The sequence below is a fragment of the Ranitomeya variabilis genome, chromosome 3 (assembly GCF_051348905.1).
Source record: "Ranitomeya variabilis isolate aRanVar5 chromosome 3, aRanVar5.hap1, whole genome shotgun sequence".
Lineage (NCBI taxonomy): Eukaryota > Metazoa > Chordata > Amphibia > Anura > Dendrobatidae > Ranitomeya > Ranitomeya variabilis.
The window spans coordinates 202157315-202301493 of record NC_135234.1 but is presented as its reverse complement, the minus strand read 5'-3'; the positions used below and the strand labels follow the sequence as shown (position 1 = coordinate 202301493).

Below are 144179 nucleotides of genomic sequence, written 5' to 3'. Positions count from 1 at the left end.
TTCTGATGTTGTTAAACCATTGACTGATTTGACTAAGAGGGGTGCTGATGTTGCTGATTGGTCCCCTGCTGCTGTGGAGGCCTTTCGGGAGCTTAAGCGCCGCTTTTCTTCCGCCCCTGTGTTGCGTCAGCCTGATGTTGCTCTTCCTTTTCAGGTTGAGGTTGACGCTTCTGAAATCGGAGCTGGGGCGGTTTTGTCGCAGAGAAGTTCCGATTGCTCCGTGATGAGACCTTGTGCTTTTTTCTCGCGTAAATTTTCGCCCGCCGAGCGGAATTATGATGTTGGGAATCGGGAGCTTTTGGCCATGAAGTGGGCTTTTGAGGAGTGGCGTCATTGGCTTGAGGGGGCTAGACATCAGGTGGTGGTATTGACTGACCACAAAAATCTAATTTATCTTGAGTCCGCCAGACGCCTGAATCCTAGACAGGCGCGCTGGTCGTTGTTTTTCTCTCGGTTTAATTTTGTGGTGTCCTACCTGCCGGGTTCTAAGAATGTTAAGGCGGATGCCCTTTCTAGGAGTTTTGAGCCTGACTCCCCTGGTAATTCTGAACCTACAGGTATCCTTAAGGATGGAGTGATATTGTCTGCCGTTTCTCCAGACCTGCGGCGGGCCTTGCAGGAGTTTCAGGCGGATAGACCTGATCGTTGCCCACCTGGTAGACTGTTTGTTCCTGATGATTGGACCAGTAAAGTCATTTCTGAGGTTCATTCTTCTGCGTTGGCAGGTCATCCTGGAATCTTTGGTACCAGGGATTTGGTGGCAAGGTCCTTCTGGTGGCCTTCCCTGTCTCGAGATGTGCGAGGCTTCGTGCAGTCTTGTGACGTTTGTGCTCGGGCCAAGCCTTGTTGTTCTCGGGCTAGTGGATTGTTGTTGCCCTTGCCTATCCCGAAGAGGCCCTGGACGCACATCTCGATGGATTTTATTTCGGATCTTCCTGTTTCTCAGAAGATGTCTGTCATCTGGGTGGTGTGTGATCGTTTCTCTAAGATGGTCCATTTGGTTCCCCTGCCTAAGTTGCCTTCTTCTTCCGAGTTGGTTCCTCTGTTTTTTCAAAATGTGGTCCGTTTGCATGGTATTCCGGAGAATATCGTTTCTGACAGAGGTACCCAATTCGTGTCTAGATTTTGGCGAGCATTCTGTGCTAGGATGGGCATAGATTTGTCTTTCTCGTCTGCTTTCCATCCTCAGACTAATGGCCAGACCGAGCGGACGAATCAGACCTTGGAGACATATTTGAGGTGTTTTGTGTCTGCAGATCAGGATGATTGGGTTGCTTTTTTGCCTTTAGCGGAGTTTGCCCTCAATAATCGGGCCAGTTCTGCCACCTTGGTGTCTCCCTTTTTCTGTAATTCGGGGTTTCATCCTCGATTTTCTTCTGGTCAGGTGGAATCTTCGGATTGTCCTGGAGTGGATGCTGTGGTGGAGAGGTTGCATCAGATTTGGGGGCAGGTAGTGGACAATTTGAAGTTGTCCCAGGAGAAGACTCAGCTTTTTGCCAACCGCCGGCGTCGGGTTGGTCCTCGGCTTTGTGTTGGGGACTTGGTGTGGTTGTCTTCTCGTTTTGTCCCTATGAGGGTTTCTTCTCCCAAGTTTAAGCCTCGGTTCATCGGCCCGTACAAGATATTGGAGATTCTTAACCCTGTGTCCTTCCGTTTGGACCTCCCTGCATCTTTTTCTATTCATAATGTTTTTCATCGGTCATTATTGTGCAGGTATGAGGTACCGGTTGTGCCTTCCGTTGAGCCTCCCGCTCCGGTGTTGGTTGAGGGCGAGTTGGAGTACGTTGTGGAAAAAATCTTGGACTCCCGTGTTTCCAGACGGAAACTCCAGTATCTGGTCAAATGGAAGGGATACGGTCAGGAGGATAATTCTTGGGTGACTGCCTCTGATGTTCATGCCTCCGATTTGGTCCGTGCCTTTCATAGGGCTCATCCTGATCGCCCTGGTGGTTCTGGTGAGGGTTCGGTGCCCCCTCCTTGAGGGGGGGTACTGTTGTGAAATTGGATTTTGGGCTCCCCCGGTGGCCACTGGTGGAATTGAACTGGTGTGCATCATCCTCTCTGTTCACCTGTTTCCATCAGGATGTGGGAGTCGCTATTTAGCCTTGCTCCTCTGTCACTTCCATGCCGGTCAACATTGTAATCAGAAGCCTTTCTGTGCATGTTCCTGCTGCTAGACAACTCCCAGCTAAGTTGGACTTAGTCCTTGTTTGTTTTTGCATTTTGTTCCAGTTCACAGCTGTAGTTTCGTTTCTGTGTCTGGAAAGCTCTTGTGATCTGAAATTGCCACTCTGATGTTATGAGTTAATACTAGAGTCTTAAAGTAATTTCAGGATGGTATTTTGATAGGGTTTTCAGCTGACCATGAAAGTGCCCTTTCTGTCTTCCTGCTATCTAGTAAGCGGACCTCAATTTTGCTAAACCTATTTTCATACTACGTTTGTCATTTCATCTAAAATCACCGCCAATATTTGTGGGGGCCTCTGTCTGCCTTTCGGGGAAATTTCTCTAGAGGTGGGCCAGGACTATATTTTCCTCTGCCAGGATTAGTTAGTCCTCCGGCCGGCGCTGGGCGTCTAGGGATAAAACGCAGGCTACGCTACCCGGCTACTGTTAGTTGTGCGGCAGGTTTAGTTCATGGTCAGTTTAGTTTCCATCCTTCCAAGAGCTAGTTCGTATGTTTGCTGGGCTATGTTCTCTTGCCATTGAGAACCATAACAGAGACTTATCTGAGATGTTTTGTTTCTGCTGATCAGGATGATTGGGTGACTTTTTTGCCATTGGCTGAGTTCGCCCTCAATAATCGGGCTAGTTCTGCTACTTTGGTTTCGCCTTTTTTTTGCAATTCTGGTTTTCATCCTCGTTTTTCCTCAGGTCAGGTTGAGCCTTCTGACTGTCCTGGGTTGGATTCTGTGGTGGATAGATTGCAGCGGATTTGGAACCACGTGGTGGACAATTTGACGTTGTCACAAGAGAAGGTTCAGCGCTTTGCTAACCGCCGTCGCTGTGTGGGTCCCCGACTTCGTGTGGGGGATTTGGTATGGTTGTCTTCTCGTTATGTTCCGATGAAGGTTATCTCTCCTAAGTTCAAGCCTCGTTTCATCGGTCCTTATAAGATTTTGGAAATCCTCAACCCTGTGTCATTTCGTTTGGACTTCCCAGCATCATTTGCCATTCACAATGTGTTCCATAGGTCATTGTTGCGGAGATATGTGGTGCCTGTGGTTCCTTCTGTTGATTCTCCTGCTCCGGTCTTGGTCGAGGGAGAATTGGAGTATGTGGTAGAGAAGATCTTGGATTCTCGTGTTTCGAGACGAAAGCTTCAGTACTTGGTTAAGTGGAAGGGCTATGGTCAGGAGGATAATTCCTGGGTTGTCGCCTCTGATGTCCATGCGGCCGATTTGGTTCGTGCCTTTCATTCGGCTCGTCCTGATCGGCCTGGGGGCTCTGGTGAGGGTTTGGTGACCTCTCCTCAAGGGGGGGTACTGTTGTGAATTCCGTCTGGGCTCCCTCTGGTGGCCTTTAGCGATACTGCGGGTCTGGAGCTGGGCTCAGCTGCCTCATTTCCTGCTATGCTGGTTCCTATTTAACTCCACCTGGACCTTTACTTGTTGCCTGCTGTCGTTGTATTCAGTACTGGTTCTGACCTCTCCTGGATCTCCCTGGTGACCTGTCTCTTTCTGAGAAGCTAAGTCTTGTTAGTTCTTTTTGCTCATTGTTTCCTTGAATATGTTTCTCAGTATATGATGTGTTCAGTCCAGCTTGCTTATATGTGATTTTTCGCTTGCTGGTAAGCTCTGGGGTGCAGAGTGCGCCCCTCACATCGTGAGTCGGTGTGGGGGTTCTTGTACTTTCTGCGTGGATAGTTTTTTATAGTTTTTGTACCGACTGCACAGTTCCCTTGCTTTCTTCTGTCTATTTAGTGTTAGCGGGCCTCATTTGCTTAAACCTGTTTTTCATTCCTACGTTTGTATTTTCCCCTTAACTCACCGTTATTATTTGTGGGGGGCTGTCTAAACTTTGGGGTTATTTCTCTGAGGCAAGTGAGGCTTTGCTTTCTCTCTAGGGGTAGCCAGTTTCTTAGGCTGTGAAGAGGCGTCTAGGTTTTTAGGTAACGCTCCACGGCTGCCTTTAGTGTGTGTGGATAGGTTCAGGATTGCGGTCGGTATAGTTCCCACATTCCCGGAGCTAGTCCTACTATTCAGGTTTACCTATCAGGTCAGTTTGGTGATCCTACCACCGGATCATAACAGAATTGTAGTCCCATCGGATGAAGCCTGCACACAGAGACACCCCACCACCACCACCGCACCGCAGCAGACCCCTGCACGGCCAACAGACTCACCGCAGACCCCAGCACCACCCGCACATCCCGGCACCAGCACGCAGACCCCCAGCGCCAGCACACAGCCCTCTGCACATACCGGCGCCGGCCCGCACATACCGGCGCCGGCCCGCAGACCCCCGGCACCTGCACAATCATCTCTGCCTAGCCCCACCCGCACATCCCTGCCTAGCCCCGCCTGCCCGCAGCACAGCCCCGCCTGCCCCCAGCACAGCCCTGCAGCCCCCAGCCCCGCCCACAGCCCAGTCACTCTTGATGAGTGACTGCTGACTGTGAGGCTGGTCACGCCTGCTCATGACATCACGTCAATTTCCAGAGTCTGGAAATTGACGTGACGTCGGCTGAAATAAGCGGTGGCTGCAGCCTGGGGGTCACGTGACCTGGACTCAGCCACCGAAATAGCGCCGCTCACAGGCAAAAATGGCAATGGAAGGTATTTGCACAATTCATCAGGGGCCCTGGGGGGATACATTGGGGGGTTAATTGAAAGTAGTGGACAACCCCTTTAACCTCCATGGTTTGGGGTGTCCCCTTCCCTTATACTCATATATCCTAAAAAGTGTATACAAAAGGATGAATATATATAAAAACAAATTGTAGTAATATAGCAAATTACCTAAGAATGCTCTGCTTTTGTTTTTAATATTGAACAGTCAATGATATCAGATCAATGTATGGACACACCATTCAAGCAACCTATGCAGCAATACAGGGGCCCAAGTGGTAAAAGGGGTCAACTTCCATCTCTAAAGCAGCAAGAAGCTTCAGGCACATAAAGACGTCCAAAGGACACATACAGTATATTGTTCTTTTATCCTCTTCGATTGATATTCACCACTCAGTCCAATAAAATATTTTGTTTAAAATGCAAGTGTTGAAGTCAAGGTACGTAGCTAGTGAGGATTATGTCCTTTTCCAGACAAAAAAGTAGATCATCTTTATACTCATCTATTATCTATATGGAGTTTCTGTTCTCAAAACAACTTTGTCTGCTTATAATAAATTATGAAATAAAATGCTGTTTCTGCAAAATTTAGAAAGGCTAATTCAGCATGTTCCTCTTCCCTGACCAATCTCATTCAGAATGAAAGCTCTGTTCCAGGATGGTGACCTTGTAAAGGAGTTGACTTCCCACGTCACAATGTATAATATGTCTGTAGATCATTTTACCAAGTGATGATATTACTGTCTCATTCCAATGGAACAAATGAACTGTTTTCCTAGAAAATAATATACAATTATAAATTTTTAATTTTCATATTCATTTGAAACAATAACTCAATGAATTTAATTTAGAGATGAAAAAACTTTAGAAAATTGATTTGGTCAGCGACAGGTGAATAGGGACATCAGTTTTGACTAAAACTGGTAAAACGACTTGCTAGGCATATGTTCCATCTCTTTCTTTCTTTTAGTTGCCTCGGGCAACCTTTTTTCAGGATGTTATGGATGGAATTAAAAAATAAAAACACCGGTGACCAGGCCATCCAAAACGGTGTCAGAAAAGATGCTTAATACAAAACTCTGCCAGTTTTCTTGAATTGTCTTATGCTTCAAAAACTATAAGACTTATAGGTGTGTATAATATTACAGAGATTGTAAAAAGTATAAGCAAAGAAAGATTTGCTAGTCTATCTCATAAAATGCTGGGAACAATGGGGGTTTGTCATTTGCTGCTGGAGTCCGGCTTTTAGGTGGTCCACCAGTACTGGTTGCTTGATGATGTGCTTAAATTGCATTTCAACTTTGGTGAAACTTAGATTGTTTACTGGATGGAATGTTTTGTAGGTTTTATGGTATTTCTAGATTTATGTGAAAGTGTAAATTTCAGTAATGAGCATACTACATATTTGAAATATAATTAATGTAACCACTTAACAACGGCCAATAAGCATTAAAACGGCTGTTGTTAAGGCACCTTATCCCCTCATTGCTGCTTTAAAACAGCAGTTGGGAATAATTAATTAATGAGGCCCCACGGCCAAAATTCCCACAAGTGACAGCTGTACATGACAACTGACACCATGCGCTATTGGCCCCGGCTGTTTTTGGAACCAATTGGCGCCAATTAACTCCTTAAATGTCGTTCGCAATTGTGGCAGTGGTATCTAAGCAGTTAAAAGAGGGTTAAAAGACCCCCTTTGACAGGATTAACGGTAATGTCGATCATTGTCATGGTACCTTGAGGTCACCTGATGACCCCAGGGAACTCAGTCCTGTAAGCAGAGTTTCACTTGCTTTGTCAGCAGGTTCAGCATCAGAAACTGGTGAACTCAGGCAAGCGCCACAGCCCTGAACAGACGGGGGCCACCTTGCCATTCGGGACACCAGCGTGCTATGGGGGCCCAGTGCCAGCACCCATGAATGGCCCCCCTCCCGCTTGCTCAGGGACCCAGGACTTACCTCTCCATGTTCCTCCACAGCTGCGGCTTCTGCCTCTCCTGACTCTGTGATGTTTCAGGTCAGAGGGCACGATGACGTCACTACAGCACACTCTCTGCTCTGAACAAAGTGTCACAGTGCAGAAAGCAGGAAGAAGGCAACATTGAGGAGTCTGGAGCAGAGCCACAGCCAGCGAGGGGAGGGGAATATTTTCATTTTTTATGCTTGGAGCAATATATGGGGTCCATTCTGTATGGAGCATTATATGGGGCCCATCATATACTGGAGCATTATATGGGGCCCATTATATATATATAGAGCAATATATGGGTCCCATCATATAGTGTATGGGGCCATATATTGGTCCTATTACGTATGGAGCATTGTATGGGGCTATCATATACTGGAGCATCATATGGGACCAATTATCTATGGAGCAATATATGGGGTCCATCATATACTGGATCATCATATGGTGCTCATTATATTGGATGGAGCAATATATGGGGTTCATTATTCTGTATGGAGCAATATATGGGGTCCATTATACAGTATGGAGCAATATATGGGGCCCATTATACTGGATGGAGCAATATATGTTGTTCATTGTACTGTATGGAGCAATATATGGGGCCCACCATACTGTATGGAGCATTATATGGGGCTCATTATATTGGATGGAGCAATATATGGGCTTCATTATTCTGTATGGAGCAATATATGGGGTCCATTATACAGTATGGAGCAATATGAGGCTCATTATACTGTATGGAACATTATATGGGGCCCATTATATTTTATGGAGCAATATACGGTGCTCATTGTACTGGATGGAGCAATATATGGGGTTCATTATACTGTATAGAGCAATATATGGGGCCCATTATATTGTATGGAGCAATATATGGTGCTCATTGTACTGGATTGAGCAATATATGGGGTTCATTATTCTGTATGGAGCAATATATGGGGTCCATTATACAGTATGGAGCAATATATGGGGTCCATTTCACTGTATGGAGAAATATATGGTGCTCATCTCGTATACTGTATGGAGCAATACGGTATATGGTATTCATTATTCTGTATGGCACACTGTGGTGCCCATACTACTGTAGAAAATTACATTGAATATGTATTATATATAGTATCATTGTTTTTAGCTATTGCCTATTGATCAAGTGTGATCAATAATATATGGTAAAACAAAGAAATTGCAAAAGGATTTTTGCCCAGCAAATATTGTTTTTTAAGTTTGTGGTCTGAATAAAAATGATTGTCTTGATGTCTGGTCATATAGAAGCTGAAAAGACTTTCATTACAATGTACAAATATATTTCTACAGATATCCACCTTTTTATTTAATGTTATTTATCATGGTCTTTTCAAAGAGGGTAGTCTCACAGGTATTTTGGGGGGCATGTCTTTAGACTGTCTGCATTATTTTCCTTTGAGCATAACGAAGGTCTGGTCTGGTCGGAGTTTCTCGCCGCAGGTCCTACACACAGCACAGCAGCTCTCTGGTATGTACCTCCATCTATATATGTGCACTCTTATACACTGTTGGTAATATTTATGGCCTCCACCACAGGCCATTCACTGTTCAGATGGGGCTTTTCCTGTTGTTCACAGTCTTAAAGATTTTGTACCCCCACCAACACTAGTATGAGTCTGCCACCCTGAACTTAGACTTCTAATACTATTTGGTTGTCATACCTCCTAAAAACACCTTTGCATTATCTTCTCACCCCCTTGATATTTGTGTCTGTATAATACTGCCCTAATTTTACAGATTTCCATTCTGTCATATGTGAATTATACATTTTGTATCACCATTTATACCCCTGGAACTTTGTTTATTGTATATTTATGGTCACATACAGTACATCCTCCTTGCTGCTGGTACGTTGCACTTTACTGACATTTATGGGTATAATACATTCCTATATTGCTGCTGTGCTTCCATCTATACTGGCTTATTCTTTTTACATTTTTATTTATCAACCATTTAACTTTGTGAGCGCCTCCTGTGCCACCACTTGCCATTGTACTAGTTAATATAGGCAATTTTACTCATAACATCTTCCTTGTCATGTTACTTTGATGCTCAACTATTTAACCTATGTGTCGGGTTTGTTCTCTTTTGGTTTCTCTTAAAAAAGTTGGGCCACGAGGCCCAACTAGTTACTCCAAATCAATTATGATAAAACTGTGTTTCAGTGACAAAGCAGAAGACCAGATCTCCGTTTAAAAATCGTTAGGTATAACATTGTTGTTCAGGCACACAGTAATTGTTCATTTAGTGACAGGTGACTGACAGCTGTGGGCCTAAGGTTGTGAAACAGCTGGTTAAAAGAGGGAAAGGTTACATACAACATGAGGGGGAAAAGCAAGGTGGAAGGGGGAATAAGCTTGGTGTTCGATGTGTACGTGGGTTTGGAGTTAATGTTAATGACAGTTCAACTGAACAAACACCGTCTTGTCCTATCCAAAGACCACTGACAACATCTGTTACTAGATGGGCTACTCAACTCCATTTCTTTGGCAGCCGCACAGGGGCATGCCTTGTATTTGAGGCTTAGAAAGAGCATTTGCTACAGTGGATGGCAAGCGCTGCATCAAGTGGCCTCTCCTCCTCTTCCTGCACCTCTTCTTCACACACAGTGCAATCCTCAGAGGTGACACCCCAATCGCCCTGGTTTCCCCCCTCGTCAAAAATTTCCAAATGCTCAACTGACCAGGGGGGGGGGACTACGGATGGGCCATTCTGCAGCGCTGTTCACACATTCTATTCCATGGGCATCAGATGTCTGCTCCAAAGAATCACAGAATCCAGAGGAGGAAACCATTTGTACTGATGCCCAAAATGTCTTCATGATGAATCTGGAGCCGCACAGAGTAGGGTCCGAACAGAATGCAGACCCTAGTCACCAGACATTAACCACCAAGGGTAGAGGTGATTCTGATGAGACTCAGATACCAGAGCCACACGTGGAATGTACTGTGGTTTCAGGGTAGGATGAGTAGGAGGGTGACTCTCAGTGTGAGGAGTGTGAGAACAGAGAGGATGACGATGAGGTTGTAGATCCCACATGGTGTGAACCCAGAGGTACGCAGCTGAGTAGATCAGCAGAGGAGGTGGAGGAGGAGAATGACTAGGAGATTATGTTGTGGCTTCCCACACATACACAAAGTGATGCAACCATGACAAGCACTGCATCCTCATCCCCAGCACCGGTCATGAGTGTGCAGTTCGCAGAAGAGGCAAGAGTTGCCTAGACTGAGCCTTTTTTGAGACCGCAAAGGATGACCCAAGACACATTATCTGTCAAATTTGCAAAAAATACTTCACTAGAGACAAAAATTGCAATAATTTGAGAACTACATACATGAACCAGCACATGTGTGATCAACATGCCTTGGTTCTGCAATCTCATGGTGCTAAAATGAGGACTAGCGGTCCTCGCCAACCACCAGGCGTCCCATCAACATCACATGTGCTTCTTCCTCCATCACCGTGCCAAGTCTTCTCATACAGGTCTCCGACCGCAGAAACTCCACTTGTTTACCCTCTAAAGTCAGGGTGAGTGATAGCCCATCAGCTGTAATGGAAGTGGACATGACTGCTGCTTTTGTGTCACCTAGCACAACACATCTTTCTCAATCCACCATAACATCTTTACCTGCACCTCACTCACTGTCTAGCAGGTTGTCCTGTCCTCCTTACTCCACCCTCTCTCAGTAGATCACCCAGCCTTTGGTCCCACAGTTGTGGTCGTGTAACAGATTGTTTCCTCCTACACATGCCAAAGCTAAGAGCTTGAACTCCCCATCTCCAATCTGCTGGCCACAGAAATTATGACTTTCTGCCTGGTGGATACAGACTGTTTCAGAAAGTTGATGGCCATCGCAGTACAAGTTTCCCATTTGCCATTACTTTTCTAAGAAAGCTGTGCCTGTGGTACACCAGCATGTTGCAGATAACATCACCTGTTCCCTTAAAAAAAATCTGTGTCTGCCAGGGTGCATTTCACCACTGACACCTGGACGAGCAAACATGGGCAGGGCCATTACATCTTGCTGATTGGGCAACGGGTGATTCTGATGGCTGTGGGAGCAGGAGGTCAAGTCTTTGAATCCCCAAGACTTGCAGGTCAAACCTCTGTATCTAACAATACCTCCACTGCTTCTGTATCCTCCACCTCCTCTAGGGCCTCCACCTGAACCCTCAACTTCTCCCTTTAATCAGGCACACATTCCAACAATGTAGATAGAATCATACCCACCTCCGTACTGCGTAACCGTAGCTTACCGCAATCAGGCCTTGTTCAAATTAATATGCCTAGGGGATGGCAGTCAGACAGCTCAAGAGTTGTGATCAGCTATCCAGGACGAGTTTGAGCAATTACTATCTCCACTGAACCAGAAGCCAGGGAAGGCCCTGTGCGATAACAGTGCAAACCTGGTGGTGGCCCTACATAGGGGCAACCTCACACACGTGCATTGAATGGCTACTAGCCTCAACCTGGTAGCACAGCAACTTCTACGTCACTATCCCAGGTTGGACGTGCTGCTGCAGAAAGCACGGTCACTGTGTGCTCACTTCTGCTGATTGCACCCCGCAGGTCATCGACTTGTATCGCTACAGAGGTCTTTCGGCCTACTGGTTAACCGTTTGATTTGCGATATACCGACTTAGTTTAATTCAACTCTGCACATGTTGCAGTGACTGTGCCATTAGTGACAAGCCCCTGATGCAGTATGTCCTTTTGCATAGCCTAGGCCAACGCAGTCCAGTTCAGAGTGGGCACAGATGCTGCTAAGATGGTGAGCGCTGATGATGCCATTATCATCATCACTATTCTGGTCATCTACATGCTGGGGCACACTTTGAATAGTCTGCGTGAGGAGGTAGTAGTCCCAGGGGAAGAGGAGGAATCAGAGGAGGATGCAGAAGTGATAACAATATCTCAAATTTCTCGACTGTCATTGCACAGGTGGGATCCATGGAAGGATGGCTAACAGAGATTGAGGGGGCTCATAATATCAAACTAACTGTAAGTGAAGGTGCAGTAGCTAAGAAACAAATGGAGGAGAATGAGGTGATGGACATGCAATAGTCAGGAGATGAAGAGGATAATGATCCCCTCTCCATCATCTGTTGTTTGTGAGAGGGGACAGGGGAAGCAACCTTGAGTGTTACCTTGACAGAAACACACCAGAGATGTAGATCTCATGGATGCGCCCAACATATGAGTGCCTTCTTGCTGCACTGTCTTCAACATGATGACCGTATTCTTAAGGTTTTTCCAAAGAGGGGTTTTCTCCAAGACAGCAGTGAGGCACACAGTGTGCATCCCATTTCTAGATTTCCAATCCCTGTAACGTCAAGGTGTCATTGCAAAAACATTAGCAGCAGCAGCAGTGTAAGTGGCATAAGTAATTTCTGAGAGTCATTTCACACATTTTTTAGACCAGCTTGTGCAACAGCAGAACAGAGTACAAGTCTGACTCGCTGTGAACCCTTGGAGAGGATGGTGCATGAATATCTGGAGCTCAATATCAATGCCATCAGTGTGTATTTGGCCCTTTTTGCACTTTGGACTTCAAAAATGGAAGAGTGGCTTGAGCTCTCCTTTCAGACCTTGGAGGTTTTGTCATGTCTGGCAGCCAACGTTCTCTCAGAACATGTCTTCAGCACTGCTGGTGTTGTCCTGATGGATAAGCGCATCCAGCTGTCCCCTGAAATTGTAAACCGCCTAACTTTCCTAAAAATGAACAAGTTATGGATCGCCAATGATTTTTGCACCCAAGTCTTAGACTGGCAGACAAGGCGATGGTGTAGTTTTGAGTGTCATGCATTGATCTTGCGTTATTGTTGTCTGTGCCATCTTTGTGTTGTCTTCTGTGCCTACTGTTTCTACTACTGCTGATGTTACAAACAATTTTTTGAAATGTGGAGACTCCAAGTTGGGTCTCCATCTGGTGGGTTGCCTGTGGTGTAAGGTTTGTCAGAAGCCTATTATAATATTTCTACTCTGTGGAAATTGATGCCAGTTTAGTGGTGTGTGCCAATAATTATTAAAAATGTGGAGACTCCAAATTGAGTCTCTGTCTGGTGGGTTGCCAGTAGATTTGTAAGAGGCCTATTATACTGTTTAATAAATTGGAGGTGTTGCATGGGGTATTAGGGCTCCCAGTTAAGAAGGCATACACCTCTCTCCTAACCAAGAGGTCATTAAAACTTCAATTCAAAGATAAAAATGCTGGGCCAGACCCTGACACCTCATGTATGGACCATGACTGACTGTTGTGCCATTTGCAAATTTCTACTGTGAGTCAATTGATGCCACTTTTCATTGTGTCTGCCCCTAATTTTAGCTGTTTGGGGAGCTTTTTGGCACCCTTAAGGTGTTGGTTTAGCCTCCCATTAAATTTAACCCCTTCATGACCCAGCCTATCTTGACCTAAATGACCTGGCCTTTTTTTGCAATTCTGACCAGTGTCCTTTTATGAGGTAATAACTCAGGAACGCTTCAACGGATCCTAGCGGTTCTGAGATAATTTTTTCGTGACATACTGGGCTTCATGATAGTGGTAACCTTAGGTCGATAATTTTTGCGTTTATTTGTGAAAAAAATGGAAATTTGGCAAAAATTTTGAATATTTCGCAATTTTCAAATTTTTAATTTTTATTCTGTTAAATGAGAGAGTTATGTGACACAAAATAGTTAATAAATAACATTACCCACATGTCTACTTTACATCAGCACAATTTTGGAATAAAACATTTTTTTGCTATGAAGTTATAAGGGTTAAAATTTGACCAGCGATTTGTCATTTTTACAATGAAATTTACAAAACCATTTTATTTAGGCACCACCTCACATTTGAAGTCAGTTTGAGGGGTCTATTTGGCTGAAAATACACAAAAGTGACACCATTCTAAAAACTGCACTCGTCAAGGTGCTCAAAACCACATTCAAAAAGTTTATTAACCCTTCAGGTGCTTCACAGCAGCAGAAGCAACATGGAAGGAAAAAATGAACATTTAACTTTTTAGTCATGAAAATGATATTTTAGCAACAATTTTTTTTCTTTTCCCAAGGGTAAAAAGAGAAACTGGACCCCAAAAGCTATTGTACAATTTATCCTGAATATGCCAATATCCCATATGTGGGGGGGGGAACCACTGTTTGGGTGCACGACAGGGCTCGGAAGGGAAGGAGCGCCATTTGACTTTTTCAGTGAAAAATTGGCTCCAATCTTTTGCAGACACCATGTCGCGTTTGGAGAGCCCCTGTGTGCCTAAACATTGGTGCTCCCCCACAAGTGACCCCATTTTGGAAACTAGACCCCCCATGGAGCTTATCTTGTAGATGCATAGTGAGCACTTTGAACCCCCAGGTGCTTCACAAATTGATTCATAAAAGTGAAAAAGTACTTTTTTTTTATCACAAAAAATTTCTTTTAGCCTCAATTTGTTCATTTCCACATGGGCAGCAGGATAAAATGGATCCTAAAATTTATTGGGCAATTTCTCCTGAGTACACAGATACCTCACATGTGGGGGTAAACCACTCTTTGGGCACACGGCAGGGCTCGGAAGGGAAGGAGCGCCATTTGACTTTTTGAATGAAAAATTAGCTCCAATCGTTAGCGGACACCATGTCGCGTTTGGAGAGCCCCCGTGTGCCTAAACATTAGAGCTCCCCCGCATGTGACCCCATTTTGGAAACTAGAGCTCCCCTGGAATTAATCTAGATGTGCGGTGACCACTTTAAACCCCCAAGTGCTTCACAGAAGTTTATAACGCAGAGCAGTGAAAATAAAAAATAATTTTTCTTTCCTCAAAAATTATTTTTTAGCCCGCAATTTTTTATTTTCACAAGAGTAACAGGAGAAATTGGACCCCAAAAGTTGTTGTCCAATTTGTCTTGAGTATGCTGATACCCCATATGTGGGTGGGAAACCACTGTTTGGGTACACGTCAGGGCTCGGAAGGGAAGTCGTGACGTTTTGGAATGCAGACTTTAATGGAATGGTCTGCGGGCATCATGTTACATTTGCAGAGCCCCTAATGTGCCTAAACAGTAGAAACCCCCCACAAGTGACCGCATTTTGGAAACTAGACCTCTCAAGGAACTTATCTAGATATGTGTTGACCACTTTGAACCCCCAAGTGCTTCACAGAAGTTTACAACGCAGAGTTGTGAAAATAAAAAATCATTTTTCTTTCCTCAAAAATTATGTTTTAGCAAACATTTTTTTATTTTCGCAAGGGTAACAGGAGAAATTGGACTCCGATAGTTGTTGTCCAGTTTGTCCGTAGTATGCTGGTACCCCATATGTGGGGGTAAACCACTGTTTGGGCGCAAGTCAGGGCTCGGAAGGGAGGGAGCATCACTTGACTTTTTGAACGCAAGATTGGCTAGAATCAATGGTGGTGCCATGTTGCGTTTGGAGACCCCTGATGTGCCTAAACAGTGGAAACCCCTCAATTCTAACTCCAACACTAACCCCAACACACCCCTAACTCTAATCCCAACTCTAGCCATAACCCTAATCACAACCCTAACCCCAACACACCCCTAACCACAACCCTAACCCCAACACACCCCTAACCCTAATCCCAAACCTAACCCTAATCCCAACCCTAACCCTAATCCCAACCCTAACCACAACTTTAACTCCAACACACCCCTAACCCTAACCATAACCCTAACCACAAGCCTAATCTTAACCCTATTTCCAACCCTAGCCCTAATTCCAACCCTAACTCTAATTCCAACCCTAACCCTAAGGCTATGTGCCCACGTTGCGGATTCGTGTGAGATTTTTCCGCACCATTTTTGAAAAATCCGTAGGTAAAAGGCACTGCGTTTTACCTGCGGATTTACCGCGGATTTCCAGTGTTTTTTGTGCCGATTTCACCTGCGGATTCCTATTGAGGAACAGATGTAAAACGATGCGGAATCCACAAAAAGAATTGACATGCTGCGGAAAATACAACGCAGCGTTTCCGCGCGGTATTTTCCGCACCATGGGCACTGCGGATTTGGTTTTCCATAGGTTTACATGGTACTGTAAACCTGATGGAAAACTGCTACGAATCCGCAGCGGCCAATCTGCTGTGGATCTGCAGCCAATTCCGCACCATGTGCACATAGCCTTATTCTAACCCTAACCCTAGTTCTAACCCTAATTCTAACCTTAGTCCTAACCCTAGCCCTAACCCTAACCCTATATATATATATATATATATATATATATATATATATATATTTATTTTTTTTTTCTTTATTTTATTGTTGTCCCTACCTATGGGGGGATAAAGGGGGGGTCATTTACTATTTTTTTTATTTTGATCACTGTGATAGGTTTTATCACAGTGATCAAAATGTACCTTGAACGAATCTGCCAGCCGGCAGATTTGGCGGACGCACTGCGCATGCGTCCACCATTTTGGAAGATGGTGGCGCCCATGGAGAAGACGGACGGACACCGGGAGAATGGGTAAGTATGAGGGGGGGAGATCGGAGCACGGGGGATCGGAACACAGGGGGGTGGGATCGGAGCATGGGGGGAGCGGACAGGACGACGGAGGGGAGAGGGGTTTCCAGCCATGGCTGATGATATTGCAGCACCGGCCATGGCTGGATTGGTATATTTCACCAGTTTTCATAAGTGAAATATTACAAATCGCACTGATTGGCTGTTTCACTTTCAACAGCCAATCAGAGCAATCGTAGCCCCGGCTGAAGTACCACTTCCCTTGTCCCTGCAGATCGGGTGAAATTGGAGTTAACCCTTTCACCCGATCTGCAGGGACACGATCCCTCCATGACGCCACATAGGCATCTGTTGTGAATTAGACTTTTTGGCTCCCTCTTGTGGTTACTGGTGATATTACTCTGGGAGTTTCTTCCCTCAGTTTGCACCCACCTGGGCCGTTAGTCCAGGGGTGTTGATATATAAACTTCCTGGATCCTTAGTCCAGTGCCTGGCATCGTTGTAATCAGATCCTTTCTTTTTGCTCCTATCTGCTGGTCCCGGTTCGTGCTAAATTAAGCTAAGTCCTGCTTCTTTGTTTTTTGGGTTATTTGCTTGCTCTCATTTTTGTCCAGCTTGTACTAAATGTGATTCCTGACCTTGCTGGAAGCTCTAGGGGGCTGGTGTTCTCCCCCCGGGCCGTTAGACGGTTCGGGGGTTCTTGAATTTCCAGCGTGGATATTTTTGATAGGGTTTTTGCTGACCATATAAGTTATCTTACTATATTCTGCTATTAGCTAGTGGGCCTCTCTTTGCTAAATACCTAGCTCATTCTTACGTTTGTCTTTTCCTCTTACCTCACTGTTATTATTTGTTGGGGGCTTGTATCCAACTTTTGGGGTCTTTTCTCTGGAGGCAAGAAAGGTCTTTCTTTTCCCTTCTAGGGTTAGTTAGTTCTCCGGCTGGCGCGAGACGTCTAGAATCAACGTAGGAACGTTCCCCGGCTGCTGTTATTTGTGGTGCTAGGATTAGATATATGGTCAGCCCAGTTACCACTGCCCTATGAGCTGGTTTTTGTGTTTGCAGACTTAGTAAATATTTCTGAAACCCTCTGCCATTGGGGTCATAACAGGCATCACAGGTCGGATTGGCACCGACTTTCATGACGCCTACGTGGTGTCACAGGTCGGGAAGGGGTTAATGAGGTTCGAATACATTCATGGAACCATTCAACAAACATGTTCGGCAAGCATCTAAACATGTGGCCCTCACTGACAATTAGCATAGTGCCAGCAGGTGCTGTGAAACTTGAGTTTGGTGAGGGCACTCAGGTGGCCCTGTATCATATATTTTGGAGAGCTCTCACTCCTACTTTCAGGAATTCCCTCCCTCATGACAAATAGTTAGCGACATAGTGGAATACATATTTCCCATCTCTTTACAATGCCATTTCAAACATGCCCATTTGAATTTTGGGCATCACCCACCACCATGTGCACCGCAATGTCATTATGCGGAGCTCGCTGACAATTAGCAGAGAGCTAGTAGGTGCTGTGAAACCTGAGTTTGATAAGGGCGCTCAGGTGTCCCTGTATTATACATTTAGGAGAGCTCTCACTCCTACTTTCAGGAAGTCCCTCCCTCATGGCAAATAGTTAGCCAGATAGTGGAATACATATTCCCCATCCCTTTACAATGCCACTTCAAACATTCCCATTTAAGTTTGGGCATCGCCCGCCACCATCACCATGTCCAAAGCCATGTTATTATCCAGCAATCGCTTTTAGCTTTCAGAGGAACACCAGGTGCTGTGAAACCTGTGTTTTGTAAGGTCAATAGTTCATTTTTGCCAACGAATCCCAATGGAACCATTGTCATAGTGGCTGCAGCCGAGGTAAGATGAATATAATACAGGAGTTGGGTGATCTGTATGATCAATGTCAGTAAATTGGATTATCCCAAACACCAAAAGCATTAGAATTAAATTCAGAATACAGTGTATGCAAGCGAGGGCTTGTATTGTGGTCAGTCTGTCAGGCCTGACACCTATGTCAGGAACATGTACAAGCTTCATTTTACTTGAAAGCAGCCTTCCCAAGGGAAAGAGACAGGAGTGCCATTGCCCAATCTGCATAAAACCAAGCACTTCATCTGGACACTACCCAACCAGGCAGAATCTATCTTTTGCATGGTTGTGAGCAACAATGGAGTAATTGCAGGATATGTCCCAGAGAGTGTGGAGGTCTGTGGAGTGTATTACTCAGGTGACAGGCAGTGCTACAGAGCTCAGGTAAAGGCATTAGCGTGGCAATGACCATGTTCCAATAGGTGTAAGGCTGAGGCCTGAATAGGTCTGTGGAGCATATTAACCCAGTCTCTTAGATGTGCTTAAAATATAGAGAAACTGGCCAATACCCCTCCACCATTTTTTGTAAGGAACCAAATTTAGAAAATGTAAGGGAAGCAACAGTTTAATAAAGTTACAGACTTCTCATTTAGGAGTCTGGAAAAGTCAGCAATGGTCTTTGTCCAACACCGAACAATGTAAACTGCTACTGAATATGTAAGCTCTATGTGCCTAACAATTTGTGAAAAGACATATATGCTGACAAGGGACAACTGAACGCTGCACTGAGAAACGTACTGCACGTGGCAGCAGAGTGGGAATGATGTAACACAAGGGAAGGGCCAGTGGTTTAACCATCAGACACATTTTGTACCTACTAGTGTTGAGCATTCCGATACCGCAAGTATCGGGTATCGGCCGATATTTGCTGTATCGGAATTCCGATACCGAGATCCGATACTTTTGTGATATCGGGAATCGGTATCAGGATCGATATTAATGTGTAAATAAAGAATAAAAATAAAAAATATTGATATACTCACCTCTCCGACGCAGCCTGGACCTTACCGATGTAACCGCCAGCCTCCGTTCATAAGAATGAGCGCTTGAAAGTCCTTAGATGACGTCGCGGCCTGTGATTGGTCGCGGAGCGGTCACGTGACCGCAACGCGACCAATCACAAGCCGTGACATCATCTAAGGTCTTTCAAGCGCTTGAATGACCTTAGATGACCTTGAATGACCTTAGATGACGTCGTGGCTAGAGTTGAGCGACTTTCATTTTTTTAAGATCGAGTCGGGTTTTGTGAAACCCGATTTTGTCCAGAGTCGAGTCGAGTGCAGTCGGCCGATTATCGCTAAAAGTCGGGGATCGACCGAAACACGAAACCCAATGCAAGTCAATGGGGAAGCATAGTCGGCAGTGAGTGGAGGCCAGGAAAACACCTACAGTGCCCATTTTAATGCCAAAAACATCCATTCTTGTTTCTGAAGCTTGTCAATCTTAATTAACTTTATAATAATAGTTGGGCATAGGGAATTGGGGGTCATTTGGCAAAAGTTGTGGGGGGAGTAGGGCTGGCTCAAGTTTTTCGTGGGCCCAGGAAATGCGGACTACGTCACGGCGGTGTTGCAGGGAAAGGTAAGTATTTCAACGTTGCAAGTGCTGTGATCCTGAGCAAGCAGGGGGGGCCCACTCGTTCGCATTGGCACTGGCACAGGGCCCCTCAAAGTACAGCGGTGTGTTTGCATGGCGGGGGCGCCTCCCACCAGCAGCGACACTTTTGCGTACTCTGAGGGGCCCTGTGCCAGTGACGTCGCCAACGAGTATGCCCCCCCACCTGATGAAGGAACCTGCACTTTCATCTGCACCTTCCTCTCTGTCCCTGTGTAAGGTGGTATAACATGCGGGAAGGGGAACCTTACTTTCAGCAGGGTCAGATTCTGGCTGTGTAGAGTATAAGGGGAATGTAGTGGTCTTGGTCAATGTACCAGCAGACTCATCTAGCAGTGGCTGGGCAATGGGCAGGATGAGGAGGAAACAGATATAGGGCCAAAGAATAAAGTAGGCTAAATGCAGTTCAAAATTGGTAACAGGACTAAACAGGCGGCATTGCTTTGTTCAGTGGAGTAGCAAACCCAAAAGCAGCAGACACTGTTTCAAGGGCCTAACCGCACTAGTAGGCCAAATGCAGTTTAATATCTGATAGTATAGGGCGAAAGCCAGAATGTGGAAGCTCAGCTTTGTTCAGTTGAGGACAACACCAGGCAGGGGCAGACAGACACCTTTAGTAGGCCGGAACAGCCAATTTTTTTAAAAAACAGCAGTTAGTAAGAGGCAGAAGGTAGAAGCTCAGCTTTATTCAGTTGAGGACAACACCAGGCAGGGGCAGACCCCTTTAGTAGGCCGGAACAGCCAATTGCATTTTTAAAAATGGTAATTTGGAACTGAAGGTTGAAGCTCAGCTTTATTCAGTTGAGGACAACACCAGGCAGGGGCAGACAGACACCTTTAGTAGGCCGGAACAGCCAATTGCATTTTTAAAAATGGTAATTTGGAACTGAAGGTTGAAGCTCAGCTTTATTCAGTTGAGGACAACACCAGGCAGGGGCAGACAGACACCTTTAGTAGGCCGGAACAGCCAATTGCATTTTTAAAAATGGTAATTTGGAACTGAAGGTTGAAGCACAGCTTTATTCAGTTGCAGCTTCTTGGCAATAATATAAAGAAGACGAGACAGGACAACACTCGTTGGATGCCATATCTGTGTTTTCACTGGAAAAAAAACTGTCATTTAACTACTTGTAGGAGAAAGTTTTTGTAGCTGGAGGCCACTTTTTGTATTGTACCAGTTTTTGGTTGTATGTTTGGAACTGAAGGTTGAAGCTCAGCTTTATTCAGTTGAGGACAACACCAGGCAGGGGCAGACAGACACCTTTAGTAGGCCGGAACAGCCAATTGCATTTTTAAAAATGGTAATTTGGAACTGAAGGTTGAAGCTCAGCTTTATTCAGTTGAGGACAACACCAGGCAGGGGCAGACAGACACCTTTAGTAGGCCGGAACAGCCAATTGCATTTTTAAAAATGGTAATTTGGAACTGAAGGTTGAAGCTCAGCTTTATTCAGTTGAGGACAACACCAGGCAGGGGCAGACAGACACCTTTAGTAGGCCGGAACAGCCAATTGCATTTTTAAAAATGGTAATTTGGAACTGAAGGTTGAAGCTCAGCTTTATTCAGTTGAGGACAACACCAGGCAGGGGCAGACAGACACCTTTAGTAGGCCGGAACAGCCAATTGCATTTTTAAAAATGGCAATTTGGAACTGAAGGTTGAAGCACAGCTTTATTCAGTTGCAGCTTCTTGGCAATAATATAAAGAAGACGAGACAGGACAACACTCGTTGGATGCCATATCTGTGTTTTCACTGGAAAAAAAACTGTCATTTAACTACTTGTAGGAGAAAGTTTTTGTAGCTGGAGGCCACTTTTTGTATTGTACCAGTTTTTGGTTGTATGTTTGGAACTGAAGGTTGAAGCTCAGCTTTATTCAGTTGAGGACAACACCAGGCAGGGGCAGACAGACACCTTTAGTAAGCCGGAACAGCCAATTGCATTTTTAAAAATGGTAATTTGGAACTGAAAGTTGAAGCTCAGCTTTATTCAGTTGAGGACAACACCAGGCAGGGGCAGACAGACACCTTTAGTAGGCCGGAACAGCCAATGGCATTTTTAAAAATGGTAATTTGGAACAGAAGGTAGAAGCTCAGCTTTATTCAGTTGAGGACAACACCAGGCAGGGGCAGACATTCACCTTTAGTAGGCCGGAACAGCCAATTGCATTTTTAAAAATGGTAATTTGGAACTGAAGGTTGAAGCTCAGCTTTATTCAGTTGAGGACAACACCAGGCAGGGGCAGACAGACACCTTTAGTAGGCCGGAACAGCCAATTGCATTTTTAAAAATGGTAATTTGGAACTGAAGGTTGAAGCACAGCTTTATTCAGTTGCAGCTTCTTGGCAATAATATAAAGAAGACGAGACAGGACAACACTCGTTGGATGCCATATCTGTGTTTTCACTGGAAAAAAAACTGTCATTTAACTACTTGTAGGAGAAAGTTTTTGTAGCTGGAGGCCACTTTTTGTATTGTACCAGTTTTTGGTTGTATGTTTGGAACTGAAGGTTGAAGCTCAGCTTTATTCAGTTGAGGACAACACCAGGCAGGGGCAGACAGACACCTTTAGTAAGCCGGAACAGCCAATTGCATTTTTAAAAATGGTAATTTGGAACTGAAGGTTGAAGCTCAGCTTTATTCAGTTGAGGACAACACCAGGCAGGGGCAGACAGACACCTTTAGTAGGCCGGAACAGCCAATTGCATTTTTAAAAATGGTAATTTGGAACTGAAGGTTGAAGCTCAGCTTTATTCAGTTGAGGACAACACCAGGCAGGGGCAGACAGACACCTTTAGTAGGCCGGAACAGCCAATGGCATTTTTAAAAATGGTAATTTGGAACAGAAGGTAGAAGCTCAGCTTTATTCAGTTGAGGACAACACCAGGCAGGGGCAGACATTCACCTTTAGTAGGCCGGAACAGCCAATTGCATTTTTAAAAATGGTAATTTGGAACTGAAGGTTGAAGCTCAGCTTTATTCAGTTGAGGACAACACCAGGCAGGGGCAGACAGACACCTTTAGTAGGCCGGAACAGCCAATTGCATTTTTAAAAATGGTAATTTGGAACTGAAGGTTGAAGCTCAGCTTTATTCAGTTGAGGACAACACCAGGCAGGGGCAGACAGACACCTTTAGTAGGCCGGAACAGCCAATGGCATTTTTAAAAATGGTAATTTGGAACAGAAGGTAGAAGCTCAGCTTTATTCAGTTGAGGACAACACCAGGCAGGGGCAGACAGACACCTTTAGTAGGCCGGAGCAGCCAATTGCATTTTTAAAAATGGTAATTTGGAACTGAAGGTTGAAGCTCAGCTTTATTCAGTTGAGGACAACACCAGGCAGGGGCAGACAGACACCTTTAGTAGGCCGGAACAGCCAATTGCATTTTTAAAAATGGTAATTTGGAACTGAAGGTTGAAGCACAGCTTTATTCAGTTGCAGCTTCTTGGCAATAATATAAAGAAGAGGAGACAGGACAACACTCGTTGGATGCCATATCTGTGTTTTCACTGGAAAAAAAACTGTCATTTAACTACTTGTAGGAGAAAGTTTTTGTAGCTGGAGGCCACTTTTTGTATTGTACTAGTTTTTGGTTGTATGTTTGGAACTGAAGGTTGAAGCTCAGCTTTATTCAGTTGAGGACAACACCAGGCAGGGGCAGACAGACACCTTTAGTAGGCCGGAACAGCCAATTGCATTTTTAAAAATGGTAATTTGGAACTGAAGGTTGAAGCACAGCTTTATTCAGTTGCAGCTTCTTGGCAATAATATAAAGAAGACGAGACAGGACAACACTCGTTGGATGCCATATCTGTGTTTTCACTGGAAAAAAAACTGTCATTTAACTACTTGTAGGAGAAAGTTTTTGTAGCTGGAGGCCACTTTTTGTATTGTACCAGTTTTTGGTTGTATGTTTGGAACTGAAGGTTGAAGCTCAGCTTTATTCAGTTGAGGACAACACCAGGCAGGGGCAGACAGACACCTTTAGTAGGCCGGAACAGCCAATTGCATTTTTAAAAATGGTAATTTGGAACTGAAGGTTGAAGCTCAGCTTTATTCAGTTGAAGACAACACCAGGCAGGGGCAGACCCCTTTAGTAGGCCGGAACAGCCAATTGCATTTTTAAAAATGGTAATTTGGAACAGAAGGTTGAAGCACAGCTTTATTCAGTTGAGGACAACACCAGGCAGGGGCAGACAGACATCTTTAGTAGGCCGGAACAGCCAATGGCATTTTTAAAAATGGTAATTTGGAACAGAAGGTAGAAGCTCAGCTTTATTCAGTTGAGGACAACACCAGGCAGGGGCAGACATTCACCTTTTGTAGGCCGGAACAGCCAATTGCATTTTTAAAAATGGTAATTTGGAACTGAAGGTTGAAGCTCAGCTTTATTCAGTTGAGGACAACACCAGGCAGGGGCAGACAGACACCTTTAGTAGGCCGGAACAGCCAATTGCATTTTTAAAAATGGTAATTTGGAACTGAAGGTTGAAGCACAGCTTTATTCAGTTGCAGCTTCTTGGCAATAATATAAAGAAGACGAGACAGGACAACACTTGTTGGATGCCATATCTGTGTTTTCACTGGAAAAAAAACTGTCAGTTAACTACTTGTAGGAGAAGGTTTTTGTAGCTGGAGGCCACTTTTTGTATTGTACCAGTTTTTTGTTGTATGTTTGGAACTGAAGGTTGAAGCTCAGCTTTATTCAGTTGAGGACAACACCAGGCAGGGGCAGACACCTTTAGAAGGACGGAAAAGCCAATTTTTTTAAAAACAGCAGTTAATCTGAGCCAGAAGGTAGAAGCTCAGCTTTATTCAGTTGAGGCCAACTTGAATTAGGGACTGCAGACAGACTTTGCAGGCTGTCCCCTGTGTGGACCATGCATCCAATACATTAACCCATTGAGCCACAAAGGACACGTAACCTTCCGTGGCCAGGCCTACAGGTCCATGTGTCTGTTGTCAGGTATACCTTTGGACTGACAAATTGACAGAATGCAAGGACAATGCGGTCTTTAACATGCAGGTGGAGGGGTGGGATGGCTTTTCTCGCAAAAGAATTGTCAACTGGGTAGCTCATAGCGTGGTATATCGTAGTTCATCCTGGCTTTATTGATATTAAATTAAATTAAAAAATAGGCTCTATGCACTTTATAATTGGTTCCAGGGGTACACGGGCAGCAGTGGTCTGGTCAGTGGAGGCCTAGTGGAAGGAGGGACCGCAGACAGGCTTCGAAGGCCTAACATAATTAAATTGGGCTGGCTGTAGGCACTTTATTATTAGTTACAGGGGTACACGGGCAGCAGTGGTCTGGTCAGTGGAGGCCTAGTGGAAGGAGGGACCGCAGACAGGCTTCGAAGGCCTAACATAATTAAATTGGGCTGGCTGTAGGCACTTTATTATTAGTTACAGGGGTACACGGGCAGCAGTGGTCTGGTCAGTGGAGGCCTAGTGGAAGGAGGGACCGCAGACAGGCTTCGAAGGCCTAACATAATTAAATTGGGCTGGCTGTAGGCACTTTTTTATTAGTTACAGGGGTACACGGGCAGCAGTGGTCTGGTCAGTGGAGGCCTAGTGGAAGGAGGGACCGCAGACAGGCTTCGAAGGCCTAACATAATTAAATTGGGCTGGCTGTAGGCACTTTATTATTAGTTAAAGGGGTACACGGGCAGCAGTGGTCTGGTCAGTGGAGGCCTAGTGGAAGGAGGGACCGCAGACAGCTTCGAAGGCCTAACATAATTAAATTGGGCTGGCTGTAGGCACTTTATAATTGGTTCCAGGGGTACACGGACAGCAGTGGTCTGGTCAGTGGAGGCCTAGTGGAAGGAGGGACTGCAGACAGGCTTCGAAGGCCTAACATAATTAAATTGGGCTGGCTGTAGGCACTTTATAATTGGTTCCAGGGGTACACGGGCAGCAGTGGTCTGGTCAGTGGAGGCCTAGTGGAAGGAGGGACCACAGACAGGCTTCGAAGGCCTAACATAATTAAATTGGGCTGGCTGTAGGCACTTTATTATTAGTTACAGGGGTACACGGGCAGCAGTGGTCTGGTCAACGGAGGCCGATTGTAATGAGTGTCTGCCAGTTAGTAGTCCAAAACAACAACTAAATGTGAATGTCTCGCATTAAAACAAAACAAAAACACTAAAGGGTGCAATCATTAGGTTCAGGGGTGGGATCCTCTGCGTTGTTTCAGACCTACTAATTTTGCGCAAAGTATTTACTGTGGTAAATAGAGGACACTGCCCCTGACTATGTTAAGTACCATCATACATGTCAACACAATGGTATTGTCAGTGGCAGGTATGGAAGGATGTCAGCGCATAGACTTAACATTGGTGGAAGTGTGAGAGATAACTGTGGAAGTGGTAGAGCAATGTTTGACCTGGGGGTGGGTGAACTCTCTTGTGGCCGGCGTTACAGGCCCAAGGCCCCTCATGTTACAACAGTGTGTCTGACGTTGGGTGCGCACCACCACCGCCAGAGACACTTTATTGTACTATGAGGAACCCAGTAGCAATGCCGTCGACCAAAAGCGAGTACACCCACCTCTTCAGACAAACAGCAGTCTCACGGGTGCTTGCGCCAAGTCGCGATACCACGGCCCCGTGTGGGGAGTTTGGCCATTTAGGGAGGTGTAAACATGTCATATGCTGGACAATCAGCTGCAGCAAATTAGACATTAGAAAAGTAATTCACAGTAGTCCACAGGCAAGAGCTTTTCATAGGAAAGCTAGGTGTCGGCCGGGCAAGGTGGGGCAAAAGATTTCGAAATCCAGTTGTGGTTCATTTTAATGAATGTTAGATCGTCAACATTTTGGGTAGCCAGACGAGTCCTTTTTTCGGTTAATATTGAACCTGCAGCACTGAATACTCTTTCTGATAGGCCACTTGCTGCCGGGCAAGCAAGCTCCTGCAATGCATATTCTGCCAATTCTGGCCAGGTGTCTAATTTTGATGCCCAGTAATCAAATGGGAATGACGGTTGAGGGAGAACATCGATAAGGGATGAAAAATAGTTAGTAACCATACTGGACAAATGTTGTCTCCTGTCACTTTCAATTGATGCAGCAGTACCTGTCCTGTCTGCGGTCATAGCAAAATCACTCCACAACCTGGTCAGAAAACCCCTCTGTCCAACGCCACTTCTGATGTGTGCACCCCTAACACTCCTAGTCTGTTGCCCCCTTGAGCTCGTGTGAGAACGATCACGTGCGCTGTGTGCTGGGAATGCCTGAAGCAAACGGTCAACAAGAGTTGATTGTTTGGTTGCTAATATTAGTTCCAAGTTCTCATGTGGCATAATATGTTGCAATTTGCCTTTATAGCGTGGATCAAGGAGGCAGGCCAACCAGTAATCGTCATCGTTCATCATTTTCGTAATGCGTGTGTCCCTTTTTAGGATACGTAAGGCATAATCCGCCATGTGGGCCAAAGTTCCAGTTGTCAAATCTCCGGTTGTGATTGGGTGAGGGGCAGTTGCAGGCAAATCTACGTCACTTGTGTCCCTCAAAAAACCAGAACCCGGCCTTGACACGCAACCAATTTCCAGTGCCCCCGGGAAAGGTTCCGCATTAAAAATATACTCATCCCCATCATCCTCCTCGTCCTCCACCTCCTCTTCGCCCGCTACCTCGTCCTGTACACTGCCCTGACCAGACAATGGCTGACTGTCATCAAGGCTTTCCTCTTCCTCTGGTGCAGATGCCTGCTCCTTTATGTGCGTCAAACTTTGCATCAGCAGACGCATTAGGGGGATGCTCATGCTTATTACGGCGTTGTCTGCACTAACCAGCCGTGTGCATTCCTCAAAACACTGAAGGACTTGACACATGTCTTGTATCTTCGACCACTGCACACCTGACAACTCCATGTCTGCCATCCTACTGCCTGCCCGTGTATGTGTATCCTCCCACAAAAACATAACAGCCCGCCTCTGTTGGCACAGTCTCTGAAGCATGTGCAGTGTTGAGTTCCACCTTGTTGCAACGTCTATGATTAGGCGATGCTGGGGAAGGTTCAAAGACCGCTGATAGGTCTGCATACGGCTGGCGTGTACAGGCGAACGTCGGATATGTGAGCAAAGTCCACGCACTTTGAGGAGCAGGTCGGAGAACCCAGGATAAGTTTTCAATAAGCACTGCACCACCAGGTGTAAGGTGTGAGCCAGGCAAGGAATGTGTTTCAGTTGGGAAAGGGAGATGGCAGCCATGAAATTCATTCCGTTATCACTAACTACCTTGCCTGCCTCAAGATCTACTGTGCCCAGCCACGACTGCGTTTCTTGTTGCAAGAACTCGGACAGAACTTCCGCGGTGTGTCTGTTGTCGCCCAAACACTTCATAGCCAATACAGCCTGCTGACGCTTGCCAGTAGCTGGCCCATAATGGGACAACTGGTGTGCAACAGTGTCATCTGCCGATGGAGTGGTTGGCCGACTGCGGTCTGTGGAAGAGCTGTAGCTTCTGCAGGAGGACGAGGAGGAGGAGGAGGAGGGGGTGCGAACGCCTACAGCCAACTGTTTCCTAGACCGTGGGCTAGGCACAACTGTCCCGAAATTGATGTCCCCTGTGGACCCTGCATCCACCACATTCACCCAGTGTGCCGTGATGGACACATAACGTCCCTGGCCATGCCTACTGGTCCATGCATCTGTAGTCAGGTGCACCTTTGTACTCACAGATTGCCTGAGTGCATGGACGATGCGCTGTTTAACATGCTGGTGCAGGGCTGGGATGGCTTTTCTGGAAAAAAAGTGTCGACTGGGTAGCTCGTATCGTGGTTCAGCGTACTCCATCAGGGCTTTGAAAGCTTCGCTTTCAACTAACCGGTAGGGCATCATCTCTAACGAGATTAGTCTAGCTATGTGGGCGTTAAAACCCTGTGTACGCGGATGCGAGGATAAGTACTTCCTTTTTCTAACCAGAGTCTCATGTAGTGTGAGCTGAACTGGAGAGATGGAGATCGTGGAACTTGCGGGTGTGCCGGTGGACATGGCAGACTGAGAGACGGTTGGAGATGGTATTGTTTCCGCCGGTGCCCTAGATGCAATATTTCCGCCTACAAAACTGGTGATTCCCTGACCCTGACTGCTTTTGGCTGGCAAAGAAACCTGCACAGATACTGCCGGTGGTGCGGAAAATGGTGGCCTTACAGTGACGGAAGGGATGTTGCGTTGATGACTAGCTTCATTGGCCGAGGGTGCTACAACCTTAAGGGACGTTTGGTAGTTAGTCCAGGCTTGAAAATGCATGGTGGTTAAGTGTCTATGCATGCAACTAGTATTGAGACTTTTCAGATTCTGACCTCTGCTTAAGCTAGTAGAACATTTTTGACAGATGACTTTGCGCTGATCAATTGGATGTTGTTTAAAAAAAATGCCAGACTGCACTCTTCCTAGCATCGGATCCCTTTTCAGGGATTGCAGACTGAGCTTTAACCGGATGGCAACGCTGTGCTCCAACAGGTTTTGGCTTTGACACGCGTTTTGGGCCAGATAGGGGCCCGGCAGATGGAACCTGTTGCGATGTTGATGCCTGCTGCGGCCCCTCCTCCACCTCCGCTTCTGAACTACTGCTGCCTGCACCCTGTTCCCCCAATGGCTGCCAATCGGGGTCAACAACCGGGTCATCTATTACCTCCTCTTCGAGCTCGTGTGCAACTTCGTCTGTGTCACTGTGTCGGTCTGTGGTATAGCGTTCGTGGCGGGGCAACATAGTCTCATCAGGGTCTGATTGTGGATCTGTACCCTGAGAGGGCAATGTGGTGGTCTGAGTCAAAGGAGCAGCATAGTACTCTGGCTGTGGCTGTGCATCAGTGCACTCCATGTCAGAATCTACTTGTAATGGGCATGGCCTGTTAAGTGTTTCACTTTCTAAGCCAGGGACGGTATGTGTAAAGAGCTCCATGGAGTGACCCGTTGTGTCGCCTGCTGCATCCTTCTCTCTTGTTGTAGTTTTTGCTGAGGAGGACAAGGAAGCGACTTGTCCCTGACCGTGAACATCCACAAGCGACGCGCTGCTTTTACATTTACCAGTTTCAGAAGAGGAGGCAAAAGAGCTAGAGGCTGAGTCTGCAATGTAAGCCAAAACTTGCTGTTGCTGCTCTGGCTTTAAAAGCGTTTTTCCTACTCCCAGAAAAGAGAGCGTTCGAGGCCTTGTGTAGCCAGACGACGAAACTGGCTCCACAGCTCCAGACTTAGGTGGAATATTTTTATCCCCACGACCACCTGATGCTCCACTACCACTACCATCATTACCAGCTGACAATGAACGCCCACGGCCACGACCTCTTGCACCAGACTTCCTCATTGTTTTAAAAAATTAACCAAAGTAACTTTATTTGTTGCTGTCAAACAACTTACACGGTGAGCTATAACTTCAGTATGATTTCTATATCCCTTAACAGGTTGGTGAGACCACAAGGAAAATCAGGCACAATGTTACACACTCTGTTTTCTGTGGCACAAAATCACAGAGATGACACACACGCAGGACTGTCACTCAAGCACTAATGTCAATATTATTCTCCCACCTAATTTTTTTTTTTTTCCTCAGGGAGACTTTAGAAACCAAATAAGATAAAATGTTTTTTTCAGGGACATTTTAGAAACCAAATACTAATAAAAAAAAAAAAAAAATAAAATAGCCTTTCTATGGCCCACAATTAGAGAGAGAGAAGTGGCACACCCAGGAGTCAAGACTGGCACACAAGCTGAAAGGGCAATATTACTCTCCCACTGTTTTTTTATGTATTTTTTTTTTTTCAGGGAGACTTTAGAAACCAAATAATATTAAACAAAGCAAAAAAAGAAATAGGCTTTCTATGGCCCACAATTAGAGAGAGAGAGGTGGCACACCCAGGAGTCAAGACTGGCACACAAGCTGAAAGGGCAATATTACTCTCCCACTGTTTTTTTATGTATTTTTTTTTTTTCAGGGAGACTTTAGAAACCAAATAATATTAAAAAAAGCAAAAAAATAAATAGGCTTTCTATGGCCCACAATTAGAGAGAGAGAGGTGGCACACCCAGGAGTCAAGACTGGCACACAAGCTGAAAGGGCAATATTACTCTCCCACTGTTTTTTTATGTATTTTTTTTTTTCAGGGAGACTTTAGAAACCAAATAATATTAAAAAAAGCAAAAAAATAAATAGGCTTTCTATGGCCCACAATTAGAGAGAGAGAGGTGGCACACCCAGGAGTCAAGACTGGCACACAAGCTGAAAGGGCAATATTACTCTCCCACTGTTTTTTTATGTATTTTTTTTTTCAGGGAGACTTTAGAAACCAAATAATATTAAAAAAAGCAAAAAAATAAATAGGCTTTCTATGGCCCACAATTAGAGAGAGAGAGGTGGCACACCCAGGAGTCAAGACTGGCACACAAGCTGAAAGGGCAATATTACTCTCCCACTGTTTTTTTATGTATTTTTTTTTTTCAGGGAGACTTTAGAAACCAAATAATATTAAAAAAAGCAAAAAAATAAATAGGCTTTCTATGGCCCACAATTAGAGAGAGAGAGGTGGCACACCCAGGAGTCAAGACTGGCACACAAGCTGAAAGGGCAATATTACTCTCCCACTGTTTTTTTATGTATTTTTTTTTTCAGGGAGACTTTAGAAACCAAATAATATTAAAAAAAGCAAAAAAATAAATAGGCTTTCTATGGCCCACAATTAGAGAGAGAGAGGTGGCACACCCAGGAGTCAAGACTGGCACACAAGCTGAAAGGGCAATATTACTCTCCCACTGTTTTTTTATGTATTTTTTTTTTTTTCAGGGAGACTTTAGAAACCAAATAATATTAAACAAAGCAAAAAAATAAATAGGCTTTCTATGGCCCACAATTAGAGAGAGAGAGGTGGCACACCCAGGAGTCAAGACTGGCACACAAGCTGAAAGGGCAATATTACTCTCCTACTGTTTTTTTATGTATTTTTTTTTTTTCACGGAGACTTTAGAAACCCAATAATATAAAAAAAAACAAAAAAATAAATAGGCTTTGTATGGCCCACTGAATGAGAGATGGCACACACAGGAGTGGCACACAAGCCCTGACTGAGGCCAATATTTTTCTCCCACTGATTGATGTAGTGTTTTTGTGTTGAGGTAGATTTTAGAACACAAATCAAGGAAAAAAATAAATAGGCTTTCTATGGCCCACTCAGTGAGAGATGGCACACACAGGGATGGCACTGTAGCAGAAATGCCAATCTTAATTTTCCACAAAAAAAAAAAAAAAAAACAGGGACTGTCCTACAATTACTATCTCCCTGCAGTAATGTAAGCCAGGTATGGCAGGCAGCAATAGGAGTGGACTGATGCACAAATTAAATAAAAAGTGTGGACAAACAAAAAAGATAGCTGTGCAGAAAGGAAGGAACAAGAGGATATGTGCTTTGAAAAAAGCAGTTGGTTTGCACAGTGGCGTACACACAGCAATACAGCTATCACGGAGCCTTCTAGGGCAGCCCAATGAGCTACAGCGCTGAGGGAAAAAAAAAATGTAGCTTCCAGTGTCCCTGCACACTGAAGGTGGTGTTGGACAGTGGAAATCGCTACAGCACAAGCGGTTTGGTGGTTAGTGGACCCTGCCTAACGCTATCCCTGCTTCTGACGAAGCGGCAGCAACCTCTCCCTAAGCTCAGATCAGCAGCAGTAAGATGGCGGTCGGCGGGAACGCCCCTTTATAGCCCCTGTGACGCCGCAGACAGCAAGCCAATCACTGCAATGCCCTTCTCTAAGATGGTGGGGACCAGGACCTATGTCATCACGCTGCCCACACTCTGCGTTCACCTTCATTGGCTGAGAAATGGCGCTTTTCGCGTCATTGAAATGCGACTTTGGCGCGAAAGTCGCGTACCGCATGGCCGACAAGCACAGGGGTCGGATCGGGTTTCATGAGATGCCGACTTAGCCAAAAGTCGGCGACTTTTGAAAATGAACGACCCGTTTCGCTCAACCCTAGTCGTGGCCTGTGATTGGTCACGTTGCGGTCACGTGACCACTCCGCGACCAATCACAGGCCGCGACGTCATCTAAGGACTTTCAAGCGCTTGAAAGACCTTAGATGACATCACGGCTTGTGATTGGTCGCGTTGCGGTCACGTGACCGCTCCGCGACCAATCACAGGCCGCGACGTCATCTAAGGACTTTCAAGCGCTCATTCTTATAAACGGAGGCTGGCGGTTACAACCAGGGCGCGTCAGAGGGTGAGTATATCAATATTTTTTATTTTTATTCTTTATTTTACACATTAATATGGATCCCAGGGCCTGAAGGGGAGTTTCCTCTCCTTCAGACCCTGGGAACCATCAGGATACCTTCCGATACTTGGTGTCCCATTGACTTGTATTGGTATCGGGTATCGGTATCGGCGATATCCGATACTTTTCGGGTATCGGCCGATACTATCCGATACCGATACTTTCAAGTATTGGACGGTATCGCTCAACACTAGTACCTACGCATTCTGCCCACCTACTAGGGTTCTGCATATATGAGCAGTATATGGTGTGGGCTAACAGAGGTAATATGTCAAATTTCCCTTTAGAAAGGGATGTGTGGGTAAGATTTTCGAACTAGCAGCATATACAGTGGGTACGGAAAGAATTCAGACCCCTTTAAAGTTTTCACTCTTTGTTTCATTGCAGCCATTTGGTAAATTCCAAAAAGTTCTTTTTTTTCTCATTAATGTACACTCTGCACCCCATCTTGACTGAAAAAAAGAGAAATGTAGTAATTTTTGCAAATTTATTAAAAAAGAAAAACTGAACTATCACATGGTCATAAGTATTCATATCCTTTGCTCAGTATTGAGTAGAAGCACCCTTTTGAGCTAATACAGCCATGAGTCTTCTTGGAAATGATGCAACAAGTTTTTCACACCTGGATTTGGGGATCCTCTGCCATTCTTCTTTGCAGATCCTCTCCACTTCTGTCACTTTGCATGGGGAATGTTGCTGGAAAGCCATTTTCCGGTTTCTCCAGCGATGCTCAATTGGATTTAGGTTAGGGCTCTGACTGGCCCAGTCAAAAATGGTCACAGAGTTGTTCTGAAGCCACTCCTTCATTATTTTAGCTGTGTGCTTAGGGTCATTGTCTTGGTGGAAGGTGAACCTTCGGCCAAGTCTGAGGTCCAGAGTAGGCTTGAGCGAAACGGGTCGGCCATTTTCAGAAGTCGCTGACTTTTGGCAAAGTCGGGTTTCATGAAACCCGACCCGACCCCTGTGTGGGGTCGGCCATGAGGTCGGCGATCTTCTGAATCTGGTATCGGAATTCCGATACCGAGTTCCGATATGTTTGCGATATCGGAACTCGGTATCGGAATCCACATTTAAGTGTAAAATAAAGAATTAAAATAAAAAATATTGATATACTCAACGCACTCTCCGACGCAGCCTGGACATCACCGCTGGTAACCGGCATCTTCCATTCCTAAGAATGGCGCTTGAAAGACCTTTCAAATGCTTCATGGCTTGTGATTGGTCGCGGCGGCCCACGTGACCGCTGAGCGACCAATCACAACAAGCCGTGACGTAATTCTCAGGTCCTAAATTCCTCATTCTAGGAATTTAGGCCATGAGAATTACGTCACGGCTTGTGATTGGTCGCTGAGCGGTCATGTGGGCCGCCGCGACCAATCACAAAGCCGTGATGTCATCTAAGGCCCTTCACGCGCTAATTCTTAAGAAGGAAGGCTGCCGGAAAGAAGCAGGGTGCGTCCGAGGGTGAGTATATACCTAATAGGAATATACTCACCCTCGGCTTCTTTCCAGCAGCCTTCCTTCTTAAGAATTAGCGCGTGAAGGGCCTTAGATGACGTCACGGCTTTGTGATTGGTCGCGGCGGCCCACGTGACCGCTCAGCGACCAATCACAAGACGTGACGTAATTCTCATGGCCTAAATTCCTAGAGTGAGGAATTTAGGACCTGAGAATTACGTCACGGCTTGTTGTGATTGGTTGCTGAGCGGTCACGTGGGCCGCCGCGACCAATCACAAGCCGTGAAGCATTCGAAAGGTCTTTCAAGCGCCATTCTTAGGAACGGTAGATGCCGGTTAGTACCAGGGCGCGTCAGAGGGTGAGTATATCAATATTTTTTATTTTAATTCTTTATTTTACACTTAAATATGGATCCCAGGGCCTGAAGGAGAGTTTTCTCTCCTTCAGACCCTGGGAACCATAGTATCCCATTGCACTGCATTGGGTTTCGCGTTTCGGCCGACCCCGACCCCGACTTTTTTATAGGATCGGCCGATTTCACTCGACCCGACTTTTGAGAAAGTCGGGTTTCGTGAAACCCGACCCGATCCTATAAAAATAAAAGTCGCTCAACCCTAGTCCAGAGCACTCTGGAAGAGGTTTTCATCCAGGATATCTCTGTACTTGGCCACATTCATATTTCCTTCAATGACAACCAGTCATCCGGTCTCTGCAGCTGAAAAACATCCCTATAGCATGATGCTGCCACCAGCATGTTTCACTATTGGGATTGTATTGGGCAGGTGATGAGCAGTGCCTGGTTTTCTCCACACATACTGCTTAGAATTATCACCAAAATGAGTTTCATTACTCATATTATTATTCTGTTTCAGGCTGAAACCAGAAGAATTGTGTGGTGCATATTAATGCATTTATGTTAAATAATGTCCAAGTGCAGACCCAAAAAACAATATCAGGCTACCAGATACACGCTTAAAGAAACCATGAGAAGGACAACACAATAAAAAAAAGTATAATAATCGAATATATAGAGATTGAGAGTAGAAATTTGACCATTGCACAATGTACAAAGGTATCAAAAAATTACCCCAAGGGGTCTGTATCATACACGCTGAAATAGACCATGACGGGGACATCACAATGCACTTAGAAGTTATTACAAGAGGTTGAGATATAGAGTACAAGTTTCAGCATTGCACAATATGCAAAAGTTTCCAAACATTAGCCAAGGGGTCTTTCTCAGACCAGCAGAAAGACACTGTGGTGGGGACATCACAATACCCTTAGCAGTTATTACAAGAGGAAGAGATATAGAGTACAAGTTTCACCAATTCATAATGTGCAAAGGTTTCAAAAAATTAGCCAATGGGTCTCTCTCAAACCAGCTGAAAGATAATGTGATGGGGATATCATAATACACTTAGCATTTATTACAAAAGGTAGAGAGCACAAGTTTCACCATTGCAGAATGTGCAAATATTTAAAAATAATAGCCAAGGGGTCTCTCTCAGACCAGCTGAAAGACCCCGTGATGGGGATATCACAGTACACTTAGCAGTTATTACAAGAGGTAGAGAGTGCAAGTTTCACCGCTGCAGAATGTGCAAAGGTTTCCAAAAAATAGCTAATGGGTCTCTCTCAGACTAGCTGAAAGACACTGTGATGGGGATATCACAATACCCTTAGCAAATATTATTATTAAAAGAGGTAGAGAGTGCAAGTGTCACCTTTACACAATATGCAAAGGTTTCAAAAAGTTCAAAACAATACCCACATGGGGTATACAGAGATGAACACTAAGTACTTGTTGCAGAAGCAGGAGGATGAGGAGGAGATGATTTCCTGAACAAAATGGTTTTGGATGGTAAGGGATGGACGTTAAGACAAATTCCAAAAATAAACATTTGTCCTGCATTTACATAATATTGCTGTCATCTGTAGGGCTTACAAAGTCAGAGGAAATCCAACTCTTGTTCAATTTTAGAAGAGTTAAGGCCCCGTCTCACATAGCGAGATCGCTAGCGAGAGCGCTGCTGAGTCACAAGTTTTGTGACGCAACAGCGACCTCCATAGCGATCTCGCTATGTGTGACACGTACCAGCGATCAGGCCCCTGCTGCGAGATCGCTGGTCGTGTCGGAATGGCCTGGACCTTTTTTTGGTCGTTGAGGCCCCGCTGACATCGCTGAATCGGTGTGTGTGACACCGATCCAGCGATGTCTTCACTGGTAACCAGGGTAAACATCGGGTTACTAAGCGCAGGGCCGCGCTTAGTAACCCGATGTTTACCCTGGTTACCAGCGTAAATGTAAAAAAAAACAAACACTACATACTCGCCTTTCGGTGTCCAGGTCCCTTGCCGTCTGCTTCCTGCTCTCACTGACTGCCGGCCGTACAGCGAGAAGTGAGAGCACAGCAGTGACGTCACCGCTGCGCTCTGCTCTCACTGTACGGCGGCTCAGTCAGAGCAGGAAGCAGACGGCAAGGGACCTGGACACCGAAAGGCGAGTATGTACTGTTTGTTTTTTTTGGTAACCAGGGTAAACATCGGGTTACTAAGCGCGGCCCTGCGCTTAGTAACCCGATGTTTACCCTGGTTACCCGGGTGCTGCAGGGGGACTTCGGCATCGTTGAAGACAGTTTCAACGATGCCGAAGTCGTTCCCCTGATCGTTGGTCGCTGGAGAGAGCGGTCTGTGTGACAGCTCCCCAGCGACCACACAGCGACTTACCAACGATCACGGCCAGGTCGTATCGCTGGTCGTGATCGTTGGTAAATCGCTTAGTGAGACGGGCCCATTAGCCTGTGTGTATTTTCCAGTGACAGGCGTGTGAGTATATCCATTGCCGAAATAAAAACCCCATCAGATAACACACTCGCAGCAAGGCAAGGCTGCACCTTCAAGGCGTAAAAGGAGAGGTCGGGCCAAGTGTGTAGCTTGGACAACCAATAGTTAAAGGGTACTGAAGAATCAGGAAGGACACTGTTATGGTCACTTAATTAGTCCTTCATCATCTTGGTCAACTTCTTCCTCCTCGTCATAGTTACACCCACAGATAGCCCTTGCTGATGGGATGGTCTCATGAAAATGGCCCAGTTGGTGGACATTCCCTCCCCGCCTGAGTTGCACTTGGGGTTTGTTGACCTCCCCTGTAATCCTTCTGGTTGAAAAGAGCCGATACCTCTGCCACCAGTGTTGTCTGAGGGTAATGTTTTGAGCAAGTCTTCCACTACAGGCCTCTGTCATGCATGCACTGAAAATGGCACGTCTGGCTACCACATTAGAGAAGCAAATTTCTAATTGAACCATGGGTCAGGAAAAGTGCACAGCCAGTATTTCATGGTGGACAAAATGTCTTTCACGCGAAGGTCTTGGGAAAGGCATCTGGACATGAACTCTGCCATGTGTGGCAGACTACAAGTAGTCAAACGTTCAGTGTCCTCACCAGGAAGAACAGAAGAACAGCAACCATCCTCTCCTCCTCATGACATATAGCCTCTTCCTCTGTGGTGGGATAGTCTTTCAAGTCCATGTGGTTGCAAAGCACCCTGATTTTCTGGCTATGTGAACTTGCTGGGTCTCATCAGGTCAGCCTGTACCAGGGTCATGAGGCTCCATGTGTCCAGGAGGGCCACAGCCGGGATGCCCTCTCTTTCAACTTGACATGAACATTTATCACCCGGGAGGGCTTCCATGATCCCATCGCACAGACCCTCTTGGCAAACAAGGACTGTCAATACCCTATGTCTAAAAGTCTGTGTCCATGAGCTCAGCAAGGTGGGGACTGTCAGTCCTTTTGGGGCCTGGGTTGCGGCAACGCCAGAAGACTATTGGTCCCATTCCTCGACGAATATGTCCTGAGTGGTGGTCCTTGGTTCTGTTAATGGGGTGGGGATTTTCAGGACTTTCCAGCCACCCTCCCCTGACACCCACCCTGTAGTTTGTCAGTAGCCCTACACCGCTAAACATGGTCCACTGTCTGGAGCACATTACTAGGGGACTCCTATTAGACCCAATGCTGCAGGTGGTGTGGTACAACCCACCAGAACGAATCAGTGGTCCAACATGGCAGTTGGACATAGTACCTCAGGCTGCAACCACTTTTGTATCAGGTGCAGAAAGTCATAATACAGGGAACCTCGCTGGTTTGAAAGAGTTAAACTCCCACTGATGCACCCACTGGACCCATACCAAACCATTTACACCAAGTCCACTGCTTGCTCAGTCAGTAAGTCTCAGTAGGCCTTCTGCAGTCATGATGCCAGAAACACAGCGATTACTTCCGCCTAGTGATCACGGAGTAGACCATCCCTTTCTGCCATTCTCTCAAACATGTCCAGGTAGATCTCCATGTCATTTGAGCATTCCTTCTTTGAGATTGCTGCACGGACCACTTTCTGGACACCGTGAACCACCCACGGAGCTTCTGCTATCTATAGTGCCATCAAGTTCTGGTTGGTCTCCTGCTGTTGTTGGTTAAATATTTGTTGCTGCTGGGCAACTTCCAAAAGCATTTTCACCACTGCCTCCATCTTTGCAGGAATTCCCATCTGGGTTTGTGACAGTCCTTTTACCCAGGACATACCCTGGCAGGCCAGCCAAAAGAGAAAAAAAAACAAACATTCATTTATAGCGCTGGCCTCACTGCGCATGCCTGCTTCAAGCTACCAAATGGGGGTATTTCCTCTGTTAGGCAATGACTGAAATGCAGTAAAGAGGCGTACACAAGTTTTCAGTTCAAGCTCAGTATTTTATTCACACTAGTAGCAGAAAAAAACATCTTACATCAGACAAAGCAAAAGCCCAGCTTGTTTCCACAACATAGGTTAAGGGCCAGACATGCCACCCATTAGCTCCTTCCCACCCACCAACACACCAAAGAGTTCTGACTGTCTATTTAGGCTGTCCTCAGACCTGCAGTTGTGCAATCTGGACGTTGACCCAAAAACCCTGAATAGCAGAGAAGGTCCAGGTCAAGTCTTGACTTACTTCCCTGCTGTCTACCAGTATGAAAGGCACTTGTCTGAAAGAGTATATTTCCCATCCGGCACCATACTCCTCACTGCGTCACTCTATATCCAGGTGTCACGTACTTAACCATATGGGTGGGCAACCTATATTCCTGTGCATTGGTGCCCCCCACTTCATATCCTCGTTGTCCTTAATCGCCATAGAAATCCCCATTAGTCTCACAGTAAACAGACATAACCTGTTAATTCAGACATAATGGCTTCACTGTCCTAAGATGAAAAATCCATTTGGTTTCCCATTGTAGGATACCTTTATCACAATCACATCCTCTAATAGGCTTATCTACTTTATCTAAAATCATGAACTTAAAGGACGAACTCTAACCTCCATGCCTCGTATTTATGTTCCGTGCCAGTGGGGTACCTTATTTAAGTGTGATATCCCTTATGTGTTCACCAATTCTTCTTCTAAACTCCCGTATTCTTTACCGATCTATCAAGAACAAAACAACATGTTGCTTTATAGATGTCCTCAATGTGTGTGGCAATTTATCTAATGTTAAGGGTATGTGCACACGTCAGGATTTCTTGCAGAAATTTCCTGAAGAAAACCGGAAATTTTCTGCAAGAAATCCGCTTTTTTTTTTTGCATTTTTTTCCCGTTTTTTTTAGCATTTTGCAAGTGAAATTAGCTTGCAGAATGCTAAAGTTTTCCAAGCGATCTGTAGCATAGCTTGGAAAACTGACTGACAGGTTGGTCACACTTGTCAAACATACTGTTTGACAAGTATGACCAACTTTTTACTATAGATGCTGCTTATGCAGCGTCAATAGTAAAAAGATATCATGTTAAAAATAATAAAAAAAATGGTTATACTCACCCTCTGCAGACAGCCGATCTCCTCAGCGGCGTCCGTTCCTATAGATGGTGTGTGCAGGACCTTCGATGACGTCGGGGTCATGTGACCGTGACGTCATCGCAGGTCCTTCACACACACCATCTATAGGAACGGAAGCGGCAGCATGCACCGCTGAGAGGCGGGAAGACTCCGGGGGCCATCGAAGGTGAGTATATGACTATTTTTTATTTTAATTCTTTTTTTTTTACCAATTATATGGTGCCCAGTCCGTGGAGGAGAGTCTCCTCTCCTCCACCCTGGGTACCAACCGCACATGATCTGCTTACTTCCCGCATGGTGGGCATAGCCCTGTGCGGGAAGTAAGCAGATCAATGCATTCCTAGGTGTGCGGAATTTAATGAACATGTTGCTTTTTTTTCCGCGATGCGATTTTTTTGCGGAAAAAAATGCAACATTTGCACAAGAAATGCGGAATACACTTAAAATAATGGGAGGCATATGTAAGCTTTTTTTCGCGTTTTTATCACGTTTTTATAGCAAAAAACCGCGAAAAAACACGAAAAATACTGAACATGTGCACATGGACTAAAGGTTTCTTTTGTCACCATGCCTCTAAAGGTTTTCCCTGTTGTTATAAAACAGCTACACATCCACTGCATCTATACTGTACATCAGAAGATAGCCAAGCTGTTTGTTTAAAGGAGGTGTATTGGCTATGCATCTATCTGTCTCTCAGAAATCTTCCCTTTTTATATGCTATCTATGGATATGGGGTAAGGGCATCCTTGATGTTATTCATTTGGAGGATTAGCCAATACTTCTCCAGAGCGGCTCATACCTCTTGAATAGGGATGAGCAAACCCGAACTTTAAAGTTCAGGGTTTGTACCAGACACCTAGTGTCCGGTACCAAACTCCGAAAACTGACTTTTTACTGGAAGTCCAGTTTACTGTTTGAGTTCAGATGCTGAATAAAGTTTTCAGGCTCTGTGCACTTCTGAAGTCAACAGAGCCATGTCAAGTATTGCTATGATTGGCTGGTGCACCACATGACCCTGTTTTGCTTAGCGTAGGGAGAGGACACAGCTGGAGTGAGGGAGAGTATTAGGTTTTCTGTATGAGCACTCTTCCAACAAGCCTCTCTGTGCATACTCTGCATCTGTGTCTGTGGGAGTAGTGTGCCTTAAACCAATTCTTTATACTCTGCAACTGTGTCTGTGGGAGTAGTGTGCCTGACACCAATTTTTTATACTCTGCACCCATGTCTGTGGGAGTAGCCCACGCAAAAACAAATTTTTATACTGTGCACCTCTAACTGTGATAGTACTGTGCTTAAAAACAAATTGTTCTACTCTGTACCCGTGTCTGTGGGATTAGTGTGCGTAAAAACACACTTTTCTAATCTGCACCTGTGTATGTGATAGTACTGTGCATAAAAACAAATTGTTCTGCACTGCACTCGTGTCTGTTGGAGGACAGAGCATAAAAGCACATTTTCTAATCTGCACCCGTGTATGTCATAGTACTGTGTGTAAAAAATACATTTTTCTACTCTGCACCTGTTGTTTGGGAGTAGGGTGTGTAAAAACACATTTTCTACTCTGCACCCATGTCTGTGGGAAGAGAGTGTGTAAAAACACATTTTTCAAATCTGCACCAGTGTCTGTAATAGTACGGTGCATATAAATGATTATTTTAATACACTGCGCCTGTGTCTGTGGGACTAGTGGGCTTTTAAGCCACTTTTTTTTACTGTGCCTCAAAATCACTTTTTTTACTCTGTACCTATGCCTGTGGGAGGAGTTTGCCTTTAAGACACTTTCCTTACTCTGCTGCCATGTCTATGGTAGTACTGAGCCTAAAAACATTTTTTTACTCGGCATTTGATGAAAATGAGTGTTCCTTCCGGTCAAATACAGTGCGTCTCTTTCACAGTCCACAAGATGCTAGCTTCTTTCCATGGATTTATTTTCAAATTCAGACCATTTCTGGTCATCTGTAAAAATAAATTCTCAAAAGAAGGCAAAGTTAACTGATTTAATGACCATTCGTACTTTTACTGTACCATCCATGTGCATGTGGTAGTCATGAGAGGGGGCCTCATTTTCCAATCCAATTCACAATCTTCTAAAAATCATCAAAAAAAAATTGCTGAAGCCAAGTCAAGTTCTTGCTTTGTCCGATCTTGTTGTATTTCTCATCAAATGTCAGTGTCATCTGGAGGAAATATCGGATGCCAAGTGTTCGGTATTGAAATGGTGGTTGGTACTCGGATACCAAATAAAGTTTGTTGAACTGTGGGCACTTTCGGAGCCATCACATCCAAGTATTGGCATGGTTGTGATTGGTCGGTGTACCATGTGACACAGACAGGGATGGTTTTAGACAAAATGGGGCCCTTGGCAAAAGTTTAAAGTGGGTCCCCAAATGCTAAGATATTGCACACAACAAACAAACATTTCAGGCCGTTAAACGAGAGTGATCGACAATATTGAAGTCGTTCGATGCTTGATTCCCAGCCTCTTTACATTGGCAGAGAAAGAATGATGGGAACAGAATGATCACTAGTAGATCAATCTGTCCCAATACAATATCATGTTATCAGCAGCATGAGTTTGAAGCGCCCCCAAGCGCAGGGCAGCGGGGTACTCGGTACCGGGTCTCTCTATCGGTTCTGGGGATGTCACGGTGGCCTGACCCGGTCCGTGGCCCTGCTAAGGGGCGTCCAATTAAAGATGTAGATGACAGTGTAGGTCGCAGTAAATAACGAGGACACAGGGTTGCAGTCTATTTACCTCTTTACTGAAGGCTTCTGCATCCGCAATCCAGAGCACTGCTAACAGGGCTGGCTGAGACCGGCCGGTCCGAAGGCACATCCAGAGTTCCCTTTGCAGGTGGAAATCAGTAGCCTACCTACTAGCGCCTGGGTGTTGTAGTACTTCCTTGCTAAGCACCACGGGATAGTCCTCACAACTGTCGTGTATGTTTCTGTTCGATCTCTCTCCGTCCCCCAGATGATATGGATAGGACGCACCCGTATGATGGGGTAGACCTGGCGGTATTTTATAGGGACCCTAGAGACGCCCCTCTCCCACAATTGCCTCCGTTGTTTTCATTAGGTGTAAAAGGTGAGACAGCCAACCTAAAGTTAACTGCCCTGCCGTTGGTTCAAAGTAATGCGTAGAGTCTATTACTTCCTCGGCATTCCGGCCGCCGGCTACGCGCCTCAGTAGGATGTTGCCGATCTCGGGGCACAACTCCTACTGGTTCTATCGCCTTTGTGCTGTGATCTCGTTTCTCACTTCTCCACAATATCCTTCGCTTCGTGTCCTTTCTTAAGATGCCGCCGCAATGAGGTACAGGCATGGCTCCGTAACGATCTGTCCTTTTGCTAGGCCACTGCCAGGATCCCACCCCTGACAGGGACCCCCCTGAATCTTCCCAAGTAACGCTCTCCTCTCACTAGATGTTACCTGGCAAAACCCAGTCAGCTTCTCCTCTAACTTCCAATCCAACCCCCAGTTTTACCAGAGTGTGAGGAGTGGCCTAATCATAGAACCCTTTGCTCCCCCTGGTGGCCAGAGTGTGAATTGTAATATGTGACTGTGATACCTGGTCAGGTGAACTCTTTTAGTGCAATCAGACGTACCATCACTCTCCTTAGCGGCAGAGCGACGTTACTGCAACGACCAGGTCTCTGGGGCGCTGCATCTGTAGTTTTCACTTGGCGATGGGATGCTGAGAACAATGATTTTTGTTCCGGCATAAAAAATCAAATAACTCAATAAATAGGCAGTAGTTTGCTTGTTTTGTATAATGCACAACCCATAGTCCATATAGTACAATGCACACCCCATAGCCCTCCATATAGCACAATGCACACCCCATAGTCCTCCATATAGTATAATACACATCCATAGTCCTCCATATAGTTCAATGCACACCCCATAGTCTTCCATAGAGAACAATGCATACCCCATAATCCTCCATATAGTACAATGCACACCACATAGTCCTCCATATATTACAATGCGCACCCCATAGTCGTACATATAGTATAATGCACAGCCCATAGTCCTACATATAGTATAATGCACAACCCATAGTCCTACATATAGTGCAATGCACACCCCATAGTCCTCCATATAGTACAATGCACACCCCATAATCCTCCATATAGTACAATGCACACCTCATAGTCCTCCTCATAGTACAATGCATTCCCTATAGTCCTTCATATATTACGATGCACACCCCAATGCACCCCCCTTCCTCCTCCTCCTTCTCCTCATCCTCCAAAACTTTCCCTTAGCTGCACAGTTGTGTGCCTGGTCGCTGTTGTTACAGGAACCCACCTTCCAAGCCATGTGTAGATGACTGGCCTGATATTGGGGTGAATGGTACCTGTTCCTCCTCCTCTTACTCCTGTGCAATCACCTCATCCATCATCACTTGAAACGTTTTTTTAAGAAGGCATAAAAGTGGGATAATAACGCACAGTCGTTCCAGCATATGCAAGTTGAGTTCCACTTTGTTGGTACGTCGCATATGAGTGTGTCAGCGGGAAGGCAGAAGTGATGCTGTTGCGCAGACAGGCGAGCAGCAGCAGGGTGAGAACGCCAAAAGCGCACACAGATGGCTCACCATGCTGCACAATCAAATGCAGCAAATACGTGAGACAAGAGATATGCCTCAAATTGGCTAGGCCCAGAAATGCTATGATATTTTTGCCCATTATTGCACACCACGAGGCCGGGCTTAAGGTTCACTGGCAACAGCCACTCATCTGTCTGCGGATTGATCCCCATGCAAAGCTCCTGCGCAGTGTGGCATTTGCCCCCCAAACAGATGAACTTCAGAACAGCCTGCTACCATTTTCTCCTGGCTGCATTGAAGTTGGTGGTGCAAGTATTTTTCTGACAAGAAGAGGAGGTGGAGAAATCAGAGTGGATGAAGAGGCAACATGGACAGAGAAACATACAACAATCCTCAGTGGTGGTAGAACATGAGTTAGAATGCTTTCTGCCTCAGGCCCAGGCGCCACTACACTTACACAGTTGGTAGTTAGGGAGATATATGTAGCGCCCCCCCCCACTGCCACAGGGCCGAGGGGTACCCGGTACCGGGCCTCTGAGTCTCTGCTCTGGGGTTGTCACGGTGGCTAGACCCGGTCCGTGACCCTGCTGAGGGGCGTACAGTAATAGATGTGAATGGTGGTGGTGGTGCGGTGCAGTTGTGGGGTGCAGGTCGCGGTGAATAACGAGGACACCAGGTTGCAGTCTCTTTACCTCTTTACTGAAGATCTCTGAGTCCTCAGTCCAGAATACGGTTCACCAGGCTGCGCAAGTCCGGCCGGTTCAATGGCACTTCCAGAGTTCTCTTCACAGGAGGAAATCTGTGCCTTCCCCCTAGCGCTATGTGTTGTAGTCCTTCCCTGCTGTGCTTACGGAAAGTACCCCACAACTGTTGTGTCTGTTTCTGATGTTCCCTCACAACTCGATTAGATGATGTTCTGCTAATCTTCCGTCCCTTCCTGATGTTACAGTTAGAACGGCACCCGTTTGTCGGATAGGCCTGGAGTTCTTCCGGGACCCTAGAGACGCCCCTCTCCCGCAATTGCCTCCCAAGACTTCATAGGTGATTTGAGTTAGACAGCCCGCCTGAGACTGACTGCCCTGCCGCTGTTTGGAGTATTGCTTGAAGCTGAATGTTATTCTACTTCCTCGGCGTTCCGGCCACCGGTAGTGCGCCTCAGTAGGATGTTGCTTCGATCTTACAGCACGACTCCTACTGGTATTTCTCCTTTTTGCGTGATCCCGTTTCTCACTCAGCACAATCTATCTCGCTTCTAGTCCTTTCTTGGGTCCCGCCGCTTCCCGGAGCAGGCGCGGACCCGTTACGTTCTTTTCAATGCCAAGCCTCTGTCAGGATCCCACCCCTGACAGAGACCCTACTGTCTCTTCCTCCACAACACCCTCTGCCACTAGGTGTTGCTTCGTCCAATCCAGTCAGCTTTCTGATCTAACTTCCTGCCTGACCCCCAGTTTACCCACTATGGTGGGGAGTGGCCTAATGAATAGCACCCTTAGCTCCCCCCGGAGGCCCGGCTGTGAAATGTATTGGTGTCTGTGATACCTGGTCAGATGAACTCCTTCAGTGCCATCGGACGCACCATAGCTCCCCATAGTGGCGGAGCCACAGTACTGCAACGACCAGGACTCTGGGGCGCTGCACTCCCCCCTGGTTAAACACAGTACTCCGGGACTGGGAAGAAAACAACAATACAAGTTTAGCAAAAAGACATACAATTTTGTTGAGTGCAAATAACAATATGTATACTTGAGCAGGCTTCCCTTTATGGGAAGTTAGGACACTTGAACGTTACAAAACATGGTTAAATAACATAGCAACATGCTATAAATAACTTTTCTTACCCAACCGGGTATTCTACTAAGTGCAAACATTATTGAACAATAATTTAACATTGCCTTTAAGGACATACACTCTGTATCCACTAAAGACCTTCCTATAATCACATTATAAGGCATATCAACTTTTTCATTCTCCTTCTTTGAGTCTGCAGGACCGCCTGTCCTATCGGCACCAGACCTACTGCCTCTCCTTTCTGTTACAGGACCGCCCCGTTCAGCCAGGGCCTACTGCCTTTTCAACTACTATACACAGTATAGAACATAACTTTTCTTTCAGTTTGAGAACACTGAGCCGGCTCTACTTGGCTCCTATAAGGACTCACCCACTAACCCTTACGGGTTCACTTTCTGTCCTTAGTAACACATTACTAACTCTTTTTTAACTTTCTATGGAGGACTCAGGGTTTACCTTCTATCCCCATTTCTTATCAACATTATTAACTATTTCCTTATATCATCAACCTTCATTAATACTTTCTTACTTCCGACTATGCAGGACACTCTGTCTACCCCTAGGGGCCTACTGCACCTTCCTTCTGTCTCTCAATCTTTCTTCTAAGGAACATTATCAGCATTTCTTTACAGTTAACCAATTAGATACATATAACTTTTACATGTAAGTATCATCATTTTCTCTTATCAAACATCATTGCTATCTATCAGTCTTAAAGCAATACCATTTCTTTAGGTGCAACACACGAACATCCCCTTTAAGAGGGGACCAAGTCTTTATGAGGTAGCATTTGTTCTCTAGCTACCAGTCCTTTCTCAGCAAAAGCTCCGGTATGGTATCTTCACAAAGAGTCTTTAAGTGAAACCAGTAGGAAAGGTATCTTCACAAAGAGTCTTTAAGTAAAACCAGTAGGAAGCGCCTTTAATAAGGTGCTAACTATATACAAAAAGTTTGTATCATGCACGGTCCATGATTGCGGCAGTTCTTGATAACAGGAAACAAAAGTGGAAAAACAAACCAACAATTGGGATCCCGGGTCAACAAAGGGATCCATAAGAATTAACCCAGGACGGGTTTAGCAGCAGTAAAAGCAGAAAAACAAACAGTTAAACTATGTACATATAAGAAAACAGTCAAATCTTACTGTGGTGAATCAGAAGATGGTCTCATCTCTGGCCTCACCAGGCCGACAGATCGCACCGGTGGGCCAGGAAGCGGTTCCGGTCCCAGCAACGATAAGATCCCTCGCCGGGAGGCCCTTCTCACGGGTAGGCGCACACGTCCCTCCGGGGCACGGCGAGGTCGGGCCTCTCGAGGTTCCGCGGGGCCGGGCTCTGCAGCTTTGTCCACAGGAGCATCATCTTCCGGTGTTCCGGCAGCAGCCTGGAGGGCGATGCACCGCTGGACGCCTCGGGCGACCCAGCCCGTCTCGCCAGCGTCCCTCCTCCACCTCGTGTAGGTCACGGCATCACCTGGCTCCAGATCACGAGCGAACCTCCCGCTGCAGGGCTCCACCTCCTCCCGGTCCACGCGGACTTGTAGTGGCTCCCCGATCTCCTGGATTACTCCTCTCCCATACTGGGGGTTAAAGGCCACCACTACACCCCAATGTGACGGCGGGACCTCTGGAGCACTAATTAAATCGATCGGCTCTGCAGGCTGGGGCCGGCTCCGCCACGTTGCCATCAGACACCGTAGATGTTCGGCGTCCGGCATGATCTTCAGGCCCGGCGTCTGTAGCATACCTTCAGCTGCGGCCAGGTGGGAAGGAGCAGGGGACACTGGGGACAAGCGGACCTCCGTTGGTTGGCCCAGCCGAGTAAGCACGCGGGCATCATCCTCCAGTCGGCGTGCTAGCTGTCGGGCCTCGGCTGCAGCCGCACACTCCTCAGACAACGGCAAGGGGGGTCGGCCCATCGGTGGCTCCGCAAGGGTCAGACCCCGCAGCGCTGGCGTTTCTGGGGCTGTGTCGGGTTGCGCAGCCTCAAGCCGGATCGGGTCAGCCCCACGCGGTGCTCCTGGTGTCGCCATCTTGGCCTCTTCTCCAGTGTCCTCTTCCCGCGGTCTCTTTCGTGGGCGGCTCCGTCTCCATGGTCTCCACCCTCCAAACAGGATCAGGAGGCGGACTTCAGCCGCTGACGGACACGTCCTCAGGACACAGAAGTATTTAGACTGGGCGGTCATTGTTGTTCGCGCTCTCCAGTCTGTCTACGCCTACTCCACGCCCCTCTTCTTCTCCCGCGCTTCTCCTCAGCGCTGCGATGGCGGCGGTTTTGGCGGCAATCCTTGTAGTAATGGCAGCACACAGTCTCTCAATAAAGCTACAGTCCAAGCACAACAAATCACAGTTCCAAGGCACACATGACCTGATTCTTCAGGCTTAAGTAGATCCTGTTCGTGACGCCAAGTTCTGTAGCGCCCCCCCCCACTGCCACAGGGCCAAGGGGTACCCGGTACCGGGCCTCTGAGTCTCTGCTCTGGGGTTGTCACGGTGGCTAGACCCGGTCCGTGACCCTGCTGAGGGGCGTACAGTAATAGATGTGAATGGTGGTGGTGGTGCGGTGCAGTTGTGGGGTGCAGGTCGCGGTGAATAACGAGGACACCAGGTTGCAGTCTCTTTACCTCTTTACTGAAGATCTCTGAGTCCTCAGTCCAGAATACGGTTCACCAGGCTGCGCAAGTCCGGCCGGTTCAATGGCACTTCCAGAGTTCTCTTCACAGGAGGAAATCTGTGCCTTCCCCCTAGCGCTATGTGTTGTAGTCCTTCCCTGCTGTGCTTACTGAAAGTACCCCACAACTGTTGTGTCTGTTTCTGATGTTCCCTCACAACTCGATTAGATGATGTTCTGCTAATCTTCCGTCCCTTCCTGATGTTACAGTTAGAACGGCACCCATTTGTCGGATAGGCCTGGAGTTCTTCCGGGACCCTAGAGACGCCCCTCTCCCGCAATTGCCTCCCAAGACTTCATAGGTGATTTGAGTTAGACAGCCCGCCTGAGACTGACTGCCCTGCCGCTGTTTGGAGTATTGCTTGAAGCTGAATGTTATTCTACTCCCTCGGCGTTCCGGCCACCGGTAGTGCGCCTCAGTAGGATGTTGCTTCGATCTTACAGCACGACTCCTACTGGTATTTCTCCTTTTTGCGTGATCCCGTTTCTCACTCAGCACAATCTATCTCGCTTCTAGTCCTTTCTTGAGTCCCGCCGCTTCCCGGAGCAGGCGCGGACCCGTTACGTTCTTTTCAATGCCAAGCCTCTGTCAGGATCCCACCCCTGACAGAGACCCTACTGTCTCTTCCTCCACAACACCCTCTGCCACTAGGTGTTGCTTCGTCCAATCCAGTCAGCTTTCTGATCTAACTTCCTGCCTGACCCCCAGTTTACCCACTATGGTGGGGAGTGGCCTAATGAATAGCACCCTTAGCTCCCCCCGGAGGCCCGGCTGTGAAATGTATTGGTGTCTGTGATACCTGGTCAGATGAACTCCTTCAGTGCCATCGGACGCACCATAGCTCCCCATAGTGGCGGAGCCACAGTACTGCAACGACCAGGACTCTGGGGCGCTGCATATACATAAGAAAAACTGAGAGCACAGCAAGTAAATGTTGGGATCACAAACTATCCACTTAAAGAGACCATGCACATAAGACTAGAAGTGTGTATAATAATCAGATTCACCATTTAACCCCTTCAAGATGCAGCCCTTTTTCATTTTTCGCTCCCCTCTTTCCCAGAGCCATAACTTTTTCATTTTACCATCAATATGGCCATGTGAGGGCTTATTTTTTGCGGGACGAGTTGTACTTTTGAACGACATCATTGGTTTTACCATGTCTTGTACTAGAAAACGGGAAAAAAATTCCAAGTGTATTGAAATTGCCAAAAAAGTGCAATCCCACACTTGTTTTTTGTTTGGCTTTTTTGCTAGGTTCGCTAGGTTCACTAAATGCTAAAACTAACCTGTTATTGTGATTCTCCATGTCATTATGAGTTTATACATGTAGAGTAGCTGCAGAGACACCATCACGTGTTTCTCAACGCAAGCATTGAATAGCCAGGCCTTTCCCCGAGAAGGAACAACCACGGGAAGGGCAGCATCCAATAAAGGAAAACATCCAATAAAGGAAGACCACCTATGCCAAGCATGGTATCCTGTTGTGAATTCCGCTCTCGGGCTCCCTCCTGTGGTCGTGAATGGTACTTTGGTGAGTTCTGTCCTTGGACACCCTCTGGTGGCTTTAAGTGGAACTGCTGATCATTGAGCTTGGCTTTCTCAGCTGCCTCGTTTATTGTTGCTGCTGGCTTCCCTATTTAACTCTGCCCAGGTCGTTAATTCATGCCAGCTGTCAATGTCTCAGTACTGGTTCAGATCTCTCTTGGATTTCTCTGATGACCTGTCTACTCCAGCAGAAGCTAAGTCCTTGCTAGTCCATTTGCTGTCATTGGTTTTTTTTAATATATTTCTTAGTACATGCTATGTTTTTGTCCAGCTTGCTATTATGATATTTCCTTGCTAGCTATAAGCTCTGGGGGTGCAGAGCTGCACCTCCACACCGTGAGTCGGTGTGGAGGTCTTTTTGCACACTCTGCGTGGTTTTTGTAGTTTTTAATACTGACCGCATAGTTCCCTTTCCTATACTCTGTCTGTCTAGAGAAGATTCGGCCTCCTTTGCTAAAATCTGTTTCATTCCTGTGTTTGTTACTTCCTCTTAACTCACAGTTAATATTTGTGGGGGGCTACCTTTACTTTGGGGAATTTCTCTGAGGCAAGGTAGGCTACTATTTCTATCTTTAGGGGTAGTTAGCTCTTAGGCTGTGAAGAGGCGTCTAGGGAGAGTTAGGTACACTCCACGGCTATTTCTAGTGTGTGTGATAGGATTAGGGATTGCGGTCAGTAGAGTTACCACGTCCTCAGAGCTTGTCCCAGGTTTTTCCATTTTAACCATCAGGTCATTTCGGGTGCTCCTAACCACCAGGTCCATAACAGTACAGCTGGCCCACAAAGTGTTAATGCATCTCAAAAGAGGGAAAAGAGAAGTTCTGAGTCCATTTTTTTTTCTTTGCTGCTTGTTTTGTCTTTCTTTTCCCGTTAACCTCTGTGTGGTTCAGGACTCAGGTGTAGATATGGATATTCAGGGTTTGTCCTCTTGTGTGGATCAACTTGCTGTTAGGGTACAGAGTATTCAAGATTATGTAGTTCAGAATCCGAGGTTAGAGCCTAGAATTCCAATTCCTGATTTGTTTTCTGGGGATAGATCTAAATTTTTGAATTTCAAAAACAATTGCAGACTGTTTCTTGCTCTGAAACCCCGCTCTTCTGGTGACCCCATTCAGCAAGTAAAGATTGTTATTTCTTTGTTGCGTGGTGACCCGCAAGACTGGGCATTCTCTCTTGAGCCAGGAAATCCTGCATTGCTTAATGTAGATGCATTTTTTCTAGCGCTTGGATTGCTTTATGACGAACCTAATTCTGTGGATCAGGCAGAAAAGATCTTGCTGACTCTATGTCAGGGTCAGGATGAAGCAGAAGTATATTGCCAGAAGTTTAGAAAGTGGTCTGTGCTTACACAATGGAATGAGTGTGCCCTGGCAGCAATTTTCAGAAAGGGTCTTTCTGAAACCCTTAAAGATGTTATGGTGGGGTTCCCCACGCCTGCTGGTCTGAATGAATCAATGTCTTTGGCCATTCAGATTGATCGGCGTTTGCTCGAGCGCAAAGTTGTGCACAATTTGGCGGTGTCCTCTGAGCAAAGGCCTGGGCCTATGCAATGTGATAGGACTTTGACCAGAGCTGAACGGCAGGAACACAGACATCAGAATGGGCTGTGTTTTTACTGTGGTGACTCTTCTCATGCTATCTCTGATTGTCCTAAGCGCACTAAGAGGTTCGCTAGGTCTGTCACCATTAGTTCTGTGCAGCCTAAATTTCTCTTATCTGTTACTCTGATTTGCTCATTGTCATCCTACTCTGTTATGGCATTTGTGGATTCGGGCACTGCTCTGAATTTGATGGACTTGGAGTTTGCCAGGCGCTGTGGTTTTTTCTTGGAGCTTTGCAGATTCCTATTCCCTTAAGGGGGATTGATGCTATGCCATTGGCCAAGAATAAACCTCAGTACTGGACTCAGCTGACCATGTGCATGGCTCCCGCACATCACGAAAATATTCGCTTTTTGGTGTTGCATAATTTGCATGATGTTGTCGTGTTGGGTTTGCCATGGTTACAGGTTCATAATCCAGTACTGGATTGGAAATCAATGTCGGTGTCTAGTTGGGGTTGTCAAGGGATACATACTGATGTTCCTTTGATGTGAATTTCTTCTTCCACTCCTTCTGAAATTCCTGAGTTTTTGTCGGATTACCAGGATGTATTTGATGAGCCCAAGTCCAGTGCCCTACCTCCTCATAGGGACTGTGATTGCGCTATTAATTTGATTCCTGGTAGTAAGTTCCCTAAGGGCCGACTGTTTAATTTATCTGTGCCAGAACATGCCGCTACGCGAAGTTATGTAAAGGAGTCTTGGAGAAAGGACATATTCGCCCGTCTTCGTCACCGTTGGGAGCAGGGTTCTTTTTTGTGGCCAAGAAGGATGGCTCTCTGAGACCCTGTATAGATTACCGCCTTCTCAATAAAATCACGGTCAAATTTCAGTACCCTTTGCCTCTGTTGTCTGATTTGTTTGCTCGGATTAAGGGGGCTAGTTGGTTTACCAAGATTGACCTTCGAGGGGCGTATAATCTTGTGCGTATTAAACAGGGCGATGAATGGAAAACAGCATTTAATACGCCCGAGGGCCATTTTGAGTACCTGGTGATGCCATTCGGGCTTTCTAATGCCCCATCTGTGTTTCAGTCCTTTATGCACGACATCTTCCGGAAGTATCTGGATAGGTTCATGATTGTATATTTGGATGATATTTTGGTCTTTTCGGATGATTGGGAATCTCATGTAAGGCAGGTCAGGATGGTGTTCCAGGTCCTTCGTGCTAATGCGTTGTTTGTGAAGGGGTCTAAATGCCTCTTTGGAGTTCAGAAGGTTTCCTTTTTGGGCCTCATTTTTTCCCCTTCTACTATCGAGATGGATGCCGTTAAAGTTCAGGCCATTTATGATTGGACTCAACCTACATCTGTGAAGAGTCTTCAGAAGTTCCTGGGCTTTGCAAATTTTTACCGTCGCTTCATCGCTAATTTTTCTAGTGTGGTTAAGCCTTTGACTGATTTGACGAAGAAAGGCGCTGATGTGGTGAACTGGTCCCCTGCGGCCGTTGAGGCTTTTCAGGTGCTTAAACGTCGTTTTTCTTCGGCCCCTGTGTTGCGTCAACCAGATGTTTTCAGGTCGAGGTTGATGCTTCTGAGATTGGGGCAGGGGCTGTTTTGTCTCAGAGAAGTTCTGATGGCTCTTTGATGAAGCCGTGTGCTTTCTTTTCTAGAAAGTTTTCGCCTGCTGAGCGTAATTATGATGTCGGCAATCGGGAGTTGTTGGCTATGAAGTGGGCATTCGAGGAGTGGCGACATTGGCTTGAGGGAGCCAAACATCGCGTGGTGGTCTTGACTGATCACAAGAATCTGACTTACCTCGAGTCCGCCAAGAGGTTGAATCCTAGACAGGCTCGATGGTCACTGTTTTTCTCCCGTTTCGATTTTGTGGTCTCATACCTTCCGGGATCTAAGAATGTGAAGGCTGATGCCCTTTCTAGGAGTTTTTTGACTGATTCTCCAGGAGTCTCTGAGTCGGCTGGTATTCTCAAAGAGGGGGTGAATTTGTCTGCCATCTCCCCTGATTTGCGGCGGGTGCTGCAGGGGTTTCAGGCTGATAGACCTGACCGCTGTTGTTATGATCCTAGTGGCAAGGATTGCAGGTCGGACTAGCTAAGTAACTGAACAGACTACTAGCTCTGGGGAAGTGGTAACTAGATTGACCGCAACCTGATCCTATCCGCAAACAACTATAGGCAGCCGTGGAACGTTACCTAAAAATCCTAGACGTCTCTTCACGGCCTGAGAAACTGACTATTCCTGGAGGGAAAGAAAGTCCTCTCTTGCCTCAGTGGAATGACCCCAAAGATATAGAATAGCCCCCCACAAATATTAACGGTGAGTTAAGGGGAAAGCACAAACGCAGAGATGAAATCAGATTTAGCAAATGAGGCCCGCTAATACTAGATAGCAGAAAATAGGAAGGGAACTGTGCGGTCAATAAAAAAACCCTATTCAAAATATCCACGCAGTGATTGCTCGGGCCCCCGCACCAACTAACGGTGCGGGGGAAGCAACTCCGTACCCCAGAGCTTACCAGCAAAAATAAATCACATATTAGCAAGCTGGACTAGACTCATCATACACAGAAATCATATTGCAGGCAGATGAGCAAAAAATATTCAAACAGAACTTAGCTTATCCTGAAGAGGAAGAAAACGAGATAATCAGGAGTAATCAGAATAGCACTGAATACATTGACAGCCGGCAACAAGTGGAAGTGAAGCAGAGCTAAATAGGAGCCTCCCTGGTGAATAACGAGGCAGCTGATCCAGCCAGACCCGCAGGATAAACCACCAGGGGGAGCCAAAAAACCAAAGTCACACAATACCATCTGTGACCACAAGAGGGAGCCTGAAAACGGAGTTCACAACAGTACCCCCCCTTGAGGAGGGGTCACCGAACCCTCATCAAACCCCCCAGGGCGATCAGGGTGAGCCACATGGAAGGCACGAACCAAATCGGCCGCATGAACATCAGAGGCGACAACCCAGGAATTATCCTCCTGACCATAGCCTTTCCACTTAACCAAATACTGAAGCCTCCTTCTAGAAATACGAGAATCCAAGATCTTCTCCACCACGTATTCCAATTCTCCCTCAACCAGCACAGGGGCAGGAGGCTCAACCGAAGGAACCACAGGCACCACATACCTCCGCAACAACGACCGATGGAACACATTATGAATAGCAAACGATCCCGGGAGGTCCAAACGAAATGACACAGGGTTAAGGACTTCCAAAATCTTATAAGGACCGGTAAACCGAGGCTTAAACTTAGGAGAGGAGACATTCATAGGAACAAAGCGAGAAGACAACCACACCAAATCCCCAACGCGAAGTCGGGGACCCACACAGCGACGGCGGTTGGCAAAGCGCTGAGCCTTCTCTTGTGACAGCTTCAAATTGTCCACCACATGATTCCAAATCTGATGCAACCTATCCAGCACAACATCCACTCCAGGACAGTCAGAAGGCTCCACCTGACCCGAGGAAAAACGAGGATGAAACCCTGAATTACAAAAAAAAGGGGAAACCAAAGTAGCAGAACTAGCCCGATTATTAAGGGCAAACTCGGCCAATGGCAAAAAAGTCACCCAGTCGTCCTGATCAGCAGAAACAAAACATCTTAAATAGGTTTCCAAAGTCTGATTAGTGCGCTCGGTTTGGCCATTCGTCTGAGGATGGAAGGCCGACGAAAAAGACAAATTAATGCCCATCTTAGCACAAAAGGTCCGCCAAAATCTAGACACAAACTGGGATCCTCTGTCGGAAACAATATTTTCAGGGATCCCGTGCAAACGAACCACAGTTTGAAAAAGCAGAGGAACCAACTCGGAGGAGGAAGGCAACTTAGGCAAGGGCACCAAATGGACCATTTTAGAAAAACGATCACACACCACCCAAATGACCGACATTCTCTGAGAGACAGGGAGATCTGAAATAAAATACATGGAAATGTGCGTCCAAGGCCTCTTCGGGACAGGCAAAGGCAACAACAAGCCACTGGCATGAGAACAGCAAGGCTTAGCCCGAGCACAAATTCCACAAGACTGCACAAAGGAACGCACATCCCGCGACAAGGAAGGCCACCAGAAGGACCTAGCCACCAAATCTCTGGTACCAAAAATCCCAGGATGGCCTGCCAACAACGAAGAATGAACCTCGGAAATAACTCTGCTGGTCCATCTATCTGGGACAAACAGTCTCTCCGGTGGATAACGGTCAGGTCTCTCCGCCTGAAACTCCTGCAGCACTCGTCGCAAATCTGGGGAGATGGCAGACAAAATCACCCCTTCTCTGAGGATACCAGCTGGCTCTGAATCACCAGGAGAGTCAGGCACAAAACTCCTAGAAAGAGCATCAGCCTTCACATTCTTCGAACCAGGCAGGTATGAGACCACGAAATCAAAACGAGAGAAAAACAACGACCAACGAGCCTGTCTAGGATTCAGCCGCTTGGCCGACTCGAGATAAATCAAATTCTTGTGATCAGTCAAGACCACCACACGATGCTTAGCTCCCTCGAGCCAATGTCGCCACTCCTCAAATGCCCACTTCATAGCCAACAACTCCCGATTACCAACATCATAATTCCGCTCGGCAGGCGAAAACTTTCTTGAAAAGAAAGCACATGGCTTCATCACAGAGCCATCAGAGCTTCTCTGCGACAAAACAGCCCCCGCTCCAATCTCAGAAGCATCAACCTCGACCTGGAAAGGAAGGGAGACGTCTGGCTGACATAAGACCGGAGCCGAAGAAAACCGGCGCTTCAGCTCCCGAAAGGCCTCCACAGCCGCAGGATACCAATAAGTAACATCAGAACCCTTCTTGGTCAAATCCGTCAATGGCTTAACAACACCAGAAAAATTAGCGATGAAGAGACGGTAAAAATTAGCAAAACCCAAGAACTTCTGAAGACTCTTAACAGATGTAGGCTGAGTCCAGTCATGAATAGCCTGAACCTTGACTGGGTCCATCTCAATAGCAGAAGGAGAAAAAATGAAACCCAAAAAAGAGACCTTCTGGACTCCAAAAAGACATTTTAAGCCCTTCACAAATAAAGCATTGGCACGCAGGACCTGAAACACCATCCTGACCTGCTTAACATGGGACTCCCAATCATCCGAAAAAACCAGAATATCATCCAGATACACAATCATAAATTTATCCAGATATTCGCGGAAGATGTCGTGCATAAAGGACTGAAAGACAGAAGGAGCGTTAGAAAGTCCAAAAGGCATCACCAAGTACTCAAAATGGCCTTCGGGCGTATTAAATGCAGTTTTCCATTCATCACCCTGCTTAATACGCACAAGGTTATACGCACCACGAAGATCTATCTTGGTGAACCAACTAGACCCCCTAATGCGAGCAAACAGATCAGATAACAATGGCAAAGGATACTGAAATTTGACAAAAAAGAACCCCGCACCAAGAGGGGAGGAGGAGGGGCGAATAAGTCCTTTCTCCAAAGACTCCTTTATATAACTCCGCATAGCAGCATGCTCCGGCACTGACAAATTGAAAAGTCGTCCCTTAGGAAACTTACTACCAGGAATCAAATTTATAGCACAATCACAATCCCTATGAGGAGGTAGAGAACTGAGTTTGGGCTCATCAAATACATCCTGGTAATCTGACAAAAACGCAGGGACCTCAGAAGGAGTGGATGAAGCAATTGACACCACAGGAGCGTCGCCATGAATTCCCTGACAACCCCAACTTGACACAGACATTGCTTTCCAATCCAGGACTGGATTATGAGTCTGCAACCATGGCAGGCCCAACACGACAACATCATGCAAATTATGCAATACAAGAAAGCGAATCACCTCCTGATGAACAGGAGTCATGCACATGGTCACTTGTGTCCAGTACTGAGGTTTATTCGTAGCCAATGGTGTAGCATCAATTCCCCTTAGTGGAATAGCGAATTTTAAAGGCTCCAAAACAAAACCACAGCGCCTGGCAAATGACAAATCCATCAGACTCAGGGCAGCACCTGAATCCACAAAAGCCATAACCGGGTAAGATGACAGGGAACAAATCAGGGTAACAGTCAAAATAAACTTAGGCTGTAAAGTACCGATGGTGACAGATTTATCAATCTTTTTTGTGCGCTTAGAGCATGCTGAGATAACATGAGCTGAGTCACCACAGTAAAAGCACAACCCATTTTGCCATCTATAATGTTGCCGTTCACTTCTGGTCAGAATTCTATCACATTGCATAGACTCAGGTGTCTGTTCAGAAGACACCGCCAAATGGTGCGCAGGTTTGCGCTCCCGCAAACGCCGATCAATCTGAATGGCCAGAGTCATTGACTCATTCAGACCTGCAGGCGTAGGGAACCCCACCATGACATTCTTAATGGCTTCAGAAAGACCTTTTCTGAAATTTGCAGCGAGGGCACACTCATTCCATTGAGTAAGCACCGACCATTTCCGAAATTTCTGGCAGTACACCTCTGCATCATCTTGCCCCTGAGAGAGGGCCAACAACGCTTTTTCAGCCTGGTTCTCAAGATTAGGTTCCTCATAGAGCAATCCAAGGGCCAGAAAAAACGCATCCACACTGAGCAATGCAGGATCCCCTGGAGCCAATGCGAAAGCCCAATCTTGAGGATCGCCACGCAAGAAAGAAATAATAATCTTAACTTGCTGAACAGAATCCCCAGAGGAACGAGGTTTCAAAGAAAGAAACAACTTGCAATTGTTCTTAAAATTCAGGAACCTAGATCTATCTCCAGAAAACAACTCCGGAATAGGTATTCTAGGCTCTGACATAGGACTGTGCACAACAAAATCCTGAATACTTTGTACCCTTGCAGCAAGATGATCTACACTGGAGGCTAAACTCTGGATATCCAGATCAGCAGCTGAACTCAGAGCCACACCAAGATTAAGAGGAGGAGAGAAGCCAGACACACAGCAGCTAGACACACGGCAGCAAAAAAAAAAAATATCTCCAAGCTTCTTTTCTCCTGCTTCTGCCATGCAATTAACACTTTACCGGGCCAGCTGTACTGTTATGATCCTAGTGGCAAGGATCGCAGGTCGGACTAGCTAAGTAACTGAACAGACTACTAGCTCTGGGGAAGTGGTAACTAGATTGACCGCAACCTGATCCTATCCGCAAACAACTATAGGCAGCCGTGGAACGTTACCTAAAAATCCTAGACGTCTCTTCACGGCCTGAGAAACTGACTATTCCTGGAGGGAAAGAAAGTCCTCTCTTGCCTCAGTGGAATGTCCCCAAAGATATAGAATAGCCCCCCACAAATATTAACGGTGAGTTAAGGGGAAAGCACAAACACAGAGATGAAATCAGATTTAGCAAATGAGGCCCGCTAATACTAGATAGCAGAAAATAGGAAGGGAACTGTGCGGTCAATAAAAAAACCCTATTCAAAATATCCACGCAGAGATTGCTCGAGCCCCCGCACCAACTAACGGTGCGGGGGAAGCAACTCCGTACCCCAGAGCTTACCAGCAAAAAGAAATCACATATTAGCAAGCTGGACTAGACTCATCATACACAGAAATCATATTGCAGGCAGATGAGCAAAAAATATTCAAACAGAACTTAGCTTATCCTGAAGAGGAAGAAAATGAGATAATCAGGAGTAATCAGAATAGCACTGAATACATTGACAGCCGGCAACAAGTGGAAGTGAAGCAGAGCTAAATACGAGCCTCCCTGGTGAATAACGAGGCAGCTGATCCAGCCAGACCCACAGGATAATAAACCAAACCACCAGGGGGAGCCAAAAAACCAAAGTCACACAATACCATCTGTGACCACAAGAGGGAGCCTGAAAACGGAGTTCACAACACGCTGTCCTGTGGAGAAACTGTTTGTCCCTGATAGATGGACTAGTAGGGTTATTTCTGAGGTTCATTGTTCAGTATTGGCTGGTCATCCTGGGATTTTTGGTACCAGAGATTTGGCTGCTAGGTCCTTTTGGTGGCCTTCCTTGTCACGGGATGTGCGTTCTTTTGTGCAGTCCTGTGGGACTTGTGCTCGGGCCAAACCTTGCTGTTCTCGTGCCAGTGGGTTGCTTTTGCCTTTGCCTGTCCCGAAGAGGCCCTGGACGCATATTTCCATGGATTTCATTTCTGATCTTCCTGTCTCTCAAAGGATGTCTGTCATCTGGGTGGTTTGTGATCGGTTTTCTAAGATGGTCCATTTGGTATCCTTGCCTAAATTGCCTTCCTCCTCTGATTTGGTTCCATTATTTTTTCAGCATGTGGTTCGTTTGCATGGCATTCCGGAGAACATTGTGTCGGACAGAGGTTCCCAGTATGTTTCTAGGTTTTGGCGGTCCTTTTGTGCTAAGATGGGCATTGATTTGTCTTTTTCTTCAGCGTTCCATCCTCAGACAAATGGCCAAACCGAAGGAACTAATCAGACCTTGGAGACCTATCTGAGATGCTTTGTCTCTGCTGATCAGGATGATTGAGTGACCTTCTTGCCATTGGCCGAGTTCGCCCTTAATAATCGGGCTAGTTCTGCTACCTTGGTTTTGCCTTTTTTTTGTAATTCTGGTTTTGATCCTCATTTATCTTCAGGGCAGGTTGAGCCTTCTGACTGTCCTGGTGTGGATTCTATAGTGGACAGGTTGCAGCAAATTTGGACTCATGTGGTGGACAATTTGACGTTGTCTCAGGAGAAGGCGCAACGTTTTGCTTACCGCCGTTGCTGTGTTGGTCCCCGACTTCGTGTTGGGGATTTGGTTTGGTTGTCTTCTCGTTTTGTTCCTATGAAGGTTTCTTCTCCTAAGTTCAAGCCTCGTTTCATTGGTCCTTATAAGATTTCTGAAATTATCAATCCTGTGTCGTTTCGTTTGGCCCTTCCAGCTTCTTTTGCCATCCATAATGTGTTCCATAGGTCGTTGTTGCGGAGATATGTGGCGCCTATGGTTCCTTCCGTTGATCCTCCTGCTCCGGTGTTGGTTGAGGGGGAGTTGGAGTATGTGGTGGAGAAGATTTTAGATTCTCGTATTTCGAGATGGAAGCTTCAGTACCTGGTTAAATGGAAAGGCTATGGTCAGGAGGATAATTCCTGGGTTGTTGCCTCAGATGTCCATGCTGCCGATATGGTTCGTGCCTTTCATTTGGCTCGTCCTGATCGGCCTGGGGGCTCTGGTGAGGGTTCGGTGACCCCTCCTCAAGGGGGGGTACTGTTGTGAATTCCGTTCTCGGGCTCCCTCCTGTGGTCGTGAATGGTACTTTGGTGAGTTCTGTCCTTGGACACCCTCTGGTGGCTTTAAGTGGAACTGCTGATCTTTGAGCCTGGCTTTCTCAGCTGCCTCGTTTATTGTTGCTGCTGGCTTCCCTATTTAACTCTGCCCAGGTCGTTAATTCATGCCAGCTGTCAATGTCTCAGTACTGGTTCAGATCTCTCTTGGATTTCTCTGATGACCTGTCTACTCCAGCAGAAGCTAAGTCCTTGCTAGTCCATTTGCTGTCATTGGTTTTTTTTAATATATTTCTTAGTACATGCTATGTTTTTGTCCAGCTTGCTATTATGATATTTCCTTGCTAGCTGGAAGCTCTGGGGGTGCAGAGCTGCACCTCCACACCGTGAGTCGGTGTGGAGGTCTTTTTGCACGCTTTGCATGGTTTTTGTAGTTTTTAATACTGACCGCATAGTTCCCTTTCCTATCCTCTGTCTGTCTAGAGAAGATTCAGCCTCCTTTGCTAAAATCTGTTTCATTCCTGTGTTTGTTACTTCCTCTTAACTCACAGTTAATATTTGTGGGGGGCTACCTTTACTTTGGGGAATTTCTCTGAGGCAAGGTAGGCTACTATTTCTATCTTTAGGGGTAGTTAGCTCTTAGGCTGTGAAGAGGCGTCTAGGGAGAGTTAGGTACGCTCCACGGCTATTTCTAGTGTGTGTGATAGGATTAGGGATTGCGGTCATTAGAGTTACCACGTCCTCAGAGCTTGTCCCAGGTTTTTCCATTTTAACCATCAGGTCATTTCGGGTGCTCCTAACCACCAGGTCCATAACTGTATCCATCCACAGACAGCTGTTTCGGGGTTTTTGCCCCTCATCAGTGTGGAGTAGGAAACTGGCTATTAGGAGCAGTGCCTAGTAAAAAGGCTGTAAAGGCACGGATGATTGACCTCGGGGAGACCAAAACATCCAACACCGCGGAGACACCATCATGTGTTTCTCAACGCAGTGATCCAGAACACTGCCCCCAAATATTCAAATGCATGTAGAGTAGCTGCGGAGACACCATCACGTGTTTCTCAATGCAAGCAGTGAATAGCCAGGCCTTTCCCTGGGAAGGAAAAACCACAGGAAGGGCAGCATCCAATAAAGGAAAACATCCAATAAAGGAAGACCACCTATGCCAAGCATGGTATCCATCCACAGACAGCTTTTTTTTTTTTTCTTTTTCCCTCAGATGGGAAGTTCCACAGTCAGGTAGCCAAAACTATAAGGAACTCATCTCCCAAAACAGCGTGCCACATACTTAGTGCAACCGCCATTCCCATCATCATTGGAAAACACACAAAAATTTTTTTTATTAAAAACCAAAAAAACACTTCAAGATACATTAACAAAATGTTTCCACTTTTTAGTCTTCCAAATTCCCTCTGCATCCACCTCCCCTCTCCACCTCTGATCACACACAAAGCAAAAATACAATTTTCCCAAAATAATTTTTATACAGTTTTTAACCTCAAAATCCTTCCTTTTAAACACATACACATTCCTCACATCCCACAAAACCTCTTTTATACATGCCATCATCAACCACAATACTCTCTCCTTCTCCCCACACATACCCAATCCAAACATAAAAAGCTCAAAAGACAACAGATTCACCTCACACAGCTCCTTACACAAACGACCCAGACGTGCAATCACACTTCTAGCATACTGACAATTCTAAAACAAATGCACCACACTCTCACTCCCACCACATCCACTCCTTGGACACCTCTCACTCCTCACTAAACCCCGATTTTTGAGAAACTCCCTCACCGGCATCACCCCATGCAATGACTGCCATACAATCTCACTCTGCCTATTTGTCATACCATTCACACGTACTTTTTTCCATACTTTCTGCCCATCATCCCCTCTTACCATTTTAAAAACCTGCAAGAACAGCCTATGGGCTCGTCCTACAATAATGTCACATTCCACCTCTCTACACTCAATCATCTTATATACAGCTTTCTTCTTTTCTAACAATCTCACATCCACATCACACAGTTCATACATCACTAGAAAATTGTAAACCCACACATACCACACAGGAACCTCAAAAGCCACTGGGCTCCTAAGATCTCTTTCACGCCATTTCAAACGAAACAAGAAATTTCCAAACAAAAACCTGCACATACATGCATACTTCCCATCCATCCTAATCACACCTAGTACAAACACCATAATATTCACACCGAAAAAAACATTCAAATTTGGGAAACCCAGTCTCCCCTTATCCAAACTCTTCATAACAGTCTCTCTCCTCGCACGCTCCATACATGAACCCCAAAAAAAGACAAACAAAACCCTATTTAATCTTCTAATACACATGTAGCTTGGTGGAAAAACCATCGCAACATACAAAAAAATAGGTAACACAACACTCTTAATAACTAAAATTTTACCAAAAAACGTAAGATCCCTCAAACTCCAAAAATTAAACTTACGCTCCACTCTCTCTTTCACATCCACCCAGCTTTCCTCTCCATCCAATTTCTCTGAAAATTTCACACCCAAAACCTTTATCGATCCACTCACCACATTCACTCCAACATCATCGCTCAGACTCCTTCCCCCAAAATTCTTACACCCACTCTTCTCCCAATTCACTTTAAAAGCAGATGCTCCACAAAAAATAGAAACCAAAAACTTCACATGCCGTACCGAACACTCTGAATCACACAGCACACACACATCATCCATATAGCCACTCAACTTCCACTCTCTCCCCCCACCCCCGGGTACTTGCACACCCCGAATCACCTTATCTTTTCTTAACAAACATAACAAAGGCTCAATTGCGCAAATAAAAACGATAGGGGACAAAGGACACCCCTGCCGAACACCCGAAAATACATTTACTCTCCTCCCCACATTTCCATTCAACAACACACAACTGTAAATATTCTTATACAAACTTCTCACTCTCTCAACAAACTCAGAAGGAAAACCCATCTTCACCAACACACAAAACAAAAAACCATGCGCCAATCTATCATACGCCTTCTCAAAATCCAAACTCAACACATACACCCCTTTCTTACGATTCATGCAGTCCCACAAACAATCTCTCAACATACACAAACTTCCATGTATTCGTCTTCCAGGTACCGCACAACATTGCTCCTCACCCACCACACTGCCAACCACGCCACGCATCCTGTTAGCCAAAAGTTTTGCATAAATCTTATAATCACAATTCAGCAATGTGATCGGCCTCCAATTTTTTAGATTTTTCAAATCACCTTTTTTTGGCAATAACACAACCACCCCTGCACGCATACCATTTGCCACCTCTGCATTCGCCCACATACACTTACATACATCCTCAAAATCCTTCCCAATCACATCCCACATCACCCGATAAAATTCCACCTGTAGACCATCCTCCCCCGGCGTTTTATTCAGCGCCATACTGCACACCACCTTCCATACTTCTTCACCCATCACCTCACCCATCAAACTTTCCCTTTCTATCCTATTCAAACTATTTTCCAAAACGCTCAACACCTCACCCTCCAAGCCTTCATCCCTCCATTTTACAGCATACAAATCATCATAAAACTTTGCCACTTCCTCACACAAGTCCGCGCCACTAACTTCATTTCCATCCATCCCATTCAAAACACTCATACTCTGTCTCTTCCCAAAAACTTTCTTAAAGAAAAACTGTGAACACTTCTCATTCTTCTCCAAATTCTCTAATTTGGCCCTATACACAATACTCCTCCCTCCTTCTAACAAAAAATCATTCACTTTTTTTTTACTTTCACTAAATCTTCACTCACATCCATCCCTCCCGCCCTCAACTTATACAACACACTCAATCTTGCATTTAAAAAAACAAACCTTTCTCTCTTTGCAGCCGCACACTTGTACCCGAGTTTTTTAAAAAAAACTCTGGGTTTTCCATTTAACCCAATCCCACCATTCACACACATTTTGAAATCACTCCTGCACCCACACCACTCTGCATAATGTCTTTCATACTCCTCTCTCACCCCCCCTCCTTCCAGCAAACTCACATTCAACTTCCACACACCTTTCCCAGCCACCTCATTAACATGCAAATCGAATTCACACTTCATACACACATGATCCAAAAAAAACACCCTCTCCTGTGCATAACTAACAGGAATCAGATTTTTTGAAACAAAACAATAGTCCAATCTAGACTCCACCCTCCCACTGTCAGAAAAAAACGTATTTAACAGCGGAGTTATCTTGCATGCCCGCTGCATATCTTTTAAACCAAAATCACTCACCATATCCATTAACACTTTCCCTGACGCATCTACATTCACACTTAGTTACATAGTTACATAGTTACATAGTTATTAAGGTTGAAGGAAGACTGTAAAGGTACCTTCACACGAAACGACTTTGTAACGATATCGCTAGCGATCCGTGACGTTGCAGCGTCCTCGCTAGCGATATCGTTTAGTTTGACACGCAGCAGCGATCAGGATCCTGCTGTGATGTCGCTGGTCGCTGAATAAAGTCCAGAACTTTATTTGGTCGTCCGATCGCCGTGTATCGTTGTGTTTGAAAGCAAAAGCAACGATACCAGCGATATTTTACACTGGTAACCAGGGTAAACATCGGGTTACCAAGCGCAGGGCCGCGCTTAGTAACCCGATGTTTACCCTGGTTACCAGCGTAAAAGTAAAAAAAACAAACAGTACATACTCACCTGCACGTCCCCCAGCGTCTGCTTCCTGACACTGACTGAGCCCGGCCCTAAAGTGAAAGTGAAAGCACAGCGGTGACGTCACCGCTGTGCTGTTAGGGCCGGAGCTCAGTCAGTGTCAGGAAGCAGACGCTGGGGGACGCGCAGGTGAGTATGTACTGTTTGTTTTTTTTACTTTTACGCTGGTAACCAGGGTAAACATCGGGTTACTAAGCGCGGCCCTGCGCTTAGCAACCCGATGTTTACCCTGGTTACTCGGGGACCTCGGCATCGTTGGTCGCTGGAGAGCGGTCTGTGTGACAGCTCCCCAGCGATCAAACAGCGACGCTGCAGCGATCGGCATCGTTGTCGCTATCGCTGCAGCGTCGCTTCGTGTGAAGGTACCTTAAGTCCATCTAGTTCAACCCATAGCCTAACCTAACATGCCCTAACATGTTGATCCAGGGGAAGGCAAAAAAACCCCATGTGGCAAAGAGTAACTCCACCATGGGGAAAAAAATTCCTTCCCGACTCCACATACGGCAATCAGACTAGTTCCCTGGATCAACGCCTTATCAAGGAATCTAGTGTATATACCCTGTAACATTATACTTTTCCAGAAAGGTATCCAGTCCCCTCTTAAATTTAATTAATGAATCACTCATTACAACATCATACGGCAGAGAGTTCCATAGTCTCACTGCTCTTACAGTAAAGAATCCGCGTCTGTTATTATGCTTAAACCTTCTTTCCTCCAGACGTAGAGGATGCCCCCTTGTCCCTGTCTCAGGTCTATGATTAAAAAGATCATCAGAAAGGTCTTTGTACTGTCCCCTCATATATTTATACATTAAAATAAGATCACCCCTTAGTCTTCGTTTTTCCAAACTAAATAGCCCCAAGTGTAATAACCTATCTTGGTATTGCAGACCCCCCAGTCCTCTAATAACCTTGGTCGCTCTTCTCTGCACCCGCTCCAGTTCAGCTATGTCTTTCTTATACACCGGAGACCAGAACTGTGCACAGTATTCTAAGTGTGGTCGAACTAGTGACTTGTATAGAGGTAAAATTATGTTCTCCTCATGAGCATCTATGCCTCTTTTAATACATCCCATTATTTTATTTGCCTTTGTAGCAGCTGCCTGACACTGGCCACTGAATATGAGTTTGTCATCCACCCATACACCCAGGTCTTTTTCATTGACGGTTTTGCCCAGAGTTTTAGAATTAAGCACATAGTTATACATCTTATTACTTCTACCCAAGTGCATGACCTTACATTTATCCCCATTAAAGCTCATTTGCCATTTATCAGCCCAAGCTTCTAGTTTACATAAATCATCCTGTAATATAAAATTGTCCTCCCCTGTATTGATTACCCTGCAGAGTTTAGTGTCATCTGCAAATATTGAAATTCTACTCTGAATGCCCCCTACAAGGTCATTAATAAACATGTTAAAAAGAAGAGGGCCCAATACTGACCCCTGTGGTACCCCACTGCTAACCGTGACCCAGTCCGAGTGTGCTCCATTAATAACCACCCTTTGTTTCCTATCCCTGAGCCAGCTCTCAACCCACTTACACATATTTTCCCCTATCCCCATTACTCTCATTTTATGTAACAACCTTTTGTGTGGCACCGTATCAAAAGCTTTGGAAAAGTCCATATATACTACGTCCACTGGGTTCCCTTGGTCCAGTCCGGAACTTACCTCTTCATAGAAGCTGATCAAATTAGTCTGACATGAACGGTCCCTAGTAAACCCGTGCTGATACTGGGTCTTGAGGTTATTCCTCTTCAGATACTCCAGCATAGCATCCCTTAGAATGCCCTCCAGGATTTTACCCACAGTAGAGGTTAAGCTTACTGGCCTATAATTACCGAGTTCAGTATTTGCCCCTTTTTTGAATATTGGCACCACATTTGCTATACGCCAGTCCTGTGGTACAGACCCTGTTATTATGGAGTCTTTAAAGATTAAAAATAATGGTCTATCAATGACTGTACTTAGTTCCTGCAGTACTCGGGGGTGTATCCCATCCGGGCCCGGAGATTTGTCAATTTTAGTTATTTTTAGACGCCGCTGTACTTCCTGCTGGGTTAAGCAGGTGACATTTAATGGGGAATTTTTATCACTAGTCATTTTGTCTGCCATGGGATTTTCTTTTGTAAATACTGATGAAAAAAAGTCATTTTGCATATTGGCTTTTTCCTCATCCTCATCCACCATTTCACCCAGACTATTTTTAAGGGGGCCAACACTGTCATTTTTTAGTTTCTTACTATTTATATAGTTAAAGAATATTTTGGGATTATTTTTACTCTCTCTGGCAATGAGTCTCTCTGTCTCAATCTTTGCTGCCTTGATTTGCTTTTTACAGAATTTATTTAATTTTCTGTATTTATTTAATGCCTCCTCACTACCTACTTCCTTTAATTCTCTAAATGCTTTCTTTTTGTCCCTTATTGCGCCCCTTACAGCTCTATTTAGCCATATTGGTTTCCTCCTATTTCTAGTATGTTTATTCCCATACGGTATATACTGTGCACAGGTCCTATCCAGGATGCTAATAAATGTCTCCCATTTTCTTTGTGTATTTTTGTGTCTCAGGATATCGTCCCAGTTAATTGCACCAAGATCCTCTCTCATCCGTTGGAAATTTGCCCTCCTGAAGTTTAGTGTCCTTGTCACCCCCTACTACCCATCTTATTAAAGGTTACATGAAAACTTATTATTTTGTGATCACTATTCCCCAAGTGACCCCCAACCCTTATATTTGATATGCGGTCTGGCCTGTTGGTTAATATTAGGTCTAGCAGTGCCCCCCCTCCTTGTTGGGTCCTGAACCAGTTGTGAAAGGTAATTGTCTCTCATAGTTGTCAAAAACCGATTACCTTTGCTGGAACTGCAGGTTTCTGTTCCCTAATCTATTTCAGGGTAGTTGAAGTCCCCCATAATAATGACTTCTCCTTGAGTCGCAGCTTCATCTATTTGCTTTACGAGGATATTCTCCATTGCTTCCATTAGTTTTGGAGATTTATAACAAACCCCTATCAGTAATTTATTATTTTTTCCCCCTCCCCTTATCTCCACCCACAGGGACTCTACATTTTCATTAAATTCACCTATATTATCACGCAGGATGGGTTTTAAGGAAGATTTTACATATAGACACACCCCTCCCCCTCGCTTATCTGTACGGTCATTTCTGAACAGGCTATAGCCCTGCAAGTTAACAGCCCAGTCATGGCTCTCATCCAGCCATGTCTCAGATATCCCCACCATGTCATAATTATGCTCCAACAACATTAGTTCTAATTCGTCCATTTTGTTGGCGAGGCTTCTGGCATTAGTATACATGCACTTTATGTTACTCTCTGTACCTCTATTCTTTCTTAAATTACTAACTGTTCTAACCCCACCCCCCATGCCACCGCCACCCCCAACTTCCTTATTTGTGCCCAGGTCTCTATCTGCACTATCTTCCCCTCCTATAAAATGAATACCCTCCCCCCCAATCCCTAGTTTAAACACTCCTCCAACCTTCTAACCATTTTCTCCCCCAGCACAGCTGCACCTTCCCCATTGAGGTGCAGCCCGTCCCTAGCGTAGAGCCTGTAGCCAACTGAGAAGTCGGCCCAGTTCTGCAGGAACCCACATCACAGTTCATATCACCCACTATCACAACAGGCACTCTTCCTGGAATAAAAAACGTAATTTTTTCAAATAAAACTCTACGCTCCAGTTTATCCACAGGCGCATATACATTAATAACGCAAAAACGAACATTTCTAAACTCAAAATTAGCCAACACACACCTTCCAACCTCAATCACCATATAGTCACACAAACTCACATCATTTCCCTTCACCAAAAAACCCACACCATCATTTTTATTACAGGCACTCCCTGACCACACAGACACACCATGAGGCCATTCACTCCCCTTCACACCATCCACAATCCCACACTCCTGCAGACAAAAAATTCCTGCATTCTGGGTTGCAAAAAAATCCAAAATGGCTGCCCGCCGCCACCTGCTTTTAAAGACCCTCACGTTTTGTGATATGATTATAAAACCTATCACATACACAAAAAAATACTAAAAAAACAACCTACGAACATGACATTACTCAACTTACATGAAAAACACAAAAAGCAAAAAAACATTTTTGAAGGCAAATGCTATATACAAAACCACCTAGCTACTGAAATAATAGCACATATCTACACAGCACCGCCACTGTCCTCCTCCACCATCTGCGCTGAGCAGCTTTCAGAGCCGCTGACCTCCATACACTCCTCCACACGCGTCTTCTTCTGCCCAGCCTTCCTCTGGGGCCCTCCACCTTCATCACAGATTTCCCCACCACCCTCCCTGGGACACTTTCGACCTCCAGGCTCCTCTTCTGAGGAAAAAACGCCAATGCTTTCTGGATCAGAATCAAGAATCAACGACGCAGCCATCTCCTCCGCCCCAGAAGTGTCAAAATCCATCAAACCACCCAACTCCTCATCTTTGGTAACTGGGTCCTCCTTTTTTTTCTTTTTCTTTTTAACCATAGCACGCTCTTCTTGCTTTGCAGCTCTCCAGAATAACTTGTCCTCCAGCTCCTCCTTCCTCCTTTCAGCCTCCTTGTCCTCCTGCCATCTATCCCGCCGTCTCTCAACCATGGAGGGCGGAATTACCTCAGCGCTTTGCTGCACAGATGCCTCGCTTTCCTCCCGCTTCCTCTCCTCCTCCCGTTTCCTAACCTCCTCCTCTCTCTTTTTTTCCTCCTCCTGCCTCCGCTCCTCCTTATGTTTCTTTTCTTCCTCCTCCCGCCTCTCCTCCTCTCTAGTTGGCCTCCTTGGCACACCATATGGACAGTCCTTATACAGGTGCCCTGTATTACCACACTGGTCACATTCACGTGGCATCGGACACTGAGCCGCCGCATGGCCATCTTGCTTGCAGTTACGACAAACCATGCTCTTCTCACACGTGTTCTGTAAGTGCCCAAATTGGAAACACTTCCTGCAGTATAGAGGCTGCCCTGCATACGACAGAAAGCCCCTATGACCCGCCACTGAAAAGTTCGCCGGGGATGGGTAAAACCTCCCAAACAGCTTGGGTCTTTCCTCAGTTTCACACGAAACACATATTTACAATTAAAAATGCCCAAACAATTTCTCTGTTTCTCTCCACTTTTCACATATTCGCAGTACCGAGCCAGGAACTGCTCCGGCAGCCTTACTTCTGTGTAAGGATTATATACGGTAACAGTCACTACTTTCTCCATGAGCCCAAACAGAGGCTCCACCCGCATTCCCCCCAGGCAGGGGTCACCATCATGGCTTCTCAACCACTCGAAGACAGTTAGACAACAAGGCTCACTCACAAAGGTAACGTCATATACAGTGGGGCAAAAAAGTATTTAGTCATTCAGCAATAGTGCAAGTTCCACCACTTAAAAAGATGAGAGGCGTCTGTAATTTACATCATAGGTAGACCTCAACTATGGGAGACAAACTGAGAAAAAAAAAACCAGAAAATCACATTGTCTGTTTTTTTATCATTTTATTTGCATATTATGGTGGAAAATAAGTATTTGGTCAGAAACAAAATTTCATCTCAATACTTTGTAATATATCCTTTGTTGGCAATGACAGAGGTCAAACATTTTCTGTAAGTCTTCACAAGGTTGCCACACACTGTTGTTGGTATGTTGGCCCATTCCTCCATGCAGATCTCCTCTAGAGCAGTGATGTTTTTGGCTTTTCGCTTGGCAACACGGACTTTCAACTCCCTCCAAAGGTTTTCTATAGGGTTGAGATCTGGAGACTGGCTAGGCCACTCCAGGACCTTGAAATGCTTCTTACGAAGCCACTCCTTCGTTGCCCTGGCGGTGTGCTTTGGATCATTGTCATGTTGAAAGACCCAGCCACGTTTCATCTTCAATGCCCTTGCTGATGGAAGGAGGTTTGCACTCAAAATCTCACGATACATGGCCCCATTCATTCTTTCATGTACCCGGATCAGTCGTCCTGGCCCCTTTGCAGAGAAACAGCCCCAAAGCATGATGTTTCCACCACCATGCTTTACAGTAGGTATGGTGTTTGATGGATGCAACTCAGTATTCTTTTTCCTCCAAACACGACAAGTTGTGTTTCTACCAAACAGTTCCAGTTTGGTTTCATCAGACCATAGGACATTCTCCCAAAACTCCTCTGGATCATCCAAATGCTCTCTAGCAAACTTCAGATGGGCCCGGACATGTACTGGCTTAAGCAGTGGGACACGTCTGGCACTGCAGGATCTGAGTTCATGGTGGCGTAGTGTGTTACTTATGGTAGGCCTTGTTACATTGGTCCCAGCTCTCTGCAGTTCATTCACTAGGTCCCCCCCGCGTGGTTCTGGGATTTTTGCTCACTGTTCTTGTGATCATTCTGACCCCACGGGGTGGGATTTTGCGTGGAGCCCCAGATCGAGGGAGATTATCAGTGGTCTTGAATGTCTTCCATTTTCTAATTATTGCTCCCACTGTTGATTTCTTCACTCCAAGCTGGTTGGCTATTGCAGATTCAGTCTTCCCAGCCTGGTGCAGGGCTACAATTTTGTTTCTGGTGTCCTTTGACAGCTCTTTGGTCTTCACCATAGTGGAGTTTGGAGTCAGACTGTTTGAGGGTGTGCACAGGTGTCTTTTTATACTGATAACAAGTTTAAACAGGTGCCATTACTACAGGTAATGAGTGGAGGAAAGAGGAGACTCTTAAAGAAGAAGTTACAGGTCTGTGAGAGCCAGAAATCTTGATTGTTTGTTTCTGACCAAATACTTATTTTCCACCATAATATGCAAATAAAATGATAAAAAAAACAGACAATGTGATTTTCTGGATTTTTATTTCTCAGTTTGTCTCCCATAGTTGAGGTCTACCTATGATGTAAATTACAGACGCCTCTCATCTTTTTAAGTGGTGGAACTTGCACTATTGCTGAATGACTAAATACTTTTTTGCCCCACTGTATACCTTGGTTGTGAAATTCATTCACACTGAAAATGTCAGTCCGATGAGCTCCAGCCTTTCCCTCCAGCAGGTCACGAACCACATAAACCACGTTGTTTTTGGCATCATCCTCCACGATCACACGAATCGTATTCTTGATAAACATCTTCAGTCTTCACTGCCGATACGAATATCGCAGACGAAAATTAGCAGCACGCTGCAAAGAAATACTCACACCATCTGACTGCGACACAAGATCGCAGCCAAAAGGCCGAGAGGCACTCCCACCCACAGACAGCTGTTTGGGGGTTTTTGCCCCTCATCATTGTGGAGTAGGAAACTGGCTATTAGGAGCAGTGTCTAGTAAAAAGGCTGTAAAGGCACGGATGATTGACCTCGGGGAGACCAAAACATCCAACACCGCGGAGACACCATCGCGTGTTTCTCAACGCAGTGATCCAGAACACTGCCCCCAAATATGCAAATGCATGTAGAGTAGCTGCGGAGACACCATCACGTGTTTCTCAACGCAAGCAGTGAATAGCCAGGCCTTTCCCCGGGAAGGAACAACCACGGGAAGGGCAGCATCCAATAAAGGAAAACATCCAATAAAGGAAGACCACCTATGCCAAGCATGGTATCCATCCACAGACAGCTGTTTCAGGGTTTTTGCCCCTCATCAGTGTGGAGTAGGAAACTGGCTATTAGGAGCAGTGCCTAGTAAAAAGGCTGTAAAGGCATGTATGATTGACCTCTGGGAGACCAAAACATCCATTATGAGTTTATAGACACCAAACATGTCTAGGTTATTTTTTATCTAAGTGGTGAAAAAAATTCCAAACTTTGCTAAAAAAAAATAAAAATTGTGCCATCTTCCGATACTCGTAGCGTCTCTATTTTTCGGGATCTCGGGTCAGGTGAGGGCTTATTTTTTGTGTGCTGAGCTGCCGTTCTTAATGATACAAAGTTTTTGCAGATACGTTTTTTTGTTCGCCCATTATTACATTTTAATGCAATGTTGCGTCAACCAAAAAAAAACGTAATTTTGGCGTTTTTAATTTTTTTCTCGCTACACCTTTTAGCGATCAGGTTAATCCTTTTTTTAATTGATAGATCGGGCAAATCTGAACTCGGCGATACCATATATGTGTATGTTTGGTTTGTTTAATTGTTTTATTTTGAATGGGGCGAAAAGAGGGTGATCTTTTTATATTTTTTAATTTTTTCCATATTTTTTAAAACATTTTTTTAACTTTTGCCATGCTTCAATAGCCTCCATGGGAGGCTAGAAGCTGGCACAACTGGATCGGCTCAGCTACATAGGAGCGATCATCAGATCGCTCCTATGCAGCTGAATTACAGGCTTGCTATGAGCGCCGACCACAGGGTGGCGCTCACAGCAAGCCGGCATCAACAACCATAGAGGTCTCAAGGAGACCTCTGGTTATTATGCCGATGCATCACTGACCCCCAAGCACATGACGGGGGTCGGTGATATGTGCATTTCCGGCCCGATGGCTTGAAGCAGTAGTTAAAAGCTGCTGTCAGCCGCTGTCACGCGACCGCAACGACATCTCTGGTCCTTCGCGCAATGCATCCTTGGGAACGGAGGCCACCGCTTGCACCCCTGAGAGCTGGGGCAGTCGGAAGGTAAGTATATCCATATTTTTTATTTGTATTCTTTTTTTTTTTTTTTACATTTATGGATCCCAGAGCCTGAAGGAGAGTCTCCTCTTCTCCAGACCCTGGGAACCATCCAGGACCGCAACCTGCACACTCCGTAACCGGCGTATAAGACGACACCCGACTTTTGAGAAGATTTTTAGGGGTTAAAAAGTCATCTTATACACCGGAAAATACAGGTCATTTTTATTTTGATCACTTGTCTCATACACTGCTGTACTCATGTACAACAGTGCATGAGACTGTCAATGGCACTGACTGAGCTTGTTGGACTCAGCTTATTGCTGGATCTTCCGGTCCACCGTACCCTGGGGTTATCACATCATCTCAGGGTACCATGGTAACCATCAGGACCCAAGGTTCTCATCTTGGGGGTCTGCTGGTTAATAAGGGGGTCTTGTGACCCCCTTGTAACAACTTAAACACCTCTGTCGCAATTGGGGTTAATCGGCCCCGATCGGTTGCAAAACCAGCTGGGGGCGATACCGCAGGGTGTCAGCTGTCACATACAGCTGACACCCTCGGCGCTATACTCTTATTGCTCAGCGCCATTAAAAAGATACACTGATTAATATTAATAAGGCCCTTTAACCATTGCAGTTAAAAGACGTATTGGTGGTCGTTAAGGGTTAAAACTGTTTCAATAGCATCAGTTATTTAAAAAGTGAACATTTTAGGCCGCTTTCACATTTGCGGTTGTGTCCGCAGCGTTTCTTCCGCAAATATCTGCATGCGTTGTGTATATCTTTAACATTATCGACACATGCGTTTTTCTATGTTCGTGTTTTGCCGCGTTTGACGACGCATGCGTCGTCTAGCCGTCTGCGTCTTGGCGCGGAAATGCAACATGTAGTAATTTTTAGAGGCGTCATTTTGCCGCCTGGAAACGTATGTGGCTGATTGCGCAAGGTTTGCACCAAAAAAACGCATTGTAGTCTATGTAAACGCATGCGTTTTTCAGTACATGCGTTTGCTTGCGTTTGCCGACGCATGCGTCTCAATTGAGAAAAACATGTCTAGACACTGATAAGCCACCCCCCACATACAAGGTGATAAAGGGAAGTAGTGGACAGTTGCAGGTCACTACTCATCAGACTGCCTTGCAGACGAGATGCCCCACGGCCCCTTGGAGCAGCAAACAAGCCTCAGAACTATGTGAGTATATCCTATCCAATGCATTTCTTTTCTATAATCTGTGTCTATATGCCCTAATTTCTGTCATTCCTTTCTTTCTGCACACATCAGAATGTCTTCTTCTTCTGATGAGGAAATGCCTGGGCCTGCACAAGGGGAACATGTCAGCGAAGTGAGTATTCACCTCCTCAGATTGGTAAGTATTCACTGTCACATCTACACATATGACAATGTATATTTTCCCTTTTTCAGACCACTTCTTCTACAGCGGAAGAGACTGGGCAGGAGACTGGGCAGGAGCAGTGTAGTCACGGCCGGGCAACACGGCGGCATCGTGTAAGTATAGCTGGCTGAATGTGTATTGTATCCTCACTTTATAATTCTTGAATCTTCATTTCTTTCTACTTCTCTCTTTCTTTCCCTTTTGCTTCAGCACCAGTGGTTTTTTTTACTTCAATATTCATGCCATTCCTCTGATTCTGTTTTCTGTCTTCCGTATGTGAACGCTTCCTATATTAATGTACTTTTTGTTGTTAGGTTCCAGAGGAGGATGAGGACCTAATTGAGAATGAACACCTCATCTCCCTGGTTCACGAGCGAGTCGCATTGTGGGACACCCGGGATCCACTGCACGCCAACAATGTGACGATCTGGAGGCTTTGGAATGAGGTGGCCGCAGCGTTGTGGGATGGCTGGGCCAATGCCCCGGCTCGGGTCCGTTCTGCATTTGGTAAGTATCGCAATGCAGTGTGATGTAGTCAATACCTTGGCCATGCTCACACAACTGTGTATGATGTGAGAAAGTCATTACTTTTTCACAGCACATACAGTTGTGTGACCATGGTCAAAAGACCATTGTCCTAACTATTATGTTTTGTTTTGCCAACAGTGTCAAAAGTGAAAACACGTTGGAGATCGATGAAGGACCGCTTCAACAAGGACCTGCGCCAAGAGAGCCAGCTTCCAAGTGGTTCTGCAGCAAGGATACGCAAATACAAGTACCACCGCATCCTTGCGTTTTTGAGACCGGTCCTTGCACGAAGAACGTAAGTATATTGGTTAAAAAAGAAAAAAAAAAGTGGTGTATAATGCAATTTTTTGGGGGTCATTATTTCAAATCAGTATTTTTAATCCAAAACCTTGAGTGATTGATAGATGCAGAAGTGGGGTACGTGTTCTTTGAATACTTTCCCTCACATAGTTCCTCTCCAGGTTTTGGCTTACCAATACTGATTTGAAATACTGAGCAAATACTGAGAGTGTGACGGCAGCCTGCACAACAGATCTATACTCAGCAAGTTAGGTGTCAGAAATAATGAATTCAGGATGCCAATGGCTCCTCAATTCATTTTTCCTGACACTTGTCCTGGTGAGTATACAGGTGGCTTGTATGTCCTCTGTCGTAAATTCGTATTTCCCATCAGTATTTGTAATCCAAAACCATGAGTGGTTGATAGATGCAGAAGTGGGGTACGTGTTCTTTGAATACTTTCCCTCACATAGTTCCTCTCCAGGTTTTGGCTTACCAATACCTTGTATAGAGATATGGCTTGTATTGCCTCCATCGTCTCTTCATATTTTACATCAGTTTTTTTAATCCCCAAGGACTGGTCGATGCATGCAGAAGTATAGCATGTTGTTTTATGAAACTTTTATTCCTACTGTTGAACTCCTGGCTTGCAAATTCTGATGTAAAATTCACTACAAATAGTGTTAGTGTGACCTTTCCCTATCTGAATGTTTATCTAACTGTTGAGTTATCTTTTTGTAAATGTTTTGTAATAATTTTTTTTTTTCCGCAGCACTTGGAGCTCAACTGTTGGCCCAGGTTCTGGAGCGGTCATTTATCAGCCAGCCACGGACCCGTCCAAGCCATCCTCCAGCGCTGCAGCAAGTGGGCCTGCCACACAACCTGGAGACCAGGAAGCTGGTCCATCAGGTGTTCCCCTTCCCCAGTCCTCTGCCTCTAGCCAATTTTTTAGGGGCTCCTCCCGGCAGCGGCAGAGGGCCGCGGACAGGTCACTCATGCCCGAGTTTTTACACTTGAGCTCGGTCTTCCATGAGGGACTCAAGGCGATGGGTGACCGACTGGATACTGCCATTAGTCATATGAGCACACGTATCCAGGAGGTTACCACAGCCCTTGCCCAGGTGAAAGCCGACCTCCAGAGGCCAGCACATCATTTTTTTAATCAGGTAGAACAGGGCATGTCGGAACACCTTAGTCCTGAGCTCCAGATTACTGTTATGCAGGCCTGCAATGCTGCTTACGTGCAGGCTATGCAGCAGAGTCGGTATTTTCAGCAGACAGTGGGGGCATTTCCAACAGTGCCCACACTGTCACGCTTTACATCAATGCCGACATCTGCTGCATACCACTACACGGCCACCTCCATTCCAAACACTGCCGGACCGTATTATAGCACCACCACCATGCCCAGTGCAGTGGGTCAGCCCACCGCCACCACCATGACAACTGCTGCTCCTGCTTGGGCCTCCTCCACTGCCACCAGCATGCTGCCGCCGCAGGACCCTGGCCTGGCGTTCCCCGCCACCACTACAAGACTGCCATTGCCGGACCCTGCCCTGGCTTTTCCTGGCACCACCACCAGACTGCCGTTGCCGGACCCTGCCCTGGTGTTTCCTGGCACCACCACCAGACTGCCGTTGCCGGACCCTGCCCTGGCGTTTCCTGGCACCACCACCAGACTGCCGTTGCCGGACCCTGCCATGGTGTTTCCTGGCACCACCACCAGACTGCCGTTGCCAGACCCTGCCCTGGCGTTTCCTGGCACCACCACCAGACTGCCGTTGCCGGACCCTGCCCTGGCGTTTCCTGGCACCACCACCAGACTGCCGTTGCCAGACCCTGCCCTGGCGTTTCCTGGCACCACCACCAGACTGCCATTGCCGGACCCTGCCCTGGCGTTCCCTGCCACCACGACAACGAGCCCGCGCAAAACAAGGAAGGGGAAAGGCAAAAAAAACAAAAAACCATAGCTATCCCTCCCCCCTCACCTCCCAATGTGTCTGTAATGTCTGGTTTGTCTCACCCTTCCAGTGTGTCTCAGCCCTCTCATGTGTCTAGCCCTATACCTGAATATCCTGACCCCAGCAGTTTCATTGCGCCTTCTCCTGCCACCCCTATGTCGGCTACAAAAAGCCAGACCTCACAACTCAACACCCAACAATATCGGCACTCAACCCCAAGCAGGTGCAGTTAATTTTTTTGTTTTTGTGTTTAATAAACCTGTGTTTTGCCCCAATGAGGTTTGGTTAATTGTGTATTTTGCCGCCGTCACCACACACCGTGCGCCAATAACAAATAATGCGTCAAACACTTTTTGGGGGGCCACCTCCAACCTACAGTACTTAATTAACAGAACACTGAAGCTTGGTGTGTGTTTGCTTAAGAGATATGAGGTTGCCCCCCAAAAAAACACTTGTATTTTCTCCAAAAACAGTTCTTTCTGTTTACTCCGTGACTTTTGGTAGCACACAGAAGACAAAATGGTGGTAATACACAGCACAAGTGTACTCAACAGGTCGTGTCTTATCAGAAACATTATTTATGACCCCTGACCTGCTGATTTTAGAAATGCATTATATTACCTCCATTTTATCTTATGGGTACATATACATATATTTCACACTAAGTGAACGGTCAATGTACGTCATACATGACATATCTATACTCACCCGGACAAGGGTCATGAAAAATGAATTCAAGAGCAATTAGCATCATAAATTCATTATTTCAGACACCTGACTTGATTACTATAGATTTGTGGTATAGGCTGCCGTCACACTCTCAGTATTCGCTCTGTATTTTACAGCACTATTTGTAAGCCTAAACCTGGAGTGGAGCTATGTGAGGAAAAGTTCAATAAACACATATGCACCACTAAAAGCATTTAACTACCACTCCTGGTTTTGGCTTACAAATAATGCTGTTAAGTACTGGACAACTACTGCGACAATAACAGACATCGTCTATACAGTCTGCGGCAAATAGCTAATGGTGAAACAAGACAGCACTCAATGACGTCAAGAACCTAAGCCCAAAAACCCAAAGTGGTTTGTTAAGGAAATAGATAGGAGACATGGTGAAGAAAGTAAATCACAATTATTTTATTAGAAAAAACATTAACATTCCAAACATAAATTTGCAGACCCGAAACCAGCAGTACATTTTACACCATATTGTCCTGCCATGGCACACGTCCAATGTCAGAATCAAAAAAGGCTGCAAATTGGTCCCGCATGTGGCCTACTTCAACTGTTGACCGCAGCGGGTGATGACGGTAATCAGGCAAAGGGTTTGCAACAGGTTCATCAAGTTCTATGGTGGGTCGCTCCTTAGCCAGAATGAAATTGTGGAGAACCACACAGGCTTTAACCACCTCATCCACTGTCTCCATTTTTAGATTTATTGCAGTTGCTAGAATGCGCCATTTGGACACCATAATCCCAAAGGCACACTCTACTGTTCTGCGTGCCCTGGTTACTCTGTAGTTATAGATCCATTTTGTGCGGTTCAAGTCCCGACTTGAATAGGGCTTCAGGAGATTTTCACTCATCTGAAAGGCCTCATCCCCAACCATTACAAATGGCAGCGGTGGGCCTTGAGTGTAGGGGAGTGGTCGTGGCTGTGGGAAATTAAATTTTTTGCCATAAACACGTCGGCCCATATCAGAGGTTTTAAAAGTCTGTGAATCGTTGCCACAGCCTAAAGCACCAATGTCCACAGCAATGAAGCGACAGTCCGCATCGGCTATTGCCATAAGAACTACTGAAAAATATTTTTTGTAGTTGAAGAACTGTGATCCCGTTCTGGCTGGTTTGGTAATCCGGATGTGCTTCCCATCCACCGCACCCAAACAGTTGGGAAAATCACAAACAGTCCAAAATTTGTCAGCAATTTCTTTCCACATGTCCTCCGTGGGTATGGGTATAAATTCCTCACGGAGAATGGTCCATAAAGCCCGGCAGGTTTCAAAAACAATTCCGGACAGCGTGGAAATCCCAAGGCGGTACTGGAAATGAAGGGATGACCAGTTGCAAGAAATCTGTAGTAAGAATAAATAATTTACAAAATAGGCAAAAAAACATCAGACCTGCAAAAAATTTTGGGTAGCTTTTGTTTAGAATTATTACGTACCTTAAGGTAACCAGGAGACGTTCCTCTGGTGGAATGGCTCTACGGAGCTGTGTGTCCTGTCTCCGGATGGCTCCTTGGACACGATCAAGCAAATCCCGGAAAGAGTCTTGTGACATCCTGGTATATACCGGGAATTTTTCTGGGTTCTCATTGAGCTCACCATACAGGGTGTGATATGCACCACGGCTCTCACGCAGTTCTGCCAAAACCGCCTACGCCGTGTCCTTCTCTGTCTTTCCCGGTTTCGGTGTTGCTCCCAAGCAAACGCACATGCCAGAAAAATCTTGATGCTCAGATCCAGTTTGAAGTAATAGCTATCCATGTGAAGATCCATCTTGTCACAGGACACAGGAGCAAAATCTGAAGATTTCAGCTGTCCTAGGGTCTATATACAGATTTCACATAATACACGCCCTCTGTAGTCCCATTGGCTGGTTCTTGCATCTAGATTTTTTCTCTGGTAAATTTTTGCGACATGCGCACAAAAAACGCAAACGCATGGAAAACGCAAGCAAAAGCATGTAAACGCAGCGTTTTAATGACGCATGCGGTAACCGTAAGCGTTTTAAAAATGCTGCGTTTACACGCGTTTTCATGCGTTTTTCGTGTCCTTGCGTTTGCGGATTAAACGCTGCAGATTAAAACGCTAATGTGAAAGTAGCTAGAGATTCCAAAATTGACTTTAAAACGTAACCGTAACCGTCGCTTCAATTTCTATTTCATAAATCAATAGTTCACAAGAAAATAATCAACTTAGTAAATCTGCTTCGTTCTCTGCCAAAACTGATCAATCATTATCCAAAAGCCAAAATTGATCGGTCATCAAAATTCTCAATTCTGAGGTAAAATCTGTATTTATTAAAGACAAACTTTCTCATTGCTGAGATGGTAGATGACAGCTTCTACTGATACAATTCTATGTAGATGAGAGGAGGGAGGAGCTGTAGACAGACTCCTCCCACCTCCTCTCCATCCTATCTACATAGAAGCTTATATCATCTTTAATTCTATCTCAGTAATGGGAGAGTTTGTCTTTAATAAATACAGATTTTACCTCAGAATTGAGAATTTTGATGACCGATCAATTTTGGCTGAGAAAGAAAACAAAATTTCTCTGATTGATTTATGAAATAAAAAATAAACACTGGTTGTGCATTGAATATAATGGTACAAAAAGCCTACAGCACAGGTAAATACAATGAGCATCTACTCACGTGAAAAATATGGATTCAATAATAATGACTGTGTAGACTTCAGCTTTCCTTGCACTAGTCTATATTATATAAAACATAATATATAAAAAAAAAACAATGACATGGTCACAAATCGGGGGTGACCTTTGGCCAGCACACGGCTACCACATGTGCAGGGGGGCTTATTTTAGTTATCCCACCACTGCTACAACGTGATGAAAACACAAACAAGGATATTAACCTATCAATTTAGTGCATGGGCTTATTTTAGTTATCCCACTGCTGCTACAGTATAACATGAACTGCAGGGATTTACGCATATCCAGATTTCCAGTTCCGCTTTGGAGCTTGCAGCTCTCCGGCGCCCCCCTTGCCCTCAGCTCAGTCAGGGAACTAAACCTAGGATAATTAGTCGCCGGACGGGCCGCTTCACTGTGGGCTGGCTAGCAGGCACGCTGCAGCGAAGGAATTATAAATGCTCAGGCCGCAGCAAGACAATAGCTTATAAAACCCCATTCCGTCGCTGCCAGCTATACCCACCTGGCCCAGAACACACTTCGCTGCCACCAGCTCAGATTTCTCCACAGAGGGGTTCGATCCAACCCAATTAGTAGCGTAATTAACTTCAGAGGACTAGGATATGTTTTAGAGCAAGGAAAACGAAGCTAGTAATTATTATAACTTTTACTCCAAAAAGATTAGGCAGTGTTTTACAAAAGGTCTATAAAGATTTTACAATATGAGACAAAGTATGTACAAGCAATTACATAAAAAAACAGGGATTAAAGAAGATAAACACTAACATGCTGCTTAGATCATCCTAGCTAACCATGCTGGTGGGAGGAGCCAGATATCCCAATTCATCAGGGAGTCTTGATGTTGTGAGGTCCCAGGCAATAATGAAGGCTGGGTTGAGTGGCAGTAACTTATACTTGTAGGCTGTGACATCACTAAAGGGGCTGGTTTACCTGCACCCTCCCCTAGCTGCCAGGGTGCACATTTTGGTTGGAAACTTCTAACACTCCTAAATGGGCTCGAAAACCTACCAGAGTCACAGCACACACAACATTCATCTGTAGTGTTGAGCCATACCTTCCGATATCGGGAAATATTGGATCGGATTGGATCGTACCGATACCCAAAAAATAGCGGATATCGCCGATTCCGACACCGGAAACCAATGCAAGTCAATGGAACACAAATATTGGAATGAAAATAAACCCTTTCTTTCCTTGCACATCCAGTTCGGGAGGGGAAAAGAGTGTAGGCGGTGCGTGGGCAGAGACTATGCGTGACTGTGTGTGCAAGCGGGGTCTGTACGGACCACTTGGTGGTCTGTGTGGGCCTGCCGGGGGTCTGTACGGGCCTGCCGGGGGTCTGTACGGGCCTCTCGGGGGTCTGTGTGTGTGGGCGGGGTCTGTACGGGCCTCTAGGGGGTCTGTACGGGTCTGCAGGGGGTCTGCATGGGCCTCTCAGGGGTCTGTGCGGGCCTGCCGGGGGTCTGTACGGGCCTCTCGGAGGTCTGTGCGGGCCTGCCGGGGGTCTTTGTGTCTGTGTGCAGGCATCGTCTGATGGGACTACAAGTCCCATCTGGCTATGCCTGCTACAATGACAGTGATTCACACATTAGCCAATGATGGGACAGTAGTACAGTAGTAGTCCCATCATCAGGCCAATGTGTTGAATGTAAAAAAAAAACCACAAACATACATACTACATACAACATACTACATACATACTACATACATACAACATACTACAAACATGCTACATACATACATACAACATACATACGAGATACTGCATACATACAATGTACATACAACATACATACAACATACTACATACGTACAACATACATGCAACATACCACATACATACAACATACATACAACATACTGCATACATTCAACATACATACTACATACATACTACATGCAACGTGCTACATACATACAACATACATACAACATACTACTTAATGCAACATACATACAACAAACTACATACATGCAACATACATACTACATACATACATACAACATACATACATACTACATGCATACTACATACATACTACATACAATACATTCATACATTACATACAATACATACATATAACATACAGTACATATAACTATGCAAGGAGAAAGAGGAGTATATAGGTTTAAAAATAGTAAAACTTTATTTGATTTACAAAACGTCAATTAATAATACATGAATAAATACATGAATAGATACAAAAAATACAAAAAATTCATAGATATGCCTTTGGCTTCGGGTTTCTTTTCACTATTTAGTGTACAAATTCCCTTCCTTTTCAAGTATGTATTCTGGTTCTGTTACAGTACATATAACATAGAGTACATACTCACCATCACTTGTCACTTTGTTCCCCGAAGCCAGTGTCATCTGTAAAAAATATTAAAATAACAAACCTACAATATACTCCCTGATCCGCAGAAATCCATGAGTGTCCCACGATGATCTCCCATGGAGAGCAGCAGCATCAGCTGATGCGGCCGCTCTCTAGGGGCTCCAGGAATACAATGATGGGAGGAAGGTATCCTTCCGCACTGTATTCCTACGCCGCTGTAAAAAATTAGTCCCTAGTCACTTTTGGCATTGCTGTGTGAGAAAGTTCCCACGCAGCTCTTGCCATAAAGTGAAACCACTTACAGTAACCTCTCAGTGATGCACTGCAGGAGCCATTGTCTCCTGTCAGTGTTTCACTGGAGGTCCTATAGAGCAGTGATATCACCCGATGTCACTGTTCTATAGGGGACATTGTCGTGGGACACTCGGTACTAATTGGACTGCTTCGGACAGGGAGTATATGGTTTATTATTTTACTTTTTTTTGCAGGTGCTGAAGTATGGTAAGTATGGTTAAATTAAGAATAATAAAATACTTTTTTCTGGCTGTGTCTTTATTTTGCTTTGAACTCTTTCACTACTCTAGGATAAATAATGGATAGGCGTCTTATTGATGCCTCTCCATTATTAACCCGGCTTAATGTCACCTTACAATAGCAAGGTGACATTAACCCCTTATTACCACATATCCCACCACTATTCGGGAGTGGGAAGAGAGGGGTTAAGTGCCGGAATTGGCGCATCTTACAGATGCGCCATTTCTGGGGCAGCTGCAGGCTGATATTTGTAGCCGGGGGAAGCCAATATCCATGGCACCTCTCTAGGCTATGAATATCAGCCCGCAGCTGTCTGCATAGCCTTTCTGACTATAAAATATAGGGGGACCCCACGTCATTTTTTTTGGGGTCCCCCTATTTTAATAGCCAGTAAAGGCTATGCAGACAGCTGCAGGCTGATATTCATAGCCTGGGAGGGGCCATGGGTATTAACCCCTTCCCAGGCTACAAATATTGGCCCCCGACCATCGGCTTTCCCCGTCTGATGCAGAAAATTGCGCGGGAGCCCATGCCATTTTTTCCCCATTTTTTTCTTTATGTTCATTAAAACATAGGCCATCAAAACTGCATCAAAAACTGCATCAAAACTGCATCAAAACTTTGGTGCGGTTTTTGATGCAGTTTTGGTGCAGTTTTGATGCAGTTTTTGGTGCAGTTAGGATGCAGTTTTTGGTGCAGTTTTGATGCGTTTTTGATGCATTTTTGGTGCAGTTTTGATGCAGTTTTTGATGCGGTTTTTGGAAATAAATAAATAAACGGAAAATGTGCATGATTTGAATGGAAACATGCATGAAAAAAGGATTCGGAGGCCGGATTCATCATTTCACATCTCAGTTTCATACGTTTTTCGCCAGATCCGTCGCTGTGTGTTTTTTCGCCAGACAGAAAAACTGTGTTTTCCGTCCGGCGGAAACAGCTTTTTTGACGGATCCGGCAAATAACGGATGAAATTTGTGGCCATCAGGCGCAATCCGGCGCTAATACAACTCTATGAGAAAAAATGGATCCAGCAGAAAAAAAAAGGGATCTTTTTTTTCAAAACTTGTCGCATTGTGACTGACTGCAAAAACCTGATGTGTGAAATTAGCCAGATATATATATATGGATAGAAACATCTATGCATCTATAGATATATCTATAGATAGATATATCCATATATAGGCCGATGTTGATTAATGAACATAAAAAAATGGGAAAAAAATGGCGTGGGCTCCCGCGCAATTTTCTGCGCCAGAGGGGGAAAGCCGACGGCCAGGGGCCAATATTTGTAGCCTGGGAAGGGGTTAATACCCATGGCCCCTCCCAGGCTATGAGTATCAGCCCGCAAATGTCTGCTTAGCCTTTACTGGCTATTAAAATAGGGGGAACCCCCAAAAAATGATGTTGGGTCCCCCTATATTTTAAAGCCAGAAAGGCTACACAAACAGCTGCGGGCTGATATTCATAGCTTAGAGAGGGGCCATGGATATTGCCCCCCCCGGCTACAAATACCAGCCTGCAGCTGCCCCAGAAATGGTGCATCTGTAAGATGCGCCAATTCCGGCACTTAGCCCCCCTCTTCCCACTCCCGAGTAGCGGTGGGATATGGGGTAATAAGGGGTTAATGTCACCTTGCTATTGTAGGGTGACATTAAGCCAGGTTAATAATGGAGAGACGTCAATAAGACGACTATCCATTATTAATCCTAGAGTAGGGAAAGAGTTCAAAGCAAAATAAAGACACAGCCAGAAAAAAGTATTTTACTATTCTTAATTTAACCATACTTACCATACTTCAGCGCCTGAAAAAACGTAAAATAATAAACCGTATACTCCCTGTCCAACGCAGTCTAATTAATAACGAGTGTCCCATGACGATGTCCCCTATAGAACAGTGACATCAGGTGATGTCACTGCTCTATAGGACTTCCAGTGACACACTGACAGGAGACAATGGCTCCTGCAGTGCATCACTGAGAGGTTACTGTAGTTCGCTGGTCTCACGTTATGGCATTTTCTGTGTGGGAACTTTCTCACACAGCAATGCCAAAAGTGAGACTAGGGACTGTTTTTTACAGTGGTGGAGAAATACAGTGCTGAAGGATACCTTTCTCCTGTCATTGTATTCCTGGAGCCCCTAGAGAGTGGTCGCATCAGCCGATGCTGCTGCTCTCCACGGGAGATCGTCGTGGGACACTCATGGGTTTCTGCGGATCAGGGAGTATATTGTTTGCTTGTTATTTTCATATTTTTTAGAGATGACACTGGCTTCAGGGAACAAAGTGACAAGTGATGGTGAGTATGTACTCTGTGTTATATGTACTGTATGTCTATATGTATGTATTGTATGTAGTATGTATGTAGTATGTTGTATATATGTATGTAGTATGTCTGTATGTTGTCTGTATGTAGTAAGTATGTAGTATGTATGTTGCATGTATGTAGTATGTTGTATGTATGTAGTATGTATGTATTATGTTGTATGTAGTATGAATGTAGTATGTATGTAGTATGTTGTATGTATGTAGTATGTATTATGTTGTATATAGTATGTATGTAGTATGTATGTAGTATGTATGTAGTATGTTGTATGTATGTATGCAGTATGTATGTAGTATGTATGTAGTATATATGTTGTATGTATGTAGTATGTATGCAGTATGTTGTATGTATGTTTGTTGTATGTATGTTGTATGTATATAGTATGTATGTATGTAGTATGTTGTATGCATGTAGTATGTATGTGGTATGTATGTAGTTTGTTGTATGTATGTTGTATGTATGTAGTATGTTGTATGTATATATGTATGTAGTATGTATGGTGTATGTATGTAGTATGTAGTATGTATGTATGCAGTATGTTGTATATAGTATGTAGTATGTATGTTTGTGGGTTTTTTTTCATTCAAATCATTAGCCGGATGATGGGACTACTACTGTCCCATTATTGGCTAATGTGTCAATCACTGTCATTGTAGCAGGCATAGCCCGTAGACTTGTAGTCCCATTGGACGATGCCTGCACGCACACACAAAGACACCCCAAGAGGCCCGCACAGACCCCCAAGAGGCCCGTACAGACCCCCAGCAGGCCCACATAGACCCCCGTGAAGCCCGTACAGACCCCCGGCAGGCCCGCACAAACCCCCGAGAGGCCCGTACAGAGCCCCGACAGGCCCACACGACCCCTGACGGTCACGCACAGACCCTGCCCACACACACAGACACGCTGTCTCTGCCCTCGCACCGCCCACACTCCATTATAGTGCATCATTACATAATTTGAGCAGCCAATCACAACCATCCCATTAGTTAACATGGCTAACATGCCTAACAGGATGTGCCCACACTTCTTAAGATCCTCATTGGCTGAATAGAATAAAACTGGCTCATTGCATTATGGGAACTTCCGATTCCGGTATTCGATATTGTAAAAGTATCGGAACTCAGTATCGGAACTCCGATACAGCGAATATCAGAATGCTCAACACTAGGGTTGAGCGAAACGGGTCGATCATTTTCAAAAGTCGCCGACTTTTGGCTAAGTCGGCGTCTCATGAAACCCGATCCGACCCCTGTGCTTGTCGGCCATGCGGTACGCGACTTTCGCGCCAAAGTCGCGTTTCAATGACGCGAAAAGCGCCATTTCTCAGCCAATGAAGGTGAACGCAGAGTGTGGGCAGCGTGATGACATAGATCCTGGTCCCCACCATCTTAGAGAAGGGCATTGCAGTGATTGGCTTGCTGTCTGCGGCGTCACAGGGGCTATAAAGGGGCGTTCCCGCCGACCGCCATCTTACTGCTGCTGATCTGAGCTTAGGGACAGGTTGCTGCCGCTTCGTCAGAAGCAGGGAGAGCGTTAGGCAGGGTCCACTAACCACCAAACCGCTTGTGCTGCAGCGATTTCCACTGTCCAACACCACCTTCGGTGTGCAGGGACTGTGGAAGCTATTTTTTTTTTTTTTTCCCCTCAGCGCTGTAGCTCATTGGGCTGCCCTAGAAGGCTCCGTGATAGCTGTATTGCTGTGTGTACGCCACTGTGGAAACCAACTGCTTTTTTCAAAGCACATATCCTCTTGTTCCTTCCTTTCTGCACAGCTATCTTTTTTGTTTGTCCACACTTTTTATTTAATTTGTGCATCAGTCCACTCCTATTGCTGCCTGCCATACCTGGCTTACATTACTGCAGGGAGATAGTAATTGTAGGACAGTTTTTTTTTTTTTTTTTTTTTTTTTTGTGGGAGATTAAGATTGGCATTTCTGCTACAGTGCCATCCCTGTGTGTGCCATCTCTCACTGAGTGGGCCATAGAAAGCCTATTTATTTTTTCCGTGATTTGTGTTCTAAAATCTACCTCAACACAAAAACACTACATCAATCAGTGGGAGAAAAATATTGGCCTCAGTCAGGGCTTGTGTGCCACTGCTGTGTGTGCTATCTCTCATTCAGTGGGCTATAGCAAGCCTATTTTTTTTTTTTTTTTTTAATATTATTTGGTTTCTAAAGTCTCCCTGAAAAAAAAAAAAAACCTAAAAAAACAGTGGGAGAGTAATATTGCCCTTTCAGCTTGTGTGCCAGTCTTGACTCCTGGGTGTGCCACCTCTCTCCCTCTCATTCAGTGGGCCATAGAAAGCCTATTTATTTTTTTTAAAAAATATTATTGGGTTTCTAAAGTCTCCCTGAAAAAACAAAAAATACATAAAAAAACAGTGGGAGAGTAATATTGCCCTTTCAGCTTGTGTGCCAGTCTTGACTCCTGGGTGTGCCACCTCTCTCCCTTTCATTCAGTGGGCCATAGAAAGCCTATTTATTTTTTCCGTGATTTGTGTTCTAAATTCTACCTCAACACAAAAACACTACATCAATCAGTGGGAGAAAAATATTGGCCTCAGTCAGGGCTTGTGTGCCACTGCTGTGTGTGCTATCTCTCATTCAGTGGGCTATAGCAAGCCTATTTTTTTTTTTATTTTTTTTTTTTTTAATATTATTTGGTTTCTAAAGTCTCCCTGAAAAAAAAAAAAAAACCTAAAAAAACAGTGGGAGAGTAATATTGCCCTTTCAGCTTGTGTGCCAGTCTTGACTCCTGGGTGTGCCACCTCTCTCCCTCTCATTCAGTGGGCCATAGAAAGCCTATTTATTTATTTTTTTTAATATTATTTGGTTTCTAATTCTCCCTGAAAAAAAAAAAAAAACCTAAAAAAACAGTGGGAGAATAATATTGCCCTTTCAGCTTGTGTGCCAGTCTTGACTCCTGGGTGTGCCACCTCTCTCCCTCTCATTCAGTGGGCCATAGAAAGCCTATTTATTTTTTTTTTTAAATATTATTGGGTTTCTAAAGTCTCCCTGAAAAAAAAAAAAAAACCTAAAAAAACAGTGGGAGAGTAATATTGCCCTTTCAGCTTGTGTGCCAGTCTTGACTCCTGGGTGTGCCACCTCTCTCCCTCTCATTCAGTGGGCCATAGAAAGCCTATTTATTTTTTTTTTTAAATATTATTGGGTTTCTAAAGTCTCCCTGAAAAAACAAAAAATACATAAAAAAACAGTGGGAGAGTAATATTGCCCTTTCAGCTTGTGTGCCAGTCTTGACTCCTGGGTGTGCCACCTCTCTCCCTTTCATTCAGTGGGCCATAGAAAGCCTATTTATTTTTTTTTTTAAATATTATTGGGTTTCTAAAGTCTCCCTGAAAAAAAAAAAAAAACCTAAAAAAACAGTGGGAGAGTAATATTGCCCTTTCAGCTTGTGTGCCAGTCTTGACTCCTGGGTGTGCCACCTCTCTCCCTCTCATTCAGTGGGCCATAGAAAGCCTATTTATTTTTTTTTTTAAATATTATTGGGTTTCTAAAGTCTCCCTGAAAAAAAAAAAAAAACCTAAAAAAACAGTGGGAGAGTAATATTGCCCTTTCAGCTTGTGTGCCAGTCTTGACTCCTGGGTGTGCCACCTCTCTCCCTCTCATTCAGTGGGCCATAGAAAGCCTATTTATTTTTTTTTTAAAATATTATTGGGTTTCTAAAGTCTCCCTGAAAAAAAAAAAAAAACCTAAAAAAACAGTGGGAGAGTAATATTGCCCTTTCAGCTTGTGTGCCAGTCTTGACTCCTGGGTGTGCCACCTCTCTCCCTCTCATTCAGTGGGCCATAGAAAGCCTATTTATTTTTTTTTTTAAATATTATTGGGTTTCTAAAGTCTCCCTGAAAAAACAAAAAATACATAAAAAAACAGTGGGAGAGTAATATTGCCCTTTCAGCTTGTGTGCCAGTCTTGACTCCTGGGTGTGCCACCTCTCTCCCTTTCATTCAGTGGGCCATAGAAAGCCTATTTATTTTTTTTTTTAAATATTATTGGGTTTCTAAAGTCTCCCTGAAAAAAAAAAAAAAACCTAAAAAAACAGTGGGAGAGTAATATTGCCCTTTCAGCTTGTGTGCCAGTCTTGACTCCTGGGTGTGCCACCTCTCTCCCTCTCATTCAGTGGGCCATAGAAAGCCTATTTATTTTTTTTAAAAAATATTATTGGGTTTCTAAAGTCTCCCTGAAAAAACAAAAAATACATAAAAAAACAGTGGGAGAGTAATATTGCCCTTTCAGCTTGTGTGCCAGTCTTGACTCCTGGGTGTGCCACCTCTCTCCCTTTCATTCAGTGGGCCATAGAAAGCCTATTTATTTTTTCCGTGATTTGTGTTCTAAATTCTACCTCAACACAAAAACACTACATCAATCAGTGGGAGAAAAATATTGGCCTCAGTCAGGGCTTGTGTGCCACTGCTGTGTGTGCTATCTCTCATTCAGTGGGCTATAGCAAGCCTATTTTTTTTTTTTTTTTTTTTTTTTTTTTTAATATTATTTGGTTTCTAAAGTCTCCCTGAAAAAAAAAAAAAAACCTAAAAAAACAGTGGGAGAATAATATTGCCCTTTCAGCTTGTGTGCCAGTCTTGACTCCTGGGTGTGCCACCTCTCTCCCTCTCATTCAGTGGGCCATAGAAAGCCTATTTATTTTTTTTTTTAAATATTATTGGGTTTCTAAAGTCTCCCTGAAAAAACAAAAAATACATAAAAAAACAGTGGGAGAGTAATATTGCCCTTTCAGCTTGTGTGCCAGTCTTGACTCCTGGGTGTGCCACCTCTCTCCCTTTCATTCAGTGGGCCATAGAAAGCCTATTTATTTTTTTTTTTAAATATTATTGGGTTTCTAAAGTCTCCCTGAAAAAAAAAAAAAAACATAAAAAAACAGTGGGAGAGTAATATTGCCCTTTCAGCTTGTGTGCCAGTCTTGACTCCTGGGTGTGCCACCTCTCTCTCTCTAATTGTGGGCCATAGAAAGCCTTTTTTTTTTTTTTTTTTAATATTATTTGGTTTCTAAAGTCTCCCTGAGAAAAAAAAATAAATAAATTAGGTGGGAGATTAATATTGACATTAGTGCTTGAGTGACAGTCCTGCGTGTGTGTCATCTCTGTGATTTTGTGCCACAGAAAACAGAGTGTGTAACATTGTGCCTGATTTTCCTTGTGGTCTCACCAACCTGTTAAGGGATATTGAAATCATACTGAAGTTATAGCTCACCGTGTAAGTTGTTTGACAGCAACAAATAAAGTTACTTTGGTTAAGATTTTAAAACAATGAGGAAGTCTGGTGCAAGAGGTCGTCGTGGGCGTTCATTGTCAGCTGGTAATGATGGTAGTGGTAGAGGAGCATCAGGTGGTCGTGGGGATAAAAATATTCCACCTAAGTCTGGAGCTGTGGAGCCAGTTTCGTCGTCAGGCTACACAAGGCCTCGAACGCTCTCTTTTCTGGGAGTAGGAAAACCGCTTTTAAAGGCGGAGCAGCAACAGCAAGTTTTGGCTTACATTGCAGACTCAGCCTCTAGCTCTTTTGCCTCCTCTTCCGAAACTGGTAAATGTAAAAGCAGCGCGTCGCTTGTGGATGTTCACGGTCAGGGACAAGTCGCTTCCTTGTCCTCCTCAGCAAAAACTACAACAAGAGAGAAGGATGCAGCAGGCGACACAACGGGTCACTCCATGGAGCTCTTTACACATACCGTCCCTGGCTTAGAAAGTGAAACATTTAACAGGCCATGCCCATTACAAGTATATTCTGACATGGAGTGCACTGATGCACAGCCACAGCCAGAGTACTATGCTGCTCCTTTGACTCAGACCACCACATTGCCCTCTCAGGGTACAGATCCACAATCAGACCCTGATGAGACTATGTTGCCCCGCCACGAACGCTATACCACCGACCGACACAGTGACACAGACGAAGTTGCACACGAGCTCGAAGAGGAGGTAATAGATGACCCAGTTATTGACCCCGATTGGCAGCCATTGGGGGAACAGGGTGCAGGCGGCAGTAGTTCAGAAGCGGAGGTGGAGGAGGGGCCGCAGCAGGCATCAACATCGCAACAGGTTACATCTGCCGGGCCCGTATCTGGCCCAAAACGCGTGTCAAAGCCAAAACCTGTTGGAGCACAGCGTTGCCATCCGGTTAAAGCTCAGTCTGCAATCCCTGAAAAGGGATCCGAGTCTAGGAAGAGTGCAGTCTGGCATTTTTTTAAACAACATCCAACTGATCAGCGCAAAGTCATCTGTCAAAAATGTTCAACTAGCTTAAGCAGAGGTCAGAATCTGAAAAGTCTAAATACTAGTTGCATGCATAGACACTTAACCACCATGCATTTTCAAGCCTGGACTAACTACCAAACGTCCCTCAAGGTTGTAGCACCCTCGGCCAATGAAGCTAGTCAGCAACGCAACATCCCTTCCGTCACTGTAAGGCCACCATTTTCCGCACCACAGGCAGTATCTGTGCAGGTTTCTTTGCCAGCCAAAAGCAGTCAGGGTCAGGGAATCACCAGTTTTGTAGGAGGAAATATTGCATCTAGGGCACCGGCGGAAACAATACCGTCTCCAACCGTCTCTCAGTCTGCCATGTACACCGGCACACCCGAAAGTTCCACGATCTCCAGCTCTCCAGTCCAGCTCACCCTACATGAGACTCTGGTTAGAAAAAGGAAGTACTTATCCTCGCATCCGCGTACACAGGGTTTTAACGCCCACATAGCTAGACTAATCTCGTTAGAGATGATGCCCTACCGGTTAGTTGAAAGCGAAGCTTTCAAAGCCCTGATGGAGTACGCTGAACCACGATACGAGCTACCCAGTCGACACTTTTTTTCCAGAAAAGCCATCCCAGCCCTGCACCAGCATGTTAAACAGCGCATCGTCCATGCACTCAGGCAATCTGTGAGTACAAAGGTGCACCTGACTACAGATGCATGGACCAGTAGGCATGGCCAGGGACGTTATGTGTCCATCACGGCACACTGGGTGAATGTGGTGGATGCAGGGTCCACAGGCGACATCAATTTAGGGACAGTTGTGCCTAGCCCACGGTCTAGGAAACAGTTGGCTGTAGGCGTTCGCACCCCCTCCTCCTCCTCCTCCTCGTCCTCCTGCAGAAGCTACAGCTCTTCCACAGAACGCAGTCTGCCAACCACTCCATCGGCAGATGACACTGTTGCACACCAGTTGTCCCATTATGGGCCAGCTACTGCCAAGCGTCAGCAGGCTGTATTGGCTATGAAGTGCTTGGGCGACAATAGACACACCGCGGAAGTTCTGTCCGAGTTCTTGCAACAAGAAACGCAGTCGTGGCTGGGCACAGTAGATCTTGAGGCAGGCAAGGTAGTGAGTGATAACGGAAGGAATTTCATGGCTGCCATCTCCCTTTCCCAACTGAAACACATTCCTTGCCTGGCTCACACCTTAAACCTGGTGGTGCAGTGCTTATTGAAAACTTATCCTGGGTTCTCCGACCTGCTCCTCAAAGTGCGTGCACTTTGCTCACATATCCGACGTTCGCCTGTACACGCCAGCCGTATGCAGACCTATCAGCGGTCTTTGAACCTTCCCCAGCATCGCCTAATCATAGACGTTGCAACAAGGTGGAACTCAACACTGCACATGCTTCAGAGACTGTGCGAACAGAGGCGTGCTGTTATTTATTTGTGGGAGGATACACGGGCAGGCAGTAGGATGGCAGACATGGAGTTGTCAGGTGTGCAGTGGTCTAAGATACAAGACATGTGTCAAGTCCTTCAGTGCTTTGAGGAATGCACACGGCTGGTTAGTGCAGACAACGCCGTAATAAGCATGAGCATCCCCCTAATGCGTCTGCTGATGCAAAGTTTGACGCACATAAAGGAGCAGGCGTCTGCACCAGAGGAAGAGGAAAGCCTTGATGACAGTCAGCCATTGTCTGGTCAGGGCAGTGTACAGGACGAGGTAGCGGGCGAAGAGGAGGTGGAGGACGAGGAGGATGATGGGGATGAGTATATTTTTAATGCCGAACCTTTCCCGGGGGCACAGGAATTTGGTTGCGTGTCACGGCCGGGTTCTGGTTTTTTGAGGGACACAAGTGACGTAGATTTGCCTGCAACTGCCCCTCAACCAATCACAACCGGAGATTTGACAACTGGAACTTTGGCCCACATGGCGGATTATGCCTTACGTATCCTAAAAAGGGACACACGCATTACGAAAATGATGAACGATGACGATTACTGGTTGGCCTGCCTCCTTGATCCACGCTATAAAGGCAAATTGCAAAATATTATGCCACATGAGAACTTGGAACTAATATTAGCAACCAAACAATCAACTCTTGTTGACCGTTTGCTTCAGGCATTCCCAGCACACAGCGCACGTGATCGTTCTCACACGAGCTCCAGGGGGCAGCAGACTAGGAGTGTTAGGGGTGCACACATCAGAAGTGGCGTTGGACAGAGGGGTTTTCTGACCAGGTTGTGGAGTGATTTTGCTATGACCGCAGACAGGACAGGTACTGCTGCATCAATTGAAAGTGACAGGAGACAACATTTGTCCAGTATGGTTACTAACTATTTTTCATCCCTTATCGATGTTCTCCCTCAACCGTCATTCCCATTTGATTACTGGGCCTCCAAATTAGACACCTGGCCAGAATTGGCAGAATATGCATTGCAGGAGCTTGCTTGCCCGGCAGCAAGTGTCCTATCAGAAAGAGTATTCAGTGCTGCAGGTTCAATATTAACCGAAAAAAGGACTCGTCTGGCTACCCAAAATGTTGACGATCTAACATTCATTAAAATGAACCACAACTGGATTTCGAAATCTTTTGCCCCACCTTGCCCGGCCGACACCTAGCTTTCCTATGAAAAGCTCTTGCCTGTGAATTACTTTTCTAATGTCTAATTTGCTGCAGCTGATTGTACAGCATACGACATGTTTACACCTCCCTAAATGGCAAAACTCCCCACACGGGGCCGTGGTATCGCGACTTGGCGCAAGCACCCGTGAGACTGCTGTTTGTCTGAAGAGGTGGGTGTGCTCGCTTTTGGTTGACGGCATTGCTACTGGGTCCCTCATAGTACAATGTAGTGTCTCTGGCGGTGGTGGTGCGCACCCAACGTCAGACACACCGTTGTAACATGAGGGGCCCTGGGGCGGTCCCGCCGGCCTCAAGAGAGTTCCCCCCTACCCCAGCTCAAAATGTGCTCTACCACGTGCAAAATTATGTCGCACAGCTCCACCAATCTTTAGTCTATTCGCTGACATCATTCAATGTCTGGCACTGACAATACAAATTTGTAGACATCTATGATGCAACTTAAAGTAGTCTGTGTCTGTGTCCTATATTGGCACCATTAAATAGTTACTGCCAAATTACTATGTCAGAAACTCAGTAGATGAGCCCACCCCTGTACCTAAGTATGCCACCTTTTTTTTTTGTTTTGGTTGTTTTGCGAGACATTAACATCTATTTATATTTTGGGAGTACTGGGACAGACACTCCTTGCACTACTCCTCCACTCACCACCAAGCTGCCTGTGTATCCATGTAACCGCTGTAAAACTGCCATGAGCCTATTGTTTGTTATTTTAGGCCTTTGATAGCCTGTCTGCGGCCCCTACTTGCAATACTCCTCCACTGACCACCAAGCTGCCTGCCCGTGTATCCATGTAACCGCTGTGAAACTGCCATGAGCCTATTGTTTGTTATTTTAGGCCTTTGATAGCCTGTCTGCGGTCCCTACTTTAAATACTCCTCCACTGACCAGACCACTGCTGCCCGTGTACCCCTGGAACCAATTATAAAGTGCCTACAGCCAGCCCATTTTTTTATGTTAGGCCTTTGAAGCCTGTCTGCGGTCCCTACTTGCAATACTCCTCCACTGACCACAATGCTGCCTGGAGTGCCTGCCTGTGTATCCATGTAACCGATGTAAAACTGCCATGACTGCCTACTGTTTGTTATTTTAGGCCTTTGATAGCCTGTCTGCAGCCCCTACTTGCAATACTCCTCCACTGACCACCAAGCTGCCTGCCCGTGTATCCATGTAACCGCTGTGAAACTGCCATGAGCCTATTGTTTGTTATGTTAGGCCTTTGATAGCCTGTCTGCGGTCCCTACTTTAAATACTCCTCCACTGACCAGACCACTGCTGCCCGTGTACCCCTGGAACCAATTATAAAGTGCCTACAGCCAGCCCATTTTCTTATGTTAGGCCTTTGAAGCCTGTCTGCGGTCCCTACTTTAAATACTCCTCCACTGACCACCAAGCTGCCTGCCCGTGTATCCATGTAACCGCTGTAAAACTGCCATGAGCCTATTGTTTGTTATTTTAGGCCTTTGATAGCCTGTCTGCGGTCCCTACTTTAAATACTCCTCCACTGACCACCAAGCTGCCTGCCCGTGTATCCATGTAACCGCTGTGAAACTGCCATGAGCCTATTGTTTGTTATTTTAGGCCTTTGATAGCCTGTCTGCGGTCCCTACTTTAAATACTCCTCCACTGACCACCAAGCTGCCTGCCCGTGTATCCATGTAACCGCTGTGAAACTGCCATGAGCCTATTGTTTGTTATTTTAGGCCTTTGATAGCCTGTCTGCGGTCCCTACTTTAAATACTCCTCCACTGACCAGACCACTGCTGCCCGTGTACCCCTGGAACCAATTATAAAGTGCCTACAGCCAGCCCATTTTTTTATGTTAGGCCTTTGAAGCCTGTCTGCGGTCCCTACTTGCAATACTCCTCCACTGACCACAATGCTGCCTGGAGTGCCTGCCTGTGTATCCATGTAACCGATGTAAAACTGCCATGACTGCCTACTGTTTGTTATTTTAGGCCTTTGATAGCCTGTCTGCAGCCCCTACTTGCAATACTCCTCCACTGACCACCAAGCTGCCTGCCCGTGTATCCATGTAACCGCTGTGAAACTGCCATGAGCCTATTGTTTGTTATGTTAGGCCTTTGATAGCCTGTCTGCGGTCCCTACTTTAAATACTCCTCCACTGACCAGACCACTGCTGCCCGTGTACCCCTGGAACCAATTATAAAGTGCCTACAGCCAGCCCATTTTCTTATGTTAGGCCTTTGAAGCCTGTCTGCGGTCCCTACTTTAAATACTCCTCCACTGACCACCAAGCTGCCTGCCCGTGTATCCATGTAACCGCTGTAAAACTGCCATGAGCCTATTGTTTGTTATTTTAGGCCTTTGATAGCCTGTCTGCGGCCCCTACTTGCAATACTCCTCCACTGACCACAATGCTGCCTGGAGTGCCTGCCTGTGTATCCATGTAACCGATGTAAAACTGCCATGACTGCCTACTGTTTGTTATTTTAGGCCTTTGATAGCCTGTCTGCAGCCCCTACTTGCAATACTCCTCCACTGACCACCAAGCTGCCTGCCCGTGTATCCATGTAACCGCTGTGAAACTGCCATGAGCCTATTGTTTGTTATGTTAGGCCTTTGATAGCCTGTCTGCGGTCCCTACTTTAAATACTCCTCCACTGACCAGACCACTGCTGCCCGTGTACCCCTGGAACCAATTATAAAGTGCCTACAGCCAGCCCATTTTCTTATGTTAGGCCTTTGAAGCCTGTCTGCGGTCCCTACTTTAAATACTCCTCCACTGACCACCAAGCTGCCTGCCCGTGTATCCATGTAACCGCTGTAAAACTGCCATGAGCCTATTGTTTGTTATTTTAGGCCTTTGATAGCCTGTCTGCGGCCCCTACTTGCAATACTCCTCCACTGACCACAATGCTGCCTGGAGTGCCTGCCTGTGTATCCATGTAACCGATGTAAAACTGCCATGACTGCCTACTGTTTGTTATTTTAGGCCTTTGATAGCCTGTCTGCAGCCCCTACTTGCAATACTCCTCCACTGACCACACCAATGCTGCCCGTGTACCCCTGGAACCTATTTAAAAGTTCATAGAGCCTAGTTATATATTTTATTTACTATTAATAAGGCCATGATGGACTACGCTGTACCACGCTACAAGCTAACCAGTCGACACTTCTTTTGCGAGAAAAGCCATCCCAACCCTCCACCAGCATGTAGAAGACCGCATTGTCCATGCACTCTGGCAATCTGTGAGTACAAAGGTGCACCTGACAACAGACGCATGGACCTGTAGGCATGGCCACGGAAGATTACGTGTCCATTACGGCGCAATGGGTTAATGTGGTGGATGCATGGTCCACAGGGGACAGCCTACTAAGTCTGTCTGCAGTCCCTAATTCAAATTGTCCTCCACTGTCTAAATCGGAACTTCCACCTTCTGGCTTTCGGCCTATAGTATCAGAAATTAAACTGCATTTGGCCTTCAACTTTGGTTAGGGCCTACTAACGGCTTCTGCCCCTCCCTGGTGTTGCCCTCAACTAAATAAAGCTGAGCTTCAACCTTCCGGCTCTCATTATGTGGTTTAAAAAAAAAAAATGGTGGTTAGGGCCTACTAACGGCTTCTGCCCCTCCCTGGTGTTGCCCTCAACTAAATAAAGCTGAGCTTCAACCTTCTGCTCCAAATTACCATTTTAAAAAATGCAATAGGCTTTTCAGGCCTACTAAAGGTGTCTGTCTGTGTGCCCCTCCCTGGTGTTGTCCTCAACTAAATAAAGCTGAGCTTCAACCTTCCGGCTCTCATTATGTGGTTTTAAAAAAAAAAATGGTGGTTAGGGCCTACTAACGGCTTCTGCCCCTCCCTGGTGTTGTCCTCAACTAAATAAAGCTGAGCTTCAACCTTCCGGCTCTCATTATGTGGTTTTAAAAAAAAAATGGTGGTTAGGGCCTACTAACGGCTTCTGCCCCTCCCTGGTGTTGCCCTCAACTAAATAAAGCTGAGCTTCAACCTTCTGCTCCAAATTACCATTTTGAAAAATGCAATAGGCTTTTCAGGCCTACAAAAGGTGTCTGTCTGTGTGCCCCTCCCTGGTGTTGTCCTCAACTAAATAAAGCTGAGCTTCAACCTTCCGGCTCTCATTAAGTGGTTTTAAAAAAAAAAAATGGTGGTTAGGGCCTACTAACGGCTTCTGCCCCTCCCTGGTGTTGCCCTCAACTAAATAAAGCTGAGCTTCAACCTTCTGCTCCAAATTACCATTTTGAAAAATGCAATAGGCTTTTCAGGCCTACAAAAGGTGTCTGTCTGTGTGCCCCTCCCTGGTGTTGTCCTCAACTAAATAAAGCTGAGCTTCAACCTTCCGGCTCTCATTATGTGGTTTAAAAAAAAAAAATGGTGGTTAGGGCCTACTAACGGCTTCTGCCCCTCCCTGGTGTTGCCCTCAACTAAATAAAGCTGAGCTTCAACCTTCTGCTCCAAATTACCATTTTGAAAAATGCAATAGGCTTTTCAGGCCTACAAAAGGTGTCTGTCTGTGTGCCCCTCCCTGGTGTTGTCCTCAACTAAATAAAGCTGAGCTTCAACCTTCCGGCTCTCATTATGTGGTTTTAAAAAAAAAATGGTGGTTAGGGCCTACTAACGGCTTCTGCCCCTCCCTGGTGTTGTCCTCAACTAAATAAAGCTGAGCTTCAACCTTCCGGCTCTCATTATGTGGTTTAAAAAAAAAAAATGGTGGTTAGGGCCTACTAACGGCTTCTGCCCCTCCCTGGTGTTGCCCTCAACTAAATAAAGCTGAGCTTCAACCTTCTGCTCCAAATTACCATTTTGAAAAATGCAATAGGCTTTTCAGGCCTACAAAAGGTGTCTGTCTGTGTGCCCCTCCCTGGTGTTGTCCTCAACTAAATAAAGCTGAGCTTCAACCTTCCGGCTCTCATTATGTGGTTTAAAAAAAAAAAATGGTGGTTAGGGCCTACTAACGGCTTCTGCCCCTCCCTGGTGTTGCCCTCAACTAAATAAAGCTGAGCTTCAACCTTCTGCTCCAAATTACCATTTTGAAAAATGCAATAGGCTTTTCAGGCCTACAAAAGGTGTCTGTCTGTGTGCCCCTCCCTGGTGTTGTCCTCAACTAAATAAAGCTGAGCTTCAACCTTCCGGCTCTCATTAAGTGGTTTAAAAAAAAAAAAATGGTGGTTAGGGCCTACTAACGGCTTCTGCCCCTCCCTGGTGTTGCCCTCAACTAAATAAAGCTGAGCTTCAACCTTCTGCTCCAAATTACCATTTTGAAAAATGCAATAGGCTTTTCAGGCCTACTAAAGGTGTCTGTCTGTGTGCCCCTCCCTGGTGTTGTCCTCAACTAAATAAAGCTGAGCTTCAACCTTCCGGCTCTCATTATGTGGTTTAAAAAAAAAAAATGGTGGTTAGGGCCTACTAACGGCTTCTGCCCCTCCCTGGTGTTGCCCTCAAGTAAATAAAGCTGAGCTTCAACCTTCTGCTCCAAATTACCATTTTAAAAAATGCAATAGGCTTTTCCGGCCTACTAAAGGTGTCTGCCCCTCCCTGGTGTTGTCCTCAACTGAACAAAGCTGAGCTTCCACATTCTGGCTTTCGCCCTATACTATCAGATATTAAACTGCATTTGGCCTACTAGTGTGGTTAGGCCCTTGAAACAGTGTCTGCTGCTCTTGGGTTTGCTACTCCACTGAACAAAGCAATGCCGCCTGTTTAGTCCTGTTACCAATTTTGAACTGCATGTAGCCTACTTTATTCTTTGGCCCTATATCTGTTTCCTCCTCATCCTGCCCATTGCCCAGCCACTGCTAAATGAGTCTGCTGGTACATTGACCTAGACCACTACATTCCCCTTGTACTCTACACAGCCAGAATCTGTCCCTGCTGAAAGTAAGGTTCCCCTTCCCGCATGTTATACCACCTTACACAGGGACAAAGAGGAAGGTGCAGATGAAAGTGCAGGTTCCTTCATCAGGTGGGGGGGCATACTCGTTGGCGACGTCACTGGCACAGGGCCCCTCAGAGTACGCAAAAGTGTCGCTGCTGGTGGGAGGCGCCCCCGCCATGCAAACACACCGCCGTACTTTGAGGGGCCCTGTGCCAGTGGCAATGCGAACGAGTGGGCCCCCCCCCTGCTTGCTCAGGATCACAGCACTTGCAACTTTTAAATACTTACCTTTCCCTGCAACACCGCCGTGACGTAGTCCGCATTTCCTGGGCCCACGAAAAACTTGAGCCAGCCCTACTCCCCCCACAACTTTCACCCAATTCCCTATGCCCAACTATTATTATACAGTTAATTAAGATTGGCAAGCTTCAGAAACAAGAATGGATGTTTTTGGCATTAAAATGGGCACTGTAGGTGTTTTCCTGGCCTCCACTCACTGCCGACTATGCTTCCCCATTGACTTGCATTGGGTTTCGTGTTTCGGTCGATCCCCGACTTTTAGCGATAATCGGCCGACTGCACTCGACTCGACTCTGGACAAAATCGGGTTTCCCAAAACCCTACTCGATCTTAAAAAAATGAAAGTCGCTCAACCCTACTCAACACTATTCATCTTATATTTAAATTAGCTTTCTAATGAATCTAAACTCGGACTAGCTAGTTCACACGGTTCAGGAGCAGTCATCAAAGCAAAAGGTGGCTAATTTGAAGAACCTAGAATATAAGACATATTTTCATTTGTTTCATGCTTTTTTGTTAAGTATATAATTCCACATGTGTTAATTCATACTTTTGATGCCTCCAGTGTGAATGTACAATTTTCATAGTCATGAAAATACAGAAAAATCTTTAAATGAGAAGGTGTGTCCAAACTTTTGGTCTGTACTGTACCTTGTCCTCTGGACCACATCCGATTATCCTCTACATTTGGCACTTACACATGGAACTCAAAAACCAATGTCTTAAAATGTCTTCAGAACAACTTAAAGGGAATCTGTCACCCGCCCCTGGGTGAGTATAATATAACCTGTTTTTCTTACCTTTCAGGTTACATCGGGGGCTTATCTACAGCATTACAGAATGCTGTAGATAAGCCCTGATGCCGGTGGCCTTATCTCATATACGATTTTTGGGGTGACAGATTCCCTTTAAAGCCTGCAATGACCCTGCTGCCACTTCACCAACACTAAAGCTGCTGCAACCCCCAAACCTACTGTCTACTTCCACATTATCCCTTAGAATGAAGGCTGCAAGGGCAGGGCCCTCTCCTTTCTGTACCTGTCTGTCATTGTTAATTTGTTCACTGTAATCTACACTCACTGGCCACTTTATTAGGTACACCATGCTAGTAACGGGTTGGACCCCTTTTGCCTTCAGAACTGCCTCAATTCTTCGTGGCATAGATTCAACAAGGTGCTGGAAGCATTCCTCAGAGATTTTGGTCCATATTGACATGATGGCATCACACAGTTGCCGCAGATTTGTCGGCTGCACATCCCTGATGCGAATCTCCCGTTCCACCACATCCCAAAGATTTCATGTTGTTTACGCCAAATTCTGACCCTACCATCCGAATGTCGCAGCAGAAATCGAGACTCATCAGACCAAGCAACGTTTTTCCAATCTTCTACTGTCCAATTTCGATGAGCTTGTGCAAATTGTAGCCTCAGTTTCCTGTTCTTAGCTGAAAGGAGTGGTACCCGGTGTGGTCTTCTGCTGCTGTAGCCCATCTGCCTCAAAGTTCGACGCACTGTGCGTTCAGAGATGCTCTTAGGCCTACCTTGGTTGTAACGGGTGGCGATTTGAGTCACTGTTGCCTTTCTATCAGCTCGAACCAGTCTGCCCATTCTCCTCTGACCTCTGGCATCAACAAGGCATTTCCGCCCACAGAACTGCCGCTCACTGGATTTTTTTTCTTTTTCGGACCATTCTCTGTAAACCCTAGAGATGGTTGTGCGTGAAAATCCCAGTAGATCAGCAGTTTCTGAAATACTCAGACCAGCCCTTCTGGCACCAACAACCATGCCACGTTCAAAGGCACTCAAATCACCTTTCTTCCCCATACTGATGCTCGGTTTGAACTGCAGGAGATTGTCTTGACCATGTCTACATGCCTAAATGCACTGAGTTGCCGCCATGTGATTGGCTGATTAGAAATTAAGTGTTAACAAGAAGTTGGACAGGTGTACCTAATAAAGTGGCCAGTGAGTGTATATTTGTATTTTGTATGTAACCCCTTCTCATTATTATTATTATTATTTATTTATAGAGCACCATTAATTCCATGGTGCTGTACATGAGAAAGGGGTTACATACAGGGTTATAGATATCATTTACAGTAAACAGGTTTACAGTGACAGACTGGTACAGATTGGAGAGGACCCTGTCCTTGCGGACTTACATTCTATGGGATAGTGGGGAAGAGACAGAAGGTAGGGTACAGCACCATGGAATCAATTGTTCTCTAAAAATAAACAAGAATAATAAGCACTAAAGAAATGTGAATAAAGGGATACAAGTAAGTGTAGAGTACTCTACTAACTGTAGTACTATCTCTAACTTGTACTTGAAAGTAGCCTGGGGATAACTGCAGGAAACACTATAGTATTTTTCGTGATTCCAAACCTTTACATTTGTGTAGTTGAAGTTATGAATCTGATAGACGCATTTCTGAATGTCAAATACAATCACAACCCAGAGCACAAAGTAGCTGTAAAAGGGAACATGTGTTATTCAGGGGTTGGTTTTTTAGGCTATTTCGAAGGAGAAAGTATTGATTGGCTACTTTTGGATAAGTCGGTTCCTTTTTCCAGTACGGTTGTAATCATTTCAGAAGCCTTAATACAGAGAAGGAGGCCAGCATATCAATCACAAAACCTCAATACTCCTTTTATCTCCCAGATCAATAAGAAGACGTGTAGCTAGCACATTATCTTCAATGCTTTTATGAAGCACCTAAATTTACTCTCAGGAACCTATATCTTCAACAGCATAGAAGACAAACAGTTTGAGATGTTAATCTTTGTAGCCGTACATCTTCCAGCTCTGGGTCATCTATAACATCACTTATAATGATTTAGAACAGATTAGACCATTTCCCTCCTTTATCATATTAATCGGCCTCTTCATATTCAATCAATCATTAATGCAAGACTAAGTTTTTCTCTTTGTTAATGGAATGATTGCTGAATGAAGCCAAGAACCAATTACAAGGCTTAGTTGCATTCCTGCTCCCATTGAGAAGCAAAATGCATCTACTAGACTGTAGCAACAATTGTATAAGTTTAGGAATAGAAAGCAGAGGTATGATTTGCTGACCTGTTAAGCACAAATCAAGATTTTCCCATTGAAACCATGAAGCAGACAAAGTGACCTGGCCTTTCTTCAGGTGACTTCCACATGGAAACCATCTCTATTATATGTGTAATATTTATTTTTAAATGACACCGTCAGCAAAGGCACCATAAAAATGTCTAAAAAGATGACAAAGAAGAGGGATCAGGAAAAACGCTGCCGGCATTATTGTAAAATGCCTTTGGCTTCAAACACTACGCACCTACGCTGGCATCTATAAGGCTATGTGCACACGGTGCGGATTTGGCTGCGGATCCCCATCGGATTGGCCGCTGCGGATTCGCAGCTGTTTTCCATGCGTTGTACAGTACCATGTAAACCTATGGAAAACCAAATCCGCAGTGCACATGCTGCGGAAAATACAGCGCGGAAACGTAGCATTGTTTATTCCGCAGCATGTCAATTCTCTGTGCGGATTCCGCAGCGGTTTACACCTGCTCCTCAATAGGAATCCGCAGGTGTAAAACTGTAGGTGGAATCCGCACAAAAACCTCAGGAAATCTGCTGTAAATCCGCAAGTAATCCGCAGTGCGATTTAGCAAAAATGGTGCGGAAAAATCCACACATGAATCCGCACCGTGTGCACATAGCCTAAGATGCCATGTCCATTTACCCTTGTTCAAGTTTCTGGTAAGTTTCAATAATGGAATCCCATCTGATTACAATGCCAAGTACAAAAGCATGAGAATTTCCACCACAGCATTTGGGTATGAGCACTGCATTTAGGATGCACACTACAATAGTTGGGAACCATACAATCTCCAAGTAGTACATTTTTCTCAATGTACACCTTTTTAACTTTTTTTTAGTTACTGCAGCCAAAAGCCAAATCGAATCGTGAACAAGCAGATCTTTTTCTCTGTTGGATACTATATAAACTAGCTATTGAACCCATTCTACGCCCGGGTGGCGAGCATTTATATTGATATATGGTCTCCATCTTGGTATGTGCTGCTCCCATCTTGCTCCCCCATCCTGTCATGTGCTGCTCCATCCTGCGTCCCCATCCTGTCATGTGCTGCTCCATCCTGCGCCCCCATCCTGTCATGTGCTGCTCCACCCTGCACCCCCATCCTGTCATGTACTGCTCCATCCTGCATCCTCATGCTGTCATGTGCTGCTCCAACCTGCGTCCCCATTCTGTCATGTGCTGCTCCATCCTGCGCCCCCATCCTGTCATGTGCTGCTCCTATCCTGCACCCCCATCCTGTCATGTGGTGCTCCCATCGTGTGCAACCATTCTGTCATGTGCTGTTCCCATCCTGCGCCCCCATTTTTTCATGTAGTGCTCCCATCCTGCGCAACCATTCTGTCATGTGCTGCTCCCATCCTGTGCCCCCATTCTGTTGTAATGTGTTGCACCCATTCTGCCTGTTCCTGTTTCCATTCTGCCATATGTAGCTCCCATCTTTCTCTCTCCAGCTCTACTGCCCAAGTGCGGCTGTGCTGAGTGCGGCTGTGCTGAGTGCGGCTGTGCTGAGTGCGGCTATACTGCCTGAGTGCGGCTATACTGCCTGAGTGCGGCTATACTGCCTGAGCGCGGCTATACTGCCTGCGCACGGCTATACTGAGTGCAGTTGAACTGCCTGACTGTGGCTGGACTGCCTGAGTGTGGCTATACTGAGCGTGGCTGTACTGCCTGAGTGCGGCTATACTGAGCGCGGCTGTACTGCCTGAGTGTGGCTCTACTGAGCGCGGCTGTACTGCCTGAGTGTGGCTGAGTGTGGCTGTACTGCCTAAGTGCGGCTGAGTGTGGCTGTACTGTCTGTGAGTGCGGCTATACTGAGCGTGGCTGTACTGCATGAGTGCGGCTATACTCAGCATGGCTGTACTGCCTGAGTGCGGACATACTGAGCGCGGCTGTACTGCCTGAGTGTGGCTGAGTGTGGCTGTACTGCCTGAGTGCGGCTATACTGAGCTTGGCTGTACTGCATGAGTTCGATTTTACTGAGCACCGCTGTACTGTCTGAGTGCGGCTATACTGAGCATGGCTGTACTGCATGAGTGTGGCTAAGTGTGGCTGTAATGCGTGAGTGTGGCTGAGTGTGGCTGTACTGCGTGAGTGTGGCTGTACTGCGTGAGTGTGGCTGTACGGTGTGAGTGTGGCTGTACTGTGTGAGTGTGGCTGTACTGTGTGAGTGTGGCTGTACTGTGTGAGTGCAGCTGATTGTGGCTGTACTGCGTGAGTGCGGCTGAGTGTGGCTGCACTGCGCGAGTATGGCTGAGTGTGACTGTACTGTGTGAGTGTGGCTGTACTGTGTGGCTGATCTGTCTGAGTGCGGCTGAGTGTGGCTGTACTGCGTGAGTGTGGCTGAGTGTGGCTGTACTGTGTGAGTGTGGGTGTACTGTGTGAGTGCGGCTGAGTGTGGCTGTACTGTGTGAGTGTGGCTGACTGTGGCTGTACTGTGTGAGTGTGGCTGTACTGTGTGAGTGTGGCTGAATGTGGCTGTACTGCGTGAGTGCGGCTGAGTGTGGCTCTACTGCTTGAGTGCAGCTGAGTGTGGCTCTACTGTGCGAGTGTGGCTCTACTGTGCAAGTGTGGCTCTACTGTGCGAGTGTGGCTGTACTGTGTGAGTGTGGCTGTACTGTGTGAGTGCTGCTGAGTGTGGCTGTACTGCGTGTGGCTGTACTGTGTGAGTGTGGCTGTACTGTGTGAGTGCAGCTGAGAGAGGCTGTACTGCGTGAGTGCGGGTGAGTGTGGCTGTACTGTGTGAGTGTGGCTGTACTGTGTGAGTGCGGCTGAGTGCGGCTGTACTGTGTGAGTGCGGCTGAGTGTGGCTGTACTGTATGAGTGTGGCTGAGTGTGGCTGTACTGCATGTGGCTGAGTGTGGCTGTACTGTGTGAGTGTGGCTGTACTGTGAGTGTGGCTGTATTGTGTGAGTGCGGCTGAGTGTGGCTGTACTGTGTGAGTATGGCTGACTGTGGCTGTACTGTGTGAGTATGGCTGACTGTGGCTGTACTGTGTGAGTGTGGCTTTACTGCGTGTGGCTGAGTGTGGCTGTACTGTGTGAGTGTGGCTGTACTGTGTGAGTGTGGCTGTACTGTGTGAGTGCAGCTGAGTGTGGCTCTACTGTGCGAGTGTGGCTCTACTGTGCAAGTGTGGCTCTACTGTGCGAGTGTGGCTGTACTGTGTGAGTGTGGCTGTAGTGTGAGTGCTGCTGAGTGTGGCTGTACTGCGTGTGGCTGTACTGTGTGAGTGTGGCTGTACTGTGTGAGTGCAGCTGAGAGAGGCTGTACTGCGTGAGTGCGGGTGAGTGTGGCTGTACTGTGTGAGTGTGGCTGTACTGTGTGAGTGCGGCTGTACTGTGTGAGTGCGGCTGAGTGTGGCTGTACTGTATGAGTGTGGCTGAGTGTGGCTGTACTGCGTGTGGCTGAGTGTGGCTGTACTGTGTGAGTGTGGCTGTACTGTGTGAGTGTGGCTGTATTGTGTGAGTGCGGCTGAGTGTGGCTGTACTGTGTGAGTATGGCTGACTGTGTCTGTACTGTGTGAGTGTGGCTTTACTGCGTGTGGCTGAGTGTGGCAGTACTGTGTGAGTGTGGCTGTACTGTGTGAGTGTGGCTGTACTGTGTGAGTGCGGCTGAGTGTGGCTGTACTGCGTGAGTGCGGCTGAGTGTGGCTCTACTGCTTGAGTGCGGCTGAGTGTGGCTCTACTGTGCGAATGTGGCTGAGTGTGGCTCTACTGTGCGAGTGTGGCTCTACTGTGCAAGTGTGGCTGTACTGTCATGATCTCTGCAGGCAGAGATCATAGCAAGCCTATAGAGGGACAAGCTCTCGGAAGATGGAACTATACTGACCATGAACTAAGCCTGCCGCGCAACTAGAAATAGCCAGGTAGCATTTCCTATTTATCGCTAGATGCCCAGCTCTGGCCTAAGACCTAAATAGCTAGCAGAGGGAAATATAAGACCTGGCTCACCTCTAGAGAAATATTCCAAAGAAGACAGTAGCCCCCCACATATAATGACGGTGAGTTCAGATGAAACAACAAACGCAGCAGGAAAATAGTCTTAGCAAATTTGAGGTCCGCTTACTAGATAGCAGAAGACAGATAGTATACTTTCATGGTCAGCAGAAAAACACTAACAAAACACCATCCAGAGATTACCTTAAACTCTGGCATTAACTCATAACGCCAGAGTAGCAATCCCTGATCAACGAGAGCTTTCCAGACACAGTAACAAAACTTCAGCTGTGAACTGGAACAAATAGGCAAAACAAAACATGGACAAAAGTCCAACTTATCTAGTAGTTGTCTAGAAGCAGGAACAAGCACTGAGAGGCATCAGATAACATTGTTGACCGGCAAGAAACCACCAGAGAAATGAGCTTAAATAGCGACACCCACTACTGATGGAATCAGGTGAAACAGGAAAGAGGATGACAAGTCCAATTCCACAAGCGGCCACCGGGGGAGCCCAGAATCCAAATTCACAACAGTACCCCCCCCTCAAGGAGGGGGCACCGAACCCTCACCAGATCCACCAGGGCGACCAGGATGAGCCCTATGGAAGGCACGAACAAGATCAGAAGCATGAACATCAGATGCATTGACCCAAGAATTATCCTCCTGGCCGTAACCCTTCCAGTTGACCAGATACTGGAGTTTCCGTCTGGAAACACGAGAGTCCAAAATTTTCTCCACAACGTACTCCAACTCACCCTCAACCAACACCGGAGCAGGAGGCTCAACTGAAGGTACAACAGGTACCTCATACCTGCGCAATAACGACCGATGAAAAACGTTATGAATGGAAAAGGACGCAGGGAGGTCCAAACGGAAAGAAACAGGATTAAGAATCTCCAATATTCTATAAGGGCCGATGAACCGAGGTTTAAACTTAGGAGAAGAGACCCTCATAGGGACAAAACGAGAAGACAACCACACTAAATCTCCAACACAAAGCCGAGAACCAACACGACGATGACGGTTGGCAAAACGCTGAGTCTTCTCCTGGGACAACTTCAAATTGTCCATAACCTGCCCCCAGATGTGATGCAATCTCTCCACCACCGCATCCACTCCAGGACAATCCGAGGATTCCACCTGACCGGAGGAAAATCGAGGGTGAAACCCCGAATTACAGAAAAACGGGGACACCAAGGTGGAAGAACTGGCCCGATTATTGAGGGCGAACTCTGCCAATGGCAAAAAAGCAACCCAATCATCCTGGTCAGCAGAGACAAAACACCTCAGATATGTCTCAAGGGTCTGATTAGTCCGCTCGGTCTGGCCATTAGTCTGAGGGTGAAAAGCAGATGAAAAAGACAAATCTATGCCCATCCTAGCACAGAATGCCCGCCAAAATCTAGACACAAATTGGGTACCTCTGTCAGAAACAATATTCTCAGGAATACCGTGCAATCGGACAACATTCTGAAAAAACAGAGGAACCAACTCAGAAGAAGAAGGCAACTTGGGCAGAGGAACCAAATGGACCATTTTAGAGAAACGGTCACAGACCACCCAGATGACAGACATCTTCTGGGAAACAGGCAGATCTGAAATAAAATCCATCGAGATGTGTGTCCAAGGCCTCTTAGGAATAGGCAAGGGCAACAGCAGTCCGCTAGCCCGAGAACTACAAGACTTGGCCCGAGCACAAACGTCACATGACTGCACAAAGACTCGCACATCTCGTGACAGAGAAGGCCACCAGAAGGATCTTGCCACCAAATCCCTGGTACCAAAAATTCCGGGATGACCTGCCAATGCAGAAGAATGTACCTCAGAGATGACTCTGCTGGTCCAATCATCCGGAACAAACAGTCTATCAGGCGGACAACGATCCGGTCTATCCGCCTGAAACTCTTGCAAGGACCGCCGCAGATCAGGAGAAACGGCCGACAAAATTACTCCCTCCCTAAGGATACCTGTGGGTTCAGAATTACCAGGAGAGTCCGGGTCAAAACTCCTAGAAAGAGCATCTGCCTTAACATTCTTAGAACCCGGTAGGTATGACACCACAAAATTAAAGCGAGAAAAAAATAAAGACCAGCGCGCCTGTCTAGGATTCAGGCGTCTGGCAGTCTCAAGATAAATCAAATTTTTGTGGTCAGTCAATACCACCACCTGATGCCTAGCCCCCTCGAGCCAATGGCGCCACTCCTCAAACGCCCACTTCATGGCCAAAAGCTCCCGATTCCCAACATCATAATTCCGCTCTGCGGGCGAAAATTTGCGAGAAAAGAAGGCACAAGGCCTAATGACGGAGCAGTCGGAACCTTTCTGCGACAACACTGCCCCAGCTCCGATCTCCGAAGCGTCAACCTCAACCTGAAAAGGCAGATTCACATCAGGCTGACGCAACACAGGGGCAGAGGCAAAACGGCGCTTAAGCTCCTGAAAGGCCTCTACAGCATGAGGGGACCAATTAGCAACATCAGCGCCTTGTCTGGTCAAATCAGTCAGTGGTTTAACGACATCCGAAAAACCAGCAATAAATCGGCGGTAAAAGTTGGCAAAGCCCAAAAATCTCTGAAGACCCTTAAGAGAGGAGGGCTGAGTCCAGTCACAAATAGCTTGCACCTTGACGGGATCCATCTCAATGGAAGAGGGAGAAAAAATATACCCCAAAAAGGAAATTTTCTGGACCCCAAAAACGCACTTAGACCCCTTCACACATAAAGAATTAGACCGCAGAACCTGAAAAACTCTCCTGACCTGCTGGACATGAGAGTCCCAGTCATCAGAAAAAATCAGAATATCATCCAGATATATTATCATAAATTTATCCAGAAAATCGCGGAAAATATCATGCATAAAAGACTGGAAAACTGAAGGGGCATTAGAAAGACCAAAAGGCATGACCAAATACTCAAAGTGGCCCTCGGGCGTATTAAATGCGGTCTTCCACTCATCCCCCTGCCTGATCCGCACCAAATTATACGCCCCACGAAGATCAATTTTAGAGAACCACTTAGCACCCTCTATACGAGCAAACAAATCAGTAAGCAATGGCAATGGGTATTGATACTTAACAGTGATCTTATTCAGAAGCCGATAATCAATACATGGTCTCAAAGAGCCGTCTTTTTTTGAGACAAAGAAAAACCCAGCTCCCAAGGGAGAAGAAGATGGACGAATATGTCCCTTTTCCAAAGACTCCTTTATATATTCCCGCATAGCAGCATGTTCCGGCACAGACAAATTAAACAAACGACCCTTTGGATATTTACAACCCGGTATCAAATCTATGGCACAATCGCACTCACGGTGCGGAGGTAACGACCCAAGCTTGGGTTCGTCAAAGACGTCTTGATAATCAGAGAGGAACTCAGGGACTTCAGAGGGAATGGACGACGAAATAGAAACCAAAGGTACGTCCCCATGAATACCCTTACATCCCCAGCTCAACACAGACATTGCTCTCCAGTCCAAGACTGGGTTGTGAGACTGCAACCATGGCAATCCCAGTACCAAATCGTCATGTAAATTATACAGCACCAGGAAACGAATAATCTCCTGGTGATCCGGATTGATACGCATGGTTACTTGTGTCCAGTATTGTGGTTTATTATTAGCCAATGGGGTGGAGTCAATCCCCTTCAGAGGAATAAGAGTCTCCAAAGGCTCTAAATCAAAACCACAACGATTGGCAAAGGACCAATCCATAAGACTCAGAGCGGCGCCAGAGTCAACATAGGCGTCCGTGGCAATGGATGACAAAGAGCAAATCAGGGTTACAGACAAAATAAACTTAGACTGAATGGTGCCAATGGAAACAGACTTATCAAGCTTCTTTGTACGCCTAGAGCATGCCGATATAACATGAGTAGAATCCCCACAATAGAAACACAATCCATTCTTCCGTCTAAAATTCTGTCGCTCGCTCCTGGACAGAATTCTATCACACTGCATACTTTCTGGCGTCTTTTCCATAGACACCGCCAGATGGTGCACCGGTTTGCGCTCCCGCAGACGCCTATCAATCTGAATAGCCATTGTCATGGACTCATTCAGACCTGCAGGCAAAGGGAACCCCACCATAACATCCTTAACGGCATCAGAGAGACCTTCTCTGAAAGTTGCCGCCAAGGCGCACTCATTCCACTGAGTAAGCACAGACCATTTACGGAATTTTTGGCAGAAAACTTCAGCTTCGTCTTGCCCCTGAGATAGTGCCATCAAAGTTTTTTCTGCCTGAAGTTCCAAATGAGGTTCCTCATAAAGCAAGCCCAAGGCCAGAAAAAACGCATCCACATCGCGTAACGCAGGATCCCCTGCTGGCAATGAGAAGGCCCAATCTTGAGGGTCACCCCTGAGCAAGGAAATCACAATCCTAACCTGCTGAGCAGGGTCTCCAGCTGAACGAGACTTCAGGGACAAATAAAGCTTACAATTATTTCGGAAATTCTGGAAGCTAGCTCTATTCCCTGTGAAGAACTCCGGCAAAGGAATTCTCGGCTCAGATACCGGAGCATGTACCACAAAATCTTGTAAATTTTGTACTTTCGTGATGAGATTATTCAAACCCGCAGTTACACTCTGGAGATCCATTATTGTCAGGTGCACACAGAGCATACAGAGATTAGGAGGAGAGAGAGAAAAAAGACTGCAGCAAGGCAGACTGGAGAAAAAAAAAAAAAAAAAAATTCCAGCAGACTTCTTATAACTCTCCTTTCTCAACCTGGGTCTTTAACACTTTATGGGCCGGTCAAACTGTCATGATCTCTGCAGGCAGAGATCATAGCAAGCCTATAGAGGGACAAGCTCTCGGAAGATGGAACTATACTGACCATGAACTAAGCCTGCCGCGCAACTAGAAATAGCCAGGTAGCATTTCCTATTTATCGCTAGATGCCCAGCTCTGGCCTAAGACCTAAATAGCTAGCAGAGGGAAATATAAGACCTGGCTCACCTCTAGAGAAATATTCCAAAGAAGACAGTAGCCCCCCACATATAATGACGGTGAGTTCAGATGAAACAACAAACGCAGCAGGAAAATAGTCTTAGCAAATTTGAGGTCCGCTTACTAGATAGCAGAAGACAGATAGTATACTTTCATGGTCAGCAGAAAAACACTAACAAAACACCATCCAGAGATTACCTTAAACTCTGGCATTAACTCATAACGCCAGAGTAGCAATCCCTGATCAACGAGAGCTTTCCAGACACAGTAACAAAACTTCAGCTGTGAACTGGAACAAATAGGCAAAACAAAACATGGACAAAAGTCCAACTTATCTAGTAGTTGTCTAGAAGCAGGAACAAGCACTGAGAGGCATCAGATAACATTGTTGACCGGCAAGAAACCACCAGAGAAATGAGCTTAAATAGCGACACCCACTACTGATGGAATCAGGTGAAACAGGAAAGAGGATGACAAGTCCAATTCCACAAGCGGCCACCGGGGGAGCCCAGAATCCAAATTCACAACACTGTACTGTGTGAGTGTGGCTGTACTGCGTGTGGCTGTACTGTGTGAGTGTGGCTGTACTGTGTGAGTGTGGCTTTACTGCGTGTGGCTGAGTGTGGCTGTACTGTGTGAGTGTGGCTGTACTGTGTGAGTGTGGCTGTACTGTGTGAGTGCAGCTGAGTGTGGCTCTACTGTGCGAGTGTGGCTCTACTGTGCGAGTGTGGCTGTACTGTGTGAGTGTGGCTGTAGTGCGTGAGTGCTGCTGAGTGTGGCTGTACTGCGTGTGGCTGTACTGTGTGAGTGTGGCTGTACTGTGTGAGTGCAGCTGAGAGAGGCTGTACTGCGTGAGTGCGGGTGAGTGTGGCTGTACTGTGTGAGTGTGGCTGTACTGTGTGAGTGCGGCTGAGTGCGGCTGTACTGTGTGAGTGCGGCTGAGTGTGGCTGTACTGTATAAGTGTGGCTGAGTGTGGCTGTACTGCGTGTGGCTGAGTGTGGCTGTACTGTGTGAGTGTGGCTGTACTGTGTGAGTGTGGCTGTATTGTGTGAGTGCGGCTGAGTGTGGCTGTACTGTGTGAGTATGGCTGACTGTGGCTGTACTGTGTGAGTATGGCTTTACTGCGTGTGGCTGAGTGTGGCAGTACTGTGTGAGTGTAGCTGTACTGTGTGAGTGTGGCTGTACTGTGTGAGTGCGGCTGAGTGTGGCTGTACTGCGTGAGTGCGGCTGAGTGTGGCTCTACTGCTTGAGTGCGGCTGAGTGTGGCTCTACTGTGCGAGTGTGGCTGAGTGTGGCTATACTGTGCGAGTGTGGCTCTACTGTGCAAGTGTGGCTCTACTGTGCGAGTGTGGCTGTACTGTGTGAGTGTGGCTGTACTGCGTGTGGCTGTACTGTGTGAGTGTGGCTGTACTGTGTGAGTGTGGCTGTACTGTGTGAGTGCAGCTGAGTGTGGTTGTACTGCGTGAGTGCGGGTGAGTGTGGCTGTACTGCGTGTGGCTGTACTGTGTGAGTGCAGCTGAGAGAGGCTGTACTGCGTGAGTGCGGCTGAGTGTGGCTCTACTGCTTGAGTGCAGCTGAGTGTGGCTCTACTGTGCGAGTGTGGCTCTACTGTGCAAGTGTGGCTCTACTGTGCGAGTGTGGCTGTACTGTGTGAGTGTGGCTGTACTGTGTGAGTGCAGCTGAGAGAGGCTGTACTGCGTGAGTGCGGGTGAGTGTGGCTGTACTGTGTGAGTGTGGCTGTACTGTGTGAGTGCGGCTGTACTGTGTGAGTGCGGCTGAGTGTGGCTGTACTGTATGAGTGTGGCTGAGTGTGGCTGTACTGCATGTGGCTGAGTGTGGCTGTACTGTGTGAGTGTGGCTGTACTGTGTGAGTGTGGCTGTATTGTGTGAGTGCGGCTGAGTGTGGCTGTACTGTGTGAGTATGGCTGACTGTGGCTGTACTGTGTGAGTATGGCTGACTGTGGCTGTACTGTGTGAGTGTGGCTTTACTGCGTGTGGCTGAGTGTGGCTGTACTGTGTGAGTGTGGCTGTACTGTGTGAGTGTGGCTGTACTGTGTGAGTGCAGCTGAGTGTGGCTCTACTGTGCGAGTGTGGCTCTACTGTGCAAGTGTGGCTCTACTGTGCGAGTGTGGCTGTACTGTGTGAGTGTGGCTGTAGTGTGAGTGCTGCTGAGTGTGGCTGTACTGCGTGTGGCTGTACTGTGTGAGTGTGGCTGTACTGTGTGAGTGCAGCTGAGAGAGGCTGTACTGCGTGAGTGCGGGTGAGTGTGGCTGTACTGTGTGAGTGTGGCTGTACTGTGTGAGTGCGGCTGAGTGCGGCTGTACTGTGTGAGTGCGGCTGAGTGTGGCTGTACTGTATGAGTGTGGCTGAGTGTGGCTGTACTGCGTGTGGCTGAGTGTGGCTGTACTGTGTGAGTGTGGCTGTATTGTGTGAGTGCGGCTGAGTGTGGCTGTACTGTGTGAGTATGGCTGACTGTGGCTGTACTGTGTGAGTGTGGCTTTACTGCGTGTGGCTGAGTGTGGCAGTACTGTGTGAGTGTGGCTGTACTGTGTGAGTGTGGCTCTACTGTGCAAGTGTGGCTGTACTGTGTGAGTGTGGCTGTACTGCGTGTGGCTGTACTGTGTGAGTATGGCTGACTGTGGCTGTACTGTGTGAGTGTGGCTTTACTGCGTGTGGCTGAGTGTGGCTGTACTGTGTGAGTGTGGCTGTACTGTGTGAGTGTGGCTGTACTGTGTGAGTGCAGCTGAGTGTGGCTCTACTGTGCGAGTGTGGCTCTACTGTGCGAGTGTGGCTGTACTGTGTGAGTGTGGCTGTAGTGCGTGAGTGCTGCTGAGTGTGGCTGTACTGCGTGTGGCTGTACTGTGTGAGTGTGGCTGTACTGTGTGAGTGCAGCTGAGAGAGGCTGTACTGCGTGAGTGCGGGTGAGTGTGGCTGTACTGTGTGAGTGTGGCTGTACTGTGTGAGTGCGGCTGAGTGCGGCTGTACTGTGTGAGTGCGGCTGAGTGTGGCTGTACTGTATGAGTGTGGCTGAGTGTGGCTGTACTGCGTGTGGCTGAGTGTGGCTGTACTGTGTGAGTGTGGCTGTACTGTGTGAGTGTGGCTGTATTGTGTGAGTGCGGCTGAGTGTGGCTGTATTGTGTGAGTATGGCTGACTGTGGCTGTACTGTGTGAGTGTGGCTTTACTGCGTGTGGCTGAGTGTGGCAGTACTGTGTGAGTGTGGCAGTACTGTGTGAGTGTGGCAGTACTGTGTGAGTGTGGCTGTACTGTGTGAGTGCGGCTGAGTGTGGCTGTACTGCGTGAGTGCGGCTGAGTGTGGCTCTACTGCTTGAGTGCAGCTGAGTGTGGCTCTACTGTGCGAGTGTGGCTGAGTGTGGCTCTACTGTGCGAGTGTGGCTCTACTGTGCAAGTGTGGCTGTACTGTGTGAGTGTGGCTGTACTGCGTGTGGCTGTACTGTGTGAGTGTGGCTGTACTGTGTGAGTGTGGCTGTACTGTGTGAGTACAGCTGAGTGTGGTTGTACTGCGTGAGTGCGGGTGAGTGTGGCTGTACTGCGTGAGTGTGGCTGTACTGTGTGAGTGTGGCTGTACTGTGTGAGTGTGGGTGAGTGTGGCTGTACTGCGTGAGTGTGGCTGTACTGTGTGAGTGCAGGTGAGTGTGGCTGTACTGCGTGAGTGTGGCTGTACTACGTGAGTGTGGCTGTACTGTGTGAGTGTGGCTGTACTGTGTGAGTGCGGCTGTACTGTGTGAGTGTGGCTGAGTGTGGCTGTACTGTGTTAGTGCGGCTGAGTGTGGCTGTACTGCATGTGGCTGAGTGTGGCTGTACTGCTTGAGTGTGGCTGTACTGTGTGAATGTGGCTGTACTGTGTGAGTTCAGCTGAGTGTGGCTGTACTGTGTGAGTGCAGGCGAGTGTGGCTGTACTCTGTGAGTGCGGCTGAGTGTGGCTGTACTGCGTGAGTGTGGTTGTACTTACTGCCTGAGTGCAGTGCTGGCTATAATGGATACAGCACCCCTGCAGCCAGCACAGCGAGAGCTGACTCCGCCCACTGGCGTCACTGGTCACATGCTGGTGACATCATCAAAGGTCCTGGAGCTCCGCTGGGCTCTACATCTACCCTGACCGGAGCTGCAGAGCACGGAGCCCCCATGGCCGCTATATTATGGGGGATACACGGGTGTGTGGAGCCCGCATGGCCAGTATATTGGGGGGGGGATAAGTAAGTTCGGCTGCGTCACTCTGGTCCAGACTGCGCAGGCGCGGTGCGTCGCGCTTGCGCAGTCTATAAACGCTTCGGACAGAGTGACGCTCCCACCGTTATATTATTGATACCACATAAAAAATGCAGCATGGTTTATTAGGTGTGGAATAACAGAGCAGTGATTCTAAGGGAGAATACCTCCATCATAAGGCATTATGGAGCAACAAAACATACACAAGCTCTACAGATTCATTCGGCGCTTCAGTGATTACTTGGCCTCCATATTACCTCTGGTACACAGCTCTGCTGTGAACAAAAAGCTTTAGTCTACTTTTTTTAGACTACAGTTTTAGCAGTTGTGAACTTGATGGTTGCAGCATGCACTGACGGTTGTGTTGTGTACCAATGCTACTTAAATTTTGGGCCACCCATATACACACGTGGTCAAAATTGTTAGTACCCCTCGTTTAATGACAGAAAACCCCACAATGGTCACAGAAATAACTTGAGTCTGACAAAAGTAATAATAAATAAAATAAATCTATGAAAATGAACAAATGAAACTCAGACATTGCTTTTCAACCATGCTTCCACAGAATTTCTTAAAAAATGAAATTCATGAAATAGGCCTGGACAGAAATGATGGTACCCTTAACTTAATATTTAGTTGCACAACCTTTTGAGGCAATCACTGCAATCAAACGATTCCTGTAGCTGTCAATGAGACTTCTGCACCTCTCGACAGGTATTTTGGCCCACTGCTCAAGAGCAAACTGCTCCAGTTGTCTTGTGTTTGAAGGTTACCTTTTCCAGATGGCATGATTCAGCTCTTTCCAAATATGCTCAATAGGATTTAGGTCAGGGTTCATAGAAGGCCACTTCAGAAGAGTCCAATGTTTTCCTCTTAGCCATTCTTGGGTGTATTTAGCTGTGTGTTTTGGGTCATTATCCTGTTGCAAGACACATGACCTGCGACTGAAACCAAGCTTTCTGACACTGGGCAGCACATTTCTCTCTAGAATCCCTTGATAGTCTTGAGATTTCATTGTACCCTGCACAGATTCTAGGCACCCCGTGCCAGATGCAGCAAAGCAGCACCAGAAAATATCAGAGCCTCCTCCATGTTTCACAGTAGGGACATTGTTCTTTTCTTGATATGCTTCATTTTTCCGTCTGTGAACATAGAGCTGATGTGCCTTGCCAAAAAGTTTGTCTGGGCACTTTTGTTACCATTCATATTATCCATCTCTTTGATTTATCACCAATTTTCCTCCTGCGATCACGTCCAGGGAGGTTGTCTGCAGTCCCATGGATCTTAAATTTCTGAATAATAAGTGCAACTGTAGTCACAGATAAATCAAGCTGCTTGGAGATGGTCTTATAACTTTTAGATTTAACATGTTTGTCTATAATTTTCTTTCTAATCTCCTGAGACAACTCTTTCCTTCGCTTCCTCTGGTCCATGTTGAGTGTGATACACACCATGTCATGAAACAGCACAGCGAGTATCTGTAGCCCTATATACAGGCCCACTTACTGATTCCAAGAATGTAGACACCTGTGATGCTAGTTAGTGGACACACCTTGATTAGTGTTGAGCATTCCGATACCGCAAGTATCGGGTATCGGCCGATATTTGCTGTATCGGAATTCCGATACCGAGTTCCGATATTTTTGTGATATCGGAAATCGGAATCGGAAGTTCCCAGTGTATGGTTCCCAGGGTCTGGAGGAGAGCAGACTCTCCTTCAGGCCCTGGGATCCATATTCATGTAAAAAATAAAGAATTAAAATAAAAAATATGGATATACTCACCCCTCCGGCGGCCCCTGGACCTTACCGATGTAACCGGCAGCCTCCGTTCCTAAGAATGAGGAGTTTAGGACCTGCGATGACGTCGCGGCTTGTGATTGGTCGCGTGAGCGGTCACATGAGTGGTCACGTGACCAATCACAAGCCGCAACGTCATCAAAGGTCCTAAACTCCTCATTCTTAGGAACGGAGGCTGCCGGTTACATCGGTAAGGTCCAGGGGCCGCCGGACGGGTGAGTATATCCATATTTTTTATTTTAATTCTTTATTTTTTACATGAATATGGATCCCAGGGCCCGAAGGAGAGTTTCCTCTCCTTCAGACCCTGGGAACCATCCAGGATACCTTCCGATACTTGTGTCCCATTGACTTGCATTGGTATCGGGTATCGGGTATCGGCGATATCCGATATTTTTTGGATATCGGCCGATACCATCCGATACCGATACCTTTGAGTATCGGAAGGTATCGCTCAACACTAACCTTGATTTAACATGCCCCTTTTGTCACATTATTTTCAGGGGTACCATCATTTCTGTCCAGGCCTATTTCATGAGGTTTTTTTTTTAAATTCTGTGGAAGCAAGGTTGAAAATCAATGCCTGACTTTCATATGTTCATTTTCATAGATTTTTTATTCATTATTACTTTTGTCAGATTCACGTTATTTCTGTGACCATTGTGGGTTTTTCTGCCATTAAACGAGGGGTACCAACAATTTTGACCACGTGTGTACTTCTTCAAATAGCTTAGAACTGTGACCTTCCCTATCCCACAGTATTACCATACTGAGCTGTCAGCCATGGTGGTGATTTATAGGTCTGTAGTTTCATGGCATGCTAACATTCAAAATCAGAGCGCCCTGTTTCATCAGTGAAATGTTTCTTAACCAGCAACATAGGAGGCTGGTACTAACTAGCTATAAAAATATGGTGTTAATCATGCTGAAATATGATACCAAGGGTAAAAAGAGATATCGATTACATATGCTGATTCTCATATTTCTACTATAAGTCAAGGTCAACAGAGATTTTGAAACCATTTATTTATAAGTGCATGTAGCTTATAGGCAACATATAAAGTGTCTCCATTACTATTATGTAGCTTAGTCTTGATGATCAGAATATCCGCATTTAAAGTTATATCATATAGCATCTTTACAAAAAATTATGCCCTTCATATGCTCTTTGCTTAACCATTTTCTGAGATATAATTATTAATAACAAAGAGAAGCAAAAGAATATATAAAAAGTCAGGTAAAACTAGCACTGTACAACACAACTGACAAAATTACAAAGATGGCCTTTCCAGAAACCTCTAAATCCTAAGTAAAAACAAAATGAGCAAATACCCTGCAGTGAATAAATAAATAGCAACAGCGCATGAAAATAATATAGGGCACTTGGTTAACATAATTTTGATCAAAAGAATGCAAAAGCCATTTTGCGTCATAGTGGCCCTATTTGGGATGGTCCTAACCTCTAATATTAAAACCTTACCATATGTCCAATGATGCAAATGTGAATAAAGGCAAAGAAGGACCGAGACCCCAACTAATGGACCCCCAGGAGTAGGGAGCTATATAAATGTAATGTCCAGCTCAAAGAAAAGGGAGGCCACACCCTTATTTGCACAGCGTAACCAGTGGTTTTCCATACCACAAGACCATCCTCAGTTCAGTGTCTCACTTCCGCTGATCCTCAAGATGCAAATACCAGTGAACATAATGGTGGTGCAGAAAGACATCAGTTGACTGTTCCATCATTGAGCCTCTGTATGGGAGAACGCAGTAGACTTGATGATATCACTACATCGTGCCAGGAGTGCCTCAGTACACAGCGCAGACCGCAGCTGCAAGGGTTAAGTATTTTTTTTTACATAATGCTGCAGGGTAAGAGAGGGTGGGGAGACATAATGTTGTGTAAGGGGGCTGTGTGGGGACATCATTCTCCATGAAGGGCTGTGTGAGGACAACACTGTCTAAGGGGTCTGTGTTCATTGTGTAAGGGGGCTGTGTGAGGACTTAATACTATGTTAGGGGGCAGTGTAAGGATATATTTCTGCATTGGCGCAATGGAGGGACATTGTTCTGCATTTGAGCTATGTGGGGACATGATATTGCATGAGAGTGCTGTGAGAAGACATAGTACTATGTAAGAGGGTAGTGTGGGGACATATTTTGTATGGGGGCTGTGTGGGGACATAACACTGTGTAAGTGGGCTGTGTGGGGACATCTTTCTGCATGGGGACTGTTTAGGGGCATAATATTTTTTTAAGCAGGTTGTCTAAAGACATCATTCTGAATGGGGGTCTGTGTGAGACATAATTGTGAGTGGGTGACTGTGTGGGGACATAACACTGTTTAGTGAGGCTTTGTGGGGACACTATAATATGTAGGGGGCTATGTGGGGATATCATGCTGTTTGGGAGGACACAATACTATTTCAGGGGCTGCGTGGTGACATCTATAATATAACGCTGGGAGCGTCACTCTGTCCGAAGCCTTTATAGACTGCGCAAGCGCCGGCGCAGTCTGGACCCCACAGAGTGACGCTCCCAGGAGATCGCGGTATGCGTAAGCACTGAACGCACACCGCGATCTCCAAAGGAGAAGCAGGGATGAGACAGGAGGTGGAGGGTGAGTATATTTACCTGTCCCGTTCCACTGCTGCGCGCTGCTCCATCCTCCACCTGCGACGTTCAGTTCAGAGGGCGCGATGACGCACTTAATGCGCGCCGCCCTCTGACTGAACAGTCACAGGCAGAGGACCCCGGAAGACAGAGAGGTGTGCAGCAGTGGAATGGGGGACAGGTAAATATAGCAAGTGCCGGGGGCCTGAGCTAGCGGCGACTCTGGCACCTGACCCCCACAGCGTGCTGGTGTCCCCGCCTGCTCAGGCCCCCAGCACTCGGCGCCCAGCACAGCCGCCCGCACTCTCAGCACCACCACGCACATCCGCCCGCACTCACCACCGCCACGCACAGCCACCTGCACTTACCACCGGCACGCACAGCCGCCCACACTCACCACCGCCACGCACAGCCGCCCGCACTCTCAGCACCACCACGCACAGCCGCCGGCACTCACCACCGCCACGCACAGCCGCCCGCACTCCGCACAGCCGCCTGCACTCAGCACAGCCATGCACAGCTGCCCGCACTCAGCACAGCCACGCACAGCCGCCCGCACTCAGCACAGCCACGCACAGCTGCCGGCACTCAGCACAGCCGCCGGCACTCAGCACAGCCGCCGGCACTCAGCACCGCCACACACAGCCGCCCGCACTCTCACCACTGCCACGCACAGCCGCCCGCACTCACCACCGCCACACACAGCCGCCCACACTCAGCACCGCCATGCACAGCTGCCCGCACTCACCACCGCCACGCACAGCCGCCCGCACTCAGCACCGCCACGCACAGCCACCGGCACTCAGCACAGCCACCGGCACTCAGCACAGTCGCCGGCACTCAGCACAGCCGCCCGCACTCTCACCACCGCCATGCACAGCCGCCCGCACTCTCACCACCGCCACGCACAGCCGCCCGCACTCTCACCACCACCACGCACAGCCGCCCGCACTCAGCACCGCCACGCACAGCCGCCCGCACTGAGCACCGCCACGTACAGCCGCCTGCACTCAACACCGCCACGCACAGCCGCCCGCACTCAGCACCGCCTCGCACAGCCACCCGCACTCAGCACTGTCACGCACAGCCGCCTGCACTCAGCACCGCCATGCACAGCCGCCCGCACTCAGCACCGCCTCGCACAGCCGCCCGCACTCAGCACCGCCACGCACAGCCGCCCGCACTCAGCACCGCCACGCACAGCCGCCCGCACTCAGCACCGCCACGCACAGCCGCCCGCACTCAGCACCGCCACGCACAGCCGCCCGCACTCAGCACCGCCACGCACAGCCGCCGGCACAGCCGCCGGCAGTCAGCACAGCCGCCGGCAGTCAGCACAGCCGCCTGCACTCAGCAACGCCACGCACAGCTGCCCGCACTCAGCACAGCCACCCACACTCAGCACAGCCACGCGTAGCCGCCCGCACTCAGCACAGCCGCCCGCACTCAGCACCGCCAAGCACAGCTGCCCGCACTCAGCACCGCCATGTACAGCCGCCCACACTCAGCACCGCCACGCACAGCCGCCCGCACTCAGCACCGCCACGCACAGCTGCCCACACTCAGCACAGCCACGCACAGCCTCCCGCACTCAGCACAGCCACGCACAGCCACCGGCACTCAGCACAGCCGCCGGCACTCAGCACAGCCGCCCGCACTCAGCACAGCTGCCCGCACTCAGCACAGCCGCCCGCACTCAGCACAGCCACGCACAGCTGCCGCACTCAGCACCGCCACGCACAGCCGCCCGCACTCAGCACAGCCACGCACAGCCGCCCGCACTCAGCACAGCCGCCCGCACTCAGCACAGCCGCACTCGGGCAGTAGAGCCGGAGAGAGAAAGATGAGAGCAACATATGGCAGAATGGAAACAGGAACAGGCAGAATGGGTGCAGCACATTACAACAGAATGGGGGCACAGGATGGGACCAGCACATGACAGAATGGGGGCCCAGGATGGGAGCACCACATGACAGAATGGGGGCGCAGGATGGGAGCAGCACATGACAGAATTATTGCGCACGATGGCAGCAGCACATGACAGAATGGGGGCGCACACATGACAGGATGGGGGTGCAGGATGGGAGCACATGACAGAATGGGAGCAGCACATGACAGGATGGGGGCACAGGATGGGAGCAGCACATGACAGAATGGGGGCACAGGATGGGAGCAGCACATGACAGAATGGGGGCGCACACACATGACAGGATGGGGGTGTGGGATGGAGCAGCATATCACAGGATGGGGGCGCAGGATGGGAGCACATGACAGGATGGAGACGCAGGATGGAGCAGCACATAATAGGATGGGGGCGCAGGATGGGAGCACATGACAGGATGGGGATGCAGGATGGAGCACCACATGACAGGATGGGGGCGCAGGATGGAGCAGCACATGACAGGATGGGAGAGCAAGATGGGAGCAGCACATATCAGGATGGAGACCATATACCAATATAAATGCTCGCCACCCGGGCGTAGAACGGGTTCAATAGCTAGTCATATTATATAGGGACTGTGGGACATCATATTGTTTTGGGAGCTGTTGGTCAATAATGAATAACATGAATAGTATGCTTATAAAACGTATTAAAAGCAGTAGATTATATGGTTTTGACTGCTGCTACAGGTAAGAATACGTGTTACAACAAGCCCTATACAGGAATTTAAAAAAATATCAGCAAGCAGCTCAGTAATTGACATATTGCCGAAATCAGAGCCTCTGACCTCTACATCATCATCATCATGCTGTTCTCAAATAGGGTAGCTAAAACCTGGTGAAATATCCCCTTTAAGTTCAGCCAGCTGGTTTGGCCCTCCACTACACATACAGTATCTCATGTGGCCCCTGGGGAAAATGAAGTGCTGCTTTAATAGCAACTTTCCCTTTGAAAGCCATTTTCAGAAATTGTCTGTGGATATCCTCTTTACCTTAATCAATTACTGAGCTTTGTTCTTTTGTGTAAAATTATTCTTCTTTGCTATTATTACTCCCTAGTTGTAGGAGATATCTATAAAGAAGAAATTTATTCACGTACTGATGGTGGTAACAGTTAAAGAGCATTAAAGATTTTGCTACAGAAGGTTTATAGTAATCAATAGTTTCCAATCATCCATCTAATATCTTAAAGGGAATCATTCAGCAGGTTTTTCTATGTAATCTGAAGGCAGAACGATTTGGGGACAGAGAACCCAATTTCAGCGATGTGTCACTTAGTTTACTGGGTGCAGTAGCTACGAGAGTCACAGTTTTCGCAGCAGAGCTGAGATGTTGTGCTGTGTATAACCCCATGGACACCACTGATTGCAACCTTTCAGTGTACAACATATAGTGACAGAGAGCTGCTAATCAGTGCTGGGGGCATAGTTGGACTAGCATGCACAAGGCCAGTTGCCCTGTAGTGATAATCTCCTGCTAATAAAACACTGAATGTATTGCAACAAAACACAGTCCAATTAGTGGCATATTGCTGTAATCAAGATCTCTGCTCCTGCATTATGGTGCACTCAGATGACATAGCAAAAACCTGGTGACAGATTCCCTTTATCCAACATGACAACAATCTCTATTTCCTTGCTAGTGAAATACCTAGCCCAAGTGCCTGGGATTGCAAGTACCCTACAAACTCATGAAACTGTTCAGATAACTAAGACTAGACTATTCAGTGCTGGTGAAGGTGGAGATACCTAACATATTAGCATAGTTACATAATTAGCAAGGCTGAAAAAAAACATTTGTCCATCCAGTTCAGCCTACATTCCGTCAGAATAAATCCCCAGATCTACGTCCTTCTAAAGAACCTAATAACTGTAAGATACAATATTGCTACACTCCAGGAAGACATCCAGGCCTCTCTTGAACCCCTCGACTGAGTTCGTCATCACCATCTCCTCAGGCAAGGAATTCCAGATTCTCACTGCCCTAACAGTAAAGAATCCTCTTCTATGCTGGTGGAAAAACCTTCTCTCCTCCAGACGCAGAGAATGCCCACTTGTGACAGTCTTCTTCCTTGGTATAAACAGATCCTCGGAGAGATATTTGTATTGTCCCTTTATATACTTATACATGGTTATTAGATCGCCCCTCAGTCATCATTTTTCTCGACTAAATAATCCTAATTTTGCTAATCTCTCTGGGTATTGTAGTTCCGTAGGATCGCTACTTCCAACAGGTGGCGCTATAGAGTTCATGTCCTCTTTTTCTCCAGATCCAGATTCATCTGTAGCAGAATACTATCTTCTCTTGCATTGACTGCTTTACATAGTTACGTATCATCTGCAAATATCAATATTTTACTGTGTAAACCTTCTACCAGATCGTTAATAAATATGTTGAAGAGAATAGGTCCCAACACCGACCCCTGCGGTACTCCACTGGTCACAGCGACCCAGTTAGAGAACATATCATTTATAATCACCCTCTGCTTTCTATCACTAAGCCAGTTACTTACCCATTTACACACTTTTTTCCCCCAGACCCAGCATTCTCATTTTGTGTACCAACCTCTTATGTGGCACGGTATCAAATGCTTTGGAAAAATCAAGATATACCACGTCCAGTGACTCACCTTGGTCCAGTCTATAGCTTTCCTCTTAGCAAAAACTGATTAGATTGATTTGAGAGGAGCGATTCCTCATAAACCCATGCGGATATGGAGTTAAACAGTTATTCTCATTGAGATAATCCAGAATAACATCCCTCAGAAACCCTTCAAATATTTTACCAACAATAGAGGTTAGACCTACTGGCCTATAATATCCAGGTTCACTTTCAGAGCCTTTTTGAATATTGGTACCACATTTGCTATGCGCCAGTCCTGCGGAACAGACCCCGTCACTATAGAGTCCCTAAATATAAGAAATAATGGTTTGTCTATTACTTAGTTCTCTTAGTACTCGTGGGTGTATGCCATCCGCACCCGGAGATTTATCTATTTTAATCTTACTTAGCCGGTTTCGCACCTCTTCTGTGGTTAGATTGGTGACCGTTAATATAGGGTTTTCTTTGTCTCTCAGTATTTCACCTAGCATTTAATTTTCCACCATGAATACCGTGGAGAAGAAGGTGTTTAATATATTAGCCTTTTCCTCGTCATCTACAACCATTATTTCATCACAATTTTTTAAGGTGCCTACACTTTCCCTTATGATTCTTTTACTATTGATATAGTTGAAGAACAGTTTGGGATTAGTGTTACTCTCCTTGGCAATGTGCTTCTCTGTTTCCTTTTTGGAAGCTTTATTTAGTTTTTAGATAAAGTATTTTTCGCCCTATAGTTTTTTAGAGCTTCAACAGTGCCATCCTGCTTTAGTAGTTTAAATGTTTTCTTTTTACTGTTAATTGTCCCTCTTTCATCTTTGTTTAGCCACATTGGGTTTTTCCTATTTCTTGTCTTTTTATTCCCATAAGGTATAAATCGCTTACAGTGCCTATTTAGGATGATCTTAAACATTTCCCATTTATTATCTGTATTTTTATTTTTGAGAACATTGTCCCAGTCAACCAGATTAAGGACATCTCTAAGCTGATCAAACTTTGCCTTCCTAAAGTTCAGTGTTTTTGTGACTCCCTGACAAGTCCCGCTAGTGAAAGACAAGTGAAACTGTACAATATTGTGGTCGCTATTTCCTAGATGCCCGACGATTTGTTATTCTGTCAGGTGTATTAGATAGTATTAGGTCTAAAAGTGCTGCTCCTCTGGTTGGATTCTGGTTGGATACTGATTGAAATTGCTGTAACTCATTTCATCTTCCAAATATACTAGAAAAAGATTTGCAAAAATCAGTGCTACAGGATATTCATCTTCGCAACTGGCCAGAACAATATGCTATTCTATAGAAAAGAATTGTGGCCTAAAACAAATCTAAGACACATAAATTGTTTTAACTCATTGCCCTCTTTAATATTGAGTAACTGACATCTAATCCCCTGACCCATTGTCATTATAAGGGGAACAGGCTTTCAATGTTTTTGCTACGTTTTTTAAAGTCTTTGTGCCAACCGATACCTATCAGGATTGACAGGAATTCTTTACCATCCTGAAAATACGAAGAGGATGTTTCTCTACATTTGACGTAAAACCCCATCCACTTAATTGGATAGTAGTTTAGTAAGTCAACCCATACCATCTAGACAATCTAAAGCTGGGGTGCACAACATCTTTTTGTCCCAAGGGACACAATGCTATACTGAACCAATCCCAAGGGCCACAAAAAATTAAAGGGGTGCTTACATGAATACCTCACTAGAATCCAGTTTTTGAGTATTTGAGAAGGAATTTGAGAGATTCTGCTCAGTTTCTGCTCCAAAAAATAAGTGTGAACATATGCTAACTTACACTGAGTTTTTGGAGCAGAAACTGAGCATAATCAGGCCAAATCCTCATAGTCTCAAAACTCTAAGTTTTGCGGACTTATAAATTTTTACATAGCCATGTAACAAGTGTTGGATTGCTACATGTGTACAAAATCAGAACTATCATCAACACATGAATGTAGTGCCAGAACCAATATCAGTACATGAATGCAGCACCAGAACCACCAACAGTACATGAATGCAGTGCCAGAACCATCATCAATACATGAATGCATCATCAGAACTGCATCAGTACATGAATGCAGCTCCAGAACCCCACCGTCAGTACACGAATGAAGTGTCAGAACCACCAACAGTTCATAAATACAGTGCCAGAACTATCATCAATAAATGAATGCATCATCAGAACTACATCAGTACATGAATTCAGTGCCAGAACCACTGTCAGTACATGAATACTCTGTCAAATAAACTGTCAGTACAAGATTAAAGCAGCAGTACTGACTTTAATACATAAATAAATCACTAAGCTTAGTACAGTGATCAGTTGCAATATCAGGACAGCCCCATGTACAATTGTATCACATGATCCTACAACTCCTATTATGTCTTTATCAATAGTAAGGAGATGCTGGGAGTTGTTGTTAAGATTTATCATTAGACTGGGAACCATACAGGAACAGCAGCACTGATGAAATGGAGTCAGAATCACAAATAAACAGGTACACCCAGATACCTTATATTTGATATCTCTGACTGAAGTCATTCATATCAATTTTTGTCTTCATGTTGCACAGACGCCATGATATGATTTCATGCTCATAGCTCATCTCTGCAGATTTCCCTGTTCTCCATCTTCAGCAGTGATTCCCGACACAGTGATCTTAAAAATGTACAAGAGCTTCTCACTAAATTAGAATATCATCAAAAAGTTAATTTATTTCAGTTCTTCAATACAAAAAGTGAAACTCATATATTGCATAGAGTCATTGCAAACAGAGTCATTTATTTCAAGTGTTTATTTCTGATAATGTTGATGATTATGGCTTATAGCCAATGAAAACCCTAAAGTCATTTTCTCAGTAAATTAGAATAATTTCAAAAAAACACCTGCAGAGGCTCCCTAAGTGTTTAAAAAGATCCCTTAGTCCACAAAAATTGGGAAGACTGCTGACTTGACAGATGTCCAGAAGGCAGTCCTTGACACACTGTACAAGGAGGGTAAGTCACAACAGGTCATTGCTAAAGAAGCTGGCTGTTCACAGAGTGCTGTATCCAAGCATATTCATGAAAAGTTGAGTGGAAGGAAAAAGTATGGTAGAAAAAGGTGCACAAGCAACCGAGATAACCGCAGCCTTGTAAGGATTGTTAAGAAAAGGCCATTAAAAAAATTGGGGGAGATTCGCAAGGAGTGAACTGCTGCTGGAGTCATTGCTAAAGAGCCACCACACACAGACCTATCCAGTACATGAGCTACAAGTGTCACATTCCTTCTGTCAAGCCACTCAAGACTAATAGACAACGCCAGAAGCGTCTCACATGGGCCAAGGAGAAAAAGAACTGGACTGTTGCTCTGTGGTCCAAGGTGATGTTTTCAGATGAAAGTAAATTTTGCATTTCATTTGGAAATCAAGGTCTCAGAGTCTGAAGGAAGAAGGGAGAGGCACACAATCCAAGCTGCTTGAGGTCTTGTGTGAAGTTTCCACAACCACTGATGGTTTGGGGAGCCATGTCATCTGCTGGTGTACGTCCACTGTGTTTTATCAAGAACAAAGTCATCGCAGCTGTCTATCAGGAAATTTTAGAGCACTTCATGCTTCCCTCTGACAACAAGCTTTGGAAATGTAAATTTCATTCTCCAGCAGGACTTGGCTCCTGTACACACTGTCAACAGTACCAATACCTGGTTTAAAAAAACAGCAGTATCACTGTGCTTGATTGGCCAACAAATTCACCTGACCTTAACCCCATAGAGATTCTATGGTGTATTGTCAAGAGGAAGATGAGAGACACCAGACCCAACAATGCAGACAAGCTGAAGGCTGCTTTCAATGTAACCTGGGCTTCCAAAACCCCTCAGCATTGTCACAGGCTGATCACATCCATGCATCCTGCATTGATGCAGTAATTGAAGCAAAAGGAGCCCTGACCAAGTATGGAGTGCATTTACTGAACATACATTTCAGTGGGCCAACATTTCGGATTTTATAACAATTTTTCAAGATGGTGTTATAAAGTATTCTAATTTACTGAGATAATGACTTTTGGCTTTTCATTGGCTGTAAGTCATAATCATCAACATTAACAGAAATAAACACTTTGAAATAGATCACTCTGTTTGTAATGACTCTATATAATATGTGAGATTCACTTTTTGTATTGAAGAACTGAAATAAATTAACTTTTTGATGATATTCTAATTCAGTGAGACGCACTTGTAGGTATCATTATACTGACCCATAAATAAAGATATCTCCTATTCTAGGCAGCTGAAAAAATAATTACCTGAGCTGCCTACATACTCCCCCTGCCAAATTGCCCTTCTCCCAAATATCCCCCTCATTGCCCCTCTGCAAAATATCCCTTTATAGTGCCCTGCTGCCAAATATCCACTGCACACTGCCCCTCTTCAAAATATCCCCCGCACACTGCCCCTCTGCAAAATTTCTCACAACCTACCTTATCCCTCTCCATTCATTCACAGTTGTTTTAGCCAGAACTTTCTCTTCACTATGTAGCTTCAATAGATAACATGTGACTTTTCTGCTTATTGCATCTTTGCTGCATTTTTTGGTGTTTTTTCGTCCCCCATGTGATGTAATTTTTGTGCAGATGTGAAGCTGTGTCTGCGTTTCTTACAATACAGAATAGTTTTGATTCTGCACTTAAAAAGTAATTGCAGGTTTTTTTGCATGCGTTTTTTTCCAGCTCCGCATAGAGGCCCCTAGATTAAAAAAAGGACCAAAACTGCACAATTCAGCAGTGTTTTTAGACGCACAGTGGATGCAGGTTTTATGAAATCACATCCACTTTGCTTGAACAGTTAAACACAGCAGAATTTCTGTGCAAAAAAAAAAGCAGCAGAAAATAAGCAGCATTTACACTTCATGTGGGCATGGTCCAAATGTCCAAGCAAAGTGAATTTGATTTCATGCATCTAAAGACACTGCTGAATTGTTCTGATTTAGAAAAGCATTTACACTATGTGCGAACACAGCCTCAGTATTAGATTTTTTATAAGTATAATAGAGAAAAAATATCAATTACATCATTTACCGATCCCCATAAATAATTTGATCGCTGTGTTGTGCTAGTCATTACAGTTACAGTGATACCAAATATGTGCATGTTATTTGCTGATTTGTGATGTTAATTATTATTTTTTATTATTTTTGCATTAAAATGACATTGTTGTAATTGTTTTTCATCATTTTTTGGTAATTTTATACGCAAAAATAAATCTCTTCTATTTTTCCTCTAGAATACAGATGCATAGAAACACACTACTGTGTACAATGCATCTCTATGTACGAGTATAACCTACCTGTGGAATTAGAGCTTGCAATACAGATCAAGTACACAAAATTCACCCTGTTGTTCAGTTGCTTTAGCTCCTGCCTGTAATGTTTAAGGTTGTGGGTTCAAGCACCAGTTTTGACAAAGTCACTGGAGGGGAGATATGTTTCACTACGCCTAATGGTTTAAGTGATATAAAGCCAGAGTATTTTCCTCCAGCACATTAACTGTTGTGAGGCTTAAACTAAAGTTGCATGAATGGGCTGATTTTATGTGGACATTCATAAAGCAGGTGGGAGAATGTCCATTTTATCTCCACCTGCAGAGACGGCACCACCATGTGCTGACAGGACCTGTGTGATGTCACAGTCATGTAATCAGTCACATGGTCTGGGCTTAAATAGCTGAACTGCAGGGGCAGTTGTGGTTGTTGCGTGCCTGGAGAGGAAGACTCCAGGAAAGTGTTAATGCACATGGTACCTGTTAAAGGACATTGCTTACCCTAAGTGGGCTGACCCCCACTAATGCAAGGACTGCATGTACTGCTACCATTCTATTTTGTTTTGCTGTTTTGCCCAGAGGGCCATGTTTATTTTTGCTTATAGCTTGGTTTATGCTGTATCCAATAAATCAAGTGCATCCTTAAAGACGCAGTGTTCCCGTGTGCAGCCGAGTGAGCTGATCACAGGTGGTGTTAGAAGAGCAGGCAGCATTCCCAGTGAACATGTGTGACAGCCACAAGCCAGCGTATATGTCAGGCAAGATGGAGGACCTATTCAAACATCTGCTGCAAGCACAGCAGCAACAGGAACTACAACTCCAGCAACAATTACAGCAGCAACAGATGGTGCAACAGGAGACCAGTAAGCTGCTTATACAGCAGATGCAGCAGCACAAGCAACACCAGCAGCAGATTGAATTGCTGGCAGAGGCTTTTCGTGGAAGTCCATCAGCCCCTCCCCCAATTCCAGGTGATGACACGTATGTCCGGAAGGCAGTAAGACAGGCTATGCAAATAATGACCCAGGGTGATGATGTGGAGACATTTTTGACTGTTTTCGAGTGGATGGAGCAGCGTAAGAAGCTACCACCAGTGCAGCGGGCAGAGGTGCAGGCCTCCTATTTGACTAATGAGCCCCAGAAGGCCTATTATGATTTGACATTACAGGATGCTCAGGAGATTTCCAAGTTACAAACTGAAATTTTGGCACATGCAGGAGTGACTATGTCAGTGAGAGCACAAGGGGTACACCACTGGTCATATTGGGGGGCAAGCCGCATTGATCCCAAATGTTTGATCTGGTGCATCTTGTGCAAAAGTGGTTGCTGCTGGAATCCTCCACTCCACTCAAAATGGTCGAGCGAGTTGTCATGGACAGATTCATGCACTCCCTTCCTAGGCCGAGGCAGACCTGGGTTGCTCAGGGTTATCCCGGAAATGTGGACAAACTGGTGGGCCCAGTGGAACGGTACTATGTGGTTGAGAGGTCCCTAAGAAAGCCAGGCGGTGGTGCATCCCATTCTGTGGTACCCAATGGGAACCTGAGCCCCAAAAGAGGGGTAGTAGAGCCACAACTGGGGGGAGTCTTGGACCCCAAGGGTTGCTGAGGGGTTGTCAAAAGCCATGGGTAAAGACTTGCTTAGCTGGAGATGACGTGGTCCGGGAAATATAGCTGCCCATTGTCCCTTGTCCTCTGAAGAGATGGACTGCAGCCTAGGGAGGCGCTGCTCCTACTATACCTATCCCGCCTGCAGTGTGGACTATCAGCCCAGTGAGGGACCACAGGCCTGTCCTGTGACAATAAATGGATTACTGGTGTCAGGACTCTTGGACTCATGGAGTTTGGTGACCATGATAAGAGCCACACTCCCCCACCAGTTGAGCCCAGGGAAACACGTGGGCATCTGCTGTATCCACGGTGACACCAAGGACTATCCCAATGCCAGAGTGACTATAAAAACTAACTGGGGTTGAATAGCATGAAGTTGGAGTGGTTAAGGACTTGCTGCACCTGGTGATAATAGGGTGGGGCTTTAGACTTAAGACTTATGGTGGAAGGGAGGGGATACCAAGTGTCTCAGACAGAAGCCAGTTCAACCCTGAGGAAACCACTTCACAGTTGAAAGTGGATGAGCTCCCTTAGTGTTTCCTGGCTGGTGATGAGGATAAGACGATGACCAGTGAGGCCGAGATTCCTGAACTGGGGGTTTCTGGTGGAAATTTTGGGACTGCTCAAATGTGGGGTATTACCCTAAAAGGAGCAAAGGAAAATGTGACAGTGATAAATGGGGTTGCCGAAGAGTCAGGGGCTGACACCAGGTTTCCACATTTTTCTTTAAACTGAGAGCTGCTGTATCTGGTCAATAATCTGAGAGAGGAAGTGGTAGAGCAGTTGTAAGAATTGGGTCCCTATAGGCATAGGGTATTAGACCTGGCCCATTCCCGTGTCTTGGGTGGACATCTGGGAGCAGACAAAACACAAGAGCGGGTCCTTAGGAGATTCTACTGGCCTGGGTGTTACAGAGAGATTGTTAACTACTGCCATTCCTGCCCTACTTGTCAGCTGACTGCTCCCGTGTCCCATTTCCGAAGTCCCCTAGTGCCATTGCCCATTATACAGGTCCCATTTGTCCAGATTGCCATGGACCTTGTTGGGCTCCTGGTTAAGTCTGCCAGTGGGCACCAATACATTCTAGTGGTGGACTTTTAAACACGGTACCCGGAGGCAGTACACCTTAGAAACTGCTCTGCCAGGAGCAAAGCCCAAGAGCTAGTCCATATTTTTTCTCAGATGGGCATGCCAAAGGAGATCCTAGTGGATCAACGCACACCGTTTATGTCTGAAGTGATGAGGGAGTTGTGTAAGTCTCTTCAGGTTACACAACTCCGCACATCGGTGTACCATCTGCAGACGGACAGCCTGGTAAGAAGATTCAACCAAATGTTGAAGTCCATCCTTAAAAAGGTCATGGAGAGGGATGGACAAGACTGGGATTGCCTACTACTGTACCTGTTGTTCTCTATCAGGGAAGTTCCTCAGTCCTCTACGGGTTCTCCCCATTCGAGCTGTTATACGGACGACACCCCCGGGGACTTCTACATGTTAAAAAGGAGACCTGGGAAGCAGAAGTTACACTCCATAGGAGTGTCATAGAACATGTGGCTCAAATGCAGGACTGGATCACAAGGGTGATGCCAACTGTGAAGGAGAGACTCCTTCAAGCACAAGAAGTCCAGGCGAGGGTCTACAACCAAGCCGCGAGGCTGAGATAGTTTATCCCTGGAGAACGGGTGTTGGTATTGATCCACACCGTGGAAAGTAAATTCCTCGCCAAGTGGCAAGGGCCATATGAGGTGGTTGAGTAGTTGAGTGACGTCAATTACAAGGTCCACCAGTGTACCACATCAACTTGCTTAAACTGTCGTGAGACCAGGAATCGGGGAGGCTGAATGCCTTGGAGCCAGTCCTGAAGCCAGAGTCAAGGATATCACAGTGGCAGAGACACTGTCACCGGTCCAGAAACAACTGTGCCGTGAGCTACTTCAGCGGAATCAGGACCTGTTTATGGAGCTACCAGGTTGTACGCAGTTTGTGGAGCACAAAATCTTGACTGAACTGCATGTGAGGGTGAATCAAAAGCCTTATCGGATTTCCGAAGCCCAGCATGAGAATATTGAGCCTAGGCATCATCAAGCTCTATTGTCCTTGTACCGAAGCCTGATGGAAAGTGACGCTTCTGTAACAATTACAGGAAGCTAAATTAGTTGTCCAAGTTTGACACATATCCAATGCCCCGGGTTGACTGGCTCATTAAGTAGCTAGGGTCAGCCAGATACATGACCACCCTGGACCTAGTGAAAGGGTACTGGCAGATTCTCTTCTCCCCAAGTGCCAAGGAGAAGACGGCCTTCTCTACACCTGATGGATTGAGAGTCAATGAAGTGATCTGCAGAGGGAAGATGTGTAGTGAGGAAAGAGGTGGATTAGTCAGGAGCAGACTTGAGGATAGCATGGAGAGGTGCGAGAGTATTAGCAGGAAGGCCACAGAGGATGATACTGCAGTAGGTAAGGTGGGAGATGATTAGGGCATGCCCTCTTATTTTAGTAGACTGAGGGTGATGAAAGGATGGAATCTGGAAATTTGGCTTCTTGTTCACCTCTGGAATACAAGGAACATAGAAATACAATGTTATATACAATATATCTATATATACATGTATAATCTGCTTCTGGTTCACAGCCTTCAATACAGGTCAAGATTACCAAAATCTACTATCTGCATCATTATTGGCTCTGGATATTAGCTAGAGCTGCTGCCTGCAAACATGGAGATGGGAGTTTGAGTCCTGGGAACCCAATCACAGAAGAAGTGAATATTATAATTTAATTTATGTCAGTGCAGAGAGATTCAGCTCCACCCCCCGGTGGTAGAGGAGCAATGGAGCGATGATGTCAGAGAAAGGTAAATATTAGAAGTCTAGAATAAAGCCTTGACCTGCTGGGTTGGCGGGAAAGAGCCCTCAAATTAGGACAGCCCCACTGAATCCAAGACGGTTGGGAGCTATGGCAGTGATAAACCCTTGGAAACCAGTATAGCTGGGTTAACATTTTTTCAGGTGATCGATGCCCACTGTTAGAATCAAAGAGGAAATTCCTCTCCTTAATGCAATTGCCAAGCTCAGAGCTTCATTATTGAACTATAATCTTCAATTTTAGAGATTTTATATGTAATTGACTAACTGTAATGATTTGTAGCTCAAAAGTAGTCAGGTAACTACCAAGAATTATGCCTTGTGTAGTTACTGCTTTATCCTCACTGAAGGACTGTAACAACTACACTTGACTGCCTCATTCCTAGTTTAGTGGCTTCAAGTAAACCTTATTGTGACTGTGTTAATGAACAGAAGTTCTGACCCACTTACATGATAACTTCTTTTTACAAAAAAATTCAAAATGCAAATGATTTAAATTTTTTGTGCTTGCATTAGTTTTCATTGAAAGTTTTCATTTGTCAAATAAAGGCAATCTCTTCATCCCAATTCTCTTTTACATTGTCCCCTTACTGTGGATCCTTTTCTATAAAAAAAAACTGGATAGAAACCAAAGACGAGCTCTGATGAGCTAATCTGTTATCTGTAGTTACCTTGAGTTGCAGTGATGCACCCTCTGCTGGATGTCCTCATATGAACTCGAGAGTGGGAACTTTTCCAAGGCTCCAGTTCATGAGGACATCCAGCAGAGGGTGCCTCACCGCGACTCAAGGTAACTACAGATCACCCTGCTTTCCATTCAGTACCCAGGGTTTTACAGGCACGAGCGAGTGCATTAGCACAGATTCTGGCTGTAAAATGATTTAACCCCTTCAGATGGATTTACTTCGTGGGACATAACGACGGAAGGCATGAAATATTATTGTTTGTTTTTTTTAACTTTGTTTCAGGACGATGGTCTTCAGGTGGATTAAGAGTCTAATTAAATATTACAACAACATGTGTCTTTATTTCATTAAAATACTTTGCAATAATGTGTGTGTGTTTTAATAACTATTTCGTACTATTGGATTAATAATGGATAGATGTCATAATTGACGCCTCTCCATTATTAATCTGGCTTAATGTCACCTTACAATAGCAAGGTGACATTAACCCTTCATTACCCCATATCCCACCACTACACGGGAATGGGAAGAGAGAGGCCAAGTGCCAGAATAGGCGCGTCTTCCAGATGTGCCTTTTCTGGGGTGGCTGGGGGCAGATGTTTTTAGCCAGGGGGGGTCCTATAACCATGGTCCCTCTCTAGGCTATTAATATCTGCCCTCAGTCACTGGCTTTACCACTCTGGCGGAGAAAATTGCGCAGGAGCCCACGCCAATTTTTTCTGCGATTTAACCCTTTATTTTAGCAGCTACAGCACCCAAATTTTCTACTAACATTAGTAGTGTGGAATATGCAAAAAAAAAGGGGATGTGAGATGGTTTACTGTATGTAAACCATGTCTCATATCATGTCGGGTTTGGGAAGGAGAAATGAAAAGCCGGCAATTGAATTACCGGCTTTTCACTAACACCGCTGCGTATTTCTCTCAAGTCACACTGCTGGTCCTTGTGGAATCCGTATTTTTCTCGCCCCCCATAGACTTTCATTGGCAATTTTTTTTGCGCAATACGGTGACAAACGCAGCATGCTGCGATTTTCTACGGCCGTACAAGACCGTATAATACAAATCAGTAAAATACGGCTGATAGGACCTGGGACATAGGGAATCATTGGGCCATGTGTTATGCGTATTTTACGGGTGTATTTTCTGCGCTCATACGTCCGTAAAACTCGCCAGTGTGACGCCGGCCTAAGGCCACGTGCACACGCCGCGGATTACTCTACGGATTTTTCCAGACTGATTTTGGTAAATCCGCAGGTAAACCGCACTGCGGATTACCTGCGGAATAGCTGCGGATTTACCGCGTTTTTTGCATATTTTGTGCGGATTCTACCTGCGGTTTTAAACCTGCAGATTCCTATTATGGTGCAGGTGTAAACTGCTGCAGAATCCGCACAAAGAATTGACATGCTGCGGAATAAACAATGCTACGTTTCAGCGCGTTTTTTTTCCACAGCATGTGCACAGCAGATTTTGTTTTCCATAGGTTTACATGGTACTGTAAACGCATGGAAAACTGCTGCGAATCCGCAGTGGCCAATCTGCTGCGGATCCGCAGCAAAATCCGCAACATATGCACATACCCTTATTGTTTGGACTAAATTTCTAAATTTTTGTGTGTACAGCGTGCCTCAGCTGTATGACTTGGTTCTCCAATTATATTCCATTACTAAACACCAATACAAGAATAAATAGAATTTCAAAATTTGGATTTTCCCTGCTCCTGAGATGCAAGCCATTAAGTGCTCTCTTTACTATAAAGACGCACAGATAATAGCCATATTATAACATTTATTACAGCAAGAAACTGCCTCAAATTCTTTTATATTCTATGACTTGTTGTCAATTATTATTATGACCTGAAATGAACATTTCTGATTGGTTGGTGTTTACAATTTGCTGCCTGCTAAATTTAAAATCTTTTCAACCTTACACCCTTTTGCGCATCCCTTATGCCAGTGTGCAAACCACCAAAGTGTTTTCTATTTAACACTTCGTATGTTATTTGAAAGTTGTGCCAACAGTAAAATTAAACAGAAATGAATTACTTCCACAAAGCACCCAGTAGCACCATGAAAATGTCCAAATATAATTTGCAGTAATCATTTTGGTAAATAATCTAAAAATTTAGGGGCCTATGGTCTGAGGATTACCAATCCCTAAATTCAAATACCATGGAGACCTTTATTTTCAGTGACTGGATACTCCTTTAAATTATTCTACATATACAGTTGCAATTAAAATGATTCAAACCCCATTTCAAATTAATTTTATTAATGACATTTACAAACTTTCTGCTGTTTGCAGTAAACCAATTAAACAAAAACAACAGAAAATGCTCAACAGTTTCAAAAATATAACAAGTGTTTTCTCTGAATTTAATAGAGAATGCCCATATTAACCCCTTCACCCCGGAGCTTTTTCCGTTTTTTCGTTTTCGGTTTTTGCTCCCCTCCTTCCCAGAGCCATAACTTTTTTATTTTTCCATCAACATGGCCATGTGAGGGCTTATTTTTTGCAGGACGAGATGTACTTTTGAACGATACTATTGGTTTTACCATGCCGCGTAACAGAAAACGGGAAAAAAATTCCAAGTGTGATGAAATTGCAAAAAAAGTGCAATCTCACACTTGTTTTTTGTTTGGCTTTTTTGCTAGGTTCACCAAATGCTAAAAGTAACCTGCCATTATGATTCTCCAGGTCATTATGAGTTCATAGACACCTAACATGCCTAGGTTATTTTTTATCTAAGTGGTGAAAAAAAATTCCAAACTTTGCTAAAAAAAAAAAAAAAAAAATTGCTCGATTTTCCGATACCGGTAGCGTCTCCAATTTTCGTGATCTGGGGTCGGGTAAGGGCTTGTTTTTTGCGTGCCAAGCTGGCATTTTTATTGATACCATTTTGGTGCAGGTACGTTTTTTTGATCGCCCGTTATTACATTTTAATGCAATGTCACGGCGACCAAAAAAAACGTAATTTTGGCGTTTTGATTTTTTTTCTCGCTACGCCATTTAGCGATCAGGTTAATCCTTTGTTTTTATTGATAGATTGGGCGATTCTGAACGCGGCAATACCAAATATGCGTAGGTTTGATTTTTTTTTTATTGTTTTATTTTGATTGGGGCGAAAGGGGGGTGATTTGAACTTTTATATTTTTTATATTTATAAACACTTTTTTTTTTTTATTTTGGCATGCTTCAATAGCCTCCATAGGAGGCTAGAAGCATGCACTACACAATCGCCTCTGCTACATAGAGGTGAAGTACAGATCACCTCTATGTAGTAGAAATGGTGGTGTACTTTGAGCGCCGACCACAGGATGGTGCTCAAAGCAATCGGCCATCAACAACCATAGAGGTCTCAAGGAGACCTCTCGTTGTTATGGCAATGCACCGCTGACCCCCCGATCATGTGACGGGGGTCAGCGGTAGTTAAATGCCGCTGTCAGTGCTTGACATTTCACTAGTTAATGGGCGCAGGCGGATCGCGATTCCGCTCGCGCTCATTGCGCGCACATGTCAGCTGTACAAAACAGCTGACATGTCGCGGATTTGAGGTGTGTTCACCGCCAGAGCCCACCTCAAGGCGGGGGATCTGCCAGCTGACGTACTATTCCGTCAGCTGGCAGAAAGGGGTTACTGAATTCTGCAGTCTCAGATTTATTCAACCTCTATAAAACAAGTGTCTTCAGTACTTAGCAGAGTTCCTTTTGGGTGTTATGATCTGTAGCATGCATGATAGCCAGGCACCAACTTCTGACAGCATTCCAGAGGAATCTTATTTAGTGATGAGCGAGTGTACTCGTTGCTCGGGTTTTCCCGAGCATGCTTGGGTGATCTCCGAGTATTTGTTGTTGCTTGGAGATATAGTTTTCATCTCCTCAGTTGCATGATTTACGGCTTTCAGATAAGCTGAATACATGTGGGAATTCCCTAACAAACAGGCATTCCTCACATGTATTCAGCGTATCTGGAAACCATAAATCATGCAACTGAGGCAATGAAAACTATATCTCTGAGCAATAACAAATACTCGGAGGTCACCCGAGCGTGCTCGGGAAAACCCGAGCAACGAGTACACTCGCTGATCACTAATCTTATCCCATTCTTCATAGGCAATGTCCTTCAGATCACTAATATTCACGATTACATGCTATAATCTCTTTGTTTTCATCCTGCAAAAAAGTTTCTTTAGGGTTTAAGATAAACAACTGGTGGCCAATCCACAATCTTGCTGTAAGGTTTACAGATATTGTATGCAGCCTGTTTTGCCCTCGTCCAAGATGGAGTCTGGTACTTTGGCCTGTCCTTGAACTTCCTGTCAGTTCTATTATTTAAGTCCGGGTTGGAAAAAACTCCTTGCCTGAGTATTTTGTTGCTGTTGGCTTCGGAGCTTCCTTCTGGCTTGCTTCAGGAGTTCCTGCTGCTGCTCGTTCACTCTGTGCTCTGCCTCATCACTTCCAGCTGCCTTCAGTCCTCTGTGCTGCTCCCTGATCTTGGTGGTGGTTACCTTTTGTCCAAACTTCTAAAGAGAGGAGCTATATATTTCTGGTTCTGCTGTGGTCCGTAAGAATTTCTGACATTTCTGTTATCTGAGTTCTAATTCTTGGACTGTTCTGTGCAGGCTGCTGTGCTAGACTTGAGCGGGACTTTTCAGCCCAAAAAAGAGGTACACTGAAAAGCCTTCTCCTTGTTGTGCTCCACCTGCATATTTCCTGACTTCCTTGAAAGGTGTTGGCTCCACTGTCTACCTATTTTAATAATAATAATAATAATAATAATACACAAGAGCACTAATTGCCACATGTGTATCGTGCAACAGAGCGCACAATCCTGGACACATCAGTAGTGAAAATATTATAATACCTGCCCCCTAACAAAGATGGTTCACCAAAACGCACCTTGGGGCAGGTGCACGTCTTCCTGGACACTTAGAGTGCACTTCTCTGTTGGCAAAAATGATGGTCTTATATTTTCCAAGATTACACTACTGCAGATATACACTGCTAAAAAAAATAAAGGGAACACTAAAATACCACATCCTAGATATCACTGAATGAAATGTTTGAGTTGCAAATCTTTATTGATTACATAGTGGAATGTGTTGAGAACAATAGAAAATAAAAAATGATCAGTGTAAATCAAAATTAATGTCCCATGGAGGTCTGGATTTGGAATGATACTCAAAATCAAAGTGGAAAATCAAATTACAGGCTGATCCAACTTCAGTGGAAATGCCTCAAGACAAGGAAATGATGCTCAGTAGTGTGTGTGGCCTCCATGTGCCTGTATGATCTCACTACAATGCCTGGGCATGCTCCTGATGAGGCGGCGGATGGTTTCCTGAGGGATCTCCTCCCAGACCTAGACTAAAGCATCGGCCAACCCCTGGACAGTCTGTGGTGCAATGTAATGTTGGTGGATGGTGCGAGACATGATGTCCCAGATGTGTTCAATCGGATTCAGGTCTGGGGAACAGGCGGGCCAGTCCATAGCTTCAAAGCCTTCATCTTGCAGGAACTGCTGACACACTCCAGCCACATGAGGTCTGGCATTGTCCTGCATTAGGTGGAACCCAGGGCCAACCGCACCAGCATATGGTCTCACAAGGGGTCTGAGGATCTCATCTCGGTACCTAATGGCAGTAAGGCTACCTCTGATGAGCACATGGAGGGCTGTGCGGCCCTCCAAAGAAATGCCACCCCACACCATTACTGACCCACTGCCAAACCGGTCATGCTGAAGGATGTTGCAGGCAGCAGATCACATTCCACAGTCTCCAGACTCTGTGAAGAGCACAGGGCACCAGTGACGAATTTG

The 144179-nt window shown here is 45.8% G+C and overlaps 1 protein-coding gene across 1 annotated transcript; it reads left to right on the top strand.

Annotated features, from left to right (window-relative positions):
• The first annotated feature begins 75257 nt into the window (after positions 1-75257).
• On the top strand, positions 75258-133427 carry LOC143817646 (uncharacterized). Its single transcript, XM_077299139.1, has 5 exons — positions 75258-75341; positions 76681-76873; positions 77033-77189; positions 77946-78339; positions 133317-133427. Exons 1-5 carry the CDS (start codon positions 75258-75260, stop codon positions 133425-133427), a joined length of 939 nt encoding a protein of 312 aa, XP_077155254.1.
• Positions 133428-144179: the final 10752 nt, after the last annotated feature.

Bases quoted from the DNA above. Each gene is read 5' to 3' on its own strand.
- LOC143817646 (XM_077299139.1), top strand. From the start codon at position 75,258: ATGGCACTGACTGAGCTTGTTGGACTCAGCTTATTGCTGGATCTTCCG. The intron at 75,342-76,680 runs GTACCATGGTAA...TTTTGTTGTTAG, and splicing joins GGTTATCACATCATCTCAGG to GTTCCAGAGGAGGATGAGGA. The intron at 76,874-77,032 runs GTAAGTATCGCA...TTTTGCCAACAG, and splicing joins TCGGGTCCGTTCTGCATTTG to TGTCAAAAGTGAAAACACGT.